The 144,179-nt window shown below is 35.3% G+C and overlaps 1 protein-coding gene across 2 annotated transcripts; it reads left to right on the forward strand.

Moving 5' to 3' along the window:
* The first annotated feature begins 3,304 nt into the window (after positions 1-3,304).
* TUSC3 (tumor suppressor candidate 3) lies at positions 3,305-111,963 on the forward strand. 2 transcript variants are annotated; one of them, XM_054295795.1, is made up of 10 exons: positions 3,305-3,450; positions 40,746-40,915; positions 48,593-48,710; positions 51,068-51,208; positions 51,760-51,900; positions 60,909-60,998; positions 89,032-89,095; positions 101,504-101,578; positions 104,320-104,410; positions 111,678-111,963. In XM_054295795.1, exons 1-10 carry the CDS (start codon positions 3,322-3,324, stop codon positions 111,691-111,693), a joined length of 1,035 nt encoding a protein of 344 aa, XP_054151770.1. In that variant the 5' UTR covers positions 3,305-3,321; the 3' UTR covers positions 111,694-111,963. The 2 variants fall into 2 exon arrangements, with proteins under 2 accessions (XP_054151770.1, XP_054151771.1); XM_054295796.1 differs by lacking the exon at positions 104,320-104,410.
* Positions 111,964-144,179: the final 32,216 nt, after the last annotated feature.

Genomic DNA, 144,179 nt, shown 5'->3' on the forward strand with positions numbered 1-144,179 from the left:
AATCTTTTTTTTTATATATATATATCCTTGCAGTCTTAATGAAAAGTATAAAAATATTTTAGCATCATTAGTTTTAGGAAACACAAAGCATTCCCAGAGCTAATATGGTTCATCATAGTTCAGTAAAATGATCAAACTGTATCATTTCATGTCAGTTAAATGTTAACTTGTCCTTCACAAATACAATTCCTCTTTCCATGAAGCTGAAGCATATAAGCTTCATGTGACATTTCTCTCATTTGGCCAGGCTGCTACTGAAAGTAAATATTTCATAGATGGGCTTCATAAAAATCAAAATGTCTGAATAAGTTTGTTGTTTTGGAGCTTGTAATGCTGTACTGCTGCAAACAATATTTGTAGGGTTGTAGGAATTTTTCCAATTAAATCTGGAAAATGATGATACGTGACAATCAAAGCAGGAATTTTTTTTTATATGTCTGAATATGGCTATGTCTGCATACCCTAATTCCTTTAAGTCTTCTGTCAGGACTTGATGGGCTAAAGAAAAGGTCAGATTTAAATTTAAGGAGACTGCTTGAAAAGAAAATAAATGCTGGCTTGAGTTCCACCTATAAACTTTTGGATCTTTATATTAAACTTTCTGGTTCTGTGAGAGCTGATTCTCTTCACTCGTGAATCAATAATAACCAAATATTCTCATTAAAAACAGAAAAGTATGTACGCAAGATAGGAATAACTAATTTTCAAAGCATTACTAAAGTGCTTTTAATTAGTTCATTTTTTTTTTTTTTTTTTTTCTCCTAGGGAAGTGTTAGGCTAATTTTTCCCCTTCATGCAGCTATCTGCAGTCTTTAAAATTTTTTAAATGTTTCTGGATTGAAAGGTCTGGTCTGAGTTAGTGATCTGTAGACTTGTCATGTTCATGTTAGTTGCTTCTCACTTCATTCTCACTAGCCAAGCTTCACAACACTCCTTGTCTCCAGAGCCACATATCGGGCACCTGCTTACTACTGCACCTTCTTTTCATTTGCTGTTGCTTTAGGTTCCCTCTCACCATTGCCTGCTCCTGAACTGATCCTGTCTCTGCTATCTGAGCCTCACACTGCTTTTGTGTTTGCTCTGATAACCCCTCTAGGCAATTCCCACAGCTCCTCTCTGGTTATCCTATTACATCTTAGGAGGGCTCCTGTGATACTAGGAAAGGCAGTCTTCCACCCCACAGGAGGCTTTTCAACACTTTTATTTAACACATCTCACAGGAAAATTTACGTTCACAAGACATGCATAGGTAACAATTTTTCTTTTTAAGCCTTTAGAAGACTTTTACCCAAACTGTGCTTCCCTTGCACAGTTCCCAAGAGGTCCCCATGACCTTCCCCCAAGGTCATTTGCATTTCAGCACCTACAAATGTTCTAAGGTAAGAATGCCCATTCCCCTCATTACGCTGTTAACAGAGCTAACTCTCAAGAACAATAATACAGCAAATGTAAACCTGTCAGATTTCATGTAATCCTTCACATTCATCTCACTTTACTAGCACTGCACTTCTTTTCAGGATTATACTCCTTCCTCTTTTTATGAACCTCTGAACAGAAAAGAAATAAACCAAAACTGTCTGTGTTGCTGTTTCCCACTTAAGGTATGGACTTCAGGAGATTGAGAATTGAGATTATTGGTTAAAAATAAGTGTAAGAAATTTGAAAGTTAGAGTTGTGTTAAATGAGTGTTGTAGTCTTTTCAAGGAATTAAGAGCTCCCAGTTGTTTTCATGTTCTCAGTAGTTTTAATGCCCTTTTCATACAGTGGCAATGTGAAGGGTCCACTGTTTATCAGGCTCAGGAGGATACCAAGAGTTTTTCAAACAAGATTCCAGTGAAATCACCTTCTGGATTTAGCAAGAGTGGCCTGAGATCTTCTAATGGAATGTTATTTTTTAGCACAGTAATTAACATATGCCTCTCTTGTTCCAGGGCAAAGTTTCCACTGAATTTTTATCTCCTACCTAAATAAAGACAAGGAAAAAAGGTGTTTTTAAAAACACACAAATCTGATATATATATATATGTATATATATATATAAAAAATATCAATATATATATAATATATAGGACATATATATCCTGTCTCTTTAGTGCAGAGGTCTTAGAAATCTCTGTAATCCAATGTCATGGTTGAAGAGCATTTTATGGTTGTTATTATTGCCCTACAGTGGTCAGAATCTGATGGATATGGGCAACAAATAGTCTGATCTCTATTGAAATTATTGTTTGGTCGATTATTTGAATACATTCTACTATTCCTAGGGATACATGTAACTTCTGAAAGACATGTTGCAAATATAACTGGAGAGAAAAATGGCCTATTTAATGTTTTAAGTGCTTGGTGCTCAGATGCCTGATGCATCATCAGACGAGCATCTGATATTATGATAATACTACCTAAAAATTCTCTGTCCAAAAAAAGGAGATACTTTAAAATATGTTCCTGGGGCCTCAGCTTTCTATTTCATTGTGGTGTTCTATTATAAAATGCACAAAACTTTCTAGTGATACAGCAAAATCATCAAAGAAATGAATAGTTTTTCTTTCTGAGTCTTCAGCACAGCTGTGTGTAAGTAACTAATGTAGCACAGACTGTTCTTGGAATTCTAGGGGAAAAAAGAGAAGTATGTGCTCATTAATTTAACATTACGTATCCCGTGCACTGCAGCGTGCACTTTCAAATACTGCAAAATCACTGATTTGAGGACTGTATCATGAATCAGAATATCAATTTAGACCTGCACAGTTAATGCTCTGGGAATTAAATTCGAATTAATTGTATCAGCACATTGCATTGATATTATTTTCTGCAAAGCTGTCTTTGTGCGTGCCTAATGAAATCTGAAAAGTGTATGCGCATAAACATATAAGAAAGAAGTCTTTATAGTTTGGGTCGGGTTTTGGTGGGGTTTTATGGTGTTTTGTCTTGTTTTGTTTTACAGTCTCCGTGCAGGATTGCACGGTGTGCTGCGGACAGCCGGGAGCAGCAGCGAAGCTGAGCCCGGTCAGGCAGAACTCCCCGGACGAGCAGAACGCCCCCAGGCCGGGCAGAACCCCTCGGGCCGGCAGAACCTCCCCTGGGCAGGCGGAACTCCCCGGGCCGGGCGGAACCCTCCCAGGACGGGCGGAACTCGCCGGGCCGGCGGAACCGCAGCGCTGCCCGCAGCACCCGCGCCGAGCCGAGCCGAGACGAGCCTGCCCCTCAGTGCCCGCGGAACTACATTTCCCAGGCGGCTCCGCGCCGCGGGGCGCTGCGATTGGCTGGGCGCGGGCCGGCTCAGCGTGGCGGTGCGGCAGGTGCCGCCGGCGGGGGCGGAACATGGCGCTGGGTGCCGGGGCAGCGCGGCCGCTGCCGCACCTGCCGGCCGGGGGTTGCCTCTCCCTGCGGCTGCTGCTGCTCCTGCTCCTCCTCTGCGGACAGCTCGGGGGAGGACAGAAAAAGAAGGAGGTAGAGACGTTCGCTTCTTTCGCCATCGCGCCCGGCCGGGGGTGCCCTGTCGCGCTGCCTCCCTCTCCGGAGTCCCCGTGTCCCCGTCCGTCCGCCCGGCGCCCCCCGTGCTCCGCCGGCCCCGCTCCCTCCCCAGCCCCGAGCGGAGGGAGGCGCCGGGCAGGCGGTGCCCCTGCCCTGCCCTGCCCTGCCCCGCTCGGGAGGTGATGGCCGGCGGCGGCGGCGGCGTTTCCAGGGTAGCGGCAGCGCAGAGAGCAGCGGCGGGATGGTGGTGCCCAGCGTGCTGTCCGTGCCCAGCGTGCTGTCCGTGCCCAGCGTGCTGTCCGTGCCCGGGCCCATGCCCTGCGCTGCCCTGGGCCTTGAAATGGCCGGTGCTGAGCAAAGCCCCCCTCCTGCGCCGGGCTCCGCTCGGCTGGGCCAGGAGGGCCTGGCAGAGGAGCCCGCGGGAGGTGGAAGTTAAACCCGTGTTTGTGGTGCCAAGGGAACGAAATGCCCTGAGTTAATAACGAGCATCAAAGCGATGGCAGCAGGTGTGTGTGAGTGCAGGTGAAGGTGATGGTGCTCTCTTCGAGCTGTCCTCTGGGTAAGGGAGACGTGGAGGAAGGAGCAGTTTTAATTCAGATTCATATCAACAGCTTATCTTCACCAACTTTGGTATTAAAATAGGGAAGTGTGCAAAAATGTGTAGTGTACATATTTGCCTTTTCCAGACTTCAATGCTGCTAAAGCTGTCTGTGCTTCTCTTCCTAGGTTACCCTAGATTTCAGGCCAGGCTTTTGCATACCAAGTGCTAGGCCACCTAGTAGTCTCTACAGTGTCACTATAATTTCATTTATGGGAGGAGTTAGCTTTTAACCAAACTGTAGAGTTTTTACAGCTGATTCTGTCTCTGAACTAGCAGCTCAAAGAGAAGGATGGTCCAAATTTTAGGATTTTGTTTGTTTTGTTTTTCTTTAAAGAACTACTAGGTTATTAAGGCTTACAAGCTAAAGATGTAAAAGAACAAGGATGACTTCCCACTGGCGTCCAGTGACAAGAATGGAAGGAATGACTTAAATCTACTTCAGGAGGAGTTCAAATGTGGTGTTAGGAAAGAGATCCTAACTGAGAGAGTGGTTGGGCACACAATAAGGTACCCAGGGAAGTGGTCATTGCCCCAAACCTGTAGATGTTCAGGAGACATATGGACAACATTTTTGTGCATATGGTTTGACTTTTAGATTGCCCTGCATGAAGCTGGGAGTTGGACTCAATGTCCCTTCCAACTCACAATATTCTATGATTTTGCAAGGCCAAAGTTAGTATGTAAAATTCTTATTTAAGTATTTAAATAGTGGTGGGACTCTGGTCTTAGCAAGATAAGTAATCTGATCGTTGAAATAAATCCCTTGGTCATCACTGTGAAAAATGAACACCTTCACTCTAGGCATTCATTGCCTTTTCCACTCTTTCTGGAATGAGTAAGCAGTAAATGTGTTGCCCTTCTGCTGCTATAATTAACTTCTTTTCAAAACTTTAACTTATTAGGTTTCTTTAATAAAATGTGTTTAATGTTTGACACTTGATTCTCTCTTGCTGTGATGTGCTGCCACTGCAACTTTTGTTGACACTTTCATGTGGAGCGCCAGCTGTGCTACCAAGATAGCTGAAGTAATCTATCTTTTAAGTGAGATCCTTTTCCTAACAAGTAAATAATGGCAAATTAAAATAGACATGTACAACTACTTTTTAGAAAGTTTCCCAGTCCTACTGTGGAGGTGGTACATAAAAGGATGGAAATGCTTGTTTGTTTGTCCACCTATTTGGTATTACAGTTCAAGCAGGTATTTCTCCTCTGTAAAGCTTGTTATTCAGTGTTTTCCTTTTAAACTGATTTAAGCTAACACATCACAGTCTTCTGGATCTTTTTGCTGGCATTTTTCATTTCTGTTTAGTATTTTGCTTTTAAGACAACAGATTGCTCATACAGACAAACCCTTGGCTTTATGTTGACATAGGCATAGTATCTATGACTGCATCTTTACAGAAACTATTACAATATTGTAAGTTCTTGCTTCACTTTAAATGCAAGCTTAAAATAAAGTATAACTTGGTTTTTGTCAGGGTTTTATACACTGTATGCTTCTGTGTTGTTTATGTTAGAACTAAAATCTGACTCTTCTTGCCCCATAACCTTCATGTTAAAAGCTGTAGTAGTTTACCCAGTATCTTTAATGAGGAAAACATCTGTATGTGAAAAATGGGACTTGTAATTACAGTAAGTAGTTTGGAAGCAACATTTTAAAAATGTTCTGAGGAAAATTATGTGAATTGAAAGAGTGGAGGATATTGTGCTGTGGGACACTTCTGTTCACACCACTGTCCAGAAGCACAGTGGTAACAGGTAAAGGTGATGGAAGTTAAATGTGTTAAGTGAACTGAAGATGTTCCATACAAAGACTGGTAAGATTGACACGATTTTTGTTTTTGGAAGTTGGAAAAATGGTTGAACACACCCTGAATTGCTTCAAAGTGAACACTGCAAGAGAAAAGCTAATGTAGTGGGATTGAAAGGTGTATCTCAAGATAAAATAATCTCATATCTCAGTTTCCTGCTTTCTCTGTGCTTTGTGTGTGTGTTGACATGGTTGTCCAGAAAAAGAGGTAAAGGACTAGAGAGAAGGAATAGCTTTCTCAATATTTTTTTTAAAAAACTTGATTATTTGAAAGGTACTTCAAAATTACAAGAACTTGAGATGTTGGAGTTAAATCTTAAGGAAGGAAAGTATTCTTGGTGAAGACAATGATTTTCTTTTTTTATTAATTTATCTTTTTAAGTGTTGACTACATGGAAAACTGTGCATAAAGTCTGAATGATTGGAGGTGTCTGGATTAGTGGTATGAGCATGGAAGAGGTGGAGATGCCTTTGCAGGAAGGAGAGGACCAGGTTAAGATATTAGGTATTTCTGAAGGACTTGATGTTAGCAGAGAAAATAACCAGGGAAACTGGGAAACATTGTTATAAATTTCTGTGTTGATTGTGAAATACTACATTAAAGCTGTATTTAGAAAATATGCAAGTCCTTAAATTGATGAAACACATAGTCCTCTACAGTATAATGTTCTTAATGATAAATAAAGAAACTGTCTTCTCTGGAAAATTACTGAGAAGTGCTAAGGTTGGTTTTAAATTTGATTAAATCTGCAAGAATTTAAGAGCTATTTGGAAACAGATTTGAATTAGATTATTAGTCATCTGGTTTCATGGAAGCTATTTCTAGAATGACTTCATGAACTTATAAACACACAAACATTCCTATTGTTTTGCTTTGATCTCCAGTACCTTTTCCATATTATGGACATTCATAACAGCCTTCATGAAGATGAGATAAATAGAAAACATTGGAATGTCTAATTTGAAAATGAGATGAAGAACAATACCACAACTTTCCCCCATAGCTCACACTTAGAAGCTAACTAGACTTGAAAAGCCTGCTTTTATGATTTTAATTTGGGTGCTGAAGAGTACCTTTATTTAAAGTGAAGTAAAGAAAAGTTCTTGATTGTGAAGTATCAACAAGACACTGGAGAAGGATTATTCTCTTGGAAACTGTATGCATAGTAAGAGAAATAATAGTTAACTCTTTCCACATATTTGAGATAATATAATTGTAATAATGTACATGCATTTTCTGTTCCCAGTCCTTGCAATGCTTTTTATATATCTTATACAAATTTGAGGTGGGCTAAACTATTAAAAAAATTAAAGGAATCAGAGTCATTAACTTTGAAGTATACTGCTTGGCTTTCTATTATAGATTTTCTTGTGACTGAAACACATAGAAAGAGAACATTGAGTTTGCAATATTAAAAGCATTTGTTATGAAGGATAATGTTTATTTTTGAGCTTTCATGTGGGTGGCTCAGAAGCTGAGTTAAACCACTGATAGGCAATTGGAGTAACTTTTTCTGCAGATAGTTTGTTAAATCTGACACAGGGAGGGGATCTGTTTAGATACAAGCTTTCTTCAGGTGGAAGTATTTTGTTGAGCTTGAGTCTACTAAAAAAGATACTGAAGACATATAAAAATATTGTATGATTTTACTCTTCTGTAAGGCAAGGTTCTGTGATATCTTAGTTTGCCCTGATTATTTTTAAATGATTTCAAGATTCATATATTTATAATGTTTTTTACCTTTTTTAAGGTAAAGACCTTAAACCATATTTACAAGTTCTTTACCTTTTTCTCCCTGTCTGGTTTCCCCAGCTGAGTGTAGAAGTTATGACAGTTGTGAGAAATTGTGGGAGATAGAGTTGGAAGGACAATCTAATTGATAGTTAATCCCAAAGCTCAGCCATGCTTTTATTATTCTTGACAAATATGTATGTGATGTGCCTGCAGAAGCCTTTAGCGGTGGTGACTCTACAATTTCTGGCTTTTTCTATTGCTCTGAAGATTTAACCTAAACTTCTGTGTGTTCAAGGGCCTAGATTTTTTACCCTGTTTCTTCCCCTCATCATGACCATAAAGAACAAGTTATTATTTGTTTAGTTGTTATTTTTTAAATTAAATAGAAGCAGCTGTATGTTTTTTAAGGCTTCAGGTATTAAATATGATCATTTTTCTGAGAGAGTCTTCAGTTTTGATCATATTTTCCTGTTTTATATGAAAGTAACTGGGATAGATTGACACTATCCCCTTGTTTCTGCACCATGAGTTTTTGTTTTCCTTTCATAGTGAGCCTGTTGTGTTTATTTGCAGTTATTGATTATTTCCATGTTGCAGCCAGAATGGCATCTTCCACTTTAAAATGTTTTTCCCATCTAATTTCTGATAGTGGTTCACCATAAAGGTGGCAATTCTCACCCATTCAGACCTAGGGCCAACAAAACCTGCTGTCCTTGGTCTTGCTCCAAAATTGAAAGAATACTACTTCGTTTCTTACTTTGTCTCTTGGTGCTGTTTTCAATGATCTGTAACATTCTTTTCTTCTGGTTAGTGTTCTGTGTGTGTATTTAATTGAAAGGTGTATTAGGAAACATGGTAGAGCGAGTGGAGAAAAGGAAAGGAGGAAAAAAAGTTTGTGATGAATGGGAAGTATTTAGCATATATTCAATTTCACATATAGTTTAAAAAATAAATTCTCCATTTTTCAGGATCTCTGATGTTATTTAAATAACAGTGATAATTAAAACCTAAGTTTCTCTTCTTGGTCTACTGAAATTCTGTTTAAAATTAAACTTGAATATAAAGCCTTCTTCATCTTGTAATTGTGAAAATTTTGAGTTTGGTCTCCAGACTGTGGAGCACTGCGTGTTTTTGCTTTTGACACAGGATGCATGAAAGTGTTTGGCAGTTACACCAATTACAGACTTCTCTTAAAAAACTTTATTAAAAATTGAGATGTTGCAAAGCTTGAATCTGTGGAGGGAAGCTCAGGCCTCACTGTAGATTTGCCTTCAAGTAATTTAAAAGATGTATTTTAAGTGGAGATTTTGTATGCATTTATGTAAGTGGACATTTTAACTATTGCTACAGTAGAGATAGGCTTTTTTAAAACAATGCTTAAAGCTTTAAATTAAGTGTTCTCAGTTTGAAGTGAAACAAGTTCTAACCCATGCCTGAAAATATAAAACTCATTAAATGCAATTCTAAATGTTTTTCTCTACTCTTGTCCTAAAAAGAATGGGGACAGCGTAGAGAAAAAAAATATTTGCAAGAATTCCTTTTCTCTGCTGTTTTTTACAACCCCATAAAACATCTATATCCCTCTCTCCTTTATTTCTAATTAACTAAAGTTTTGCAAAAATTTGGCAAAATTGACTAGCAGTTCTGGCTTTGACCAATCTGTGTAGAAAACTTCAGTGCCTGCATACAATAAGTGAAATAAAGGATGCCTCTAGTGGCCTGATGGCATTTTGTGATTGGGTTACTGAAAACTTTTGTCCCAGATGTCTCTGTTTGTCATCCTTGCTGTCATAAGACAGATCAGTGACATAATTGATCTTTTCCCCTGTTCTGTTCTATAACCATTTATACAGCACATCCTGTGCAACCACATGGAAAATACAGATTGTATCTGCTTAAATTCTACATGCTCTGGAAAAATGAGTTAGTGGAATTAGAATTTTTAATTCTAAACACTGGGTGGAAAGCACTGGGTTTTTTGGATATTGGTTTGGGTCTTCAGATTTATTCTCTTGGTTTTTAGAAGTGTTTTCAAGGTCACATTTTATTGGGTAAGATAATAGTCAGAACTAAAGAAGGATCTTTACCTGGTATTTGGTTTGGGCCTCATTCTCTTGCTCTAATAAATCTACTAAATAGAGTAGCAAAAGATTTGTACCCTTGCTATCACAGGCTTCTTCATGAAAACACTCTTCTTCCTGAGTGCTAAAGTAGTGGCAGGACCAGCGTTTCTCTGGACAGACTGCTCTCCCACTTAATAGGATTTGCTATTAGGATTTTACTTTCTTGTGTATCTGATAATACCATTCTGGAATACCCCAAGTTCATAATCTCTTTTTAAGGAATTGCAGTCCTTAGCCTAACTATGCCATTCCATTAATTTTTCTTATCCTTTGCTGCTGAATCTAAAGCAACTAATTTTTGAATTTCAGAGGAACTGGTCATTAAGCTTAGCAGAGTTTGGCCGTGTTGCATAGAACATTTTGTATATCAAGTTCATAACAGAAGTGGTAATTACAGTTATGCAGTCCCTCTGGAATGACATTGTGAGCTCACAGAGCTGCTCAAGGTTATAGGCTGTAGCATCTGCTGCTTGAAGGATAGAAACCATTTTCTACTCTGGTTTTACTTTGGCTTTTTCATAGTTTCAAATCACTATTACTGTCTTCTCTGCTATTAAAAAAATAGCATGTTCAACTGCTTTTGTTAACCAGTTGCCTTAAAAAGACCAATTATGACAGTCTACTGAATCAATCAGATATTGACATTTCTGTTTAGCTTTTTTGAGATTTCACTGTGTATATATTCATGTCTGAGCCATGTAAATATCTTCTAAATGTAGATTTTTGAGCTTTTCAAGCAAAAGTTTAGGTAATACTGTAAAATTCCCATTTATAGTTTAAGGTTAATTTCTGGGGCTTTTAAAATAATTTATACTAGGCATTTTTGTCAACTTGATTGTTTTGTGAAGTCTTTTGATACTTAGTCTGTTTTTCACAAAAAATAAGTGACAGTTATTCGGTTAATTAATTAGCTAATTCCCTTTATGTTTTCCTGTTTTCAGGTCATACATAGACATTCAGGCTTTTTTACACATTTTGTTTCTCAGATCTTGTCAGTGGCTGGTTGCATTCTGAATGTAAAGTTGGGCCTTTAACTCAAGACTTTGCTGTCCTGCAAGAGTGTTTAGTATAATGACTTGTTATGTTGCAGTGATTTTCTGCACTATGCTGAGGAATATGGTCATTTTAACAATAAAGTAGGAGAGGTATTTTTTGATTGGTACTGCTTAAACTTTCCTTGGTAATTGTAGCTGCTTTGTCTTTGTTTGCTTCAGTGGTTCAAATTGTTACTTAAAATATTTTGTTCTTTTTGCTTCTCTTACTTATGTACGTATCACCCTCTTGTATTTTTGGTAGTAAACTACAGTATAAAACAAATTCCATTTGATCCATAATTACTAGATTCACTGGGATACTGATACACTAAAAATATGAAACTTAAAGTTATTTTTCTTTTTAATCCTATTGAAGTATTTTAGTGTGAATCTTTGTCTTTCTATAAAAGACATAGCTGGAGATTCAGATTCTGCACAGCAAATTAAAGTAGGGAGTGAGAAAGCTGAGCAGACATTTTTTTGAGACACAGTTCCTTTTTCTACTTTGTTTTTTTCAAAGTTATCTAGAAAGATAAAGAAGGTATTTTAATACGAATAGAATACCTGTGGCTGTTTGACTGACCTAGGTAATGCTCTTCTAGATACCCTAGGAGTTACAGGGCTAGGGCTACATACAGTGAAGGAATAAATTAGCTGTATCTACATATGTTTAGGTGTCTTTCCAAGGAGAGGAATTCAGGCTGCAATTAGGTGAGGGAATTGTAGAGCAATTTAATTAAGAGTACAGCACCTCATCCTAGGTCACAGTACCAGCACTCTTTGTAGTCAGTGATCTTGAGCTAGGGAATACAAGATGCAAAAGGATGTTTCTGAAATCTTATAATTCTCCAGAATTTGGATGCTAAAGTCAAAACTGTAAAAGCTGTGTTGTTCGGAATATGTGCTGATAAAGTATTGTGCACTCTTCAGCTGCAGAAGGAGAAGGTAGTGATGACCACGTATACTGATTCTTCAGTGTGGATTATGTACATGGTCCTTAACAATAATAACAACTAAAAATCAAAATAATATTATAATAACTTGATTGGAGTAGTGTTTTCTTTTTCTTTCATCACATGGTGATGTACTGAAGGTGATGTGGTTAAGGTGGTATATATTCTGGTTTCTGTTCAGGTCATGTGAGATGGTATAAGTGTGCTTATTGATTATGGTTTATAGGATAGGTTTCAGGGATTATGAGATGTGGGACCTGAATACTTCCACATGGGTGAAGATGGTATTGAATGCACTTCTCCCTACTTGAGTCAAAAACTGAAATTTAGAAGAGTGCGCAAACTCATGCAGCAATAAGTGGTTTTTGTTTTCAGGTGAATCCTTTGTGATACCTTTTACCAGGATGTCTTCAGTTATGGGGTATTTTCAGATGATGCCTGGGGAAACTAATGCACTTGCCACCTTCTTTATCTGACTCTTAAGTGGGGCTATAAATTATCTCATGGCCAAGTCTGGCATGTTAAAGTGTAGGGCATGCTCAGAGGCCTAGAGATCATTGAGAATTTTGAGAATTTTCTCCTCCATTACTGCAATGTCTGTGCAACTTAAAAGTTGGATGTGAAGTAGAATTACTGTGTTGCAGATGCCTGTGTTTGATGAACTTGGTTAGCTTCTATCCTCAGATCTAGTCAGTGAAAAACAAGTTAGCTTCAAGATGTGCAAATCTTCTGTCTGGTGTAACATTACGCACTCTTGTGACTTAAATGGAAATACCATCACATGTTTCCTGAACATTGTTTCCTGTTTTTCCTGTGTTTTGGAAAATAAAGGGAACTTGCTGAAGTCAATTTCTTTGACAAAGTAGGATTTCTTTTTTATTATTGGGCAGAAGGATAGAAAAAATGTGTATGGGAAAATAAAAACTATTAAGCCAATGATCAATGATCAAATATAATCAGAATTAAAGAATTCTTAAATCCTTCTGAAATCTGTTAGAGCATAGAAACTAGTAAAGTTATCTGAATTCTATATTATTTTTTGCATCACACTTCTAAATATTTTAGCCGTGATTTGTACTCTTGATAGCTGATGGCTCAGCTCTAAAACATTTCAGTGGAAACTTTTTCCATTTTTCTGTTCTATGCCTGATTTTTACTAAAACTTCAACTGAAATGGAAAATAAATGACAGGAATTTCATAGGAATTTCAAGAATGGCAGTTCCAGGAAGCTCAGTCCAAAATTGAAGATGTACAACTTTTATGCCTCTTGCTTGTCCCCAGCTGCTGGATTCAGTTAGTGACAATGTGACAGCACGTTGAGTGGATGAGATAGGAATTGTTATGAAAAGGACACGACTGGTGCATTAATACTGAAGTTATTGCAAAAATATTTTTCTTCTGTTGTGACATACTTTTTCTTCTAAGCTAGATATGAATAGAAGCTCTTGTCTAAATTTTTCTTCAAATCTCTGTTAGTTGATAGCAGTGCACTAACTTCTTTAGTGGGCACTTTTTTTAGAAGAAAAGATAAAGTTATTGATACCTGCTGGACAGACTCTAGATATTATAATTGTTCTTTATTTCCTTTATTCTTTTTTTGGTTTGGGGCGATAGTGAAATCAGCCAGAGAATAATTGTTCTCTCACAATGTGAAGTATTAGAAATCAGGCATTCTTTATTATTATTAGTGCTGCACACATTCTCAGTATTTTTCCTCTTATTGAATGTGTATCATGAAATTTTACAACGGGGTGTTTATTCCATCATGACTGTACATGGTCACTACAACATACTTCCAAGCTAATACATAAATGCCACTTCTCCTAGAATGAGAGAATGTCTTTGCATGTCTTTGCTCCTTACTGGAAGTTTTTTTATGGTCTTAGAGGATCATCTAAAGGTGGTCGTATTCACTGAGAGCCCCCAAAATTTTAAGGGACTTTGTCTGGAACTTTTATTAGGGCATGCACTCTTTTTTTTTTGTTACATGAATGCCACAAAACCACTTAGGTTCCTCACTATCTGTTTATCCACTGGTTCCAGCTACATTTACAATCTACAGTCTACTTCAACATTCTTTCACCTAATTTTCTAGTTACCCCTTAAGCTCTACTTTGCAACTTCAAGAGATCCGTACATTTCTCCCTGTGGTCTCTCAGGGGCATTGCTAATCATTTTCCCCTTCAAATGCATTGTAAACTTTTTCATTTTTTTGTTTCCTGTAAGCTGAATAAATCAGTCAGTGGAGATGTGGGGCTGTGTGCCTGAACATGCACATACATATTTACACTAGATGAATAGCATCATGATGATGGTCTAGATGAAATAGCATTTGCTTTGGTGTTGATGTCTGTGCGTTTTTGTCCTGTAACTCTTGGTGCTATAAATGATCAAAGTGCTTTAACTAGAGTTCATGGAGAATGTAGCTTTCAGAGTAAAACTTTAACTAAAATGCCCTCATGTAACTGCATATTGGTTTGTGAGTCTGCTAACATAGTGCAATTTCTATAAAAGTAGTAGTTACCTGAAGTTCTACTTTAGTGCATAAAGAGGGACAGTCCTCATCTGATTTGACATCTTGTATTTTAGCCCATTCTGTGCACAGAAACTGAGCTTCCTTAAGTCATTGTGTGCTATGAACTTGTAACATTCACAATAGGAGTTAAATTTTCAATTAAATGTGACATCTCAGCCTCTTCCACTGTAGCATTATGGGTAAAGCATGTCTGGGAAACTGATACAGTGGGACCAGTTGATATTAATTTGATTTCTGGGAAATTTTATGCTGCTTCACATAAAGTACCCTGAACACATGTCTGTCTGTTCCTTTGGGTGCTTGGATCCTCTTAAGGCTATCTTCATTATTGTATTAATTCAAAAAGTTCCTGCTCTGAAGTATAGCAGTTGTTTTGCCCCTCTAGAGCATTGTTTGCACTCTGAACTGTCCTTTTACACCAACACAGAGGTTTGTACAATGTTGCAGAATTCACTGGGCACAGAGGAGTGACAAGAGGAAGATAATTTTCTAGCTGAATGATGATCATTTGAAAGAGGAAAGTCCTGGGTTCCCACAGCTATTTATACGTTTAATCCAATAACTGTTCAGTGTAAAACATTGTAATACAATCTGTTCAAGTAGGTTTACTTGCCCACCATCTGGACATGAGTACTGCCTGCCAAACCAGTTGGGAGGGCAGTGGAAGAAATCAAGGTTACTTTAAAGTAGTGAAGGCTTCTCAGGGTAACCTCTGTACTCTTGCTTTCTGTGTTTAAGCAGTTATCACCTTCTCAGTTGTAATTTTGTGTGACAGTGGAGGTGGCTGAAGGAACTAAGTATAGAGTGCACTATGCACAGTGCTCAAAGAGCCAGCCCTGGAATATTTAAAGGTAATAGTGGTCTTGGTGGGAACATAAAGGCTCTCAAATCTGCATTTTCATTTCAGTATTCCAGGCCATTTGGATATTACAGGAAAGTAATATCCAAGCAAGGGGAGATAACACAAAATTTAAGTATGTTTTGTAAGTATCTTGTGGCAGACAGGAGAAGCTTGTTCACCTTTAGAATTGCCCACTCTGGTTTCCATTTCTGTTTGCTGTAGATCCAAATTCCTCGATTAACTGCTCTGTGTGGATTAATCTAAGTACCTCATTACTTCTATAGATAGCAAGCAAAAGAGTGTATAGCACAAGAATTTAATGATTTATAGATTATATAGATTTATAGGTGGTCAAATGCCACATTATTTGACTTTGTTTTAATGAAATGATAAGTGAGAGGAGAGGCACTAAAGCTGGTAAATTTTAGTGCAAAATTTTTTATACTGTAGAAAACATATTAGCAAGTGAGCTACACCAGGGAGCAATAAGGCCTTAAGTCACCCCAGTCTAGAATTCTGTTATGTTAGTATTGGAGCTTTAGCCACCTGTAGGGCACAGTACTGATGAAGATGGTCCCACCTGTGTAAGAACTGAATATTTCCTTCCTTATCCCCTTCATAAAGTTATGACAGGTATGGTGTTCATTTTACAAGAGTCTCAACTGCACAATATTAGATAGGTTGTAAATGCAAGTATATATTGCACATTCAGATGACATGTAGAATCATAGGAAATAGAACTTTATTTTTTAATTTCATTTTTTGTCCCACCATATTAAAGTGATCTAGTTATGGTTCTGTTAGTGTATTGGTCTATTGACATGTGTCTTAAGTGATTAAAAAATCTAGCTGAAGCTGTTCAGTTATAGCAATATCAGTTTTTCTGAGCAGTGAATGCATTGTGCTGTCATGCAGAACTCATGCTTGGTTGGCTGTGAGGGAGAAAATTACAAGTTCATTAGCTGATACAGCAGCTTTGTTTTCAAAAGTAATTTGATGTCTGTACTTCTCCCAAGTGAAAATGGAACTTTTCCTCAATCTAATCAACTGTTTTGATAGTAAAAATGTTCTGGAGGAAACACATCTTTACTCAAGTCTTTACACTGAATGTTGACTCTACAAAAAATTTAAAAAGTGTGCTTTAAAAGGGGCTTAGAGAGACACTTTTAGCTGGCTTCCATCATTAGAACTATAGCAACTTTTTCTACAAATGAAAAAGATGTAGAATTAGAAATTTGATTTCATGTGGATTTTAGAAGCTAATTTCAAAAGGTAAAAATATAGATTGCATGATAGTATGAGAATATTTTTATGAGAATGAAATGCAATTTTAGTAAGCACATCATGTTTTTATTTTTCTAATGTAGACATTAATTTCGCCTCCAGTTTCGTCAATATGATTTATTGAGTTAATCACTATAAGGTAACTGAATTTTTAATATTCAACATAGAAAATAATGCTGAGTATTGGTGTTTAAACAGCAATTAACGTATTAACATATTAGCACCATTAAGTTTTGCAGTAAAGCTTTCTGACTGCTTGTACAGTCATGATTTAATATTCCACAATGAACTTCTGCTTTAGTCCTACTAATTGCATTTTTTTTATTTAGATAAAAATTATGTGCTGGTATCTATGAATAGTTTTTCCTTAAACTACTCAGAAATAGATCTAAAAGTGAAAAGTAATTATTTTATATTAAAAGGATTAAGTGCTTTATCTGCCACTAGAGATTGTCTACCTCCTGTTGTACCACTGAATCCATTAATTAACTTAGCACCATGTTATGTCCTTTCTGTTTAATGAACTATTTACTGGGAAGGTAGTATTCTGATTAAAGGAATTCCTGCTCAGAAACTGTAAAACTTCTGTTTCTTCATGTATGGGTAAATGGCAAGGGGGCCAGAACCTCATGTGGATGGCTGAGAGAGGTTAAAGGTACTAGGCACGAGGAAGAATGCTGAACTTGGTGGTTCTGTCATATTTATGTGTGTGGTCTTGCCTCCTGAGAAACAGAATTTGCTAGGAGACTGTGACAATAAAGTAACCAATGAATGGATGGCATAATTAAATAAACCTATTGAGAGTCAATATCAGATGTGGCAAAGAATTTATGAATAATGATTAGCAATCAATTGACAGTGAAATAATGTGAGGGTAGATGCAGATTTCTCTCCCAATGACCATGAGTCGTGATGAAAAGTTTGAAGAAAGTGTTAGAGGACATAGTACTCTGAAACATACATTAAAATAGGTGCAGTGGCTGTAATGTACACATTTTCTAATTTTTAAAAGTGAAGCTTACGCTCAATTAATTATGATACCTTCAAAACTTTCTCTACTGCCTACTTTTCTAGATTTTTAAAATTGCTTGTAGAACCTCTATTGAAATGTTGTATCATAAGAAAAAACAAGGAAAAGGATGCTTTTGCATATCTTGAAAAGAAAGAAGGAAAAATCAACAGTTCGAACTTGAATCCAAATTTTAGTGATTAAATAGTTGTATCATATGAACATTCCTGTGTTACAATTTGTCATTTCTGGCAAGAAGAGAAAATGTGAATTTTCTTTAATATGAAGTAGGATTTTTATTCTCATGCTTTGCTTTGAACCCTTCCCTTTCTGGTCTGATAGTAGGTTGTCCTTTAAATTGGCTGGATCATGTTGCTATTGTGAACCATGTCAAGTGCTGTATATATTTTTGATTGTGTTTGATAATTACTGTTAGTGTCCTAAAGCAGACTGATATTTGGAGAAAAAAACTTGGAAGAGTTGACTTTAAAACCAAAGTGGGCTTTCATTAATTTCATGTGGAGCAATGAAACACAATACTACTTTCTGAAGTCCTTGTAGAAGAAAGAAATTTGCTGTCTTACCTTTTCAGCTTGAGAGAGACAGTGATAGGACTGCCCCTAATGCTGAAGTCATCTGCAGACTTTAGGTATTTGAATTCAATTTTTACATATGTAACTGGTTTTCTGTGTAACTTCTTCGGTTGCTTGTCCATTTTATAAACTGTAAAGGATGATGCTTCCCTTTTTTCTTGCTTTTTCCATTTCATAGCAAAGAAAGGAGTATACATTGCCTTTTCCTTTTTTTTTTCTTTTCTCTTTTTTTTTTTTTTTTTTTTTTTTTTTGTTGTTGTTATTTCTGAGGTTTGGCAACACAAATTGTTTTCAATCCTTCTCGGAAAAGTAGTGGTCTTTATGTGCTCTATGCCTTTCTTAGTAGCAAATAATGTGTAAAATTTAGTTAATTTAATTTTGGAAAAAAGTTCTGTAAGTGCTCATGATAGGTTTTATCAATCTGCAAAAGTCTGTTAGACTTAAAAGGATTTATTAAATTGAGTTGGGTGTGTTATGATAGTTTCTGAAAGCAGAACAAAATTAATGTATAATAGAAGTCCATCAAATATTTATGGTTGCACATGGTCAAAAAAACCCAGTTTCCCTGGTGTCTTTTAAAACTGTGACAATGCCAGCATGATATGGTCTTGAAAAAGTGTGGATGCAAGGGTGCATATTTTTCTAATTTTTTGCAGCTCTAGCCATAATGCTCATAAAGAAAAACATAATAGTAGATTTGTCTCTTATAATCTTGTATCCTTCCTCTGATAGGAATTCTGCAGATTTTTGACATTTGTAGGCATCTTCTAATACAGTTTTTCATTGCCTTTTTCACCTGTTTTTTTTCTTTTGTCTTTCAAGGTATAGCTTGTTTTCAAAACTCTCTGGGTTTTTATAAAATGCAGATTCACCAGCTACAAACTCCACTTGGTACTTGAAAAGTTACTTTTATTCTTCCTGCGACTACATTCATATCCTGTTTAACCTAAAAGTCTCCTTATTTCCTTGCTATGACCCAGATGGTGGGGTTTTTTTGTTTGTATGTGGATTGGTTCTTATAATTTAATTCCTATTGTTTTTAGTTTTTGCTATTATCGTAGCTTTTTCTGTTTTCTCTAGAAATAGAATATTCACATATATTGATGCAAACTTAAAGCCTGCTCAACTCAAAGAGCAGACTTCATCATGGAACATTTGTGGCTGTCCTGGGGAAAGTTATGTGTGTATCTTCTGCCAAAAATTGGTCTCTAGTCTGTTCAAAGACAAATTTCAGACTGCCTACATTCACTTCCTGTATTAGGCTGAATGTGTCTTGCCTTCAGTGTAATACTACATTCTTTTTCTTCCAATCTGTTTATTCATGTTGCAACTCCCTGTTATTCTACTTTTTCCTCATATGATGGTTTTCCTTTTTATATTTTTTGTCATCATACTTCTGAATTGCTGTCACACTTCTGTGATTATCTAGATGTTTTTCCTTATAGCCTTTAGTTTCATCTTTTCTACAGTATTTACAGCGTTCTTCTCAAGAATTTTGGTATTTCAAAATTTTCCCTTCTTTTCAATATTCTACTCTTCTTGGTATGTACAGATGGATTTTAAAAGTATTCCCACAATCTGTTTTATATCTGTTGTTCTAAGAGAGATTGTCAGATTTTGCTCTCCTCTAAGGAGAGAGATGAATGAAATGCAAAAGTAGGTTGAGTAAAATTTTGATATCTCTGAAGAGATCTGTATTGTTTAGAAATTTTTCTGTTGTTCTTTCCCGTAAACCCTCTGGATTCTTTGGAGTGGGAGCAGAAAGCATACCTGTAATCATAATATCTGGAGACAAGTGTGGAAAGGAATCAAGGGTTTGATTTCACTATTTGGTGCTTATCTTTTCTCTTTATCTTCTGATCTGTGTGATTTGTTCTAAAATCAGAGACCATGTGCACATTTAGTGCTGGTATTTATACAAGTATATCCTGTCAGGACCCAGATGGGCTCAGTTGACAGCACTCAAGAAAGACTAGGTCATACTATTTTCTTCTTTCTCCTGTTTCCATCGGCCTATTTCAGTCATGACTTGAGTTTCTCCCTGTTGCTGAGTTGACTGGATGCTGTACTCATTCTCAATTCAGGTATTTGCCTTGTGTCAGCTGTCATTCCAGGTCTATACCCTTTGCAGTGAAGATAGAAATTTAAGAATCTATTTTTTTATTATTTATTTTTCAGCTTTTAACTTTTTAAACTTGCTCTTGAATCAATCATTCATTTGTTTCCAGGTTGATAAGTCATTGTTTTAGAAAGTTATCTTGCAGTTCACACTGCAGAAGAAAATACTCAGTTGCTATTTCACGTGATTCAGGTTTTCTCTGTGGAAATTCCTACTGATACTGTTCTAATTGTTACATTTACAAGTGTCGTGTGCTCTCCTTGTGTTTCAAACACTGCAAAGTAACAACAAGGATAAATCCTTCAGATACCCCAATTACTATTTCTAGCCGTAAGATACTAAAGGACATTCAGTTTTACAGATATTCAACACAGATTGTTATTCTGTTGGACCCAACTTTTCTAATCATGGCATAAAGTGTGGTAGTTCTCAGAGACTCCAGAGACTCATCATGATTCTTTTTGTCTATGACCTTCTTTTGTCTTTGAGATTTAATAAGTTCCTTGCCTTTGGCTGGAAGGTCTTCATTGTGAGTTGTAGGTTTGCATTTCTTCCCTGAAAATTCACGCTAGGCTGCATGATGTAGCTCTATTAATTCTTTGTACTTTGCTACACTTGGAGAAGAAAAATGGGATGACATGGTGTGAAATGCTATCAAAACAATATGATCTCTTTTAAATGCTTTTATTTTTCCTGCTTCAGTCCTTATTGCAGTTCCCTGAAATACATAAAGCTAGTAATGGATTCTGATCTCATCATGCTCACTCTCTGCTCTAATATATAAAAGGGATGATTCTCATTCATTAAGCTCTAATCATTGCCTCTTTTATTATCCATCTATTGACAGGCGCCCTTATGGAAGTGATTTTTGTCTTGTTGCTGTGTTCTGTTGCATGAAAATCGTTCAGATGATATCTCTTCCCAGAACAGGAAACCGTGGGCCATATTGTGATAATCAGAAGATATATTTTCTTTTTAAATTCCTTTCTGAGCAGTGGTTTAAAACTACTTTGTGCTTTGAATATTTTATAACATCAAATCATCTAGGATCTCAACATAAGATGGGTAAGAATGGCTTAACTCATTCAGTTGGAGTTCACCTAATCCAGTATTTTTTTTTCTAAGGACATCTGCAAATGGGTACCCAGAGAGGGGAAGCGTAATCTCCTCACCAACCTGTGATCTTCCACCCTTCGACTGTTTTCTGTTCTGGTCTTCTTGAGCTAGTGTTCTCCACTAATGGATCTCTCCATGAGGAATGCTCAGTCATGAGTAGTTCATCAATCCTAGGTCTTGCATGTCTCTCTCCATGCTTTACAGAATGATGCTGAATCTACATCTGTAGTTACAACTGCATTGAGAGAGGATTGACAAGTCTTACAGCTCATGCCTTTTCATTTTATTAATCTTCATCTTTGCCAGGTATTTTGCTGTCAAAGAAAGCGAGTGCTTTTCATCTCTCCTACTATCTAGAGCAGTGCTGTCCGTTTGACATACTTCTGAATTTACTGAATAGTTACTGTTCAAAAGGCTTTATAGCTACCTTGCTTCATAGTTAATTTGTTCTTTTACAAGAATCGCTTCTGGCCTGAAGTAGAATTTTTTTTTCTATCTCTTAACCATGAATATTGAATGAAGTGAAGCTGTCAAATCATTTATATTCAAACTTATTATGTAATCAGACCTATATTTTGCCATGCACAAATTGGATTGCAATAATGTTTTTACCATCTCTGTGGAGGGGATTTTTTTACATCTTAATCAGTGTAGTATGGAAACATGTTCTTCACAGTGGGTCATCATTCTTAAGAGTAACATTCTCCTTTTCGCACTGTATACTGCACTAAGACTCTACCAAATATTGGCCTCTGTACTGCAGCTGCATAGGAGCCCATTCTCTTACTGAAGCACATACTTCTTTAATGATAATTGAGTTGATATCGGGATCTTTTATTGATGATAGTCTTAGTGAATGTAGTTTCAGCTTTCTGGGACTGAGAGTAATTAAGTAACATTGACCTAGGAAAAAATCTCTGATTGTTTGGCCTTTGAATTGGACATTACCTGTGTGACTTAAAAGAGATTTAAATTTTCAGAACTGGACTTGTATGTTACTATTATGATAAATACGTTTGGTTCTTCCTATGCACACACATAGCTGATATGGCATGTCAAACTTAATCAGTTTTTCACATTCTGTAGATTTTATATTGTACATGCTTTTAACAGGGATTCTTCCCTTCTGTGGATAACTATCAATCTGAAAATAATGCAGTTTCTGAACTGTTGAAAGATCAGAGCTCTTAATTTTTTTCTTTAGTTTTTTTCCAAGAAACACAAGGAATGGATGTGTTATTCATAATCTAGTAATTTGCATAGTGAAATGACAGAGACAGCCAGGAGGTGCAGGAAGAAGGAAATTTTCAGTGGAAATTAAAGGGAAAAAATAATTAATAATGAAGAGGATGTCTGTAGAAGTTGCAGAATCTCCATCCTTGTAGACTTTATAAACTGGATAATGCCCTCAGCAGCCCATGGAAACTCCTGAATTTAACTATGATTTGAGGATGCCCTCTACAACATTTAGAATTGTAAAACAATTTTAAGTATCAAGAATGTATGATTTTTAAGACTATTTTAATTGAAACTGTATTGCATCTTGATAAAAGCAATGGTGCTGCAGTGAAAACTCATTAGATGTTTAAGTAACTGACAAGAGATGCTCATTTCATATAATTTTTTTTAAATGAAATGATTCTAGAAGTCTTTTTTCAGTCTAATATATTGGTCATCTTCCATCAGTCATTTGGAGAGAGACAAGTAGATTTATGCATGACATGGGTTATTTCCTGTGATTAAAAACTAATGGTGCAGTATTTCTCGATGCTGTACTCACCCACCTGATTGCTCGGTGTGCCTGGGAACGAAGTGTGAAGGTCACTCCTACAAGATCATCCTGAAATACTGGGATGAGGGGGGATGAGGGGAGAATGGCAGCCATTGGAAAATGAATACCAATTCTAAGCTGATGAGGAGAGAGCAATTTTGGAAGGAAGAAATGAGGAAGTAATTAGCCAATTATATTATTGCATATGTTTATCATACTGGCAGGGGATAGGCCATCAATAGGTAATGATAACCATTTCTTATATCACTGCTGATGAACAAAACATGCCCTGCTGAGTGATAGGCTAGATCCACTATCGTGTTAATCACTGGACTTTGGGTAGTTGAAAGGTGGTTTGATACAGTTTTTTAAAATATTAGCCAAATGTTTTATCGGAATGCTCAGCACTGAAATTTAGTGCTGACATTATAAATGCCATGTGTAGATCTCAGACTTAGATCAGATGAATAATGCGAGTCATGCTTTCATAGCTGTTAAATTTTCCACAACCAGAGGAAATCAACAGTGTGCAGATGTCTAATCAATCAATTAATTTATAGGGTTTTCATCACAAGCTTCAAAGTTGGAATTAAGATTAATTTATTTTTTTTTTAGAGCTCATGTAATTTCTCCAAAACTAGTGCATTTTTTCAATTCTTTGGAACATTTGAACATTGTTTTGTCCTCCTTTGCCCCCTAGAAGGCTTAAATATGCTAATATTATTTGAGAGTAGTGTTTGTTCTTAGGAGAAGATTATTTGCATGCATGCATGCATTTCAGTGATCTGTCATATTTATCTTAGGATCTTTGCTTGTCAAAGAGGTCTAATGAGTTGCCTGAAGTAACTGTACTGGAATAAGTATTTTTAGGAATTGCACTTATACTATCACCAGTTTCAACGCCATAATTCATATTTATATCATGGTAACACCACTAGAATGTCATTGGTAACTTCCTTGATGATCTTAAGCTCCATTTTATGCTACAGTTTGTGCAAGCATATGAAAATAAGGCTGTCCACTTGCTGAGGGTGGGTAGATTTCATGCTTAATTTCACACAATGATTAAAACAGGATTATTTTAATCAATTACCTGAGGAAGTGATCAGCTGTGGGCTTCATATCAACTTCTGCAAACTATATTCAGATGCTCTTTAGTACCAAGGTCCTGCCATGAAAACTAACAGATGGAATTATTGCACGAAGAGAAATTGGTAGGTAAACTAAAATCAATTTTTTCCATACCATTAATTTGGGGAGAAATGCTTTAGGGTTTGCAGAAATTTAATAAATATGCATAAGGTGATATTATGTTTTCCACATCCTTTACATTTATACTGGCTTATTAAAGATTTAATTAAGTTTTCTGAAAAGGGAGAGGATGCAGTCTTGCAAAAGATGTAGATGACGGTGTGGGTTCACAATAATTAGGGCTTCAGGGATAAAATAAAGATTCTCTACAGTTAATGAATATTAAGGCAATGGCTGCTTTGACAACTTGCAGAAATGACAGTATTTTACTTACCACATCTGTCTTCTGTTGATTTTCTAGCCCTAGTCCATCAGTATATCTGATAGATTACACATCATTTCTTTCTGCAACTATGAATAATAAACAAAAGTTACCAAGGATATTTTACTTTATCCTTTCTGTGTGTAAGCAATCTTTTGTATCAACTTCTTGCTTTTCATTATCCTGCATCTTCTTTGTTGTCCATTCATTTAAATCTTAAAGACAAGTATGTCTGGATTAATTTTATTAATATTTTCCTACTGAAACAGCTCATCACAAACCACTGCAAAAACTATTTTTTTAAAATCAGTCTTTGAATCCATTTTGCTCTCAAGTTTCTAAAATGTTGTCTGTGGTTAGACAAAAAATGTGGCAAAGCAACTCTGAACCATGTTAATCCATGGTCTTCATTGGTTCTTATGTATTCTGTGTGTAGAAATATATAAATAAGTAAATGACATGTGCTTTGTCTTCTTTGACTTCAGCTTTCAAACTCTTAGGGACCACAGCTGTCTTCTCCAGTAACACACAATTAAATTTTGCTCCTTGATTAGGATTTCTTAGTGCTCTGATTACATAAATAATGACAATACCAAAGAACAATTCCTTTACACATCTGGTTCAATGTAAGAGGAACTATAATATTATACTTGAATGCTGAACAATGTATTTTGGCCTATAAATTCTGTGTCAGTAATATCAAGGAAATATATTGTTCTGGAGTTCAAAGGTTGCAGTGAACTCACTCAGTTGTCAGTTCAGTACAGTTGTCATGGATTCTGTTGTAGGCTTTCATGTAACACTTTGAATGTAACTTTCTGCTGCTTTCAGCTTTGTAGCACATACTAGACGATACTGTTGAGCCATATGCTGTACACGTGGCAGAAGCTTGCATCCTTTGTCCTTGTACCCCTTGACCATTTTCCAGGTCTGCTTTCCTCCCCGTATCATTGTTGATCCTGTGCTCCTCTTAGAATATCTCCTGGAAATCTTCCTACAAGAAGAAATTCAATTTCTTTTCCATTCTGTATTCTGCTCCTCTGCCACCACAGTTGTGGTGGCCCAGTCTGCCATCAGTAAGTCAATAGTACTTACCTCTCTTTGTTCACATTAATATCCATGGGAAAAGTGGATATTTTCCTGACAGAGGGTGTTGAAAAAGGTATTCAGTGAAAAAGGAGCTGTAGTATGGACTGTGAGGAAAGATCAGCAGATAGTGGAGCTTGCTCTAAGGGGTTTTTATAGTATTGAGGAACTGAATTCTCTCTAGGATAATTTTCCTTTAAAACCTGCAGCCTCGCTGAAAGCATTGCCTTTTTGCATTAATGTTTTTAAAATATACGCTTTCCTGAAACTTCTTGTATTCATTGAAATTTTGAGTTTCAGTTGTCTGAAAACTGCTTTATTTTTGCATATTGCTACTTCTTCCTGATGGTCTGGTTAAATGCCTTTTAGAAGTACCAGGAGAGTTAATCTTTTTCTCATTGTTTAAGTCTGTTCTAAATGGGAACTGTTAATGTGCCTCAGACAGAGTATTTGATTTTGTATAAATATGAACTTTTACTTTAGTGTTACAAATTCTGGTAACTTATCCTGAAGACAGAACTGTGTATCTGCAAATTTACTTAGTCATGCTACAGATTATTTCTCCCAGCCTCTTTTACAAGCAGTTGGTAAAAAGCCATCTGGCTCACAAGCCATGTCTGTTCTATGTTATGAAATCTTTAAATACTTGCCCTTCTGCACTCTTATTTGTCTTTTGAACCACTCATTTACATAGTTTTTGACAAAGAAGTACTTTTTCAGAAAAATATGGTCACTTCTGTGTGCTTCAGAAATAAATTATTGGGTATTTGGCCAAAGCCAGTGAGCCAAACTAATAGTAAGTTACTTAGGCAGTCAGATTATTTCAGTCAAGTTGGAGTGTGTGTATAAAGCAATTTGTGTTCTTGGTTAATATCATCCAGTTTCAGTCCTGCATATGCAAGTCCGTGTGTGTACATAATGCAGAATATTTAACTGCGTTTTTTTTAATTTTTTTTTTTGTATTTGTATTTACTGTGTCCTATATACATTGTTTTGCAGAGTAAATTCAATTCAGTTTAGCTACATTCTTGGAGTGGGAGATAAGGATTTGTGTACCAGCAAAGTGAATTGGAAAGTAATGCCTCATACTTATTTTTAAATGTGATTCAGACCTAAAACTTTATAGCAAATCATGTTGTGTTCTTGTAAAAGGATAGGTTTCTGTCAAATGGAGATAAAGTGTATTCTCAGTCTTTGTGTCTGTAGGGATTAGGGCAGTAATTGCATCTAATTTCTGGTGATGCTTTCTCCTCCCTGTGGTCACTGATGTATTATTTCACTGAATATTCAGGGAGGAGTTGAAATGTCTGCAGTGGATTTCTTGAACCTGAATGTAATTCCTATGACTTTACTCATCTTTAGGCTTGTCAGAATAAGAGTTTTTCATACCTGTTTTCTTCTAAATATAGAGGGGGCAAACTAATTCTGTACATTGAGAATTTTAGTTAGGCACATGCACATATATAATGCACAGAAAAGGAAATTTTGACAGAATGAATAGTACAGTTCTGTAGAAAATGTATTTTTTTAATGTCCAGTTCTTGAACTGTGAAACCCTGACTCCCTTGAACAACATGGAGTGTAAATTGTGCCAGATGAAAACTGGAATAAATTGATAAGTACTATTTGCTTTTTCTCTGTCATGTTTTTAAGTTCTGCAAGAAGTTTCTGTGATAAAAGTCTCCCAGACTGATTATATTTAAAGTAGTGCAACCAATGTCAATATTCCTGATTGGCATTTTTCCTTGTAATGAGGTGATTTACTGTTTGTTCTTGCATGTTCTATGAATATTCACCAATTCTGTTGCTAAGCGTATTGATGTGCTTTGCACTTACTTATCACTTACAATTGGTTTCAGGGCTATCTAATCTTCCTCTCTATAGCAATTATTCTCTATCTGTCAGAAGATCCTCCCTCTTAGTCTGCTTCAGGGAGCAGGAGGGGTGTAAGCTTATCAAAGATTTTTCTCACTTGATCTTTCACTAGTTAACATGCCTCTTAGGTTATCTCTGTAAATGATTTTGTCTTGTTGAATTGAGAAGTGAACAGATCAGAACCATTCTGTGCTTTTGGGTCAGTTACTGTTTCAGTTTTCCTGAGTTTTCCTTCCAATAGCACCTGCTTTAACTTAGATCATTGTGCTACTGTAAAAAATAGTAGTGGCAACGTGTCCTGTCTTCTAACTGGCAAACTTTGTTAATTCTTTATTATGACTACTGTTGCAGCATTTGTAAAGGAACTAGAGAAGTGGCTGTCTTAGAGAGTGGCATGTCTCTTTCTATGGGAGTAAGTGGAGTATGGACACACTCAATAGGGAAAACTTTTTGTAGGGAAAACATTTCTGTTCATTCCTTGGGCTATATGTAAGCATTTCTGAGATGCATTTATTATTTGCCAAATTGACTTCAAAATCTAGGTTGAATGGGAGTTGAGAGGGGTAAGCTGGAAGGTGGTGTGCTTAACTAGTGCCTAATATTGACCTTAAAGACTGCAGATATAAAAACCAGAATATTTAAATATCGGTTAATATGTTAAATTAGCTGTGTTAAATCTTTTTCAGCTAGCTTCAAACCAAGACAGGACAAGAATGTGTGCAAATTTATTCACATATGAATTGCTTAGCTTTTAAAGATTATGTAGCCTTTGATTTAAGTAATTTTTCAGTGTTAATTCTTTGTGGAGTTATTTTAAATACAAAGATGGTGTTTTCTACCTCAGCATGTCCTTGAGATGCAATTTTTGAATGTTGGGAAGACATATACTAGTATATCTAATATGTTTGGTTAGCAGCTGCAATAGTACCTGAGTTCTGTGGGAATCCACTGTTGCACATGAGCTAGGCTGACTTGTGGCCTGAGCTGGTACTACCTTCGTTATATTCCTATGATGATGGTGTTGGGATGTAAACAGGACTTCAGAATATATCTGTGTGCATTAAGGTAATCAGGAAAAGTGATTCTTGGTAAAATTAGGAAAAGTGTCTCTTTTTCAGCTGGGAAAAAAATATGGAAGGTGCTTCTCAGATTTATTATTCTAATTGTTTTCAAAGCAAAGCTCTAAGATGAGTCTTTGGAATATTAAATTTTATAATCATGCTTCCTTTCTCCTTTATATTTTCTATTATTCTATATCAACATACTCCTTAAAATCAACCACAAAAAACAAACCGCCAAATAATTTTTTTCTCTCTATTTTTTTCTCTGTCCTTAAGCACCCTACACTTTAAAAGTGCAAGTATTCTTTTTGTTTACTTAAACTTTAGATGCAGATCTCTACTTGGTCTTTTACAGAATTGAAGCTTATTATTTCTTGAATCGTTTAGGTCTTGAAATTACGTTCCTCTTTAGCAAAAGAATAATCAAAAATTTTGCTTTTTTTGTCTGGGTGGTAAGTTTTTGTTGTTATTGTTTATTTTGCTTGGTTTTAAATCTGTAATTGTTTTTAACCCTGATAGGTCTCATATTAGCCAAGTCTGTAGTTAATTTTTTTTTTTTTTGGTGAGAATAGTAATAATATTTTGCATAATATTTATTTCTTTTCTACCATAGGAGGTTTTATCCTATGGGTACTTGGTTAATGGGTAAAACATAAAGAACGTGGAGCTTTAAGGAGGAAGTAAAACTTGTATCTGTGGTAGGTAGTCACAAGATCTTCCAGTGCCTTTGGCAGTAACAACTTTTTCCACTCTAAAGATTAATTATTTTGTCTGCAATTTTTGATTACAATTTTTAAAATTCTTTAATTTTACACAGACTAGTTTGTGCATGGTTAGATATCTTATTTCAGAAAGTACTTAATTGCCTTGGCACAAGACAGAAAGTGTTAATTACTTATCATCACCACATCTTTCCTCTGACATTACTCTCTTAATTCAATTGTTGTGAAGAGGCAAGTGAGACATTTAATTCTGTTTTTTTAGCTTCCCAGTGTATTAATCAGCAAGATAACCTTTGCTATTAAGGTGCCAATAAGAAACAGGTGCTTGACAATTCTCTCAGTAATACCAAAAAGACAAATTCACGATGTCTGCCTATGTGTTGATTTTGGGGTTTCGGCATGTTTTATTGTTGCTGGGTTTTGTGTTTGTTTTGGTTTGGTTTTTTGTTTGGTGTTTTTGGTTTTGTTTGATTGTGGGTTTTGTTTTTTGTTTTTTTTTTTTTTGTATGTTTTGGAAGATGAAGAAGCTGGAGTACTCATTCCCAGAATATTTTTCAACTAGATGCTTTATGTATTCTCTGGATGAAGTTAACCAGTTATTCTTTGATTGTATGGAGAGCTCTGCTGATTTGTTGATTTTGTTAAAGGTCACTTAGCTTTCTCTAAATTCTTTTATGTTATATACCCTCTTTTTATGTTATGTATGTATGTTATATAATATGTTTATGTTATGTATGTATGTTATATAATAACAACGAAAGTTGAGTACTCTTGTATTCCTTGTTGGAGCAATTTTTTAAAAAAATGCAAGCATTATTCTTAAGGAAATTCTGTCAAAATTATTTCAGTATGCTTGTTTGAGGTCTCATTGTTTTCCTGTTCAAGCAGTTATATCTCTGATTACCAAACAGTGCTTATGTGCTTTGAAACAATTTAATTTCTGCCCCTTCATTCTGGTATGTTTTTACTCACAGAACCAAATCTTCTCTGTTTTATTCTGTATTTACTCTGCATTTTACATTTCAAATGTTGAATTGATTTGTCCTAAACTTCTTTCTTTTAACAGTAGCTGCTGCTGCCCCTTCCCAGCCTTCTTTATAATCTAATGCACTTTAAGTTCTTGATGCTTTCCCTAGCTAGCCTTTCATAAGAATTCTTATAAGATTTTTTTAATAAAACTTCTGTTCGTTGTAGCTGTTCAGTCATCTATTCTGTACTTCCAGGGACTGGAAATACAACATCTGTATTTTAACCTGGTGTTTGGAATAACATAGAAAAGCGAAGAAGAGGAAGAAAGATTTTTTTGGTTTTTTTTTAGCATTAGCCATGGTTTGGTTGTCTGGGTAATTCTTCAGTGTAGCACAGTGCTTAAGGGCTTTAAGGGATTAGTCTCTATGTGCTTCCACATTCCACAGAGAGGAGAGCTGAGTTATCAATGACTTTGTAAAATGTCTCTCTAGCATGCCTATTTACAGAGAGCAAAAATGATACAAGTTCTATTTAATTTTTTAATTTTTTGGGGAGAAAATCTAGTAATACCCTGAACTTTTGTTGCTCTTCTGGGTTTTTGACCACTTTCAAATTGTGATTTATTGGTAGTATTCCACCAAAATCAAAGCAACCTCAAATTTCTGGGGTGAGCTACCTCTTTGTGAAGTTACTATCATCACTACTTTATCAGCTTTCAACATAAAATCTTGTCATTCCATAAATATGCAGGGAAATAGGCAGTAAGGGATAGAAATGTGATTGGCAGTATTTCAACAGCAATTCAGTTTGTGAGTTACTTTATTGTGAAACAGGGAATAAATACACTTTGAACAAAGGAGCAGTTTTGTTGATGTCTGTCCAAGTCACCTTTTCTCTAGATGCTACCTTCTTTGTAAAGAAGAACTTGCTTTACATTAATGAAAAAACCCAAAAATTAGGATGGAACCACTCTTCAGTAAAGTGATGTCATTTCATGCACATCCTTTAGATATCACGCTTTCCACCTAATGTTCTGGAGTTAAAAATGATCTGAGGAAGGGCTGAGAGAGTTGGGAATGTTTACCCTAGAAAAGCCAAGGCTCAGGAGGAATTATATCGATGCAAATAAATACCTGAAGGGTTAAGATGACAGGCACAATTGTTGGTGCCTTGTGACAGGCCTGGAGGCAGTGGGCACTAAATGAAACACTAAAGGTTCCACCCGAACATCAGTGAACACTTCTGTACTGTGAAGATGACTGAGCATTGTCGAGAGTTGTGCAGAGGTTAGGGGTGGTTGCTTGTTTTGTTTGGATTTTGTTGTTACTTGTTTTGGGGTTGTATTTGGACTTTTTTTCCCTGTTTTTTATTTGGTTTTGAGTTTGTTTGTTTGTTTTTCCTAAGGAATATACTACATAAGTTATTTGATTTTTTCCCAGGGCAGCATGCAATTTGGGATACATGGCGTACTAGAGCTACATGCTGTGGTGTATACAAAACTAGTATATGAGCAACCTGATCCTGCTTTATCAGGTTCTAATGGCTTACTCTGTAACATTTCTTTTTTAATAGTTTAAGAGATTCAGCTGGCAAAGATATTTTGTGGTAAAGTTGAGAGGGAACAGCTAGTTATATAGCACTCTATGTAGAACATTCAACTTCATATACAGTACTTGAGAGTAAAAAAAGATCTCATTTTCACATTTTCAGAGACACTGGACTCTAGTTTTAGTATGAAGAAAACAGAGGAGAAATATCTGTAGTGTCAGACCTTTGCTTTTAGTAGAGAAATACAATTTCTTCAAATGATCTAGGTTAAATAAGGCTGCCTGCTGATTTCAGCAAACCCTGAAGAAGTGAAGGAAAGAGTTACTTATTTTGAAACATAAATACAATGTTAATAATGTGTTGAGAAGTCAATATTCTTTGTAGGAAGGGAGAGGTACACAAAGTATATTTTAGTTTCCTGAATGGCTTTCAGTAGTTAACTCATAATTCTACTCTGCTAATTGAATGCTCTGAGATGACTCTTGCAGAAAGCTGAACTTAACAAAAAAAACTCCTTGGGGTCCAGAAACTCAGAATGGCAATCTAAATAGCAACTGGTTTAAAATGCTGACTTAGTTAAGTTTAATTTTACCTAAAAATCAGAAATATTTGAAAATGGCAGGCCAAATAAATTGGTATTAAACATCTTGATAATCCGCAGCTTTGAGATGTCTTCCTGGATTTAGAAAGAGTTTTGATTTGTGAAATAATAATTGTGTATAGAGTTAAGTTGAAGTATCTGCATAAAAATAATAAATTTAGCACTCTTAAAGGTATGGCTGAATCCAATTCCCAGGAATCTGAAGGTTCTGAATATTGAAAAAAAAGTAGCAATTTAGAATTAGTAGTTTGATCTTAATGAATTGAAATATATGTGCAGAATTAGTTTTAACTTTTTGTGCATAATTTTAATATTTAGCTAAAAATTTCTTCCCATCTTAAAGAACTTCTGCAATATTTTTGCTAGGTCACCCTGAATTGTTTTCCACTGAGAGTAAATGGAGCTTTTTTAGCTTTTGTGTATAACAAGCACTCTTGGAATCATCCTGGATGTCCTATATTATGCTCTCCTGAGACTAATATCCTTTCAGTATAAAGGTGACCTAAGCAAAATGTACTTTGAGGTTTAGCTGGTGCTTTTGTTGTAGAATCTTTCCTCTAATTCATAATTCAACCTTTTGATATTTCTCATTATGTAACGAACTACTTCCATGCTTATAAAGAAAAAAAAGTAAAATAAAATTATAAGTGAAAAGCCTATAGTCGTAAAAATCATCTTAGCTAGGCTTATTTCTATAAAACTTAAGTATTTTAACTTTTGTTTATTTAATGCAGTACAGTAGGTATTATCTTTCCTGAAATAAGCTGTGTTCTTGTTTACAGTACTTGAGTCTTACTCTGTAATTCATATTGTTGATCTTATAGGCTTTATTTAAATCAGATTACCTTCATCTTTAAATGGATGTAAGTTACTTTAACGTTTGTGACAAATTGTGAAAATTTTGAAAAGTATTAAATAGAAAACAGGGTAAATTTCTTGTATTTTGAAATCAATTGTCAATTTTTGATTGTACTCGGTGGAAATTGATGGTCTTTGTAAAATCAGCTGGACAAAATACATCCATGTAAACCATTATGCAGGTTATTTTCAGTGTTGCATCTTACACAGTGTAAAAATATTAATGTAATACTTTTATAATGTTCAGAAAATGAGAGCTTCATATAATAGGAAATTAACCAGATTTTTCTGAATCTGCCAATAGAACAACATATGGGCTAAAATAATAATAAAAAAAAAAAGAAACAAAAAACCACAGTAGTTTTGATTCTCTGTTCATTTATCTATTCATCCTGAAAAGGACATTTTTTTAGGTATTATGCCACAATGTAGGCATTTTACATAAAGATGAAAATCAGCATCTCATTCCAAAAAGCAAATTCTCAGTCACAGCTAAATGACTTTGAGTCAATGGAGCATAATATTAAGTCAGTCATACTGTGCCAGCTTACATGGCTTCTCAATTATGTTCAGGCAATGGTTTTTTTAAATAAATAAATAATCTGAGAAGGAAAAAAAGTATCCAAACAGATTTCTGTATATCTTAGTGGTTAGTAATATTTGCATTAATTCATGCTTCTCTTTTCTTGCAGAAGAGAAATTAGAGAAGAAAATATTTGCTGTACTGATAGTTATTCTCAATAGAAGAATTAGTTTATGAGTGTATGGCTGCAGAATAATGTGTTGCTCACTGGAATATTCAGATACTTAATCCAGGAGTTCTCCATTAGGCCTACGGTTGTGAATCAAGAAATCACAGTTAGTAACTTTGACATGACCCATGGTTTCTGTTCCTGTTTAAAGACAAGTTCAGAATTGAGACTAAGTATTTTTGATAAAGCTACTGGTGGTGCTTCTGTTAATACAAAGAGAATAAATTTTGAAAAAAGTGAAATATATTTAAATCTTTTTCCCTGGATTTTAAATTAGCTTAGAAAATATTAGAGAGAAGAGTGAAGATGCAGACAGATCAAAGAAATTAGATTTCAAGTCCATGAGCTATTTGAGATTTTGTTTAGAAGACCTATACAGGAAAGCAGCCTTCTATCTTCTCCCTTTTTAGTGTGTAGGAAATATTATATGAAATTATCTAAATATAATTGTGTGTTGAGTTTTAGAAATGATATAAATATTTTTATATATTCAAGGATACTGATATGTTGGTAGCATAAATTACATTTTTATGCAGACATCAGCTGACCAAGGGACAGCAGAGGAATGAATGCCCATAAGAACACTTTGAATGTTGAATCCATCATCTTTCTGCCACCCATTTAATGGGGTCAGTAATTGCATATCTGTGAATGTTTATCAGACACATTTTTAGAGAAGTTAACTGTTCTTACAACAAACTGGTGAAATGTGTTTATTAGTGCAATTAGTTTCTCTGTACTATTATTCTTAGTGTAATTAAAGACTAAAATGGAGACTGTTAAGTAAATTGGAATTTAAGCTACATGCATTAGATAGATTTATGAGATAGTTTACATGCAGTATCAGTACAACCTTGTTTTGTGGTTTGCTTTTTGTTTGGTTGGTTGTTTCTTTTTTCCACAATGAGTGTTGTCCTGAAATAATTGTGTACAGAGCTAGAATTTCTTGGGGATTTGATGCACCTGAGTGAACAAAGCAGAATTTTCATCAAGGGTGGTTTTTGAATCTGCCTTAGCTAGTTTTGGTAAAATACACATAATGGAAACGTGGAAGTCAAGCCATCTTATTTTTTTTTTTAATTTGCAACATCATTTCAGAAATAGTTAACAAAATCTGTAGTTAGCTCACCTCCAGTAGCAAATGTAATATCAAATCATTAATTAGAAATGCCTGCCTTTGTTTCTTTCACTAAAAAAAACTGATATTTGAGGTACTGGAGTGAATTGGACTTTATCAGGAAAGGGGAAGGGCTCAGTAATAAGCAATGCTTCAGCCTTATTGGTAGATTGAGTCTCTAGCTAATTTATACTTTTCCTAGTATAGGAATCTCATGTTACTGCTTTTGACCCAGTCTTTCTAAAGCTGAGTCCTTAGTCTCCCAGGTTCACGTTTTGAGCAGTATTCAGGACCCTCTTGCATCAGAAAAACTTTAAATTTCTTCTGGAACCTGAAAGATGCAAAGTGTTAGAGCTGGTGTTTTTCAAAGGGAAGGAGTCTAATTTGAACACTGAATCATTGAGTAATATAATTGGACTTAATTCTTTGCTTTTTTCCAATAACCCTTATGCCTTAGGTTACCTGTGTCACGTTATTCTAACAGAAGGCAAAGTAAATGAAAGGAAGTCTAAAGAAGAAATCTTGAAAATATTAGGGTCATCCACTGGACAGACAGAGCAAGCAACACTTAGGAAAATATGTGTGGTATTTTGTTTTTTGTTGTTTGGTATCCCCTGCCCACAACAGTCTTATTTGGACCAAAAGAAGTTTAGAAAATCTGGCCAAGAGAGATTAAAAGTCAAGTGAGGCAGCACGTGTGTATGCAAGGTGATTCTTCTTGTTTATGCTTTGTCTTCTAGGCACTGTGTCTTGGGACAATGAGTAAGTAAAGCTGTGTTTTCAGTAGCTAATCTGCTAGTCACAGAGAATGAAAGGGAAGGCTTGTAGATGTCAAGCTCTATTGGGTTAAGAAGCAGAGAGGAGATATGAAGGATCACTGGGAAGCAGTCCCTAATAGGGAATTGCTTCAGGTGCAGATGCCAGAAGCTTGGCCTGCTAGCATCTTTAGTTTCAGAACTTGTCACACTTAGTTTTCTGACAGGTAGCTTGGTTGTTTTATCGCATCACTGGAAACCAAGATCTATAATAGATGAAATTTACCTTTTGCTTCCTTCATGACTCAATAATAGGGAAAACTGCAAATGGAAAAATCATTTACTAGCCTTAGGGATTAAAGAGGAATTTTTTAGAATTGTTTTCCCAAGCAGCTTTTTTTTGCAGTGGGGAGTGATCATCTGCTTAACAGGATTGAGGAAAAGATACCAATGACTGTCACTATTTCAAGAGCAAGGACAATTTTTGTAGGTGATTGCTTTACCAAATAATCCTGTTTTCTAAAAAAATAACAGCTTTACTTGTTGTGTAAGAAAATTCCTGGATTTTGGATTTTCTCAGATTTTTAACAGTTATTTAGTTTTGTAAAAACGTTGATGTGCCATATATTTTCTCTTGCAACAAAATAGTGTAGGAGCAGCAAGTAATGTTGTAGTTCTGTGTGTTTACAGAAATTAGCATTTATTTTGTTTGCACACATAGGTCATACATGTTCTTACATTCTGCTTGTGGCATCAACTAATGAAAATAAGTAAATGATACATGGCTACTTCTTCATTCATTGATTTAATGTTCTCATGCTTTTACAGACTGTTATCTGTTGATCCTTTTGTAGCTATTTGCAGCATCACACCCAGAGTTGTCTTTTAACAGGAAGAATTTCCTTTGTCATAATTAGGGTTTGGGTTTCTTGGTTTTTTGTTTGTTTGTTTTTTGGTGTTTTCCCCTTTAGTGTTTCAATTGAAACCCTTTCAGTTATCCACATAAATCTGGTAAGTGCTTAGAGAAATTCTGTAAATTTATAGATTTAAATATATATAGGGTCTTTACTTGCAGAGACTATGTAAAGGAGCAGAAAAAATAGAAATCTGGAGTGAAAATGAGGTAGTGTCCCTTGTTTTCTGGATTTGAGTAACAGTTGTTGTGTCTGTCATCACAACATGTGTTTTGTTAGATTTAGCCTCTCTCTCCTACTTCCAGATTTTCTCTGGCAGAAGACTTTTCCCAGGGGATGGAAAGAGGCAAGTTAATAAAATTTTTAAGTGTCTAGAATCCTAATAAGAATTCACTTTGTCGACAATTGTATGAATGGGTTGTATAGTTGGAGAATAAAGGGTGAAAGAAAATATGTTTGGTTTCAGTATCTTCAAAGCAAAACCAATTTGGCATAGACCACTGTCTTTTCTAACAGTGCTTTCTAGGATATTAGTGGATTATTTTTCTAAGTGTAATATAAAAATTTTGCCTTTTCATTCTACATGTTTTTTTGTCAATTTTTCTTCACTTTTCAACGCTTTTCTTTTGCACTGGAGAAAATTTTTGACTGACGTAGAGCTCATGCTTTTACTCAACAGTATGTTTTTTCTGTTTTCTATACTTCTATCTTGAAAAAAATAATTTTCTTGCAAAAATATCCAAATTAGATTCTGAATTATGAAATCTTTAAGACTGGTCTGCTGGCTTTAGTATACATAGAACACACTTTGCCCTGTCCCCTGCCTGTTAACACACTGACCAATTTTTCTGAGTGTAGTGTCTGTTAGGTGGGTGTCTTTTTGATCCAAAGCTGAATTAGACTGGTGGAGTTTTAAAATGTGCCATATTTCCTTAAGACTCAGCTTTAAAGTCAAATACATGGCTAAAATGCAACCTTTTATTACTCAGATTTATTTCTTTGATTACATTATTAAATGAAATGAGGAAAAGGTTGCTCACTTGCTCAGGAGCATATATTGTGAACATATTTTGTAATTGACAAAACCAATATCAGACCTTCATATTTTTCTAAAGACTTACAGGTCAGAAAGACTGCCCTGTGAATTCTAGAGATCTCAGTCCCAAGGTCTCTTCTATTAATTACTCTGCAAAAGACATCTTCTGAAATAGTGTCCAAAATATTGGTAGGATATTGAAGTGCAGTCAGTTAACTAAGAGAAGTGTAGCCTATAGCAGAATGTTTTATGAGGCAAGACACTATCTGCAGTCTATTTCATAACTCTCTATTTGAAAAAAATAGATTTCTTCAGAATGCAGTGAAGCAAGTATATACATTGTACCTAATGTCTACACTCCTGAAATATTACCTTGATTTTACCTAGTGTAGTACACATACAAAATTAGTGCAGTTACTAGCTTTTTACTAGTGCATGAAGGAGAAGTGATAAAAGTGGTGAGAACATTAATAGTGAATAGTGCACAAGAGCTATGTAAAGGTGACGTTACACGTGACTGAATCTAAAGGAATCAGGACTAATTTTTATTGGCAACTAGCTTCCAAGTAAAACTACAATTGGGACTTCTCTGAGGAAGATTCTTCTATATAACTGTATTTTATAGAAGCAAATTATGTAGCAATAATAGAGCTGGATTTATTCCCTCTCCTGTTTGTTTTTTTCTTTCTGTCAAGATCATGGTTTTGCTTTCATACCCCTAATGCTATTTCATGGGTTTCTTTTCTTTGAATAAGGCTTAATCTGAAAAGTATTTGTTTTTCTGTACCAAGTAGGGTATTATGCATAGTTCCTCTGTTAATATAAAAGTTATGTCTTTTTATTAGTTCTCTTTGGTTTATCTTTTTGCTTGAGTAATTAAAGCTTTTGGATATACTAGTTCCCATTCTTTTTAGCTCCTCATAATTTATTGTGCGTTACTGTCTGGAGTGCCTGATGCAAAACAAGTGAATCTTTTGAAATGAACAAAGATTTAATCCTGACACTGATAATTGAAGGAAATCTTACAAATGTGTAAGCTTCATTTTTGTGTAATTTACTTTATGATTGTTTCTAAAGAAAAGAACTTACATAATATCTTCTTGAGGCAAACCACCAAAAACATATGTCTTTTAGAAGAAGAAAAATTATAGTTTTAATTGAATTATCGATATTCTCATGATAAACAGAGTTGTAATCTCTCCTTCGCATTCAAGATTACAAATACTAGCTATATTCTGGTACAAAACAGGAACAGGAACAAAAACCTAAAGGATTTTTTTTTTTAGGGTAAAGTAAATGCAGGTATTTCAGAATTCTTCATGATTCATACTCATCAAAGCTTCTTTTGGACTCAACCCTTGAGATGACCTGTGCCTAGGGGGGCACAGCCCCTTAGGGGCTCTGATAATTTTGAAGGTGGAATTTCTGACAGGCAAAATAAAATTTATCTTTGCAGTTCATTCCTTCCTTCCCCTCATATATCTATCTCTACTCTCATTCATAGCATTACTGATTTGACAAAATGTTACTAGATGACCTAATTTTTCTACTCTATTCAATTTTTTAAAAAACTCGGAATAGCCACCTTGTCTCCTTGCTCAGTTGTTCTTGCACAAGTTGTTCTTGCACAAACTTTCTGTTTGGCTTCTACATGTCATCAGGCTCTCTTTTCTGAGTGTGTCCCTACTTCTCTAGGTTTTTTAGGCTAGTTTGTTCTACCCCTCCTCGGTGGAGTCTGACCAGTTTGTAAACCCTTTCACTAATTTATGTGTATTTTAACCGAGTTCTAGCATCTTCAAGTTTTCTGAAGTTAGTTTCCTCTTTGTTTGGTCTGCCTTCCTCACCTTCTGTTCCTGTCTCTCTGCCCCCTTCTCTGTCCTTCTCACTTCCTCTCAGCACTTAGCTTCTGAGTCGTAATATTCCTGTGTCCTCCACTCTTACTTTTAGTTTTTATTTGATAAAGCAGCTTCCACAGGGCCAGTGAGCTTGGAGCTGAAAGCTTTACCAAGATAGATGCATTAATCCTGCTACGCTGTATGCAGCAATCCGCTATAGCATGGTCAGTACAACCTTGCTGAACCTAGGTAACTTAGGAAACCAAACACTTTCTGCTGAGCATGTGTGGCATCACATTTACTTGATAAAAAAAACCAAAACCCTAAATAGATTTTCAGAGGAATTGTTAGATAAAGAGGGCTGTCTTTTAGTATGTCTCATAGCTTGCTTTTAAATCACTCATGGGGTGGAATGCTTTCAAGCAAAAGACAATACACAAGCAGATTTTTCTTATACAATGGTAGTTCAATCAAAATATTTTGTGCTTCTCAGTCTTGAGATCAGCTTAAAATATTGAACTCATAATGGAATATACCTAGATGAGTTTTTATGACAGTGCAGTCTTGTCTCTAACAAAATACAAAACTTGCATGAATTTAAATTCAGTATGATACATTTGTAGGAAATTCTAAACATAGTAACTATTTCTCTCTCTCTTTGTAGGTACATTTATCTTTCATCTTTATACTCAAGTGACAGACAATATCCTGCTGGGATTTTTACTAAATAGAATAAATACAACATAAGGCTGTGTTTTCTAAAACTTCAGTTTTTTAAATGAAAGTTAAATTATTGCTGTACTGGTAACTTCTAGTTAGGCATGATCCTTACTCTACTCCTTTGTCTTTGGTAGCAATCTGTTTGATTTTATTTTACGTATTCTTTCTGTTTAAGACCACATTGAGTTATTTTTTTAAATACTTGAAGTCTCATTGACTACATGAAAGACTAAATTATGCTATTAGCTAAACTCTGCTACATACACCTATATATAACTTCCATCTTGAGTCCAGAGGAATTTGGAGAGTGCAAAGACAGAATATAAGTACAAAGCACTTAAACTTTAAGCTTAAACATTCCTCATGCTTGTCCTCAATTACAGAATCTTTTGGCTGAGAAAGTGGAGCAGCTGATGGAGTGGAGCTCAAGGCGTTCAGTCATCCGCATGAACGGAGATAAATTCCGAAGGTTTGTGAAGGCCCCACCTCGGAACTACTCTGTGGTGGTGATGTTCACGGCTCTCCAGCCACAGCGGCAGTGCTCTGTGTGCAGGTAATTTATACCTTGGTGACCTTGCTCACCTTCCTTACCTGTTTTCAAGTGAGTGTTGGAATCAATATGCAGTATGCCAAGTGGGGTTGTTCTTTGCATGGGGTAGATGCTCACTAATCAACAGGCTTATGTGGTTGTTACAGCATTTTTTCAACTGCATTTCATCCATGTGTCACATTTTAGAATTAGTTCAGGTTTTGATTTTTAAATTGCAGTTGAATAAAATGTACACAGCCGAGGAAGACTTTTTATTTAAGAAATCAGCTTTATTTTATTATCCGTTAACCATGATCTTTCCAAAGACATTTTGTGACAAAAGTGATTCATTACCATTTAATAATATGGCACTTCAGTGATTTCTTCAGTTAAGAGATGCCCAAGGTGCTCATGCAGATGTCTTACCCTCTGATTTCACAGCTTTGGACAGTTCTTATGTACTAGCACATTTTTCCATGAGGCCATAGGTATTGTGCAGTACTGTCTGTCACAGCAATTTGATGTGTTCTGGTAACTCCACTCTGAATATGTATTAGAGTGCCTCTAGTAGTCTTCTAAGTTCAAGATCTCTCTCTGCAAATCCCTAGTGCAATAAGTTAATCCAAAAATGACTAATGATAGGGAAATAGGGCCAAGGCACTGAAAGGTAGTCATGCACTTAATTACCTCACTAAATCAGAAACTGTGCTAATAAAACCTTCTTCAGCCAAAATATGCATTAGAAATTACTGTGTTTAGCAATAAATGGGATTATTGAGCAGGGAACTCTAAACACTATTTAAATGGATGGCAGAATATTTTGTAAGACTGAAAAATGTAGGCTATATATGAGGTAATACTATTTCTTGTTTTTAAATACATTTATTTAAATTATATGCGAGGTTGGTAGATGTAGTAGTGTGTTAGATTTCTGATGTGTTGGAATGTGACAGAGGTTGGTAAATGTAGTAGTGTGTTAGATTTCTGATATGTTGGAATGTGACATTTACAACTAATACTTTAACTGGGGTATCTGTAATTGTCTATGTTTTTTATTAGGTTTTTGGTTTTTTAGATATTAATTTTGTGTCATTGAAGTCAGTTGGTCAGTTTTGAGGGAGAGTATATAAATTGTCTTTCCACTTCACTCTCCATATATGGACTGTGAAGCTGAACCATTAGGTACAGAAATTGTCCAACATTCTCAGATAGAGTTAATTTTTAGTTCAGTAGTTTCTTTTCTGTTATTTCTTCTTTATGTTGGCAGAGTTCAGCTTCAGGAGATGATACAGGAGTTGAAAGTTTATTATATTGTTTTATATCATTCCTTATTTACCAGTGGGTAAAGCTACACGAGATGCACCAAGTTCAGCTTTATAAGGGTCATTGTATTTGTCATTATAATGGCCATGGCAAATTGTTTCTGTGTTCTACATATTGGTCTTTTGTAGGGCATGTTAAACAACATAAATATTGCTGATATTAAGGAAGTTTATTTTGCTTGCAACTGTATATTGTTTACTGTACTGAAAAAGAGCTTATAAACTTCATCTTAGGAAAGACCAGACTAGATATCTTGTACAGTAGCAACTGAAAATATTTAAGCAAAAATGAAGGAAAAATCATCATACTACTTTCAGTTGAGATTGTTTAAATAAATGTGAAATTGAAATCCATTTGTTCATGTGAAATAAAAGGAATTTAATGAGGTTGATCATACTGCGCATAAAACCATTATCAGGAAAATCGACATTTTCAAATCAATGGTTAATTAATGGACAGGAGCACTGTAAGGATATATAGAACTGAAATGCATGCATTACTTGATTGTTAGATATTCACTAGCCACTTTGCCTAAAGGCTAAATTGATTTTTTAACTTAATCTGTAATGTTCTGTGAAGATGCTCTTGTTCAAGATTTAAGTTAACTGCTACTAGTCAAAACATTTTTGGAATAATTGCATAGAGAGAAAAAATCAATGTCATATTTCAAATATGAAGAAGTATCTAGTCTGAAATCTTTGACTTTGAATAACTTTGCCACAAGAATGAAAACTTTTTTCCTCTCTAAAAATTGAGCATGGTTGGTTTATGCACCAAAAAACTATCAAAAAAAAAAAAGTTTTCCTTTTGGTGTGTAGATTTGACACTTCTGTATTTTATCTTTCTATGATACATGTGGAAAGCTGACCAGATTTGTCTCAGACAATCTGAGGATTTTCTCTGTGCAGCAAGGAGGATGTTACAACATCAGTCACACAAATCATGTGATTTGTGAAAGGGTATGGAAATCATATAAATTTAAAATGATGTGTTAAAATGCTGCATACAAAAAAGTCTTTGGGACACTAGATATTTAGATAAAGCTTTTGTATGTAAAAAATATCCTTTCAGTCAATTCTGTCTGAATCAATCTAGTCCTAACACACGAAGACTTCTGAAAGCCAGCAGCTATGTACATGTATGAGTACAGCCCATAGTCACACTTCTAGAGTTTTTTTCAAGGAAATTTTATCTTTATTCTAAAGCAGAACTCTTTCATCTACCTTTGTGAACAAACAAACAAGTTCCAGTTTTCTGATCTAAAAAAGTATTGAAAGACATCTGATGCCTTTACAACTGTGTTAGTGGTAGCAGAAATGTCAGTTTTTCTGTTGTCCCAGTTATTTAAGTCCAATATGACACAGCTGGTGTTTGGAAATGAAGTAGGAATAACTGATTAGTTATTCAATGTGCTCTCAAACAGAGCTGGAATGTATTTCTAATGGCTTAGGATGGGGTTTTTTCCATGCATGTTTGGAAATGTGTTTGATTAAACTGTTCTGATTCCAGGAAATTAAACTTGGTTAGTTTTAATTTATTTACCTGTTACTGCTGTTTTTGGTGTTTATATTCTTCAACAGTACACTGGAAGTAGATACTGGAAGTAGATACTGAAAGGCCCTTTGATGCACTGTGATGATGAATCAGTTTGGATGAGCAGGCAGAAATAATCTCACTCTAAATAGTGACTCCTCAGGATGTAAGACTAGCTTCTTTTTTCCCTGTGTCCTTAGGTCTCAGCTTAATAGTTTATCTCTGTTACCCACATCAGTCACACTACTGAAAAAATTACTTATGTATGTAAGAAGGAGAAAAAACCACATTCCCTCTGACAGGAATATCTTCATAGAGATGGAGGGACTGTTCCTCAGCCTGTACTTTGTATTGCATACAGGCAAATGGTAACTACTGGACTAACTTGAATGATTTTTGGGGGAAAATTTGCTGCCAGCTTCTGTGCCTTTCATCTTCTTGCATCTTGCAATCAGCTCCCTCATTTTATTATCACTACATTTTTCCAAAGGGATCAGCACCTTTTACCAGCCAGAATTCAGTGACCCCTCTGCCTCACTTGATTATTAGTATTTTCATTTTTACCTACAAAAGGGCTTTAGCTCAAGCCTGCTCATGCTGACTGTCCTCTGCATCTTCCGTTGTTATAATTAGCTCCTTTTTTGTTTGTTGCTGTACCATCTGACCACTCCATAAACACATTATATGAAGGCTTTTAGTTTAGTTTCTGAGCTCTGCTTCTCTTTTCTGACTGGCAGAAGCAACCATCTCTGCTTTGAATACAGGTACATGCAAGAGGTGTTTTGTTTGTTATCAAGCAGTTCATAGTTTTGTCTGGTTCATTTTTCAAATTCATTGCTGGGATATTTTCATTTAGAAAGGGATATCTGGGTCAGAGCAATAAGACTGGTCACTTGAGCTTTTCCCCAACAGCTGAGGCCCATCAACAAAAAGATGCATATTTTGTGTTAGTTTTTTTTCTTAGTGTTCCTTGAAAAGATAAGAAGAAAATGGAAAAATACATGAGAAGAAATTCCAAATAGTTTTATTAGCATCTATCGTATCAGTGAGAACTCCAAGAGGTTTTTTAATTCTGAAAAAAATAAACTAATTTTGTTGGTTTCTCACTTAAAAAAAATCTCAGAAGACATCAAATAGCTGATGCAAGAGTAGATCAACAGCAAGAAGAATTGTGGCAGTCAAGGAGCATCATCAGAAAGATGAAACAGGATCCAATGTTTTAGTTTTTTGTTAGCTGATAAAGAGTAGATAGTGAGAAAATCGTTGACAGGTCTCTTAAATGTAGTGAGACCTTTTGTTCCATGAAGGAATAGGAAATTTAGAACAAGCTTTTTAAAGTTCTGCAATTGCTTTTCCTGTGCACTTCAGGACCTTGATAGAAGTATTGATGAGTCCTGCTTAACAAGGCAGTGATTTTATACTTGGATCATAACAGACTCCTTATTCTTCCTGAGATCACAATTTTTTATTCTTTTACTTTGCAACTTCTACAGAAGAGGACCTCATAGCTTCTTTTCATCTACAGAATATTGAAAATTTCATGGGATGCTGTAAATAGAATAGCATAGATTTTAGCTTGCTTTCTCCTTTTATAGATACCTAGGTTGCAAAACCTGCATGGTTTTCAATGTGTTTATACTCTCTGTTGCATTTAGTTAATTTTCTGGACACATTTGTAGATTTTTCAGTGACGTGAGTCATCTTAAACAAAATCAAATCAGCATTCTGAATTTATTGTCTTCTTGACACAGAGAAGATGTCAAAATATGCATTTAGCCCTTTATTCCTTCAGTTTTGGGGAGCACCATTGCAAATAGAAACCAGAAGTTGTATTGGAAGTAAATTGCAGCACTGATCACAGTTCACTTTAAAAAGATGGATAAGAATTTATAAGTAACCTGGTAGTACATTCTGTGCCAACTGTACATTTTTAAGCATTGTACATACTGTGCCAGAAAAAAATGCTTTAATACTTTCTTTCTCAAATAATTCCATACTCTTTTATTCTTTTCCTAATATTCAGTTTGTGTTTTCCTTACTATAATGTCAGACCAATAGAATAAAATTATTCTCATTAAATATAGCTCAAGTTATACAAATCTGATTAACTGCTATAGACACACACATAATTAATCTTTTTAAATAAAACTTTTAATATTTCATGAGCACCTCTTGCATAATGGAAGAATTTCTGTAGAGCATTTGCTTAGCAGCTTACTTTCCAGTATATTGAATTTTCTGTGTAAATCTAATAGTAGCATTTCCTTTTGATCTAGCCACTATTTTCTGCTAGCTGGTCAATATTACAGTTGTTGCTAGCTCCTGTGTTACTATTATGATGAAATTCTAAAGAGGTGACTATAGCAGCAATAACATTCAAATTTTCTCCATCTATTAAAAAATCATGTTAAGAAAATGAGCAGTGCTAACATTATATTCTGTTGAGTTCAGACCAAGTGTAGTTCTTTGCTTTATTCCTTTATAGATTTTCACATAATTATTCTAGTAATTTTGTATAATTAACATTGCTTCCTAGAAACAAGCTGATAGAATGGATATGAACTAATTATAGAGATAGGTAGATAAAAACTTGACAGTTGATATTGTCAAGTTGATATCTGATAATTTAAGACTGAGTTTTTTCAGTCAAGTACTTATGCTTTTTACTGTTATTTTGTCTGAGAAGGATTGAACCAGTGCTACAAAAAGTTACTAATGTTATTCTATCAGAAATTTTTCAATTGGAAATGATATAGTGGTGTGTAGGATGATCTTCAGTTATGGGTGTGTGGTAATCCTTTAACTTTGTATTCCTGCTGCTCCTTGTTTCACTCTTTTCCACACCCTTCAGAGCTTCTATGAGGATGCATCATAGAATGGTTTGCTATTTTCAGTGAGAGGATGAAGTTGTGCTTTGAGTCTCTTACAAAAAAATGCAGTCTTTTGAAGAATAATACTTTAAATGTTACCCAATAATTCAGAATAGTTTAAAGATGCAAAATATATGGAGATCAATGGGGACAAGAGACCTTTCAAATAGTGGGGCCATAAGTGGAGTATCTAGATTTCCCAGAAATACTGTTTCATCACAAGTGAAAGGTAGATAAAGAAGAATGGTGGCGTCAAGATGAACTGATTTTCATCTTATTCTTATAATAAAAATGGTTCAGCTTAAATACAGCAGCTTTAACAGAAGAGTGCACTACAGATATTGCTTAAGATTTTACAGCATTCCTTTGATGTTGTCTGACTGCCCTCTTCAGGATGACAATGAATGTTTGTCTGCTTCATGATAATATCTGTTTCTAGAAGTAACCAATCTAATGCCTAAATTACTTCTTGTCTTTTTTTAATTGCAAACTGCCCATTGAGTAAGGGTGTTAAGTAGCAAATTTTAGAGTCAGGTAATAAGGGTGAAAGTTGAGTTTTATTGTGCTTCATGTTATTTAATTCTTTGTGGGAGTAAGAAATCATCAATTTTCATTTTAAGTCTTGGCATTTTATGATTTTTTTTTTTCATGTACAGTAGACTTCCTAATAACACACAACTGTGCTGGAGTTTGTATGTAATATATTTCATGTTTAAGGTTGATCTCAGTTATGGAGAAATGGGGAAGGTCTTATGATATCTGTGATCCTGTAATTTTGTCTTCCCTTCTTTGCTCTCTCTTATATATGTTTAGTGCAAAGTTTCTCTTGCAGCAAACAGATTTTTGAATTTACAGCTTTTAAATAGCATTCTGCATCATGAAACACATAGAACTGTTTTTCTAGAAACACTGTTTTGAAAAAAGCTGCAGAACACATTTATACTACTTCAAAATCTTATCATATGCAAAGCTGAGTTGTCAAGTTGTAAACCACTGGTTTGGACTCTACTGTGGATGTGATTAAACAGTAATATGGAAATTAGCAAAGGAGTCTCTCTAAATCAGAAAGTGTTGCAAGCATCCCTTCATTTTGGGGTTTTTTTCCCCTGGATTTTTGTTGGTATAGATTTGTCCTGTGGCATAACCTGTGGTTTTATGGCACTGTGTGGTTAGGGGATGTCATTGCTAGTATTATTGTCCTGGAATTCCCTTTGTCTTTCTCTTCTTCTTAGTAAAGTCAGAGCAAAATTGTTTGGTTTGGTTTGTGTTCTCTTTGGGTTTTTTTCGTGGATTTGTTGGTTGGTTTTTGTTTGTTGTTTGATTATTTTCTTTAGAAGAATATTTAGTAGCAAATCACCTTCTAGTGCTGATAGAAAAGATTAGATATTGTACAAAATCACCACATCTAGAACGCCTTTCAGAGAAATAGTCTGGAGTTTGTCATGCTGCTTATAAGCCTACTTTTTATTCCCTTAGGATCATTTCCCCAGTGCTTAGCAGTTTCTTTGGCTGTCCTATGGCTCTGCTATTTTAGGAACATACTGCTTTCACCGTTGTGTGTTATTTGTCCCCTAGTTTCAGAATTCCTTATGTATAGCTGTTTCTAGCAAGGATATCCTGATAGCACCCTCAAGGGCCACATAAGCATATCCTCACATGGATCTGCTAGCAGATCTATTTGAAATTTGCAACTCAGACCAGTCCTATTTACTGAGACTTTAAATATGGAAAACATTACTTTTTCTTAATATTATCTTGGGATTTCTCTTGTATAGTTTAATGTAACACATTTCTAATTTTGGAGGTGACAAATTTGAAACAGAAAGTTGCATAAGGAGCTGAAACTTTTTAGTTCATAGTATGGATGTGGAGAATGATACTGCAAATGTAATTCATCTAACCATTGCAGCTGATTGTAGGATTTTTTTGCAAGTGAATGGCATATGGATATACTTTTGTTTCTTTTTCTTAACAGGCAAGCTAATGAGGAATATCAAGTGCTGGCTAATTCATGGCGCTATTCATCTGCTTTTTCAAACAAACTGTTTTTCACAATAGTGGATTATGATGAAGGGGCAGATGTTTTTCAGCAGGTAAATGTTTAATACTGTAAAGCATTGTTGATTTTTACATGTCAATTTGTCAAATAATACAAGATAAATTAGTTGTTGTTTGCAGGTGTGTACCCCGGTTTTGTATACAGTTTCCTCCTGGTTAAAAACATAGCAGTTTCTTAAACATCAGTGAAGACAGACTCTACTAATAACCACTTCCAATATTTTCCAAGTGTAGTTTATAATCTTTGTTTATAGATTCCATTATATGTATATATATATATCAACTTTTTTTCTAGGCAGTTGTTTAGGCCATTTTTTAGAATTAAACACATTTTAAGTAACATTTTCATTTAAAGATTTCCTTTATTTTCTCCTTAGGGGAAAAAAAAGCTCTTTAGTATAAGAGCCTTTTAATTGCTTTTATGTAATGCAGTATTCTTCAGTTTCAGTAATATTTAGTCTGGAATTTCTTCAGGATAAAGAGAAAAGACTGTTTTACAATTTAATTGTTGGCTGTGAAGAATAAAAGTTAGAGAATAGTTTAAGGTCTGCTCTGAAATTGAGAAGTCAAGGAAAAAGTCATCTCTTGAAAATGAATACTGAATACTGGCATGTTATCTTTGATATTTGTCCATTGATTGAAGCTAAAAGTGCAGATCAGGAGGAGTGAAAAACTTTGAAGTTATCTGTATATTTTAAATACCTTTTGGTGAAGTTTATGACTTTAAATGTTCAGGGGAAAGATTAATATGTCTTTTTAAAACACTTACTTTAAATAGTTTAAATAGTGTGTTTAATAACTATTTTTACTTCTAGTTGAAATATTAGAATACATTGTGTAAAAATAGTTATTAGTGGCATAAGATTTTACTTTAAAAATTAAAGATTTTTTTGCTATAAACATTAAAGCTTTATAACCTATAGACTATATAGACTGGAGAACTTTATATATGTTGTAACCTGCATGGTTATAATAACACAAAATATTTTGTTTGACCTTTCCTTAAGCCAGTCAGCAGATGTTAGAAGAGTCCGGTTCAACTTATTCCTTGTATAACAGGGCACAAATTCAGTTTATTTCAAATGGTATGCATTTAAAATCATGTTTACATTTAGTCAAAATTGAGCATAAATGTGTAAGAGTTTTTTTTAGGAGATAGAGTGTTAAGAATAAGTTTTACCAATGACTATTTCAACGTGGATTTGAGGGAAATGCAGTTCTGACTTTACATTTATGTGTGCAAAGTCATGTAATACTGATGCCATAGCAAAAAAAACCCATAAAGTAATGTGATTTTGATTTTTGCAGCTTTTGCCATGTTTATAGAGAAATGATAAACCAGTTCCAGATCAGCTGCCTCCAAACACTGTACAATGTCTGGATGTTTCTGTATCTCATAAAATGTTTTATTTAACTATTTCACAGCATGTGTTTTAGCTTCCCTTGGAATATTTTTTATTTCCAAATCATTTCAGTAAAAAGGGCTATTTTTTTTTGCTTAGATGGAAAATATTTTATTAGTTGATAATTTCTATTGATAAATTCAGCTTTGTACTTGATTCAATATAAATTTTTGCTAATGTGGTGTGAACTTCATTTTTCAGGATATAAAAAAACCCCTTACTTCTTTATTTAAAAAGCTCCATATTGCATCAGCTTTAAGCATTACCCCTGATTTTGTTTGTTAATTTTCATTTCTTCTAGTGCTTTATTGCATGATTTCTGAGGTGGCCTGAATGCAGAGGAATTTTATATAGTGAAATGACATTTTCCTATACTACCTTGCAAATCTGAATTCAAAATTTCAAATAGCAAATGTATATGTAGGTCTATTTGTTTATCACCTTTGAGGATTTTTTAATATCCTGTGAATAGTTCCAGTGGCATCATCATATAATTAATAGTAACTTCTAGGGCAAGTTATGTAGCTTAAGCTAGTTATCCAGTCATTTTTGGATAACTTTTTTGGATAAAAAAGCCTAGTCACTGGTGGTTAGTCTCTTGTAGCCAAACACCATCAAGCTACTTTACTCCCATAGACTTATAAGTTAATATACTTTAATAGATTGGTTGGGTGCAGGATCTTTGTTTTACCAATTACAGGAAAGGTCTTACAATGTATGAGAAGTTTAAAGCATTAAGATACTCTTATATAGAAAAGCTTGTGGGTGAAACATTCTAAATAATTAAACATCTTGAAGAATCTACAGGAAGGAATATTGTGAGCACTCTTTTTGGAGGACTGTATATGAGAATATTTCAAAAAATGTAATATATGGAGGCAAGTGATATTTTTGTGCTAATTAGATTTGTGTTATTGAGGCTATTGCGGTGTTATATTTTGAGGATAAGGTTACTAATTTTTTTCCTGCTGTTTTTCCTGGTTTTGTAGCTGAATATGAACTCTGCTCCGACTTTCATGCATTTTCCTCCGAAGGGTAAACCCAAGAGAGCTGACACATTTGACCTGCAGAGAATCGGATTTGCAGCTGAACAGCTAGCTAAATGGATAGCTGACAGAACAGATGTTCATGTAAGTCTTTCAGCAATTCCAAAAGTGGAAGGTAAATGTATCTTTGTGGTTTGAGACAGGTTGACGATAAATTCCATCTTTCCTTAATAACTTTCTTTGTCAAGCAAGGGTTCCACAACACATTAAGAAAAATAACATTTTTGGTACTTGTGAGAACTTCTGCAGATTATATTCCATTCTTGCTTTGTTATAGTCTAATTCTGGATAAAAACAAGCAGTAATAATTAGTTGTTAATATATAAAATATGCTTTACAAAACTATATACAAAACACTTAGATTCAAAGGTAGCTGCTTTTAATTCAGACACAACCTACAAATCTTTTGAAGAAATAATCTTTCAGAGTTGCACAGTTCCAAACTAAACATGAATATTTTTCATGGTATGTGCTCATTAAAGAAAGTACTTTTTTCTTATTAAAGTATATTTAGGGACTAGTCTTGCTGACTCTGAAACCAGATTTCAGGTGCTCCATTGTGTTTGGTGCTCCACATGGAAGATGATCTGTATGTAAGCATTTATTACAATCTGCATTTGCATTTTTCCTTCCAGATTAGAGTGTTCAGGCCTCCTAACTATTCTGGTACAATTGCACTGGCTCTTCTGGTATCTCTTGTTGGTGGCTTGTTATATCTGCGAAGAAATAATCTAGAGTTCATCTATAACAAAACTGGCTGGGCCATGGCAGCTCTGGTATGCAGATTTTTCTTTACTAATATGCTTTTTATTGATTTCCTATCTTAGGGTATGTTTTTATTATTTAGAGGATAAAATAAAAGCAATTAAATTAGTACATTGTTCAGAATTATACTGTCAGAAAAAGATTCATAATCCAGATTTTGGGTCTAATTCACATAAGAAGTGAGTATCAGTTACTATGAGTGACTCACTGAAAATGAGAAAATTCTCTAATAGGTTCAGTTTTTTATTTGAATTTTAGTATGAAAATATTTTCAATAATGGTTACTGATGTTTATGGCTATGGTACAACTTGCCCTTTTTTGATAAAATCCAAAATGTCAATCAAATGTTTTAGCACAGATATTGATGTCAGACTGTATCAATTTAGAGTAATGAGAGGTTGAGAAAAAAAACACACACTTTTATGTCCTAAGACAGTGATAAAAGATCTGAGAAACAAAGAAAAAGAGGGCATTGTTTCCAAAACTGGTTTCAGTAATACTGACCTTAACATTCTACTGCTGACCTAAATGCGTGTAGGATGATCTAGAAGACTAGATCTACCCAAGTGTGTTTGAAATATTAGTCAACTCATTCCTCAAAACCATAAATAATGAATGAAGCTTGAATTTGCTCAATTGTGTATTGCACTGTGTTTATTTACATGGTGGTTTTCAAATAACTGAGTAGACTGATGAAAAATGGGGGATGTGCAACTTAGCTGTCTCAATTTTAAACTGGAAATAGCATTCAGGGATGGTGGATTTGTTACAGTGCATCCACAAGCACCCATTACTCTGACATCATTGTGACTGACAGAAGAGGAAAAATCTGAGGAACAGCATCCAATGCTTAATTTTTGGGGACATGGCATCAGAAGCATGAGTTTCAACCCTAGAATAGTATCTGTAATTAGTGAGTCCAGTCCAGGATTTTACTGTTCTAGTAGTTACATCAATGGAGAGCACTACTTTTTAGAAATTCATCGACCTTTTTTTTTGCAATATAAACAAAACTTTTATTCTTTTGACATTTAGATGATTATTTATTCCCGTGATCATTTTAAAGACTTCTCCACAACTTGTATCAATATGAATTAACCTTTCTTGAAAGGACATGGCTAGGATTTTGTATGGAATATATGGAACATCAGCATTCATGTTGTATTTCTCATCTAGGCTCTCTTTCCCAAGAAAGCTTGCACTGGGTGATCTTTTGAGGTCTCTTTCAACCTGGGCTATTTCATAGTTCTATGTGTTTTAGTTCTGCTAGACTTAGGTTATCATAAAACTGTTTCTTCCTTTTCAATATCATATTACTGGTTTGCTATTCTGCTCTGATTCAAAATTGTGACAAGATATCTTCTTTTTGTGGTACTGTCACCTGATGGGCCTTTGGCAGGCTTTATCTCATAAAGTCAAAGATAAAATTACCTAGTATCTGGTGAGTTCTAATTTTTATGTCTACATTATTAATAAGATATTAAGGAAAGCTCTTTGTTCTAAATTCTTTAATATTTGGCATTAATCTTGAATGATGGCTACTGATAATGCTGTTTTCTCTCATGTGCTGAATTACTAGTGTAGGAAAACATCTTTATTTAAGCAGTTTGTTAATCTACACCATACATTGAGGAAGGAATACAGAACAAGTTTTCAAATAAACCACCACTAAGACTACATTTCAAGTAGAATGAACATTGCTTTTGATCTAGGGAGCCGGTTCAGAATGTCTTCTCTGTACCAGGATGTAATTTGGAATATCCCAAGATCTAGCACAGAGTTTTGACATGTCTCTCCCGAAGTCTTTCATATTTAATTCCATGTATTTTTCTAGGTTATTTTTCAATGATAATGCTTTCTAAAGATGCTCTACCACCAGTTAGTCTCACATTTGATATGTATCAGCCTTTTTTTTTTGATTTCTAATTTTTAGCAACAACCTGACTAAAGCAATAATTATTGCAAGAAAATAGATACTTGTGTCAAAAAATCAAATAAAGATATGTAATCAGTGCTATTTCCTTTGTTTAACCATGCACTCTATCTCTGGGGACAACAATTTCATCTCAATGTCATACCTCAGACTTTTCAGATAAAAAGTTTGTTTCAGTGTTTTGTGGAATTGGTTTTTTTCTCTTGCAGAGGTTAAAAATGAGTCCTTCAAATCATAGAATCATTCTACTACAAGCTACAGTAAATAGTAGAAGATGTAATAAAATTGAGAAAATGAATGCATCAATTTTTTCTTAGAATGTTTGCTGTTCTCTTTAGCAGAGGCTGAAGAGTTTGCATCTGAACATGACTGCTAATTGCTGTGTAGAAAACCTATAATGACATTCAGTTGAACTCTTGACGACAGATCCAAACGTAATCAAATATTGTAAGAAATGTATTAATGTAATTCAGTAATTGTCATCTTGCTGATTGTACAGACAAGCAAGTAAATAAAATGGCATTAATGCCCTATATTGTGCTAATACTTTTCCCTGTAAAATTCTGTTTACATTAAAAATTAGTAGCACTTAAAGGATGTTTTAGGAAGTGGTCTTATATCTGAAAGTATGTTGTAATTAATCATGGCATTGAGCCAATGCTTTACTATTTCAATTGGTACTGTTCTGACTTCACAATGTAGTAAAAGCCCCATACCCTGTAAAGTGATGGTTTAGCAAAGATCATACATTTACCAGAAGTCCTTTCCTTTTGGTTTTATTCAGACCTGCACAGACATACACGTTAATTTTAGAACTTCTTTTTGGTGGAATCAGCAGGGACTCCTGATTGCAGGCTTTTGGACAGATGACCTCAGTTAATGACTAAAATTTGTTGTGATTCATAGAAGAAAATGGGCGGTCACTAATATTTTATATATATATATATATATATATATATATATATATATATATATATATATGTATGTTTATGTGTGTGTGTGTGTGTGTATTATATAAAGTAATAATATATTCAATATCATGTAGTTATGATTCTCTGACATAGTGCTTTTTTTCTACCAGTAAACTTAGAGCTTCTTTTTTTGATAAAAGCTCATTAAAAGGAAAAATTGATAAGATGGTGTCTAGTTAAGGAGAGAAAGTAATGCCTAGGAAAATGCTTGTTATGAAGGGTATAAATAAGTAATAAATGTTTAATTATAAATCATTATGTTCTTCATGACTATTTTTTTTACTTTTTGAACTTTCAAAACCAAGTTAAACAGAAATCCTGGCAAGATATTTAAAGGCTACACAAAGCCCACATTTTCAGCAGGAGTGTTGATAATTATTTTGCTCCTTATTGGCTGTTGTTTTTTCAGATGGTATAGAGCTGAGAAAGCACAAAAGCACTTTTCTAAAAGCTTTAGGTTTGAGTTTTAAATTCTTTTTGGGTGTACTGCTAGGTGGCTAGTATTCATTAAACATAGTCAAAATAACATTTTAAAATTCCAACTGAAACCTTTTCATAGAGATTATGGCGTTCAGTGACTGAAAACTGTATCATTGCAAACAGAGGACTCTTTGTTTTCTTTTTCTTGCTTTGTTAGAGCTTCTCAGTTTCCTATGAGCAGTTTTCATGTTCTCAAATCTTAAAAAGGAAACGGTGGTTACTTTTCATTTAAATGAAAAATGGATTGTGTCACTCTCCCTGATTGAATGATCTGTTGCTAAAAATTAGAAGAAAAAAATTCTCAGCATAAAGAGTCTGTGCTGTTTTGACAGAGGATCCCAGAAATGCTAATTTGATAATTTCCTTGGTATAAAAATGTTGTCTCACAGACAGTATTTCCAGTAGTGTTTTAGAAGAATATTTAGGAATGCAGTTTTTAATGATGCATCTAGTTTTGATAGACTTGTAGAAACAAGGCCACAGGTTTAATCTCACACATTGATTCCAGTGCCAGCTCACACAAGACCATCAAATTGGTTTTGCCCTCAGCATGAGATTGCACCACAGCTATATTTGTGGTTTCATCCCCTCATTGAAGCACTGCAGGCTCTGGTAGTATCTTGTATGCCTTAGGCATTTTCACTTGCAACATTACCCAGAAGAGTTTTAGGATGGCAAACCAGGATGACTCGAGTCCCAGTACATAATTTCTCAAAATACGTCTTTAGAAATCACATGTAAAATTTATCCCCTAGCTTATTTTGTGCTTTAATTCAAAATCTGCTATTCATCTATGGATATTTTTCCCTCTGACATGCCAATACAAAGATGACAAAGGACTTCAGTCCTTAGATATTTGCAGACTCCTGTCCTTTTATGCTGGTAGCAAGAAACAATCCAGACTCTTCAGGATTCTTCATTTCTTAAGCAGAGAGAAAAAAAGGTCAGATGGTATAAACTAGGCAAGGTTCTAACAGTTTAGATAAGGAATTGCTTCATTTTAGACAACAGTATGTGTGCTGAGAGTTTCTGTTCTGTTAACTAGACTGTCTTTTGACAGCTTTTTCTTTACCAGGCTGTTGTTTTCTGCATGTAATTTTCAGTTTTACTTTATGTGTATATTTGAGATTTGCCTATATACCTGTGGAATCAGTGAAGACAAAATCTGTGCTCAGATTAGAAGGCAGCTTCCTAGGATTTAGTTCTCTTGGGCAAAATATGACAGGTCACTTGAATGAGGAGACACGGTGTGTGTTTCCTGTTCTCATAACAGTTAATGGGTATGAGAAATATGTACTCTGTGGATACCCTCCCCAGTACTTGCAGCACATAGTACATTCATCAGCAGTTATTGGTCCAAAGGAGCTTGGAGGGTCTTATGGCTACTAGTGACTTTTTCACCCCTTTCTGGAAATGAGGATGAAAAATTAATGTGCTTTATTCAAAGATAAACACTAGAACAGGGTTTTCTCTGTGTGGCTAGGTAGGCATCCTAAAGAACATCAATAAATTCTGATTGTTAATTTCCTTTTTTTCCTATAGTTAGAGGTTTTAGAGATGTAAAATTTAAATATACAATTCTCTTTGCTCCTGTTTTGCACTCTCTTCTTTAATTCTATATCTCTTATTGGAGAATCTGATAAGTGATGGATTTAGAAATGGATTATATAGTTCATAGCATGAGAGCCTTCACTGAGTGCAAAAGCAAGGCTAAACTGGATAAGAAAGGATTACATTTCTTTAAAACAGTAATTCTGAAATGGTTAGAATTTACATATACAGAACAATGTAGAAATAAAGTGTAGAACTAGCTGTCATTCATTTTTATTGAACCTATGCTTCAATTTAACTATATTCATAAATGAATCTAAAATTTCATTATCTTTCTTACATTACAGAGTTTCCCATGTTCTTGAGTCTAAACTTGCAAAGAAATCTCATTATTTTTGTTTTGTATACTATCTGCTAATAGGAAGCTTCTCTTCAAAAGGCATACTAAATGACTTTTTAAGTCTCCAGTTTTGTTTGATGAACTAGCAGACAGTGTTAAACAAAACTTGGGCCTTTGAGAAGGGGATATATTAAACACAAATAAATAATTTGCAAGGTTTGCAAGACCAAGAAGTTGAGATACTCTGCTTATGTGCCTGTGAAGTTGTGTCTTGCTTGTAATTCAGTGTTCTGCTGGGACTCTTGGTGCTTAATTTATCTTTTATCTGTTCTTAGAAACCTTGTGATTTACACACAAATGCACCACGGGTGAGCTTAAAGGAGTCTCCCCCTTAGTGAAACTTAAGGATAGAAGCCATGAAGGAAGCATCACTTGTAATTTGTTAACAAGGTCCTGCAGTGGATCCATCTACACATGGAGTGTACTCACCTAGAACACCACTGTTTGGCTACAGAGCCGAATACTCTGCTTGCTTTTATCATTTAGATGCAAAATAAGCTATCTAAATCTGGAAGCTCTTAAAATAGCATAAACCCTGAAAAATATCCTGAACTCCATTGATAAGTCAGGTGGCATGCAGCAGCCAGTGGTGTTCTTGGGGTCTGAAAAGGAAAAAGAAGGAGCACATAGTGGAAAGGTGTTTCTGTAGTCTTCCTCTCTGTAGAACTGCTGAAATACAGACTCTACTATGGAAAAGTAGCATTGTGATCAGAGATAAGTGCTCAACTTGACTCTTCTCCTTAACTCCAGTTTTCATCCTTTGAACTTTGACAAGATCCAAGAAAACTGCAGAAAGGCACAATTTCTCTGCATATGAAAGTAAATATGAACAAGTTGATAATTTGTAGGAATTAATTTGGCAAAGTTTCTAACTGGGAAAAATCAACTTGCAGTAAGGGTTAGTTTGGAAATATTTGGATCCCAAAGTATAGGATCCTATGGAAAGTATGCCATTTGGAATGGCAAACATTGTTTATCAGTGTGAATTACAGATGCACTTATACTTGACATTTTCCTCTCCCCACTATTGTGTCTCCTAGTTACTTTTCTTGCTAGATATTATACTGTCTCACAATGTGGTATTTAAAGCATGAAAGATCTTCAGTAGTTTGGGAGATTTATAATTTATAAAATATTTGACTATATATAAAATGGGGTACAGTCTTTTTTATCTTTCCATATGGAAGCAGATTTGGCCCTAGAGAATATAAATTGCAAACAGTATAAATTTCAAAATGAGAAAAATTTCTTCTCATGGAAAACACACTTTCAGAGAGGCACAGTTTGTGTACTCCATGCATCTGTTATCTTTCAGTGTTTGACTTTTCAGCTAATTTTTTGCCTTTCTAAATATCTTTCACATAACTTTTGATACTTTAAATTTCTACACTTTTGTGCTTTCACATAAGCTATTATGTGAATCATCACCAAAATTGCAGTATAAATTTCTCTGCTGAAACAATCTGCAAGGTATAGAAATAACTATGTTACTCTTCTCCCAGTAATGTCACTGTATACTCTTTTCATTTTGTTGCATGTTGTTAATAAAAACACAATCCATTTGCTAGCAATCACTACGAGTATGTCTTCATCTGCCATGTTAGTTTTTATGCTGTTACATTCTTAATCCTGTTCAAAGCAAAATGAAACACATTTTATATTAAAAATAACAACTTTTTCTTGTAATTAAAATTGTAGCACTACAGCAAAGTTGTAATTAAGCTGTATTTGACAATGTATCTTTTCTTTCTATTACAGGAGAAGTCTCATTAATAACACCACAATTAAATCATTCTGGATGCATTTCTTGATATCTTAGCATTTCTCTTATGTCATGGCTAATCTTCCACTGTTCTCTCTGGATCTGCAGATCATTCTTTTGCCTTGGGGTGATGTGGTATTATGATGAGTTGTCAGCATTCCATGGTCTTAGCTAGGAGGAGTATGATGCTGCTGCTTTCTTTCTCCTTGGTTTAGGGTGCACTTGGGGCTATTTCATGCTTTGTGCTTCTTCACTGATCTGCAACAAAAGTTTACAGGGTAATTCGAGGTGATCAGAATTTACAGGGTAAATCGAGGTGATATTAGATATGTTGGATGCTTTTCCGTTGTTTTCTTTGTTAGCACTAAAACTGTTTTCTGTGTGCTCCTATGTCTGTGTTTCTTTATTCACTATTGTAATATTTATAAGATCTCCAATGTAATCCTGTGCATCATTTCTTGTCATTCCATACTGACACTGTGTTTACACTTCGGCTGTCTCTGCTGTCACCTCATCACTACTGTAATGCATCAATATATTAGTCCTATCTATTTCTTCCTAAACAGCAAAGGGGGAAAAAAGTAATATGCCAATGTAATGTTAACTGGTTATGGTCACCCAGTCTTTGGAAAAATTGCTGTTTTAGCTAAATAGGTGCCTCCCCCCACCCCCACCCCCAACAACTGCCTAATAGCAACAGCAAAAAAAACCAAAAAACAACCCAACAAAAAAGCCACCCAAACCCCAAATGACAACAAAACCCAAAGCCAGGAAAACCAAGACAAATTTGAATACAGTTTGACAAGATTCCGTAGTAAGGCCTTGTTGTCATTTCTAGAGGTAGCAATGCTGCATTTAAAGAGATACAGAGCTACACTAGCTTATGTTTACTTCAGAAGCATGTTACAAAATGTTTTTTAAAGAAAACACTCTGAAGGGTTTTAGTAAACTCTGGTTTAGTCAGTCACTATGGTACAAAGTTTTACATTCATGATCCATCTGCCTTTATGGCGTGATCCATCTGCCATATTTTTATGTCTTTATGATGCTATTTGGAATATTGATGTACAGTAAAAATGAGCATGTACTGAACTTAAAATGTAGCTTTTGTAAAGATTATCTACACTGATAAAACAAAAGACATATCTAGATGATACATGTTTCCTATTTCTCTCACTTGGTAATCCAAAATACTGTACTTTCTTTTTAAAATAGTCTTAATGACTCTTGGTATGACTGGTGTTTGTCATGGATATTCTACAGTATGATCTTCTACAAGAATTAAGGTCTGTTTTTACAGTTGTCACACATCCCTAACCTAAACTCACACTTTTTTCTGTTGGGAATTTTCAACCTTTCCAGCAAATCAACCATTGCTATTTGTCATAGCTAAAATGAATCACAGTCATATAGGACACATAATGAGAATTTCATAAAATATGACAGATTTTTTTTTAATAACTGGCTTTTTTCTATTACTTTATGTATAATTTCAGACACGTGAAAACAAGAGGGCAAGATAAATATTTGTGTAAGATTTAGAGGCAGAAATATTTTCATGGAAAGTTGTATAAATGTTGAGTACTGGTTTCCAGAACATTTGCAATGAATGCCTTCTCCTGCTGCAAGTACTTGTTGTCATGTAAATGTGTAAATATGGTGTATAACTTTTGGGTTATTTTAAGTGAGATTTGGAAAATCTGGCTTGAGGTAAGTAATTTTCAGAATGGTAGAAGTCATTAAGAATTTTATGAAAGTAATGCATCTGAAGATACTATCCTAAAATTCAAATAAAGGTAGATGCTGTGTCTGGGTAGTGAAAAAATTACATATCTAAAGCAAGAATAACCAGCAGAATGGTTTTCTATTCAGTCCTTCACAGTAAATTAATTAGTATATTGTTTTTCTTTTTTTTTTCTAGTGTGTTGTATTTGCTATGACATCTGGTCAGATGTGGAATCACATCCGTGGACCACCATATGCACACAAAAATCCTCAGAATGGACAAGTGGTGAGTTGGTTATTTTAGTTTTATTTTGAGGGGAAAGGATGTGTAAACAGTCACTTGCTACAGTGAGCCTACAATTGCAAAATAATTGCAGGCCCCTAGGTCTGTATGAAAGTCTGTCAGAATCTTAAATGTTTCAAGCAGAGTCTCTTTTGGAATTTCAGATCTTTAGAAGGTGCCACCATCTCTGATTTGAGCAATGAAATGAGTGGTTGTGTTGTTCAAACTTCTCTCTCTGCAGCTCCTAGCAGTAGTGAATGTGTTAGAAATTGTTTCATACCACACAATTCCTGCTGCCCAAAGGTAAATATTGATGTTGTGTCTTTTTGTAGGGATGTGCTTCCTCACACAGTGGAAAACAAATGGTTTGTTTCCTACATTTAGACTACACAAACCTTTTTTTACATAAACCTTTGAGGTTTGTAACCTCTTACCTTCCTTTCCCAATCATTTCAGTTAGAAAAGGAGATGCTCATGTGCTTTATACCATTTTCCATCATGTCTATAACTCTTCCACTACCTTTTACAGAAGGCTTTTTCCTGTATCTCTGTGCTCCTGTAATTTAATCTCTTTATCAGCTTTACTAGGTAGTTACCATTGACTCTTGACAAAATTACTTTTATATCCTGCTACTGCTGCCTACAAAGGATTACTTTATTTGCTTCTCCCTGCTCACAAGTTAACAAATGTTCATCAGATCTCAGAAGAATAAACTCTCTTTGCCTATTGGGATAGTACAAGTGACCTTGGCTAGTTCCTAATCACTCCTTGTTATTTACCACTTTTAAAGCAATTTCTTGAGATGGAATCTACAAAACTTGTAATAACCAGGAAGATTTTTTTTTTTAATAATTCACAATCCATTGAACTATTTTCTGTTTTGTCCATCACTAGTTAAAGGAAACTGTATTTACATCTTAATGAAAAGACTTATTTTAAACCCTCTTTTTGTCATATCTTAATTGGAGTAGGAAAAAATGATGGTTTGAAATTAATTACTGATCTGTGTTTTATCAGGAATGAAGCAGAATATTGATGTCATAATAGAACAGGATTTCATCTGTGAACTTTGTTATTCAGATATAGATTTGATGATGCATAAATAATCTCAACAAAATGCTGTTTATGAAAATTTGGAATTTTTCATTACTGCCTTGCAGGAATAAATTTATTACACTTTTCAGTGGAGTGACAGAAAGAAGAAATATTGACTACAAAGAGCACTGTTTGTGACAAATTATTTTTTACCATATCCAATTTTACACACATTGCCTGTCCTAAACCCTTTTTTGAAGTATACTCTGCATTTAAGAATTTTAAAATATTCCTGAATTTCTGCTGGCTTGTCTGGATTTTCAGAGTTTGAACTCATATCCCACAGGTTTCAAGTGCTGCTACTTTGGGAATGTTAGAACACGCAGCTAAGTAATGGAAATAATGGCAAAAATGATTTTAAGTTCTAGATACTAATATATTGTACTGGTCGAAATGCATTCTTTTCTGGCTCTGATGCTTTTTATGACTTCAGGTAAGTTATTTGTGCCTCTGATTCACCTGTCTCTCCTTGTTCATATGTGTCAGTGCTCTGACTGTTTTGTATGTGACAGTAAGTAAAACCAGTTAGATTCTAAGAATTAGAAGAATAAATGCAGGATTACCAAGATCCTGCTTTAATTAAGCCATCACTGACCAGTATAGTTGTCATTTAAAGCTCTAACTTGAGAAGTGTTAGAAGCTTAATAAGTAGGCTATAAATCCTTACCTATTTGACATTGTGGTTTGTTTTTTTTTTTTTTTTCCTTCAAATAACACTTGAACATTTTCCTGTTTCATTTTTCTAACACTTATCTATGTTTCTGTGAATTTGAAGCAATAAATCTACTTATCTAGCCTTCTGTGAGATTTATTCAACCATGATAATTCACTGTAACACTTTGGGAATTGTCACTAGCTGCTGTCTTTACCTCTGGATGAAATTTAACTCACCACTTTCTTTCCAATGTCTAGCATTTAGTAACAATTCCAAATTCTCATGCCAAGTTTTTTCAAGGATTAATTGCATGTAATACTCTGAAACTTTGTTGACAGTATTACCACGGAGATTCCTGGTTTTATAAGGATGCATGGAATAGCTCATCAGGCTTAATAGTTTTATTATTAGGTTCAAAATTATGGATTCTAAGTTTTTCTTATTTCATATAAGTTAGTGGTTCAGTTCTATACTAGCCTGATATGCCAGCAGACTTTGAAAATGGTAATACTCTGTCTTTATAAACTGTTCTTTGCCTCAAATATCTCCTATTATATGCTTTGTTCTTGCTGTAATTTTAAATGACACTTAATTTGTTCTTAAATTCCTGGGGGTTTTTCAAAAGATGAAAGGACATCTGTTTCCTTTGCTCAGACAACACTACTTACTCTTGCCAGTATCTTGTGCACGTAACTTCACCAGTTCTTAAAACTTGGCTTTTGCGTTGTGTTTATGATTTCCTGAGCCACTTTAACTGCATGACTGTAGTCTTTGAAGCTTTGAAATATTTTTATATATTTCTGTGTGGTCTGTTCTATAAAGCTGATGGTCTCTCTTATTGCAGTTGTTGTAGGTAGTTCCTTCATTCCCTACTGCTATCAGCTAATTTCAGGGTTTGGGTCCACATAGAAGAGCATCCATTTTTATGTAGAAGGCTGAATCAGACAGTAACATTGTTTTCTATTTCAGTTCTGGTTTAGGTTTATGAAACTGTGCTAGTCTTCAATCTTGACACGTACTTGATTTCTGTTTCATTTCTAGAGTTCTCCATCTTTTGCCAAATAATCTGTTTAGGATTGGGCCCTTACTGACTCTGTTATTCTAAAATCTGAACCTGTTTTACTGGGACTGAGAGTGACAATTAAACATTCTGTTGGTGTCTGTGTGTAAAGCCTTGTGAGACTTCTGATTTTTATTCAGAGCTTGACCTGTATAGAGCTGGTGGTGAGAGAAGTAGAAATGGAGAAAGCAATTACATGGGTTTGAGCCTTCTCTAGAGGTAGCTCTGCTGCTATTTAATCGACCTAACAGCAAAGAATTCTCACTAGATTTTCATCAACTTTTAAACAAATAGCAGCAATGGCTAAGAGAGCATTTATGTATATCTGTCCATGAGTTAGCTGCCCTTTTTATGATGATGATGATGATGATGCATACAAATTCTACAATTTTTACTGTGCATTATGCTCAAGATTGCATCTTTAAAATGGTTGGAAGTTTGCTCTAAATGAGAACAGGGAAAAGGACAAACTTGATCCAAAATGCTGAATTAACATGGTTTCCAAAGCTCATAATTTTCTTACCTTCTCTTAAAAAAAAATTATTAAAAGTTATACAAGTTTCTGTGTGAAGTGGAAAATATGGTATTTTATTATCAGATATTAGGTGGTTTTCTTGTGTAAGTTGATGCTTTATGAAATGGACAATAGTATTATTTGCCACTATATTAATTGGATTTTTTTGATTGTCTTATATTTAAAATCTTGTTGAAATTCCTTAAGTATAACACAAGTTGTGTCCTTAGGAAGTAGTTTGTATATTAAAAGATCTTTTACATAAAACACTTTTTAATATCACATTAAATACAAATATTTGTTTAACTGTAGATTTTATAATTCCTTTTTTTTCCCCCAGCTTACCTTTTTTAGTTCTATAACCACTGATCTTTACTCACTTCTTTTGCTGATACAGTTATGTAGTAAGCTCTATGTTTCTGAAATTAAATGAAAAATATATTTGACTGCTGGTATATTTTTTTCACTTGTTAGTAAAAAACAAAGGTATTCTGAAAAATTTATGCTAATAATATTAGGATTCTTAATTTGCTCTATCCTCCACTGCTAAGCAGGACAAAATGTCACTTACCAAGGTTAATTCTTCTACAGTTTCTGATAGGAATCTAATTAAAATCTATGGAATGTTTTCTTGAAACATTTTTAAATAACAACTCACCCTTTCAAGCTCAGTCAGTCGCATTAAATTCATTGTCCTTTGGCCTTCAGTGTATCTGGAAGCATGTTTGAAGTAAAGTTTGCCAAGATTGTCTTTGTAATGCCTGACTTTTAGAAAAGTAGCCACATTGATGGTAGTAGTGCAATACAGACAAAAGTCACTTTATTGTGTGATAAATTATTTTGTTTGTCTTGCTTCCAGATAAAAAAAGAATTCATACAGGTTATTATCAGTACCTAACATAAGGAATCCAGACTGGCCTGGCTTTTACTGCAGCAATATTTTGATGCATCTGTTTCCACTAATCACAGCACTTTGTCTTGTTAAAAATATATCTTAATATTTTATTGGAATAGCCACTTATTTATAATGGCATGCTGGATTGAAATGAGGAGTGCATTGCTTATGAGTTTTTTTAATGAAATAGCTTTCCTGTTGTTATCAAAGCAGTGAGCCTATTCAGAAGCTACAAGAAGTAAAGGGTTTCTACAGCTTTTAAATGAAATTTCTGTCATGATTTAGTCAAAAAAGTTATCAATTGGCAGTGCAAGGTTTTTAAGATTCAAGGGTGATTGTATCTGGCATTCTGTATAGCCTGTGTTTCTACCTTGACATTAGAAAAGGGAAACCTTACACAGTATTTGGTACTCTTTTTTTATTGTGGGAAGAATTTACTAGAATTTACTAAAAGCCATTTACTTTCATTTGGAAGAACTGTTTTCTGCAGAACAGCTCTTATGTCAGAAATCAGGGAGGCCTCAAATACATGAATTTTTGAGGTATCTGAAGATAGAGCAATAATGCAATGCAGTAAAATATACTTTAAGGCACAAAACCATTATGGCACATGGGAATAACTGGTTCATGTTCCTCTGTTGCTAACAGAACAAGAACCATTTTTGTAAAGCCAGCTTAAATGCCACGCAGGAATGTAGTTTTTCTGTCTTCCTGGACTTTACTGGTTGTGGAGATGTATATGGTAAGAGCCTTATCTATTAAAACAATTAATAGGTAACTTTGAAGATTGTGTAGTCTGGCTGTTTGCTCAAAGGTTGCTCTTTCTCTTAGACAAAGGGCTTTGTCTAAGAGAATTTTCAATGTCTCCATGGTTAGAGATTTCCCAACCTATTCCAGTGTTTAACCATCCACAGAACTTTTTTTAGTTTTACCTCTTAATATATTTTATCTTTTGTTTTTAATTTCCCTCAGAAACAGTCATGCTGAAATTTATCTTCCTCTTCAGTAAAGCTGATTTAGCTGAGTTCTTAATTAGAATTTAATGTTGTCTTTAATAAAATTTGGACTTGGATGAGTGGTACAGCTTTTGAGAGCTTCTAACAGCATACTTTTAAGTGACACTATGATATCACTACAAAATCCACACTGAAAACAAGAAAAATATTATGCCTGGAGTAGTCAGAGATGTTTCTCTGTATAGATTCTGATCTCTTAATAGAGCCATGCAGATATTCTTCTTGTACCTATTAAACAATTGTTTTCTTCTAAAATTGAAGAAAACAATTGTTTAATAGGTACAAGAAGAGACTGGGGGAGGCAGAGGAGAAGAAAGAACCATATTTTCCATGTTGTGCAACACCATTTTTCGCTCTTTTTGATCGATTATTTTGTTTGATTATTTTATCTATTCCCTGTAAAAATATATTCAATATAATGGGTGCAAGATTCTTTTCCTGAAGTAAAATTTCAGCAGTTGGGAATTGTCTTGTGAACTTCTGAGAAAGTCTCAAAATATTTTCTATCCTGCAGAGCCTTCTAGAGTTGGTGAGCTCTTGCCTTTCCATACAGTTTTGCTAGTTGGCTCTAATGCTGTCATTTCAGTGTAACAGATTCACTTCTCTTATGCCTGTGGACTATGCCAAGAGAAGGAACGTGCATTTGAGTGTGTTAATGTAAATGAAGCAGCATACTTCAGGTACTCCTCCATGGACTAATTCACCCAGAATCTCTGGTTCAGAAAGATACCCTTTTATTGTTGTTACCCATTTTTATCATGGTTTTTTATTGAACGTAAGGAACTTTTGGTTGGGTTTATATTTTTGGTTTTGTTTTCTTCTTTTTTCCTGCAAGACAAAAATTATTTTCTACATGATATTTTATTAAATATAAAATGCTTTTTGCATGTTTTCATGCAAATTATTCACCTCTGCTGCCAGCATTAATTCCTTTCTTTGGCTAACTTTTCAGGTTAACTGACTTTTACTGAAGGAAGGTACAGTAGAAGAAGACATAAGGACTAAATTAAAATTAAAGGACTAAGGACTAAATTAAAAGATAAACTATAAGATTTTGTACCTGCAGTCTCTTCTTCTGCCTTCAAAGGCAAGTAGGGTGGTACTATATGCCTCACCTATTAGATATCAAATATTTCTGAGTTTCTGAAGATTAAGTAGCAGTTTATATGGGGTTTTTTTCCATTTTTCTTTTCTTTGAATCATTCATAAGACTTTTAATTTTTTTTATTTCTAGATGTTGCCACAAAGTATGTAGATATATGTCGCAGTAAGGGGTAGACACATAAACCTGCTTTCCTTACATATTTCCTTGTTTTCCTTACATATTCTTTTGAAGCATCATAAATATTTTCAAGGTTAATGATGCTGCAACTACTGTTATTTGTTCCATTAGGTTTGAGATTTAAAATAGTCCTGCTCTTGGTAGTTTCCTTTTTTTGTTCCCCACTTCTAGCAACAAAACTGAATTAAGATTAAACACTCTGAACCCTGGTAGCTGAGGAATCAATTTTGACTTCATCTGGTGTGCTCAGATAGGCATAACCTATTCCTACACTAAAATTAAAATAGAATAAGCTGGTACTTGGCAGCGTTATACATATGAACAGAATGTGAAAGTAGGTGCTCTGGTAAAGGCAGGGGTTGACTCGTGGGTTCAACTGTTTTTGTAGTTGGTTGGAGCAGAGGAGGAGTTGGTGGTGTTTGTGACTTCTGTAACAATAGACCTATTCAAAGCAACTGTGAAAATCAACTTGAAGGAGGAACATGTTTGTATTCCTTTTTCTTTTGGCACAATAATACTTCAATAGCAGAAAAAAGTTTTTTCTATCTTTAGAAGAAACAATGAGAATCTATCAATAAATTAAGGACCTTGTTTCCTGAGTCTTTTGTATTTTTCAGATTAGTAATTTATCTATTTTCATTGGTTGTTGTTGTGCTTCTGTTTATTCTAATTATTGTAATTATAAAAGAATTTGGATGTATACATATATACTTTTGTCTTCTCAGTAGTAACTGTAAAATATCCTGGAAATCTGAAAATTGTTTTGCAAATTCTATAAAGTTTTTGTTACCAGAAATACCATACAACATGTGTTATTAATATTAAAGCATTTTGCTCTTCCATTATGTCCAAAGGACATGTTCAAGCTAAACTATTTGGTGAAAAGTTTGATTTATATTAGTTCCAATTAGATCTTGCTCAAGAATTGCTTACATGGCTGTTGCATTATAAATGCTTATATTTAGAAGCAGACATTGCTAAGTCAATTGTCTTGCTATGTAAGCAGCAAGCAGCATTTCTCAAATAAGTCACCAAAATGTTTGTAAGGGAATTACTGTTTTTAATCTGCTTTGTCCTTATTCTTGGAGTATGGGGAGGACATAATTTAACTTCTACCCTGATTTCTGGTCAGCATTCAAACTTCTTTTATGTCCACATTGTTGAGAAGCAAGTTCACAAAAGGAGTAGGCTTTACCCAAGCTTTACAACAAGGAATTATTTTTGTTTCACACTGGCCTTTAGGCACACACATATCTGTCTGTCACTTAAACAGACATTGCAGGATTATAGCCCATCTTTGGAGAGTTTGCTTGTAACAGCTATAATTGATCTGCTCTTTAAAGATTTCAAAGGCATCTTTGTAAGCTAACATTATGTACATAAGTGGGTTGAGGAGCAGATTTTGTGTGCATCACCTGCTCTTAGTATTCAGTACTCAGAGAATCAAACTTTCATGTTTATTTGAAATAGACTGTAGTTCTTCTGTATATGTTTGTACTTAAAAAAGAGGCCTTTTTCACTGTTCCCCATAGAAGTCAATCATTAATATTTAAACCAAAGCTGTTAAAGGCTGCAGCTCTTCAACTTAACGTACAGTGCAAATTAAAAAGAATTCTATACTGACAGACTTGCAAGTCTAGCTTTTGAGCAGAAAACAAAAGCATGAAATAATCTCCTTCATGTTTACAGGTCCTGGGGTCACTTAGCGTAGCAAAATGCTCTACATGAAATAAAAATAGCACTACCATTAAAAGAAGGAAGTTGTCTTCATTTACAGTCTCTCACACTCCTAATATGGGTTAATGGAATGAAAGAAGAACTTGGTTTATGTTTTTTTTTTTATAGTTAATGTTCTAAAACATATTTCAAAGAAGAAAATGTATTCCATAGTCCATATTAACCATAGTAATCCCTATCAGATATATAAAAGTAGGAATTTTTTCATAGTTTTTGGTGTGGCTAAATACCAGTCATTGAAAAACAAAAATTTCAGAGTAGGTCTTATTATTGATGTTTTATTTGTTTATAGAAAGAGAACACTTCAATCAGTGTCATAATGACTTAATAAATACTATCTGGTCTTGTCCAGTACTGTCATTTAAGATATTCTTAATGCTGGAAATAAATTTCCAGGAAATTTCCAAAAGGAGGGCAGGGAGGTAAGTGGCTTATTTGAAGTGTAATTTGCCTGCTGGTGTTAAAACCAGTACAACATGATGGTACCCACAGCCCTTTTGTATGGCCCTGTAAAGAACTGGATGAGCATTTAGCTAGAAGTGTGCTACAGTAAATGGAGATAATGCAGGCATTGGATCAGCTGTGCAGTTTCATAACAGATTTTAAGAATTGATTTGAGATCAAAATTGAATTAAAAATATGCTATTATTCATTTAAAATCCCAATAAATATTCACTTACATTATTATTAATTAGCTCTGGAAAATAGAGAACTACAAGGCTGTGATGTGAGTGAATATTCCACTTCAGCTATTGCTCAGGCTGACCTGTGGTCTGCTGTATTGCTCTTACCTTTATAACCCACTGGATCAAATTCTGGTCTACAAATATTTTGAAAAACTGCAAAAAAAAAACCCCAACAGTATGAAGACTTTAAGTTGTATTTCTTCTGGATTCTTCTCCTGTTTGTTTAATTTGCGAATTTCCTAACTCTGCTAAAATATTGGAAAGCTTCATTTAGGTGAAAAACAAACAATTGAAGTCCCTCCACACTAGCTTCTTTAAAGCTGAGGAAGAAATTTAGAAGTAACAGGTTAAAAACACATTCAAACCAGTCTTACTCAGAGGATTCTTTTCTGTGTAAATTTAAGAACATCTGTTCTGAACGTGCTATCTTCCAAAAAAGACAGCATATATAGCACAGGGCAAAATGCATCCTGAAAATAGACAGCACAGCTGGAATAGCAAACACAGAACAACAATTTGAAAAAGAGAAGGATAACTGGGGAAAAACCCCAACAAAGCAAACAAAAAGCAGAAATATCTTCCAACCGAATTCTGGATTTTATTGCTATAGGTGACAAGTACACTGATTTATTTAATGAACCTCTGTTCAGTTGGGTCATTAACATAAATACCAAGCTAACAAGTTCAGTCCTTATGCATAATATACGTTTGAATTTGCCCTCTTTTGCCCTTTTTCTTTTCAGTCAGTCATCTACACCATATTATATAGTTGTGATCTCAAAAATAATAATAATAAAAAAAATCCTAATTTGTAGCACATGGGTATGCAGTTGCAGGAGGCCCCGTATGCATTGTCCAGTCATAGGCAAATATATCTTATAAGTCTCTCACTTAAGATTTTGCTCCCAGACTTATTTTGTGGTGCTATTTTACCACCTTTTGTATTCAAATGAAGTCTTTAATTATTGAGTGGATCATGCATGCAACACTTTGCATCTTGTTTTTGACTTATGTGATCACGTATATTAATCACATTCAACCCATACTTATAAAATGGATACTTTTTCCTGTCTGAGTTATTTTCATACAATGAGAACAGAATTTCTGGAAATCCTTCTGACTTTCAGTTCTTCCTGTGTAAAGTTGTGGTGGTTTTTATCTCAGTTCCTTTCTGGCCTCAGCTGAATTCATTAATACCAATTTTCGCACCCAAGTCATCAACTTCAAATTTCATAAATTAGTTCCAAGATGTAGACTTCCTTTATGCATTTTTAAACAGCCTATTCTCTCCCCTGTAGAGCCAGCTATTCAAACTGCTTACCCAGTTTGTTCTACTCCTGTTTTTCAATACCTTTAAATGTAAAGGAATGAAATACCAAAGTCCAGATAAATAGTAGCTTTTTTTTTTTTTTTTTTTTGTCAAGAGCATTAATTAATTTTACAAAAATATTATATCTAATGGATCTGGAATCTATATCTTAGTATCAAATGTGCTGTATTTCATCTTATTTTTCATGTTCCTTTGCATGTTTAATTGTTGTTAATTTCAAAATTTATTTCAGCAACATTTCATGTTACTGAAATTCTATTTCCTTCTTTTCAGGATGTGTTTGGTTTCTGTGTATGCTCTTCTGCAGATTTACTCTAACATGGGCAGATAGATTTGTCTCAAATCAATGCATAAAATTGTTACTGGGCTTTAAGACTCATATACTAATTTTGGAATTCTGCTTTTTGAGTTTTCCAGCAACTTTTTATGTGGTATAATTGCATCCTGTCAGCTATGGATACTTGTATTCCTTTTATTCATCAGAGTTAGGAAACTGGATTGTTACCACTATTTACTGCATATTAACTTTTTTTGCCTTTTCTCTGCTTTAATGACTGAAATGTGAGCTACCTGTTTGCTATGGGGCCATCTCAGTTTGCCTCCTGGCAACTTCTGTTTTGTCCATAAGTATCTTGACCTTTTAAGAGGGAAATGTATTTGCTAGTTATTTTCTTTCCATTCTTTCTGAGCTCTGGTTGTTCATTGTATTCCATTGGGGATTGTCCATCAGTTAGCTCTGGAATTCTTCTCCAAAAGGCCAATAATTTATTAATTGCTTATTTAAGATGTGTTGGATATAAATTCAAGATAACTTAAGGAACTTTAATGGTTAGTCTCTGACTCATTCAATTCACCAGTTTTTTCTAGTGTGTGTGATTTCCCTTGTTAATTTTTCATTTCATTTGAGCTCTTTTCAAGTGCAAAAATCCTAAATTGAAAGTTTAAAATGTGTTACTATTATTATTTCAGTTTATTTTACTGAATTAGCTCAAGTCATTTTACCTGAAGCTATTTTGTGCTTCCTGTGTCCTTACAGTGCCCCTTTTTATATCAAAAGCACACTTAAAATATTATTGATTCTTGTGGAATCAGTAGGTAAATGAGAATGGAATCTGCCAGGTGTCATATACTAATCATTGGAGTCTTCTCTTAGTAGTATTTGTTTCCACTCTACCTAGAAAATTTGTCTTTACTCCACAAGGAGTTCTTTTTTTGAATGTTTTTCAATTCTTCTACTCTGCAATATCCCTCTCCAAGAGTGGGGTCTCAGTTATCTCTCGACTTCATTGTCCTCCTCCAAAGCGAGAAATGTTCACTCGCAGCATTCCTAGTTCAGGCAAGGGTTGCTCTTTTGGTGTCCATGCCACCTTTATGTCCACTTTCTGTGCTTTGGTTTACAGCAAACAGGGCACATGGCCTATGATCCTTTTGAATGAAATAATGCTACAAGGTGAACTTCAGGAATTTGCCTGTACACTCCAGATGGTAGTGGTTTGTTCAGTCTGTTGGACCAAAGAGGAACTAGTGTGAAATAGAACTATTTGAGACATGTGCAGAGTGTATATTGGGTTTGAAGAATTAAAATGCACTACTTGCTAGTCTACACATAGTCTTTGGGTCCACAGCAGCTCAACATAAGCATCTTTGTATCAGTCATTGTGGTGTTCTTCCAGTCAAATTTTGAAATTCATTCTGATACAAAGAGTGATTTTGTGCAAGAAGCTCTAGTTCCATGAAGATCATTCCAACCACAGATTTGTATCCAATATGCCTGTTCCTAAGAGAAGGTGTGTCTTATGTTTTAGCAGACGTATTCTGGTAAAACATCATTAAAAGAATATGATCTTGGATATAATAAATATATGTCCATTTCTTGCATATATATATATATATATATGTATGAAAAAAAGCTAAGATACAGCTTTGAGTCCTGTCTACTTTTATGTTAGTAGAACTATATTGCTCTTTTCTCTTATTTCTTGAAAAGACCAGATGTCTGTAGGCCCCTCAGAATCTTTACTTAAATGCTTTGCTTTCCTAAGTTAAGGGCTTTGGAAGACTGTACATTGGATACGAAAATATATTGTCTACTTAGGTTGAAGATCCTTTCTCTTCAATCTTGTAATTTTTTATTGAGAGTAAAGATGCCTCTTTAAATGAATTGTTAGAAAATTAGTATACCAAAGGGTAAACTTCCTTATTCCAAATTTGTAGAGTAATTTTAGTGCTGAGAAGAGATGTGGTGGGGAATCGGGAGGGTGTCTGTATGTAATTAATAGCTAAATCAGATTCTCAATAAATTTAAATAATATTTCAGTTTAACATCTTGACTTACTTTACTTAGCTTTTGTAGTGACAAGTTTGATGTGATTTTGTTTAATTACCAAAATTAATTTTTCAACTGAGAAACTAAAACAATTTAAAAGCTATTTATGCATGATAATTATTTAAAAATGTGTCGCATCCTTTTTATGTAAAAAACTTTTCAGTGTAGATTATCTGTAACTTTTGGAAGTATTACAGTGGTTGAATCCTGGCCCCTTTGTCATTTATTCATTTTAGAGTACTATGAGGATAATTTCTTTTTTTAACATATTATCAATACAATTTTTCTGTATTTGACAGGTCACACCATAGAAATATTTTTTTGTCCTGTTTCCCCTGACTTTCCAACACAATTTTCAGTCCTTTAATGTTTTTATAATTCTCTAGAACTCTTTGGAAATTTGAATGAAAATACATGTTCAAGTTGCTACCTAGATCCTAGACATAATCAGTTTTAAAAGCTTAATCTTTTAATATAACTAGAAAACTTTTTGTATGTATAGGTATATTTCCTAATCGTAGTGCTGCTTCTTTTAATTTTAAAGGTCAGTACTATTATTCCTGAAGGTTTTTTTTTTTTAATATGTCAAGTTAAAAAAACATGACTTGAATACTTTCTGTCACACAGTAGTTGCATTTTAATATCTACCCAAATGGAGTGCATTTCCAAAGAAAGAGTTTCCCAGAAAAGCCTTGCTAGATGGTATTAAAAACACCAGTTTCAAGGGAGACAAAAGAATGACCTTCAAACTTTTTCTGACTTTGTCTCTTATCAGTCATGCAAGTGTCAGAGTCATAATGTGAATACTTTGAATTGTCAGTAGAGGGAAGCTTCCTCTTTGAGGTTATATTTGCTGGAACAGAAAAGATAACACTATTATCAGTGCTTTTGTAGTGTAGCCAATTTCTCATTGCATGTACTGAAATTCACTTTTTAATACAGTTTTGATATTAATGTAATGATAAATATGTCAGACTGTTAAAATAAATTCTGAATGTTTCTGTCAGTCCTGATACAGTATGAAATAACACTCTGGTGTCTTTCAGAGATTTTTATGAGCATTTTGAGGGGAAAAAAAAGAAAAGTAATTTTCAAATGCATTTCTAACCTCCTCTTTAGTAAATTACCATTAAATATGGTTTTCTTCTGGGGTGTGTTGAATTACCAAATAGTTGGAACTTCTAAGTTTAGCTCTGGAATGTGAAATAGAGAATATAAACTAGCACACTGTGTAATACACAAATACTGTTACTTACTATTTGATCACCATCAAAGGAATTTTAGGGGTTTTTTTTATTATGCATTCAAGCCCTGTCCTTGAGAATTTGTTTGAGCAGCTCCTCTTGAGCAGCTTGTTAGTTTTATTTATTAAATATTTTCATTTATTTCTATAGGCTACCTAATGCACAAAATAACTGTACATTCAAAAGTATTGTGCAAATTTTGCATGGTAATAAAATTACACTAAACTTTCACATGGCCCATTTCAATATTGTTAGTATTTACACTGAAATTAATCAAGAGCTTAACCACTACTGGTGGACTGGAGAGAGCTTTGAAGACTATCTTTTAATTTCCATTGATTTACTGATCATTGTTAACAATAGTTCTCTTACTATTTGAGATAATTTCTAAAAGAATTATGTGTTATTCCAACTAAAAGATATAGGTAGTCTTATGAATAATTACTGCATTTAGATATTCTGAAGTAATATTTGTATTTTATTAAACTCTGATCTTCTAATATATAGGTTAGCAAATAAAGATTCACAGAATTTAAGGTTTCATCAAATATTTCAAGTGTACGAAAATAACTCTTACATTCAATAAGTCATTGTTAGACAACAAAAAAATAATCAAATATGTTAAGTGCTTGCAGAATTCTGTGTAGGCAGAATTGTGGCTCTGCTGAAAGCTAGACCTTGTTAGTATAACACAAAATTGACCATATTTTGTAATGGTTGGAACTTTTATTACTGAAGATCGTTGCTTTGGTGTGTTAACAGTATCCCAAATCTTATAAAGTTGCCTGTTTTCCCTGTTAGCATCACTCAAGAGGCTGATAACAAACATGTTGGTTTTGACAGGAAGATTCCAGATTAATTTGTACAATGGCCTTTAGATCAATTTTGGATGTTGTGCTAAGGACTCTAAGTTGTAAACTTCTGTCAGAGTATTTACCAAGGTAAATGGTTGATAATACATATTTTATAATGAATGAAAGGTTGGACTACAGTGTTCATCTTACAGAATGATGCTAAATTTGGGGTTATTTTTGCTTTGCTGTTTGTATTACCTTATGTCTTCCCCTGCCAATCTAGCTGCCTTCAGGAAAGCAAAAATGGTTGAAGCAGTGGTCACGTGCATTCTTTTTCAGTTTTCCTGTTTCTGATGGAGAAATTAAGTGCACTAAAAAAGATAAAAATATTTAATGTTGAAATCCTATACCTAAACTGAAATTATTTTCAAATATATAAATTCATATTTCTCTTCATACCTTAACAGGTTAAATCTTAGTAGATTTTGTTGTTCTAGAAGGTTCCAAAATGTAAAAAGAAAGACAATTGAAAGAAATGAAAATACAGACGAGATGAAAAATACTTCATTTATTATCCGAATTTTCTTTCAATTATTTAGTTCATATAATGATAAAGAACAGTATTCTTTGAGGAAGCTTCTGAAGACTGTAATCTACCAGAGTAATTCAGATAGTAGTGGTTCAATTACACTTTTCTGCTGCAGAAGGTAGTTGTTTTGGGGTTTTTTTGATGTGTAGGCAAAGGACTGTCTTCAAATTTCCAGGTACATAAGGAGCTAAAAAATTTTTTTCACAATGGTCTGACAGCAGCACAGGCTTACTGGCAATGTTTTACTTATGATATCACAGACTAACTTTTAAAAATAAAGGTATTGCATCTTTAAGATAGCTGAGCAATTATCCATATTTGAAGCTGCTCTCAGCTTTTTGCTAGCCAGCTTACCTGTTTCAAAGGTCATCCTAAATCATTTACACAGTGTATATACTAATTCCGGTTCTTTGGAGTTAGCAAGGTGTAAAGGGAAAGGAAGAAGAGATGTGAGCTGGTAGGGAGCAATACACAGTCATGCTAGTACATGCAGGTGCAAAGCATGGCAGCTGTTCAGATGAACTTCTGAGGAACTGTAGGTCACTACAGATACTTATAAAAGATGTTCACTAATAGAGGGCTCTTAAACTGCTTAAGGAAAGACATAAAATGTACTTTCTAGTGCTGAAAATACCTTATATTTTGGAGTACTTTATCAAGGCAGATGCCACATTCCATATCACTTGAAGGAGTTTTAGGACATGTAAAAGATAGTTAAATGGAATTGGCAGAAACTTGCTTCCTACTAGCAGGAGTTGAGAGATAGTGGTAGTACTAGCAGTTGAGAGTAGTAGTAGTAGTACTTAGTATTTAGAGGACTGTGACTGTTTTCCTTCTCCTGTGTGTTCAGATCTTCCTTTCACAATCTTTGAGAAGGGTGAGCACATACATTACATACAGAAGCTTCTAACCATCACTGTTCCTTCTTGAGGTAGACACTGCTGTAAAAGTTGGAGCTCCATCTGTTAGTTGCATTTTGGAGTAAGCAAGCTATATTCACTAATGTTAAAAAAAAAAAAGTATTCTCATAACAAGCAGAGAAAAAACTCACCTGAGAAACTTCAACTGCTAAATGTGTGACACCAGATTGAATGTGGAACATTAGGAGGATGTCATTAAACTTTTCTTACATGTTTTTCTTGTTCAATCACTCAATGTAAGTCTTATTTTGGTTCACTAAATAATTAATCTCCAGGTCAGTTTAGAAGGAACTTGGGAGAGAGGCATTTCTAACCACCAAAAATGTGTCTGACAGTTTACCTGCTGAATCTCTTGCCCAAGGTTATTTGCAGAGCCTATTCTTCTATATTGAAAGTTTGCTTTTTCTTGTGACAGCCAGTTCAGCCTTCTGCAGCTAAATGTTATGTAGAAATAAATGTTATATTGAAATTCTTTAATATGGAGTAAATGGTTTTACTTTATCGTTTGTTCTGTGCAATTAAGTGGCTTACTCAATATTATATATCTTTCTAAATATTAATGTTCTGAAATTCTATCAGCAATAAACCATCAGAATGAAATATTGGCTCGTTGTAATCAATAGCAAAGTGCTTATTGACTTCTTTTGAATCTTTATTTCATCCAAGTTATTTCAGGTACAAAGAAACTTCTTTGCTCTTCTACAAATATGTGGGACTGGGAATCTGCTTAAGTCAAAGTCACCTTGAGCTGTTTTAACTAGAGCTTCATACCTTGTATAAAGCAAGGTGGTGTGTGTTGATACCTTTTGTTTATTTTTGACATCAGTTTTTTGCCTTTTTCTAGTTAATTAATATACTGTTCTTATAACTGAACCATCTTAAATGTTTTGTTTTTCAACAACTTTGCCCAAATTAATAGTACTTACTTTCAAGCCACGATCTACTGAAGCCAAGAAATTTATTCTTTTAGTACAGAGAAGGAGAATAGTTTATCATGAGGTATTGTTTTTGCTCTCAAAATTCTGCTTTGCATTTTAGTCTTTGTTAATGAAATTAATTATATAATCTTTGCCTTTGGCCTAAAAACTTATTTGTCCAGAGTCACCTGTTTATTTATTTCAAAACAATTATTTTGTTGAAAAGCACAGCTTTTTTATTTTATTATTTGAGGCACAATAATTGAACATTAAATAACTGATTCTGATATTTGAAGAATATGACTAAGCTTATTTTCTCCTTTCTGAACTGGAAGGAAACTGTAATTTCACAATTATGTACTCTTAACTTCCTTGAAAACTCTAGTCCAAGTATCAAAGTCGCACATGAATAAGCCCTTAAAATATTGTGAGATTTTTTTTATTTCGCATCAAATAATTCCTAGTTTTCCTTGTTCCAAATACATGGACATTCACTGTTCAATTATTTTTTTTTCTCCTCTTCTAGGTATTAATATATTAATGTTGCTTCTTTAGTAAAGCTAGCATTTAAAAAACTTCAATATAAGCTTGAATGTAACGATAAATCGGAATGTGTATAAAACTTGTGTTGCTTTTTGCAGTCCTGAAATTTTTCAGTGCTTGACTCTTTGGGTGTTTTTCTTGGCGACAGCAGATGGAAGAAACTTGAAATACAGCTTGTCTTGCTGACAGCAGTATTTGATTTGTATTCATTTTAGGCTGGAGTACTTGCTAAGGGTAATACAGCAAATTGGTCTGAGGTTTTGTGTCATAACATAAAATTTTTAGTTACTGGTGTTTATGTTATATTCAGTGATTGCCTGACATCATAAACAAAACTTTATAAAAGACATCATCACAAATGTGATACTTGCTGAAGTACAAGATTCTTAATGGCATGCATTTCCTTTGAAAAAAATGTTCTCACTCTTTATTCTAATAATTAGGAATCATCTCCTAGTGCATTAAGCAATGCCTTTAAATAAGTGACTCTTATATCTGCCTTCATAAAGCATAGATTCAAAGAGTTTGTTACTGTGAAATAAATTCCTATTTGTCAGGTGTGCCTGCTCTCAAACTTTATATTCTAAACATGGAGAGATTCTTGTATTCTCAATTTGTTCTACTAAAGGCTTCATTTTACTCAGTTGCTATGTCATGTCAGCAGTACTTCTTCCAATTTGCTAACTAGACCTAATATACCATATAAAAATTGCTCTGGGCAACACTGAACACTTTTTTAATAATAACTCAGCTGCACAATTCTGATTAGTATAGGCTTATTCTAGGATACTAATAGAAATTTTAAAATCAGCTGCAGCAAATTTCTTAGGAATTTGGTTTTGACCCTTTTTTTTAGGTATTCAGTTCTATTTTGATTTTTTTTACAATCATGCTAAGCCTGTATTTTTCCTTAGTTCTTTTCTCCAAGTGACTGCTTCTTTGTGATCTTAAGTGTTAATTAGCAAAAACAAAGAGCAAATGAGAGAGATTGTACTGGGATGAAGATAACAACTGTTAACATCCAATTATTGAGAGATGCCTCTACAAGAATTAGGGTGCAAAAGATATCATATGCCAAAGTCAATAGTAGGGATTTTATTTACCAGTAAAATGGGAGGTAGAGAGATTAGAAAGAAGTTGAAAAGAGAGCAGAGCAAGAGAGAGGCCAGGAATTGGAGTTAACTCCTTTAAGGCAGTCCAAAAGGGGAAGATTGACAAGGAGTCCTACCTAGTTAGGAATTCTGTAACTCGATACATTACTGGTAATAGTGTACCTTCAACAAGGCTGCTTGTGCTTATGAACTTTTTATACAAAATACAAAATGTTCCCGTATAAAATGTTTTCATGGAAGCACATCTTTACATTTACTCTATTCTTCAGGACATAGAGTACAACTCCGTGTAATTTAATCCTGACACAAAACAGAAATTGTGGCTTTATTATTGGTGGGGTCATAAAGGAAATTATTATCCTTTTTAAGTTTAGTTGTATTATCCCAGCTTGCTATTTCTTTCTTTTGAATTTCCTCCTTCTGGTCTAGGAAGGCGTACTCAACCATTTTATATGTAACATTTTCTTTTGTTTTATCAAGATTATTTAGTTCACTTGTTAATATCTCTGGAAAATTTAGTCAAACCATGATAAATCTAAAACTTTCTGAGAAAGACCTGGGAAGCCTAATACATTTTCCTTGATTCCAAATATGAATTCTTGTACCAATTCCAAGGCTAAATTTGGTTGAGACAAAATTATACATCCATAAGATAAATGTAAAAGCTTTTCCTCACACCATTTTTTTTCAGTAAAAAGACAACATTAGCAAAAATCAAACTAATAATAGATAAAATGTGCAGTCCTGCTGATATTTTTTGTGCAGATAAAATGTGCAGTCCTGCTAATTTTTTTTCCAAACATGGTGCTTCTGATGAAAGCACAGATCACAATCACATTAATAAACTGAAAATACAGGCAGTTATAGTGGCAACTGAAAGTTTCATCCATTCATCATAGCTCAATTTAATCTCTTAGCAGGTTCCTATGTAAAGAAAAATGACAATTGGTCTACTATGGACCTTTTATTAAAAAAAGGAACAATCCATAGATTATTATAAGGTTCCTGTTACCACAAAAGTAATCAAAAAGTTAAAAGGGCCTAAATGAAAATGGCTTTTGCATCATCTTGGCTGTTTTCTGTGAGCTTTCTCATGTAAATTGGGAGAATTGGCAGTTCCCCCACTTTAAACTGGTTCCTTTGATCTTCAGTGAGGGTGTTCAGGCTTTATTCCTGGAATAGGAAAAAACCACAAGTCTCGGTGGGATTTGTCCCGATGGATTTTCCTTCAGTGTTTCAAGTTGTTTAACTGCCTGAACTTGATATCTCTTAAGGTGGAGTTACAATTTTATTTCATTAAATGCTTGCTGCACTGCTGGTGATGCATCTCCCATCTTTTCTTGTCATGTTCCGCATCATTGGCACTAGAATTAGGAGAATGTGGAAGCACCCCAGGTGCCTGTATTGTGCCTGTTAGGTTTCCTCTCTTTGGTATTGAAGCTGTTAGTGGCACCAAAGCAGCTATAACTTCATACATTCATTTTGTGCTGCAGCAAAAATACAGCACTGTGATACACCAGCAGTTCTTGAATTAGGGAGTGCAGGTGCCACACGGAACAAGTGCACTTCAATCACTGCATTGCTTTTAGGGTTAAGATGAGAAGACTTGTGCTGCTTGCCCAGGAGCCACAAACTAACCTCAGCAATTCACAGATAACACTTCTTGCTCCATTTACTCCCGTGGTTTTAACACTTTGCCGTTCATATCGTACAGCCAGCTTCTCAGCACCCCACTGCATCCATGCTGTGCTCCCATATCTATTAGAAATGTTATTAATTGCTGACAAGACCCAGCTGGAATCCGAATGTATGGCTTGCATTGATAGGATTCCACTTGCTGGATTTCAGTCCCACCTGATTTATAGCCACACTTTGATATCTCTGTAGCTGTATACAGCACTATTTTAGTAACATTTTGATGACCCTGACAATCATCTGTGGTTTCAACTGTAGTTAAGGGTTGTTATGTTACTTCCTTATCACCAGACGTCAATGTAAATGTTTTGGTCTTTATCAGAACAAGACTCGGTCACAGTCTCCCAACTTCTCCGCTGTTGTTAATTGGATTGTAGCTTTGAAATAATTTGGCATTGACACATGCTCTTGCTTTTGCTACAAAGTAAACTTCTTGTTTCTGTTTTTCACAGTCCTTTGATTTCAGCATATTTTGCAACTAGTGTCATAGTAGTCTGTCCATCTTCATTTCTGCTTGCAGCGCTTCAGTATTTAAGTGAAAATACCTTCTATGCCTCACAGCTTGAAATCCAATTGAAATAACACTTCAAAATTTCAAAAGAGAAAATATTGCAGTTTCTGACTAGGAAATTAAAAACATCTTTTGAGTCATAAACACTATGAAATGGTATATAGAGTTATGCTGAAGGCTTTATCCAAAACGGCTGTAATTTCTTTGTCAAAAGAAAATATTACTACAGACCCAGGAGAACAGAAACTTAAAGATACAATTTTTTTTCACTAGTCTTAGATTCTAAACCATAATTTAGATAACACCAACGACATGAGCTTAGCTGAATAGCTCTTTCAGCTCTTCCATCTGTACAGTTTGTAAGGAAACCTTCTGTTCTACTGTACTGTAGCTCTCTTTCCTGTTTTGCCATGACCTTTCTTTGTCAGAACACCAATTTTGTGAAGATCATCAAGCTTCCATAGATAGATAGATATATGGCAGAATCTAGATGCATACTTTGTCTTTAATTTTTTTTTTCTTTTGAGACTAATGAGATTTATCCCAGATTGTGCTCAGCATTAGAGGGCAAAAAGAGATATTTGTGAAGTCAGTAAATAGTTGTTATTACAAATACATTTGTATTTTTAGAGAAAGGACCAAGGAGGTCATTCTTCTCTTGTACTTGGCACTGGTGAGGCCACACCTTGAGTGCCATGTCCAGTTCTGGCCCCTCAGTTTGGGAAGGACGTTGAGATACTGGAGCACGTCCTGAGGAGGCAACGAGGCTGGTGAGGGGCTTGGAACACAAACCCTGTGAGGCATGACTGAGGGAGCTGGGGTTGTGCCTCCTGAAGAAAAGGAACTCAGAGGTGACCTTATGACTCTCCTGAAAAGTAGAGATAAGTCTCCTTATCACTTCCTGAGAGGTGGCTGTAGTCAGGTGGGGGTTCACTCTTTCTCCAGGCAGCACTGACAGAACCAGAGGACACAGATTTCAGCTGCAGAGAAATATAATTTGGATATTAGGAAAAGGTTTTTTACAGAAACAGTGATAAAGTACTGGAATTGTCTGCCTGGGGAGGTGGTGGAGTCACCATCCCTGAGTGTGTTTAAAAAAGACTGGATGTGGCACTGGATGCCATGGTTTAGTTGAGGTGTTGGGGCATGGGTTGGACTTGATGATCTTGAAGGTGTCTTCCAACCTTGTGATTCTGTTAAATGCTGTTCATGAAAAACATCTCAATTTCTTTTGTTTCCTAATTAGAAGTATTATGGTTTGGCTTCCGTATGTTATGCAAGCAATCCATACTCCAAAACAACTATTAACAGTTGAGCTTTTATCACAGCTTTTCTTTCAGTAGAATCACTGTTTTGGTTGTCCAGCTGTAATGAAATGCACAGTAGCATCACTTTCCTCTGAGATTTTTTTTACCATTTTTTAAAGTTGATTAAAAAGTAGTCAAGTTGTTAAGCAAGGCATCACAATTGCAAAACATTTTTTTTCCTTAGGCAAGTAGGCTAAACTGTGTCACTCAAACTTCCCCAGCCTACCAACATGCTGTTTCAGAGATTCTGAAAATCTTCATCTCTGTTGAAGTCTCTGACCTATATAGTCTGTGTCATATTTCACATTTAGAGGGAAGATATTTGTTCCATCCATTTTGTAACATGGGAATTAAGGCTTTAAGGGTAGCAATGTTTTATTCCTAATGAGAGGTTTAAGTTCTGAGGGTTTTTTTAAATCCACAAAGTATGATTCTTTGAAGGCTTTCTGCATCCTTTGTTCTTTTATTATTTTGTGATTAATAAATATGGAAGAAGTCCCTCAGAAATAATTCTTGTTCAGCAGGTTATGTCAAAGCCTCTATAGCTGAGCAGTGTTTGCAGTTTCTAGATTTGTGAGATCATCTCTACTAGTGGAGTCCTTCAATAGTATTCCTAGCAACCCTAAATAATGCAGTATAGGTATAAAAGCTGTCTAAAATCTGTCTAGGAACAACCAAAGCAGCAGCATAAACCAGGGTTTGAATACCAACTTAAATTATATCAGCTACCCTTTCCAGCCTGGTAGTCTTCAAAAGTAAGGCAGCATTTCTCCACTTTTGTTCTAGGGCTGGAAACCCAGATCATATTCTGTGCTTGGTGCCAGATGGATTTCATGGAAGGCAGCCAGCACAGGCTGTTTCAGCCAGCCAGTCCTATGAAAACTGGTTGCTGTCTCTTGTCTCAGGTTTTGGTTTGAGCAATGATGAACACAGAAATGAGCTCAGGTCTGGAAAGTGTAACTCATATTCATTGCATTTAAAAATGAGGGAATCAAAGAGTCTGTATGAGATTGTTGTGTGTATCTGTATTGCAAAGATGCTTAAAAAACCACCAACTCTAAATATTTCTTTAAAAGGGTTGATTTCATCCACAGCTATGAAATCCACCCTTCAAAAGTAGCTGATATGATTTATGGTCTTGTTTAGTGAGTCTGAATACTTGCACTAACTGTTGCACCAAGGACGCTGAAAAAATAATGAACACATGGAGTTTTATTTGAGGTCCCGTTGATTTTCTAGATATCCTACTAATTTTTAGAGTAAGGTGCTTGAGTAAATGGAATAAAATTACAGAAAGTAAATACAACATCTAATAATTCTGTCTGTTCTTCACTATTTTATATGTGCTGGTGTATGGACTTCAGCTGTTTTGTTAGTCCTGGTTTTGCTTGTCTCTAACTAAATTAGATGGCATTTCATGTAGAGACATTGCTTAGAGAGATTGCTTGCTAGGATTATAATACATGAAATTTTCAACAGGCTGGTGAACTGTTGGCTTATATTTGAGTTTAAAATGTTTATAAAGCTAGTAACTATTCAAAAGAAATTGCTTATTTCAGGTGGGTTAGTGTCAAATTGAAATCTATTGTTTCTGTTTATTGTTAAATGAAATGAAGATTCCTAGAAAAGGTATTGTCTCAAATAGCTGACTGCACATTTCTTACTGTCAAAAATGGTCTTCATTTTGCTAGAAATGCAAATTCATTTATTTAGGATTTCTGTTAGCAGTAGGTGAGTTTAGATTTATTTTGTGTTTAATACTACATTCATTTTTGAAGCCATTAAGTATCATTTGCAGATGTCCCTTTTATTTGGTTATCTACAATAATACCAATTGCCCTGCTAAATACTTGGACATTTTCCTAACTATTGAATAATAATATGTGATTAGATTAGTCAGAGGTTTCTTTTAGTAAATTAACTAGCTTCAAGATTTCTTGTCTTTCTTTAGTTTTTGAGATGGGATTAATATATTTATTTACTGAGATTCAGTGTAGTTTAAGTTCTTTAAAATAAACTCATACCCATGTTATGTTCCCAGTTGGTAGCCATTCTCACACACGTGAATAACTTAGTCCCAAACCAGTATGATCTCATGGTTTTTCACATCATTCGTCCCAAGAAGAGCTTTTTAGGGTTTGCTGCTACAGGAGAAATAGGTCACTGGACATGTGCTATCCCCCAGCAGATAATAGTATCTTCTGTGATGGAAAGAAAGCAGGGAATTAGATTAGGCTTCTATTCTGAGATTTTCACAGACCTGACTAGGCCGATAACTTCAGAGCAAGTCCCCTATTGGGTTTGTAAGTAAGTTAAAACTGATTTGCCTGTATGAACTGAACAAATACTACTACATTGGAATTAAAGAAGCATATTGGGAGTGCATGCTTCAAGTGAAGCTATGTGAAACTGTGCTGGTTTTAGAAAGCATAATATTTAAATAAGTAGCTGCTGTAACAGAGTCAGAAAGCTTCAGCTTTACAGCTGTATAAGATTTTTTTTCTTAATCTTACTGGGTAGTTTAAACTGCTTTTGAAGTGTTACATAGTTTGCTTAGAAGAACACCTGTCTGGAGAAATGCAGGTATGATAATGAAATCATATTGTAAAACATTTATTTATGTACCTTGATGTTGGGTTTCAAAGTGTTTGCTTTACTGGATGAATCATTTGTCTTCATAAAATGTTTAAGCTTTTTCTGTACTCAAAATGAAAAGGTCTTGAAACGATATTGTGGGACAATGTTTTAGAACTTCTGCTTTTTAAACATTTAAATATTGCTGAAAGTCCTGCTGTTCCTGGACTTGGAAATTATGTAAAATCTGAATTGATAGAGAAAGTTGCATAGTTTTTTTTCTCTCTAAATTAAGAGAAAATAACATCTGCTTATATCTAATGCATGTTCTTGGCAAAATTGGTGGTCTTTAATTAAAATATGCCATTCCGAAGGCTCAATCATAATTAAGTAATCCATGGCTTTCTGTAATGTTCCTTTCTCTGATGAATTTCACCCTGAATGTTAATGTAGTGAAAGAAGACAGATTAATAGTGCTTATCCTAATGGTGTGGAATTCATAACTCTCTCTTTGGGGCAGTTAACTACTCTGTTGCTTCATTGCTTTCTACATATGTTAGCTTGAACTTGGCCTGTTGTCTCCTTCAGGGCACAGTCTCCATCTAGGGATTTCTTCAACATACAATCCAAATTCAGTTCATCATTTTCGAGAGTAGTTATTAGCAAAATTGTCTGCTTTTGATCAGTTTTCAGTACAGTTTTTAATTAGGTATGTGTCATATCTCGTAAACTCAGAATGAGTTATTTCTCAGTTATCCCAAATTATACTTTGCGAAGCAGCCTTGTATTTTAGGCTATGACTAAAGCCAGCTCAGTTTAATCAGCTCCCTTCACCCTTGTATCCTTCCTGTGCATACTAATGGAAAATAAGCATTGTGATGTTTGTTTTAAGAAAGCACCTGAAATCATGTTTAATTTTGGTAGTCCAAAATTCTTCTTGCTTTAAGAATTAGCACATGACTTGCAGAGGCCCAGTTTCTCCTTACTTTGTTTCTGGCTTATTTACACTGCTATAACAGAAAGGAAAAAAAAGAGCACAGATTATACTTAAGTATATTACTGAACCATGACAACTATGACTCTTGAAGGGAAATCACAAACATAAGCTGCATTTAGGGAAATTTAAAAAGGATATTACATTGCTGTTATCCTTGAGTATTCTGGTGTGGGATTTTATATATATTTATGTATATATGTGTGTGTGTGTGTGTGTGTGTGTGTACCATCTGCAGTTCAATAACACTAAATATTTAATGAGTTTATGAATAGTAGATAAACATTTAACACAATTTTGTAAAAATATGCATGCATTGAGCAATTGTTTGTCACTGCCGAAGAAAATGGCGTGATTTAGGGATATGATTATTCCAGTTCCAAATTCAAATATTTATTTTTTTAAATAAGACCTGATATGGGAGAATGTTGGAGTTGGAGAAGGACTGGTTGTTTAAAGTGTGTTATTCAGGCTCTGGTTCCCCTGTAAGTCCTACCACCATGACATTTGCTGTTGTCTGTTTTGGCAGTGCTAGTTGTGTGGCTGTCCAGTTTTCTGCTCAAGCTATGGTTGACTCTCTTCCAACAGATTTTATCTTTGCATCTTACCTGGTCCTCCCTCTTGCTGCCTTTAAAATAAGAGAGAAAATATGAGTTTATTAATGAATTTATTTAAAGCACTTGCCTAAAGCATTTGCAGCCAGATAGACTTCACAGAGTTTCCAAATGTTAAATGGATTCAGTGTCAAAAAGCAGAAAACATAGCAAAACCAGAAATTGTACTTCTCAGTGTTTTAATGGTTTGCAGCTTCAAATAAAACTTCATGAGAATGTCATTCAGCAATCTTCTTATAGAAGGAAAGAAGTAGTATGGAGATAAAGAAACCTCACATGTGATCAGTTCCATTCTTTAGTTTGAGAATTGATGAATAGGTAATCCTTCAATGGACCTTTAAAAATGTTTCTTTAAGTACATTTCTATTTTAGGTAAGTATGAGTCACAGAGAGACATGAATTTCAAAACTTGATGAGTCAGTGGCCATTGCAGTGTACAGAACTGGTGTGTGGGGGGAAACATTTGCATAAGTATGTGTCAATACACATATAATCCATTCTTCAAGTGGCCTCAAAGTATTGTCATATGCTGTAGGGAAAGACACAAAGAAATATACTATACAGTTCTCACCATTCGCTCTTCAATAAAAGCTGTTTGCCATAATTTTTTTACATTAAATACTGTTCTTCTGTCTTCTGAAAACTTCTACTCTGTTTTTTTGTCTCAAAGTAGGTTTTAACGTTCACTAAGGAAAAAACACACTCTGCAATTCTTTTGTGAAGTGATTAATATCAATTCCTCATAAGAAATAGGATGAGGTACTGTCATAAATTCAGATGACTCACAATAAGTTGTCAAATGCAAATTATTTTGGTTAATCTTCATCCCTGGAATAGTCTGTCACTTTCTGTACTTACCAAGCATTGCTCCTGTTGACCCATAGCTATAGAGGAGATGCGCCATGCTACTATTTTGAGTATTTGGAGAAAAATGTCTTGGGGAAGCAATTTGAGGACCCTGTTGATCACACACAGATCTGTTGCTAGGTAGCTTTTAGAATAATCTACCTAAAAACATTTGTAATGTTCAATGGGAGCCCATTAACAATAGTTATTTGGAATAGAGGGCAGTAGACTGTGTTAGACTTAGTATTAACATTTATTTTACAATATTTTCATTTAAATAAAATGGTTTAAGCATTAGGAACTTTGATGGACACTGTACCTTATTGGAGAATGACAAAATAGACTTTGTATGATGAAACTTCACTCAATCTGAGAAAGACTAAAGTAGAATAATTTGTTTAAGGCAGGCTTCAGTTTTCACTTTTGTAAAAACCATGCTGTGGCATACCCTTGATTTCATCATTCCCTTCTGAAAAATTGTATCACTTGAGCAAATAAATGCATGTTCTTTATTTCACATAGCAGCACTGTGAAAAAGAGCCCAGCATAATGCTTTCCTGTGTGAAACATTACATTTACTCTATATATGTGTTTTGCCCAAATTTTTAATATCCCTTTTTACTAAAGCTGTATAAATAAACTGTACTATTAATTTCTAGCTGTTGCTAGAAAAATGCTACCTGCATTTTTCTGCAAAACAGGTTTTATTCTCACGTATCTGGTTGTGCCATTTTCAATGTATTTCTTAAAGAGGAATGTTTTTCATTTTTATTTTACAGAGTTACATACACGGAAGCAGCCAGGCTCAGTTTGTGGCAGAGTCGCATATTATTCTTCTGCTGAGTATCCTTCAAACTGGTGATAAATATTAAAAAAACCAATATGAGGCACAGTGTGCTGTTAAATAAAATTGCTCTGGCAGTGAATATCATTGAGCATTTAAGCAGGTATTGTATTTTGGCTTACTTATCATAGGTTTAAATAAATATTCATTGTTGTTTCTATTGACTGCCAGGTAACACTGGCATTGCTTTTCACCTATGTGCACCTTGTTATCGCCTTTGTTAGTCTTGTGCTTGGTTACTATTCTTAATATTTTTTTTCTTTTCAGTGTTACCTTTCCAGTGGCAAAAACTAATTTTCCTTGTTTTTTAATCTTTCTTATAATAATTAAAAATTCAATGAAAAAATAATTTTATTTCTTTTTACTTACAAGAAAGGCATACAGAAATTTACCGAGTGTACATGAAGATGATTTGTCCTCCAATAGTCTTTGGATTTTTTTCCCCCACCTAATATAAACAGTTTAATACTGCTTCTTGTAACTAATAACTCAATCACTTTTGCTCTGACATCACCTCCTCACAGAAAGACTTTGAGACCTACATTTGCGCTTTCAGTCTTAATGGGTCAGAGAAAGTTAAGTTGGGGTTTTCAGGGTAGGGCTGGGGTTGGGTATTTTTTTTTTTTTTTTTTAATTTTAATAAACTGTAAGAAAAACTTTTATTCTATCTGGGGTTTTAAAACCCTGATTCTTACCATCTTTCTTCACTGAATGAGAACTTTAATCGCCATTAACCATTTTTAAAGTTCAGTAGTTCCATCACAAATCCCTTACTCTAAGGGGAACAAGCAAAAGAAAATAGTATTTCCCAATCTGCAGTAATAGATGGATCCCAGGTTTATGATTGTGGCTACTCTTTTGTTCTCTCTCTGAAGTTATGTTACCTTGGAACCGGCCCTTCCTTTAACTTCCCTGCCTACCTTCATCTTTGGCATTTCCTATCCAAAGAGAACATCCTCGTTACACCTTCATTGCATTCATTTGTCTGGGATCCATTTTGCTACCATTGAAACCTTATATGCTTCATAAATAGCCATTATTAATTTGGTTTCAAAGTTATGATCATATTTTGCAGAGCAAATATATTATTTGCAATTGGACTGGAATGCTGTTTCCAGTTCTGGATGTCCCAGTACAGGAATGTTGCAGACTTAAATTGAGCTAGTCCAGCAAAGAGCCACAGAGATGATTAGGGGCTTATCCTGTGAGAAAAGGCGGAGGGAGCTGGAACTCGTAGGGAGATCTCATCAATGTGCATAGATTCCTGATTGGAGGGCGTGAAGGGGAAGGAGACAGACTTTCTCAGTAGTGCCCTTTGAGAGAACAGGAGGCAGTGGACTAAAACTGAAATCAGGGAAATCAGTCTGAAGACAAGAAGATGCTTCTTACTCTAAGATGTGCAAGCGTGGAAGCAGGTTACCCAGAGGGGCTACAGAGCTTCCGTCTCTGTAGAGTTTCCACCTGAATACTACCAAGTCAAAACTCAGTGATTATTACTTTTGATGCTACATTTTTGAAAAGTACACAGAGACAGATATTGCATTTCATATGATAAGTTTCTTGTTTATTAGATAGAGTATGCATCTTACTGGTACCATCTTTATGCTTTCCTTTGTAGAGCTGCAATTTATTATTTCACAGTTTTCTACTTTTCGTGAACTGCCACAATTTAAACAAATCTGTTATCTAAAACAAACCCATCGACTGCTTGAGAAAAGTAGGCCCCCAAACCAGAGAATATTAAAAATAAAAATTGTATTGATGACATACTTTCTCTGACTCAGGCATGAAAGTGATATTTTTTGTTGGCAGATACTGTCTTTAAACCAGGAAGTTGGCTGGCTACATTAATGCTGCTGTCTGAAAGAATCCTTTCAGTGATGTTGTTCGTTGTCACTTGCAGAAAGAATTCTCTAAGATTTCATTTCATGGCTCAGTATTGTTGAAATGAGTTTTTGGTCACACACAAATTTCTCAATGAAATCTTTCACACAAAATCTTGACAGAGTTTAACAGTTGCTCATGAAAATTAATATTCCTTTATTTTTTCAGTGTTGTTAGTAATTTTGAGCTGCTCAATTGCTCCTTTGTTATTTTTTTAAAATGTTGATATAAAATGTGGGAAATAGGAAAAAAATATGCAAGATTAATCGTATCCTCTGAAAGATGCATTGAATTTTAAACCAGGACATTACTATTCTGGCAATGTACATGTTTCATTTGGTTGCGTCTTTTTACTTTTAGTAGTAAGCTTGTCACTTCTTGCTAGATGTTGAAATGCAATGTTTTATTTCTCTATAAAGTGAATTTTTAATACCTCAGATGAAAAAATATGAGTTTCCTTTGCATTTCTGTATTTTGTTTTAGATAGTGATCCTACCCCATCTGCTAGTTGATTTCTGTATAAAGATCTGGTTTTCCATGCTTTAGCTACATAACTGGGACTTGGGTAAGAACGACTTGTGAAGATTTCAGATACAGTTTAAGTCTTTTTATAAGGCAAAATTAAATTCAGTAAAATCTATAAAATTTACTGATTACATACCAGGTTATATGTACACGTACAGTGTACTCACCAAGGACTGGTAATAGGGGTGAATTTCATTGGCACTAGGTGTGGGCTGACCCTGGCTGGACAGGGGCCTGCCAAAGCCACTCAGTCACTCCTCAGCTGGTCAGGGGAGAGAAAATGTAGCAAAAGGTTCATGGGTCAAGATAAGAACAGGGAGAGACTCAAGGAAATTAATTGAAGTTACTACCAGTCAAATCAGAGAAGGGTAATGAGAAATAAAAAACAGATCTTAAAATGACCTTCCCTCCACACCTCCCTTCCTCCTAAGCTTAACTTTACTCCTGATTTATCGACTTGGTCTCCCACAGTGGTGGAAAGGGATGGAGAATGGAAGTTGTGTTCAGTTCATCACAATTGTCTCTGCCTCTCTTCCTCAGGATGAGGACTCATCACACTCTTCCCTTGCTTCCTCCTATGGGAGAAAGTTCTTCATAGACTTAATGAACTACATGTCTTCATGAACATGTAGCAGAGAACAGTGAAAAGACATGGTTGGATATCTGAGGATCATTAAGGTTGGAAAAGACCTCTAAGATATCCTGGTGCTTATATTGTACACTTCAGTGACTTCCAGGCTATTACTTTGAGCAATCTCTGTTATGCTGACAGGATGACTCTTACTCAGTTTTGTTCTTTGGCTCCCTTTTCTCTTGTATTGGAGAGTTAACTTCAGGACATAATTATGGAAATCATAAAAGTGTCGGTTGAAACAGATCTTGGAAGACTACATACTGCAGTCTTCCTGTTAATGAAAGATTTTCACTAACACTGGAGCTTGGCTTTCTTGGTGTTGTCGGGTGCAATTTTTTCAAAACTTCAGGGATGGAGATCACGTAATCTCTCTGGGCAGTTTCAGATGTGAAGCTGTTTTTCATCCAGTCTGAACCTTCCCACTTACAGTTCACGGTGCATTCTGGTATGAATTACAATCTTGTCTGACATAACATTTGGCTTCCCTTTGGATTTCTTTTGCCAGCCTTATAGAATTGGTGGAAGAGCTTTAGTGAAGCTTTCATTAAAAAATGAAGAGAACACTCTATGGAATAGAAGTATGTGATCCTTTATGTTTTAGCTTTTTCTTGCCTAGGAATAAAACAAAAGCCAAGGTTTGCTTTTATTCATTCCACATTATATATCCTTGTTCACCATAAATCGACAGGTTAAAATTTTTTTTTAAAAAGAAAATATTTTTATCATTATTTCCAGAAAAAAAGTAATATGGAATAAGAGGTATAAATTTAATTTGAGGTTATATCCATAAAAATATGCTGGTCTTTTCAGTCTGCTTTCAGTTTTCTTTGAAATTGGCCAATTTTTACATCCTCCCCAGAAACAAGAAATCCTTGTGATTATATGCAATTGAGAAGGAAGTTTTATGTAATATATATCCCCACATCATCTTGATAATTCGTGCTTCAAGCAACTAGGCTCAGTTTACACACGTAATACTGTGGAAGGGGTTGTGGAATTATTTCAGTATAGAGACTTTCTGATGAAGTAGAAAATTTATCAAAAAGTCATTACATAAATAGAAGTATAACTGCTGTAGAATAAATATGGCAGATGACACAAAGAAAACTTAAATAAGAGCATGGAATAGATTTTTTAAAAGTGAATTTTGTTTTGATAAATTATATAAAAGCAGTGATGTATGTGGAGCTGTGAACATGCTAGGCATTGTGCAGTCTGTAATTCAGGGTTTTGCTCTTGAAGAGTTTGTGTATCTGTAAGGACCCTAGGACTACACAGTTTACACAGAGCAGTAACTTAGTTCACAGTCACAATCCTGGTAAGGCAGTGTAATTGTGTGCTCAATATCCAGTTCTACCCTGCAAAAAGAGCACATATCTAAACACATTTAGCAATAAAGTTTATCATCTTCTCAAGTTATCATTAGTTTGCATCCACATGTATTAGTGCAGCAATTACTTTTAAGAACATAGAGAAAAATTGTGCAAAACAAAATAAACAAACGGAATAAATGATTCAGGGATTTTTTGAGTCAGATTGACTATAAAGAATGTTATAGATTCTAGTAATCAATTAATAAATTCTTAGTTCTTTTTAAACCTTTTTTGAATTAATTATGGGATAATATTCTATAGAAATGAATTTTCAGTGTAAACTTCATGTAGTATGCAGAATTTATTCCTTTAGGATTTTTTTTGCCTAATATTTGCACAATAAATGTATTGTGTAACTTTAGTATATAAGTCATGGGAAGCAGTCCATTCTCTCTCTTTTTTCCCCTTCTATTTGGAGCTTTATAGAGTTCACCAAAGATACTTCTCTTTTCTTATTTCCAAGTTGAAAAATTCTCTTTCCCCATGCAGAAGATGTTCCAGGCTTGTGGTGTCTATTCTTGCAGCCCTCTTCTGAAAGAAATTGGGTCATAGATAAGAGGAGTCAGCAGAAATGATCGGGTACTAATAAAATTTTTTTAAATGCTGAGTAGGTTGACATTCTTGGAGAGACAAGAAAGAGAAACTAAAGACAAGGATATTGAAGTACTGTTGCTAGAGTTATTAAGAAGACATAAATGCAAAAGAGAGATAACTTTGGAATGAAGAGCTGTCATTGCCTAAGAGAAATGACGTGCACTAGACTGCCCAATCAGTATTACTGTTGTAATTAACTACAGTTGAATACAGATAGTGGATATGGCTGTTACATCCAAAAAGGCATTGAAGTGTGCAGCTGTAAATATTGCTCTGGGTGTCAAGATACAGCAAGAAAGATAAGGAGTAATAATTTTTGATAAGTTGTGTTGAAGTTAAAAGATTTCTTAAATTCTTTTATTCCTCCTTTTTGTAGACACCATTCAACGTTTCTAATGAATTTTCATCAAGTTTTTATGTCATTCCCCAGAGAAATAAAACTGTTTTGAATGTAATATGTCATAGTTTTTTCCCTTTTGTAGTACAGTGGATCCCTACTTTAATGAGTAAATTTAAAAGTAAATATTTTAATTATCAAAAGTTTTAGTTATTAAACAATTTGCTTATATACTTATATAATATATTTATATAATATAGCTCCTATAAGAGATATATTAACCAAAACCCATTATTACAGGAATTAGCAGTTATGATTAACCTGGTATGTTTTCTGGTTATTACTATTAAACTTAGCATTGATGCTGATTAAACACATCCACCTAAGTAAAAATGGAAATGTCTTTTCAGTTTCCTAATTTGAATTCCCAAGGCAAAGTTTAATGGGACACCTGTGTAGGTGGATATGAGATACTGATTGAAAGGGAAAAGGACAAAGCTTTTTGGTAGCATTAAAATGACACTTATGAAAGAGATAATAGTTCTTGTCCTACAGAGGGAATTTAAATTAAGTGTATTAAGTGCCTCTGTGGTGTGAGGAAACTTTTCCATAAGATGAATGTAAAGAGATGACTTTCTGTATGTCAGAGTCACTGAACGTAAGAATCTGAAATTTTGAGTTACAAGTTAGTAGAACAATATTCACTTAGCTCTCAGCAGTAAGATTCTGTCACTTGTGCATCGATATGCACAACCAGTTGTGTGTTCCCCAGGTATTATATGGTAAAGTGAGTGAGGATGGTAAATAAAGCAGTGAGAAAAGATTATTGTATTCTTGATCTTAAGGATAAAAAAGAAAGAAGACCACGGTGGATAAAGTTAGGACTAAAACCAAAACATAGCATATTTAAGCATGCTTCCTAATTAACTTTGGAAATCAACATCCAAAGCAGCAGAACATCCTGTACATTTTCTTTTATTTACTTGCATTAGCTGCCAGTACTGCCTGTTAACCTTGTAACTTATTCTGATTCTTCTGGAAGCTGTCTGATTCCTCCTAAATGTAGTGAAGCGTTAGGAGATGGTAGCTAGAAAAATCAGTTTTATGTTAACAAAGTCTCCTACTGCTCACACCACAACACTTGGCCTTAAAGCAATTCATAATATGACCCTTTAGAAAAGACATTAAGGTTCCTTAAATGTGAGAGAGATATGCAGAGATCTTAAATTTACAGTTGGGCATTTTTAACACAACATGAAGCATAATTCATAATCTTTCATCAGCTAATGGCAGTACTCTGGAATTGCTGAACTACCTTCACATATGGTGTGTGCCCTCTGTATGAATTTACCAACTCTGAATTTCAGTGATTTTCAACAATTTTCAGTTTCTGGTTAAAATTTTCCAATGCAAGTGCAGACCCCTGCAAAGCTAATCTAGCTGTCAGCTGCTCTGGCAATTGGCCCATTTTTATTTGCCTTTCACAAATAGCTGACTACTAGTCCACACAACAAGAGGCATTTACTGACCATGGGCTGAAGACATTTTTAAGGGTTTGTTTAGGCTTCAGTTAATTATTTTAGTGGTTAAGAAACATATTAGCTTGCTAAAAGATGCAGAAATCTAGTCCAAAGTTTAATGTTTTACTTTTTGGATCCACAGATACCTTTTACTAAATGGAGTAGTCCTCAAGTGCATTCAGCTAAGAAATAAATTATATTGCCTAGATCCTAGCAATGCTGGAGAGTAGAACAACAGCCTAGACTCACACTGATGATGACTTGTAGTGAGGGAAAAAAATGTGTGATATTCTCAAAAATATTTATAGGTTTTTAGAGAAAGCAAGAGAGATTGTGCCTGCGTGCAAGTATCAAGTGTGTGCTAACAAACAGATGAGACATGGTAGGTCTAGTGTTTGAAATAAAGTGCTTGAAAATAAGGTAGATAAGGTAGTTTGTAATAGTGTTGGAATACTGAGAGAAAATTATATAGCCTCATCAATACTTAAAAATAGCTCAAATGAAGTTTGTTTTAGGAAATGTATCTGCGTTTAAAAGTTAAATTAAACTGTTAAGAAATTCCCTCATTTATTTGTTTCTCTGGTATGCTTAACATTAATGAAAGTAAAGTACTGTTATACATCTACCTGTTTTAGAGGTGTTTATACTTTTGTGATTTGCATATTTATTCGAAATACGTATTTGAAAATTTAAATAAATGGTTTACAAAATATAAGTAAAGCTAGAAAAATATATTATGGGGCAAACCACACTATTGAAATTTGCAAGATGGACAGGACTAAACCTGAAATTTCATTCGATGTAATCTATTAAGCCAAATAGGTCATAAATAATAAATGTGAAAATCATTTCCCCAATGTTAGTTTTAGCTGATCCTAAATGTGAATAATTAGGATGTAAATCAGGCTGAAAAACTCTGAATGTTTGATTAGTGATTTAACACAAACTTAATCATGTATCTCTATGCTCCATTTTGCAGCTGAATTAAAACAGATTCCAGAGTCTTTTTCTTCTTCTGATGCTTTTATGTGGCCTTTCCATTCTCAGATGTCTAAAAGCACTACAAGAGCAATGGTTCTTTCAGACTGTCTGTGGATTAGAGTGACAGGTTCATAAATTGAAGCTGAAACTAATCAAATTAATAATAAACTTTTTCACTATAGGACATTCTATGTTAGTGTGAAACCTATTCTCTGCTCTGTTGAAATGATGAAAAAGCATGAAAAAGGAAAGTGGTATAGTATAGTTGGAATTTCAACGGTAGAAATGCAAACTTCGAGCTACTTCACTGTTGTGACAGGCATATTTCAAGGAGCTGAGTAGAATTCTGTGAGTGCCAAGACTTCTGGGATACTTCCTAAAATTATTGAAAAACCATTCAGTTAAGCTGAAGCCAGAAGGTTTTAAACAGAAAGTATGTTTAGTGTTGTTGTTAGTATCATTACAACTGGATTTCAGGCCATTAAAAAATACTTAAATAGAGCTTGATTGTGTATTCATCCATAAATCCATATTCAGAAAATTTTCACTGTTCTCCACTTTTTCAGCTTCTGATTTAGAAATCATCCTTCTTCAGTGAGATGAAACATAGGGAAGCTGACATCTTAAACACAGAAGTTTAAGTATCAGTAAGAAAATGTAAATATCTCTATCAGCATAATATGCCCTCTTGTAAGGGGCGAGCGAAGAATTTCTCATGTTCTAATCATCACCCCCAGCAAAAAGCAAAGCAAACAAAAAATAAAATCAAAAGAAAAAAAAATTGAAAAAAAGGAAAAAAAAGAGAGAAGACAAAACCTCTGTAGATCTTTCTGTTGATCATATTTCTCCTTGGAAAAAAGCGTGTGCTTTTATTTGTTCCATGTCTGCTAAATTGAACCATCAATTTTTAAAGATTGAATGATAATCTATCCCCATTTTAGGTAACAGTAAACTGAGCACAGGCTCAAGTGGATGAATATTTTGTTCTCTAGTTTTTCTTGCTCATGTGTTATTAAGCAACTGCATGATCTGCATTTTAAAAGGTAGTTGTTTCTTTCTGTGTTTGTAATGCTAATGCCAGATTTTGCACCCTTGGCAAAAAAACAACTGAATATGAATGAGACCACCAAACTTTTCTGACATAACTAATGAAATGCTAGTCAGGCTATTTTCTCTCTTTCTTTCATTCCTCACTTACTGCTAATTACAAATAAATTTGTGATACAAAGATATAAATTATGTATTACAATCATAAACTTTGGAATGATCAGGTTTTCTTCCTTTTGGGCATTCTGTGATTAAATTTTCTATTAAAGTATGCTAATAATAATAAGTATCCAAAATTTACTAGCAATTAGTTTTATTTTGTAGGATATCTATAATTTTGATTTCATTGATCCAATATTTTTTGTTCTGTTTTGTTTTGGATTTAGTGGTCTGTTTTTTTCCCTATTTCTGATAACTCATATTGACTTTTTGAGGGCTCAATATTTTATTCTGTTACTACTGGCCATTTTCTGTGTAAGCTTATAAATTGTGATTATTACTGCCTTTTTCATCCTGCTTTAAAACTGTTGTTCTTCCTCTATCAAAATTCAAAACCTTTTCAAAAGCCCTATGTAAATAATATGTTTTCAATTTTTATGAAAACCTATCAGCTGGGAAAAGGAAAAGCAGAAGTTTCATATGTAAAAGTGTAATAATTTGGGAAGGTATATAACAGGATTTACACAAAAAATTCAATAGAGGAATGAATTCATAAGAAAACATTTGCTTTCTATGGCTTATCTGAGTGCCACATTCCCCTCATCTTTTCAAAATAGTTTCATAATGCATAGTGAGGCAGATAAAGAGGAATTGGAAAATAAGTACATCTTTTGATGCATCATTTTTTGCAGATGAAAAACTGTTCAAGTAACCGCTTGCTAAAATTTTACATTCTGCACTATTAGAGAGTTGTGATACTGTAAAAGATTCCTTTCAGAGCTGGGACTGCTGCTTTGTGTTGTATAATATCAAGACATTGTGAAGGCATAAGGTAGAATGTTAGAGATGAGTGAAAAATAGTAACAAGCTATATATTCTCTGGTAAAAAAGCTAATGATTGTATCAAAATGACAACTCAGGTTGAATTTTTATTTTAGCAACAGAGAGCTGAGGCAGGTAGCATGCACAGTGTTATAGTGTGAAGCTGATGTCATTGAAGGTAAAAGGCAGCCAATGAGGCTGAAAGCTCAGCAATGTTGATTAAGGTTAGAAAGCAACAACTGAAGCAAAAATAGTGACAGCGTTAGGGAAGCTTTAGGGGTAATGATGTGAAGCTCCAAAAGAGAGGGGAAGAATTCCCCAGCGCAATTCATGTGGTTACAGATCTATAGTTCTCAGTTGCGGAGCAAACAACTTACTTTGGTGAGATTGTTGTTCCTGATGGTAAGAAAAGTGAATTAAACTCATGGTCTGCTAAGAAAATAAGAACTTTGTTACAGAAGGGATGTCTCCCAAATGGCTTTTTAGTGTGTGGTTGGTTGGTTTGTTTCTCAGAAGCAGCCAGGTAAGAGAAATAGCAAAGAACCACACTATGTACTGGTACTGCATGAGATAATCAAGGAAAAAAATAAAAACCACAAAATCATTTACAAGGCATTTCAAAACCTTTGCAAAAAGTAGCACTTTCCCAAGAGGACCTGGTGAGTTACCTTATATCTTGGGACTATGAGGTTTTTTTTTCCCTTGACTGTTAAACTCAGGAGAAAAACACTACTAAAATCTAAGTGAGGAATTGATAAAATGAAGTTATTAAGTAATGCTGCCTTAGGGGCTTTTCTTCAATAGGGTAGAAATACATATGGAATATTTTTTTCTCAGCCCTTTTTGTGACAACTGCCTCAATTAATTAATCTTTATGGTTTTGTAACATTGAAAAATGAAGAACTGAATTATTCTCATTACATTCTCCCCAATTCTTTTTCCCTACTGAGAGCATAGCAGTAGAACAGGAGATTCCCAGTCTCATGAGCTCGTGTATCTGAATCTTAACAGGTAAAACTTTTAGAAAGCAATTTTTGTATCATGGATTCCAAGTTTTTTTTTTCACAGTATTTTGCATTTTTTTTTTTTTAGTATTTTTTCAAGTGCATTCATAAGCTTTTGGAATACTTGAGTGTAACCAGTTATTCACAGACTAGCTCTGTGTCTTGCAGCTTGTACATGTGTGAGGAATTTAATTTGAGTTACTAGCATGATTTTAATTGGAGCTTAATTTAGGACTGTAGGAAGATGTCTGCATCAAAGAGGTGATGTAAAAATTATATTTCCTCTGTGTTGCCTATTTGCTTCTGCCATCTTTCACCATTGATGTTTACTTCTAAAAATCTTGTTATTCTTAATTTGACTTCTCTCAGTTGGTGTGTATAAAATTTAGAAGTCAAACCTGAATCAGACTGCTCATCTCTTAGGAAGTGTGATTGTGTTAGCATTGACTGTTCTAAATCCTTTTGCTCAAGCTCAGCTTAATTAAAATTTTACAATGAAAATTTCAGATGTCTTTGAACATTTTGGTCTAATTTTGAACATTCCTAAAATGAAATATATTAATATATTATGATTAGTGCAAGTGTAATGTTATGAGAGGCAGATATTACTTATGGATCTAGCACATTTGAAGTATCTTTTTGAATGGTGCGCATAAATAATATCTTATTCTTGAAGTCTGTAGTCATCATGCCCTCGGTTAAGTAATGTTGAAAACTGGAACCTTATTTGACCATCTGTAAAAGTGTGTTGAAGTTTGTGTTTGCTGCTCTTGTGACCTATGGTTTTCATGATTCACACCTGCTTCAGAGTAGCATTCAGGCTTGCCTCTGCTTCAGAACAGATGTTATGCACAGTAGTAACTGTTCCTTTTTGTTGATATGGTTTCAAATAAACGATTAGGAGAATGGCTTAAGAGCTTGCTAGATTAGTGAAATTGTTTTATTGTTATGTACTTGTTCACGTTTGTAACAGTTATAATGAGACAACAAAACACTGAAAGTGACTGAGGACTTTGCCTCTGAGATGTTTCTCTGCTAAACTGTTAAGCAATATGACACTAAAGAGGGAGTTAATGTCTTATCTAAATGCAGAGGAAGATAAACCAGTCCAACAGCTTCAGTTTGTGTCAAATAACCAGTGAATTGTGTGCAATTGCAGTGAATGATTTCTGGATCTTACAGTTTTGCTTTTAAAAATCTTTTGCTACCAATATACAGAATATTTTAAAATATTGGGGAATGGCTATTTCCATAACTGTCCAAAATTTGTGTCCTACTTTATGACTTGTCCTTTAAAGCTTCTTGAACTGTCTTTGATTTTTTTTAAATCCAGAATGCACAAAGAAATTCCAGCACATTTTTGCCACAGGTGAATGTATCAGTACAGTACAGATTGTGATATGCATTTGTTATATATGAATACCTTCTTTCATTTTATGAACTTGAGAGCTGTAGTTCACAGATGTACCTTTGTGGCTTTCTGAGGTATCCACACATCTGCTGCTTTCCTTGACAATGGCAATTCAGATGCTGCTATCACCATGGGAATGGTACTTCTGAATGAAGCTGCTACCTCCAAAGGGGATGTTGGAAAAAGGAGAAGTAAGTTGTACTTTGTACCTAAAGTAATGCTTGGACAATTAGAAGACACTATGAAATTACAAGTGAATATCTGATTAAGTTTTCAGACAGTCTCTACTTAAACCAATGTTTACCTTTAGTTGTTTGGAAAAGAGGAAAACATAAAAATTCTGTTGATAAAACTACATTCACATGAAATAGTAACAGTAAAAAAATGCTTTAAACATTTTCAGCCAAGGTACAGCTTCACACAGTATCTCTACTACATTGCATAAATGCTTTTTTGGCTCCTGTATTATATCAGAAGTCGGTGATATTAAAAAAACAAGAGTTTCAAAATGTTGTTTTAAGATGGCAATATCCAAAAGAGTGTGAAAATTATTTTATTTGGTACTCTTGCCAGTATCAAGTCTCCAGAGGAAGGTGGAAGCCCAACAGTAGGTGTAATACAGAACATACCTAATCTGAAATATCTAAAGATATTTAGCTTGAAGTGCAATTTTTAATGTTTTTCTGAATTTAGTTGGTACTCAGAATATTTGTGAGATTTTTTTCTCAATGAATCACATAAACACACAATATGAAAGTGTTTTATCCAGAATCAAAATTCCTCACTGTTATGTCAAACAAGGTTTTAATGAGTATGACATAGGTTGAAACAAAGATGCCCATCTGCCTTTGCACCTTATTTTTCCCAACCTATTTTTCTCATATAAGCCATTGAAGGTCTTTGGAAGATATCAGAATTCCTACACTGCCTCCTCTTTCTTTTGAGGCCAGTTCTTTAGGTTCCCTGTAATACACAGTATTGCAGATGGAGCTGGCCAACCATTTTCTTTAAAAGGATTCTAGAACTCTTCATGATAACTGGGTGAATGGCTAGAGATATCTCTATAGTGATTTGAAGGTCTCTTTCAGCAAGCTGTAGATCTGTCATTAATTCTGAATATCTTCTATAGTAGCTAGCTATAACAGTGGTGTCAAAGTGATGCCTTAGGTTTTAACTTTTATATTTTTCAGATTCTGTACTGCTTTAGTGTGTAGTTCTGAGCTTCATATGAAGGGATGGTAAGCTCTCTTCACAGAGCAGGCAGACAAAACAATTCCTTTTCTAGCTGGGGACCAAGGACAACTGATCCAAATTTCAGGTCCAAGAGCATAAACAGCAGTGGAAGGAAGCAAGAAAAACAAGGAGGATGGAACTTCATAACCTAAAGCTATAACTGGACAATTAACTCCAATATGCAAACAGACCAGGACTTATAAAAGTGTGAGACCTTGTGACCGGTCACCCATTTTGTGACCATTTTGGGTGTAGCCCTGGCTGGGCTCTTGTGCTGCCCAAGGTGGATCCATTGGAGCCTTTTAATAAATACCTACTTTATTCTTTAGGTCTGTCTAGTCTCTATTCTAGGACAGCCTTCACAAGGTATCAGAAAGATACAGTGCCATAAGTTTAACTGGAATGTGATCATAGATCTGGGTGTGTGAACACAGGCACAGTGAAATATCAGTGGACTGCAGTAAAAATTCAGGGTCTTTGCTCTTTGTGGCCATTATATGAATGCTTTCTGTGTATCTGCCTTGCACTGTTCATGCTTCCAGTTTATTCATCCATGCTTGTAAATCATGTTTGTGAGTGGTGATTTCTTTATAATGAAGTATGTTTATTAGGTTTGTACCTGGCTAGTTTTCTCAAAATAACTGTAGAAATTTTATATTCCAGTTGACATGTGTCACTTTCCACATGGTCAGTTTTAATGAAAAAATGCATCATTGTCAGCTTCCCTTGCTTCATGTATTCTCATCCTTCCCTCAAAGGCAGCACACTTTTGAAGCATGAATATTGCAATTAAATAGCAAAGAGTTGGCTGAAGTAGAAATAGTATAAGAAGAGGAATTTTTAAAATCAAAGTAGCTCACTAGAATCAAAACGTTATCTAATGTAGATGAGCTGCATCTCAGTTTGGAACATGTGCCCCTTTTTAAAAAAATTACTCACTTGCAGTAGAGTGGGCTATCACAATCAAGGTTTTATGCTATTAGTCCGCAGGATGCCAACAGATGTTCCAGATTTTGTTTGTTAATTTAAGCATTTACTTTGTTAGTTCATTCTTTATCTGAAAAGATGCAAAGCACTTTCACCTGGATGGTATCAGAAGATCTGCATCATTGTTATTTAACTTCAGAACCTGAAGATTCATATTGCTAGTGAGCTAAGAGTAAAAAGTAATTTAGCTGCCAGCCTTGGAACTTAGAACAGTGACATTTTTAGCAATTATTAACTAGATATAGTAGTTACTAAGCTGCCTTTACTACTGCTTCAGCCATAGACGGTTGGCTAGAGACAACATGATTCCATTAGTCAAGGGACATTTTTCTAAATGGAATTTTTTTTTCCAAAAACATCAAGAAAATACCTGAAATGACATTATTTGATATGTATAATTTAATGGGCTATTAAATCCATTATCAGCAGTAAGGTGTTTGCATCCACATACATTTGACTTTCAAATTTCTGCTTTTTTCTTGAAAATACATTTACCCTGACAGGTTATTTTTTCCTAATAACTAAAAATGTTATTTCCATATCTGTTTGAAATCCTGTCAGAAGATGGTGGGCTTCAGTAGTCAAGGCAGTAACATTTTGTATTTAACTGTGTCAGAATTCTCTATAAATGATTGACATAAATAATATTGTTTGTGGAGATTGCAGTTTTAAATCTTTTATGTGCTAATAAACAAAGTTATTTTCTTTCCAGTAATATGTCTGGTAGGCCTTGGTCTTGTGGTCTTTTTCTTCAGCTTCCTGCTGTCGATATTTCGCTCCAAATACCATGGCTACCCGTACAGGTAATCTGTCTTTAAATTCTCATCCTATAGACTGTAATAGCTCTGTAGAAGTTTGCTTTCAGCTAAACAATCTTTAATCCTTACCACTGAAGTCAATGGAAGGTGGTAGAAGCAGGAAGAATGGTCATTAATTTAAACAACCCAAAAAGGGCTGGAGTGCAACTGTTAAAGCAGACCAGTTAAAAAGGGTTTGAGCACAGATGTGTGACATACGCAGTGCCCCCCTGAAAAATGCAGGAAAAAGCTATGCTCTGGTTTGTAAGGCTTTATTAGATTTTTATTTTTGTATAACTAAGATGTACATAAGACAGGGAACAAAAAACAAAGCACTGTATGCTGCTAAGATTTGACTTCACTAAAAGTACCATTTTCTTTTGGCAGCCACACCACACAGGAGAGAATGGATTATAGTTTTTCTAAATTATACATACACCTGTCAGTTAAACAGTTTCAATTTTTCTGACAAAGGAAAAAAATCAGATTTCTCTGGTTAGGCCACATGGTTAGTACAACAGCCAGTTTTGTATTTTTTGTTAAATTCCCCTAAAAAGGATTCACCTTTGCAAAGCCAACTTAGATGTAACATTTCAGCTATAACCTTACAATTTTTCTGTTATTGTTTGCTCTAAGACTTAAGAACTATTTTCATTTTCACAGAGCTTGGTCTCTTTACACTATTTAATTGACATTTAGGTTGCTTCATATTAGTTTTATTATTTAATAACACCATAACTGAAGACAAGGAAACTCTTTTTGTTGCAATATGTGCACAAGGTTTGCTCCTGCTTTTTAGTAATTTCTGCTAAGGAAAGAGTTCTGTAAAGGACTCAGTAGCATCATACTGCAAAATTTCATCAGTATGAAATTAATAGCCATTTGGGATAGACTGTCCTGCTTCTCACCATCCTCTCTGGAGATTACTTCTAGCTTGACTGAGTTGGGGTGAAAGGCAGGATCCAGTTTTCCTAAGTGTGAGGTTTTCTTACCTTCCACTAACTGTTTACATCTTAAACTTTAAAGAAGCAGGATTTATGAGCTTAATCTGCAGCAGAAAGCTCACTTGAGAAGCATTGTCAAAGAATGGCAACCCATGGCCTGAGCTCCCTTTTCCACTTAATAAACTTCTCATAACAAGTTTATTAAATGGAGAAGGTGATGGTGGTGGCATGTTCCTTGCCATGCAGTTTATCAGTTACTAAAGAGAGCCTGACAATTGTACTAGTTTCATTTTTAGTTCATATTAGGAATGTTCATATCACCTATTAACATCACATAACATAACATCATGCTTATATATCTGTGCCAGACCTTGCATTGCTTTTGTGAATATTTGCAATAGGGGATTTTGGCTGCTGCCTGATACCTTGGATGTCTGGTGCTGAGCAGCATTGTGAGCATTAGTGTGCTTGTGAGTTTGCATGCCAACACCATACCATTGGTGTTAGTGCAAACTTAGTCACTGAATACATCTTGTACTATCAGGTATTATAAACTTTGGGAATCTTAATTTAAATAATGTAGGGCTTTTCCCTCTTGTCTTGCTAATCTGTTTGCTGTAAATGCTAGGTGGAGTAGAGTTTTAAATTTTATTCTCCCCACAATTAATCTAGAATTTATTGAAATACCAGATGTCTTTTAATGGGAGTGTCTAGCAGAAGTTGGAGGCCTATGTAGATTTCATACTTCTCTTTTATTATCCAAGCTAAGAATAAAGGAGAGCAAGATTTGGGGCTCGGGAGCAGAATTCTATTAAAAGCTTATTCATTTGATAGGTGATACATATGAAAAGTGTAGCTGCTAGAATGCTAAAGCTGGTTAAAAAATAAATAAATCCAGGACAATGAAAAAGGATAATTCATCACAATCCTGATAAAATAAAGTAGTGCCATATCATGTTGTTACTGTGAAGAAATTACTAGATCCATAAACCAAATTCTGTCTTAAGGAGCTAATTAGACTCAATACCACAACTCATAAATCAAGTAAATTCATAAAGAAATGAACAGTGTTTATGCATAAACTCATAGGAAACATTTAATAGCTGGGTAAGTGTGATGCAGTTTTCTTGGGGTTTTTTAAATACTGTTACTGCTTCTTCATGATTAAGCAAGATCTTTTGGGCTTAGTTGGTCTTTCCTGGATGGTTGCAAGTTTTTGTGGTAATAAATTAACCATTCAATCTTAAATCCTCACAATCTTCTAGTATTGGAAGCCATCACTAGAGCTGATCCTTTTGCTCTGCTATTACCAAATTTCATTTACTCATTTAAAATGTAAATGTGTAATTTATTTATCAGGTCCTTTCCAGTGCTAAATCGTTCATGTTTCTGTTGGTCTCTTGGGCAGCTCTGACCCAATTTGCTGTTATTTTAAATAAACACTGTTGATTATTTGACACTTCAGTGGTCACAATGTCATCTTCTTCACAATCCCGCAGCATTTTTTAGAGAATCCTCTTTGTTTCTTGTGGATAGTTCTTAAGGATTTTAATGAATATACAATACACTGGGGAGGACCAAGTATATAAACTCTTATTTTTTCTTTCCTTTTTTAATTTAGTATCTTGCATTTTAACTTCAGTCTTGTGTGCTAAAATAGATTAATCTTTTTGTCTGAATTCCTTAAGATCTTCCAAGAAGTTCCATTTCCACGCCTCATCAATTGATCCCAATGCAGATATATCTTAAGATGTGAAATATGTCTTTCCTTTTCCTATCACTGGTTGTAGATTTCACCTTGAAACTCTCAGTCTTTGTGATGAATTGTCCTCAGGCTAGTAAAGCTTTGCCTTTAACAATACTAACAACAATGCATACTAATTGTCTGTCGGGGAAAAAATGACATTATGTTGTCCTGCCTAAAGCAACAGTTAAAGACAAGTGAAATTGCTTTAATGCTATATGCATGACCTCAAGCATCAACTTCCCTATCCTAATTAAAAAAGAAAAAATTCAAATGTCCTAAATTGTTTCCATTCTCTGGCATTGAACAGCCAAGTCAGTTCTTTGTGAAATATCATGCATTGGTAAGAAGTGAAACAGTAACACAATCTGCTGTGCATCCTCTTTTCTGTAGTGACCTCCAGGTAGCAAAGATAACTCAAAACAGAGCTGGATAAACATATACATAAACAGTCAAAAACTGGAAAAAAAGCATTATTTATTTTTCTAATGGGGTCTATAAGGTGCTCTTTAGAGGGCATGTGTATAGGAAGGGACAGTAATTTTGACGGACTTTTCGATCCACTTCAGACATTTCCAATTCTGATTTGATTCTTTCTTTCACAGGATTTTCTTCTTGAAGGCTAGTGTTGGGCAAAAATTGTTTCATTAATATGCTGGTAAAATACTCTTACATAGTATAGCTTTGAAATGGGAAAGGTGATTCAAAGTGGGGCTCATCATGAAGGTTACTCACTAAGCAAATACAATCATCATAGATGAGCTCACATGCAGCAAATCTTTCTGCTAGGCCCATTTTAGCCATGGCAGGAATTTTTCATGGCTGTATTAATCTACCTTTTTATGGGGACGAGATGAAATTTTTCATTTTGCTAAAACTTTCACTTTAATTGGTATCATTAACTGTTGAAAGATTATGTAATAATTTTATTTTATACTCTTGAGCATTTTCTCTTTATAATTCTTTCTGGAAATAACAAGTGTGTTGATATATCTTGGACAATGTTTTTAGGAAGCCTTCTCACACTATTATTTAAAGTGAATAAATTATATGTTAAATATCAGATATACTCAGTGACTGAGCAATAAAATGTAATTATAACAATACAGAATTTCATCTGTCATCTCATACACGTGGGAGTGACACAGAGACTGTTCTTCACTATATGCCAAAACCATGAACTCTAAGTTGACTTTGCAAGTTAGGAAAGAGCTTGGCTCTCTGGAAAGCACACCTTAGGCAGTTTCAGCCCAAAAAGCATACAGAATATGAAAAAGAAAGAGTGTGCTAAGAACAGAAGATATCAGTTCATAAGCACAGTATTGTATTATTGGGAATTTTAGGCATGTAAATATTTGTTACACTGCTTCAAGAGGATGCAGAGAAAAGTTTCATCCATGCTTTACTGGTATTAAAAACATTTCTTGTTTTTTTCTTTTTTTATCTTTGGCTGCAACCTAACTGCCCTAGATTGTTTTTTCTACTTTGTTTTCTGAGTGAAACTTCTACCACAGTTTCATTACTCTTTACACTTTAAATTGTTCTTTCAAGCCTACATTTTATCATTAGTTGTTTTAATCTCAATTTAAATGAAATAAACACCTGAAAATTCTATGTTTTCATCATTTTTTATTAATTAGATTTTGAATTTTTTTAGAACCTGCCTTGCAGTGGAATGTTTCATTATCCAATTATCCTTCATAGCCATTATATTTCAGTATTATTTACAAGAGTAATGTGATTTTTTTTTAGTTAAACCATAAAAAATAATCGGCCTTCTGACCTAGGTATTGATGGAATGGAAAATACATATTCTTTATTGGCTAGCAGAGAAAATGAACTAAGCTGTGCAAAGCATGATAAATAAGAGATGCCTTATTTTCATTAAAACCCCATAAATGTTAAGTCAGACATAAAGTATTCATTTATTGCTTGGGGAAGGACAGTCAGTGCAACAGGACACACAAATTGTAAGATGCCCCAGAGCTTGAAACATCCTTATATTCACTGTACACACATCTGTGTTGTAATTAAATTAGTTTCAGTAAAGAAATCCTGTATAATACTAAAGTTGTAATTAAATGCAGGTGACTAAAATAGAATAGTTATTTCTTGGAAATATGGTGGAAAAAATATTAGTACATAGAACAAGTAGTATTTGCAGACATATGAAATTAAATTTATTAATACACATGAGCATACTGCTAACAGCTTTTTAGGTATTTCATGCACAATTACATTTATTTACCTTAAGTTTTTGAATTGGTAAACCTACTTCTGATAAAAAACAGGATTCACAATTTGATCTACAGAGCCCAGCACAATTGGCTATTTCTTTAAAACAGCAGAAATCAAGATTTTAAGAGACAGGAAAACAATAATACACAGTTGTAAAAAGAAAGCCTTTACATTTAGTATATTCTATATACTACTATTAATGTGGCTAAACACTATATTGTTCATGAAAGAACCTGCCCATGGAAGTGGAAGGCAACACAGTATAAAGTCCCTCTATTCATCTAAACCATCTAACAGCATGCTGAATTCATGAAAAGCCATAAAACCTCCATATTCTTCTCTGTAGGAAGTGTTGACATCAGTGCTGGTTTCTAATCCTTTAAAAACTGGGAGATCTGAATTCCAGATGTCTGGACCTGTAGCAGGTCTCTTAGGAAGGATGTGCTTCTTACTGTGGCAAACAGTGTGGATGCTCTTCTCCCAGTAGGACCTTCTTTGATTATCACCACTAAAAACAACTCTTTTTGCTTGTGTACCTTTTACTTTTACCTATTTCTATCCATTCCCATCTGGTTTTATGTCTGGAGGGGCACAGTTTATCCAGGCTTTCCTATTCTGCTTTACCCTGTTTTGCAACATGCTTTCTTCTGTCTGTCTGCAGATCTATGCCTATGGATGTTGTCCAGTTTGTTACTCTTGATTTTTAGAAACTGCCCACCCCCCATCTCCTCCTTTGTGGTACTCTGTGGTTTTTTTCATGGGGTTTTGGCTTTTTATAGTGTTCCATAGAGTTGAAGTGACTCCTGGAGATGAATCACTCTTTTAAAGTAGGTTCACTTATAACAGTTTGAACAAGATCACTTCCAGGCAGGTTTTTTGACAGAGAGAGCCTCCACAGCCTCTCTGGATAGCCTGTTCCACTGCTCTCTCACCCTTGAAATAAGAAAGCTTGTCCTCATACTCAGATGGAAATTGAGGTATTTCAGCTTTCTGCCCACACTTGTTTTAGAACTTTCAGTGTTTCTTTTGTCTATATTCTGTATCATGTCTCCTAGCTGCTAAAGGTGCAGTTCCCTTATAGACAGAAAGTAAGGATCAATAGCTGTGGTAGTAGCATGTTGATCCAACTGCTGTATTTGTATTTCTTTGCTGTTACTTATTGAGTCTTCTACACCTCTTAAGCCTATCAATTCTAGGCTTAAGAAATCTTCAGCCCTTCCCACTCTTCTCTCCAAACTTTTTCACTACTATTAGTCCTCTCTCTTCTCCTCTCACATCCTTTCCTATACATGGCCTTACACATCTGTTCTAGACCTGGGTTATGTTTTTAGTCACATGTGCTCAGCATTCCCTTACTTCCCCCTTCAGCCCTCTGCAATTCTTCTCTCCATGAAGTAGTTCTTGCTGGCTTTTCCCAATTGTTAATCCCTTCACCCTCCAGCGCCAGACAGTTGCTGTTTTGCTTTGCTTTGTATGTCTTGCCCAACGAGCTTGTCAGCCTTTTGCAGCAGTGAACATCTTTATATTGATACAGTCTTTTAAGCTTGTGGCACTGGTATTTATGTTTTGTTATGATTAATTAATTAATGCCATGAATGGAAAAACTGGTGAAATTAGTACAGCATATATGCTAGTGCACACTGCATATCTAGGAGTTGAAAGACCTACCAGGCAAAGCTAGAGGCAGTACTTCCATTTAGCAGTTCCTAACTTGTGTGTTTGTACAGTTAGTCCATAGTCTTGCACAAGTCTCTGTCTCTCTGGGTTCCCACTTCCCAGTCTATGGGATTTGATTAAGTACTGAGAAAGCTGTGACACAATATATATCTACATTTTAGAAATAAAAAGTTTCATTCCAGGTGTAAAGAAACAGCAATGTCATTGGAAACTTCTTAATTTATTAAAATACTAAGAACTTAAGAGTCTGCAACCCTACAGAGCCTTGCCAATTGCTCTATACTCTCCCAACTCTGGGGCCACTTCAGCAGTAAAAGAAGATGGTTTTAAATAAACCTGAAACATCCCCTGGGAAAGATTCCTCACTTCAAGTAATAAGAGCAGATGCAGAACTTGATTAAAGAGAACAGATGTTTGAAGAGCGTTTTTCTTTTTAATTTTTTTAAATAGGCAAATTTAAGTTTCAATCACTTATGTTTTATTTGATAACTTTCATGCTTGCTTAGTAATTACTAAATGGAATATAAAAACTTAAGAGATTATTACACAAATGTCAAATGACTTTTCAAATTAATGTTTTGAAGTCCTTTTTATTATTCTTTTCGAATAATTTTGGTGCTATGTTTTATATTCATTTTTCAGCATTTAATCATGTTTTCTTTCTTTTCAGCTTCTTAATTAAATGAATTCAAGTGGGATTCACTTAGAGCTGCTTACCATGAAGATAAGCTATAACTGCTATTTTCAGCTCACCAATGTTACATGTATTCAAGAATCTTTTGTTGGTTCATCTGTTTTTGTGATAATTTATATAGTATCGTGATAGAAAAATGAATGCAGTTTTATGCAATGAATGCATAATTTATAGAAACATATAGTAAATATCTCATTGGGAAGTGCTAAAATGCTATGAATATAGTGTGCTCAAGAATTTAAATAAATTTCAGTATAATGGGCTTCTGTTTAAGTCTTCCTTATTAACTGTACTACATGGATCCAAAGCGTATTTCTGAGATTTTTCACCTAAAGTTTGAGACGTGCTTTTGAACTGAACAAAATAAAATCAGTTCTTCAGCTACAATTAAGAGACACACCCTGGTGGAAACTATTATTTAATGACTACACCTTACCCTTACTTTGCTTTGTAACAGAGTATTTGTATAGAGTCTCTGATCAGCTCTGACATGCTGAGCCATTAACATAAAATTCTCTTCTACACATTTTCATCCTGGAGTTCTCTTCCTGACTCAGCAGTGTGTAGAATACATACATTACAAGTTCATCTTTCTCTTATGCCAAAGGATGCAATTCATCATGGAATTCATTGTGTTACAGCAGTCAGAACTCAGATCCTTTTAAGGATTGAGTCTGTGGTGACAAAATGGGAGGATGGGGAGCAACAATATTTTATAACCTAAAACATGCTTATTTTTTGACGTAGCAACAGGAGGAAGGTATTACTCAATGATGCTTGTAACACATTACAGGTGAGTCTATTGGAACTGGGGTACAGCAGTTGCCAGTTTTATGTGTCCACTGAGCTCTGTGAAAAGCCTGTATAGGAATTAGTAATGCCATTTAAAAATGCCATTTTTTAGCAGTTCACATCTCATATTATGTGAATGACTCATAAATCCTTGTATACACCTACATAGTATATTCTCAGAGGATCAGGAAACAACAATCATCACAAGATACTCTACCTCAGTCCTACTTCTTTTCCTCCCTACTGGTAGTTTTCCAACTGGAACTTTTTCAAGTACCAATTCACTGTCAGTAGCATTAGGAATTTCTTCATTCATAATATAAAAATGCCTCTAAATATGAGGAGAAGATTGACTAGACTTTACAAAACTCAGTTTATCTTATGTATTTACTATTTCTTCTCCAGAAATACTGGTATGTTAAGAACTGGGAAACATTTTTGGACAAGGAAAAAAAAAAGAAAGAGGAAAGACAGCTTATATCTTACACAAAACCAGAGCAAGACCTACTTGTTACCCTTGTGAAAACACTAGAAGGTTGTAGAGCAATATTTAAATTATAAGCTGAGTAAAAACAAACTCAAAACACCTGGTTCACTGACTGGTATGGACTGTGAAGGGAGTTGCAGCCTTTTCAGAGATGCTTCAGCTGTTATTCAGGAAGGCAGATCAGCTTGCCCATGATTCCAGTTGAGTGGCACGTACCACTGGAAGCCAGGACAGAATTTACAAGACCTTTATGTCAGTGGTACAGGCTTGAGAAAGGGATGGAAAAATTAAGTTGTATGGTATTCAACAACAGCCCTGGTATAACAAGCATTCAAAGTCCTGGTAGGATAATAAATAAATCACTAGGACAGTTATCAGGCTAATGACTTAAGGATGGCACAGCTAGATCTGCAGGTGACAGAGTGGGGCTGTATGAGAAAGATGACAGAGTGTGACAGCACAAACATCTTCCAGGAAAAACAAGAAGCAGAGCAGTAAGTCTCCATGGCTGGAAGTTGTATTCTAAAAAAAGAATTAGAATTGTGCTGCTTGATCAAGATGACAAGTGACTAGAAAGTGAAAGAAGAAAAACTGCAAGTTTCAGACAGGAAGTAATAGTGAGAGATCTTAAGACCTTATGCTAATGAGATAAATATTTCAGCTTATGATGAGGTAAAGCATTCCAGTGACACATGACTGTCTGCTGGAACAGCTAATAGATCTCACATAGTATTCAACTCAAAAGCAGCAGCTTGAGTATTGCAGGGGTACTAACATACTATGTAAGAGGTATTCATGGGATAGCTACTCTGTAACAAGAACCACAGTACAGTACGTGTTGTTGTAAGACAGGACAAAGTGAAATCTGAAATCATTTGGAGTATATTAGAAATAAAGGCAGTTAATAATGCAAACTACCCCCCTCAAACAACAACAAACAATAAGCAAAAAGTGAGACACCTACAAACAGCCTGGCGGCTGTTTAATACTTAATTAGAAGCACAGATAAAATATGTGCCACAATTTAAAAAGCAATAAAAAACACAGCAGCACACAAGTCAAGTGTAAAAACAACAGGTTCAAAAAAAATCATCTGAAAATGATGCTCATCATGGTAGCATGGGCTTCTTAAAATACACCTAAAGCAGGGACCTAGTCAGAGAGTTGATGACAGAGGTGTAAGAAGGGGTACCCATTGATAAAGACTGCAACAGAGAAGCCAAATTCTCTGCAGCAGCTAGGCCAGAAGATTTAGATCAACATGGTCTGGCACACTATGTATGATTGTTTTAAATAGATAAGCTAGGTGCTGGTAAGATCTTGGGACCAAATGGCATTTATCAAAGAACTCTGAAAGAAATCAAATGTGAGATTGCAGAACTGCTGAGCAAGGTGCCTTTACCTATCATTACAGATTGCCTCTGTGTCAGAGGCCTGAGAGATGGCCAACACAGCTGTCACCTATAAAAAGGAGAGTCTAGAAGGAAAGCTAAGCTACAGACCAGTGAACAATTTCCAGTCCTGTTGGGATGGTCTATCTGGCCATAAAGAGTAAGGTTACTGAGAGCAAGGATAAACATAGTCATCTGAAAAAGGTGTAGGACTTGTATAAAGGAGAATTTAGGTTCACCAAGCTTGTAGATGGCTAAAATAGTGTCTGAAAAGCACAAGGATAAAAATCTCTTGGTAAGGATTTATTGACCTAATATGGAATCGGAAGAGATGTCCTTCTTGAAAACCCAATTAAGATACCAAGAGAAGGACAGGGCTTAATGCTCACTTTTTATGGCACTAAAGTCAGAAATACATCCTTCCTGAAAACTAGTGCTGGGACCACTGGAATACATCTTCATCAGTGATGTGTAGAAAATGCACAGACAGTGCAACCTGTGTTACAGATAAGCTCACAGTACTGTGCTGAGGGAGAAAAGTCCACCAAAACTTTCATGGGTAAGACTGGGGTGTTTTGATGGGTAAAAACTTGGGAATATATCTAGAGAAAAATAAATACCTTGTTCAGCTAACACTCAGGAAAAAGACGTAACTGAAGGAATTTCAGCAGAGTTGTCAGTGTGTGCTGACAACCAAAGAGGAGATGTTTCGTGTCATCAGTAGAGGGGTTTGGGTAACAAGAGGGGACAACATTACAACTACACAAAACCTTTGTGGATTCCTGTTGAGTTCTGTATGTAGTTGTGATCCATACATCCCAAAGACTGAGCAGTTCAAGGTACAAGTGGAGATACGCAAGCACTGTCTCTTAAAAGAGATCAGATTCTAAATAAGCAGGAGTATGGTGTTAAAAAACCTAAAGACACTTTTCACTAGTTCATGCTTGCAGCAGTGGACACCTAAAAACTTTTAATAAAAGAAATCCCTATTTGAGGATCAAAGTATAAGAGATTCATAGAAGCAAAACCTTGCAAAAGAAAACATAAAAACAAAAAAAAAAAAAAAAAAAAAGCACCATACTTTTTTCAATTAAATTTAACTCCAGATACTCTTCAGAAAAACCAAATAAATCTCTCTCCACAGTGATGTTAAGTGACATTATCAAGGTTCTGTGTCCTGTTAAGGACCTAGAAATGACCTCCACATGATTGCAGGTGTCCCATCAGGCAGAATCACACACGAATTCAGGACCTCATTGTTAAATGATTTAAGATATCCTTTGAGCAAGTTAGCAACTCTGGGAGTTATTCTTCCAATTCTTTGTAACACATGAACAATTGAATATAATCTTGCTGTCTATGTTTGGTAGTACTGAATAACTATATTCAAGAGAAAAATGTAATGTAGACATATTCTCTAGTGTTAGCTGAAGATTTTATACTCTTATTGAAGTTTTTTACTCACCAATAATTCTGTCCTTGAGGATTTTGACTCCCATAACTTTCATTTCCAGATGCACACACACACTTTTCCAAAAAATGCCTCATTAGATGTCACCCTGGTTTTTTAAGATTTTGTAAGCCTTCTGATGTTGACATTCTTGTAGTGAACTTTCTCACACACTTTCTGTAAATAACTCAATGTTTTGCATTCCTTTATGGAGGAGGAGAGAGTTGATGGACTGTTGGTTTGACCAGTGTCAATGGAGAGGTGGCACTGTCACCCTCCAATCCACTGCCACTTTTGGAAAACTATAAATGTTGGAGTCAGAAAATAAACTTCCCTTTTTCTTCACCTTGAGAACAGTGGTGTGCGCTTGTGGGTTTTTGTGTCCTGTAGTGACAATTAGGAGTTCTTAATGAAAAGACTTCCTGTAGAACATCTCAAATCCAAGAGCAGACATTCCCCTATGCTCAGTCCATGTATGAACAGTAACACTGTGTTTTTCTCTGAACTATGGATACATACTACACACACTAAGAGCTATGCAGTTTCAGAGCTTGTTGTCTGTCATGTGGCAAACCGAATCCCCATCGTCCATAAGGATAGGTCAAGCAACTCAAGTCTAAGTTTCTTTAACATTGTCATATGGAGACAGAGGAACAGAGCTTTATGGAGTTGTTTTTAATTTTATGTTATCTATGCTAAAAATGTAAATTCAATGTCCTCCATTTACCCCAGTTAGCTATACCACTATGCACCAGATAGATGACATGAATAAGCAACTCCAAATTTATTTCTTTTTGCACCACAATAAATGTATGATGCCCAAAGAAGCATCAATCTGAATTTTCCAGGGATGTTTTTACTCTGCATTAACACAGGTCTGTATATTTTCAGATTAGTAGCTTTCATAATATTTCATAATATTAGTCAGTGCTGGTCCCTCTAGAAGTACTTGAATGAAATAGGGAATATTTTTCTGATTTGTATTTAGCCTTTCTGCCTTGCATTTTAAAAATGCATCACAAGTATACAGAATAATGAAGAAGCCTTAGAAGTTCCAAAGTTGGAAAGCTTTGTTTTATCTTCTAATAGTTACATTTTTGCTCCAGGAGTCTTACTCTGGAGAGAAAAAAAGCCTGAAGGTAAGTCATTACCAAGCAGTGCTTCAGGCAAAAACAGTGCAAAATAAGAGTTTATCTAGGGATAAAGAGCACACACTACCGTAAGTATTTGTTTCCCCTCCAGTAGCACTTGGTGCAGGAGTTTCATTCTTTGGTTTTAAGAATAAAGAATGGGAAGCTTTACATTGTGTTTAAGAAGCTGATTGAGTCCTGTTCAGTTTTAGTTTGTTTTGTAATAGTATGTATTTTCATTAGAAATTGAGTCATTTAGCAGAATGAAGGTAAACATTCTGTGCTAATGAAAATATTTAGTTTTAAATTATTTATCTATTTATTTAGCTAAATAAATAATTTTATTTATCTGAAAATATTTTCATTGCTCAAAGCTAGTGGAAGTTATTGTTAGTATTAGAAGAAGGTTGCAGCCAGTTTTTGCCCTCAAGAGGATTATCTACCATCAGCACATGTAATAAATCTCCTCAATTCTGACTTTGGATGTGGCCATCTATCTGTCCCAATAAAAAGTCTTTCACTAGTCAAGGCATTTGAAACTAGGAATAATCATACCTGGTGCTGTACAACCTTTATCCCTTCCTTTTCTATAATTTCTCACTCTCCTCAGCTGTGTTTAAATAATTCTTTCCTCCACCTCCATCTTGGATAGAGCCATGGCAGGTGGGTGGCCCAACAATTATGGCACTCAAAATCCTCATCAGATAATTGCTGTTCAGATGCCCTGTTTTCTTCAGGCTTTTGAATCTCTATCTCACCACTTCTAAGCTCGACTGGGTTGTTCCGTGACTTCTCAGAGAATTCCAATAACTCAGAGGGGGCCAGCCCCAGGCCAACGCTCCCTCTCCTCCTACACACATATCCCATGGCTGCCTGACCCAAGCAACCTCTGTTCCTTACCACCTTCCCTGCTGGTCTCCTTCTAAGGGGATGCTCTCAGAAGAGGTCTGGGCTGGCCCAATCCCCCTGCACTTTGAAGCAGAACAATCTTTCCTTACCGCAGCTTGCATATTGTAAAATTCCAAGAGGAAACAAAGCTAAAAATCAGCCTCTGCTGTACAGATATGTCAGTCCAGAGACCTTCCTGCAGATAGTAGTCCATTTGTTTCTAGAGGAAAGGCTTAAAGCACAAGAAAATAACAGATACAGCTTGGCAAAAATAAAAGTTTTCAAGCAGTATTTTTCATGCAAACATGCAATTACTTGCACCTAAAATGTTCAATTAACATACAATGCAACAAAAACTCAAATACAGAGAATATGTAGGAAGAGCAGAGTAAGCATTTCTCCAGCACTTCTCATTCAGGAACAGCAGGACATAGTCACAGTTCATTGCTTTATAATGCTGCCTCTGTCCTGAAGCCACTAGAGGTTCATTTCAAGCTTACCCTCACAGCTCAGTTATTTAGAAATTTTTGTAAGTTGTGGGAATTAATGAGCATTTTAAATGCCTCAAGTTAAGACATTACTGATAGCAATGGTACAACTTCATCCTATATCCCTTCTGTAATCACATCTGTCAAAACATTAACCCAGCTCTCCTACAAGAGCTTTCTTACTGGAATTTCCTTAAAGGAAGATTTCCTGCTGGGCCTGTAGCTTCTTCCCCAGACTGGTTTCACAAAAAAAAAAAAAAAAAAAAAAAAGGAAAAAAAAAAAAGAAAAAAGTTAAAAGCGTTTCTAAACCACAGGCACACACATTACAGATAATCTGAAGACTGCATTTTAGTTCACAGAATCAAAATAGTGAAAGCATTCATGCCAGTGCATAATGACAGTGAACATAGCCACTATAATATATAATTAAGGCAGACAGGTAACACTGTAGCTAAATATCAAAATATCATGAGGTCCTAAGAGCTCTGTCCCCACAGAGACTCCTGCTAGGAGAAATGTGAATATAATATTCTTACAAGTAACCTACACCTTCTTTCCTATGTATTCAGGGACATTTGAATGCCTCTAGGTACTCTGTTTATTTTAAAATTTAGTTTCACAAAAAACTGAAAACACCCATTTTGATCACTATGAGCTCTTCAAAGAAGTTCATAGTATTACAAGGCATAGCACAATAAGCCAAGGAGTCCACTATCCCATAATAAACCTCTCTGTCCTTAAAATCCCCTAATCTAATGATCTTGCTTTCAGCCTTCCTTTCTTCCTAAATCTTAGGTACATTAAAAAGCCCTCCAAATTTACTGTTCCTTCAGGAGACTCTCCACTGCTAGCAGTGCATAAGTATCATCACTTTTCTTTCTGAAGTGGCTTGGTACTTTCAAGGGTCATTCACATTGAGAGATACCTTAAGAAGTGCATTAAGAGACTTTGTTTTCACTTGGTTGTGCTTTCTGGGTCACACTTCCTTTAAACACCTCTTCTGTCTGATTCATTTCAGGAAAACATTAACATTTAATGTCATTACAGGCTTAAGCAGATATTTATCATCCTCCTGAGGAAAGGAATTTCCTTTTTGCAGGCTGCAATTTTTGTGACACTAATATAAATCAACACTGAAAGGTGCTCTAGTGTGTCATGTATTAATAAAGACAAAAAACTAGGCAAGATAATAGAGATAAATGAAGGTGTATAACAAAATGGCTTGAAACAGACTAGCTTTCAACACAGTTTTCAGGTGGGGCAAGGCAAGCAGCAGTACTCCCAGGAATGTCAGAAGTCTAAAAGCAAGAGTACTGCTCAATATTTAGATTTATAATATTGTTATGTCAGTGCATTTAGCAGTAAATTACAGATACAAATGTACTCTTAATACACACCAGCTCTCAATTATCACACGCTAGCTGCAATTAAATAACAAGTTTCCTGGAGTCTACTTGCCATACTTCCCAAACCAATCTTTGCATTGTGAAGAAATAATGGAATTATGTTTCATTCTCCTCATAAATATTACTTGCATTCAGATATTCTGAATTCAGTTTAAATAAATCCTTTATTTAAACTTTACAGATGAGTTGCAGTCAACAGTATCAAGTATTCAGGTAGGTAACTGATAAGTCTACTCCTAAATAACATAAATAACCAAGAAAACTATTCTGTATGTATGTGTGATGTAAGGAGCTCCTGGCATTCAGCTCTCAGTACTGAAATATGCACAAAGAACCCAACCGCACTATTTTTACAAGGCAGAACATAAAATTAAGTTTCTACATAGTACTGATGATAGGAAATGTCTGGGAGGAGCTCATTCAGCAGAAATTCTCTACAGAGAGGATGCTGTGTGTGATTTGAGTTTATCAGAACAACCGTAGGAGTAATTTGGCTTGTGGATCTGACATGCAGCCTTCTATGTAATTAGGATTACAGCTTTATGAGATACAAAATAATGAATAATCCTGGCTTATAAAAGCAACAATTACATTTTACATTAATCTTTTCTTATGTAAAGCAGTTGTCTTCCTACTTAGGAATAATTGATTGGTTTCCAATTTGCTTAGTTTAGGAGACTGAGTTCTTCATGCATGCTACCAGCAGGCACACATTTGTGCTAATTATCAGTATCATCTTCAAAGTCCTGATAAAAAGTGTCATGGCAAGAACAAGAGCATTTAGTGCTTCTGATAAAGAAATTAGGCTTACAAGTCTCATAATAGAAAGCAATTTTGTATTTACAAGTTATATCTCCTATACTTTCCATTGCAGTTATTAGTTTCAACACTAGACTATAATAGGAACAGAGATTAGGGAACATGAAATATAAAGACATGGAAAATTTCCAATTATAAACATAAGTTATGAATTTCCAGTATTTGCAAGCAGATGTGAACTCCAGAAGATGGTAAAGGTAACTGGAATGTAAACAAATGCAGCAAATTTAAAACAAAACAAAAATAGAAAAACCCCAATGCATGTCTATACTGATTTTCCCCTCCAGCTGCATGTAGTTGCATGTCCCAGGTGTTGTGATGGAAGGCAGGGGCTGCTTTGCTCCCAGCCAGACACAAGGCCAGGAGTGAAGGACGTGGCTCACTCTCCAAGGGTGCTGGCACCTCCTCTGCTGGCACAGTGTCAGACAGCAGCTGAGGAGAGGCAAAGGGAGCCAGGCATCTGCAGCACTGACTGACATTCACGGCACTCTTAAGAAGCAGATGGGAGAAGATGGATACCTAAACCCTAGATATGTTAGAGCTCATCCTGTACAAGGAGAACACAGATAATTTTGTGGGGTTTAAGAAAATCATCCATTGAGCAAAGATACAGTGGGAAAGATAACTCTAGGTTAAATGGCTCATGTGTTGGTCCATTTTCAACACAGCTCCACATACAGTACCTTCATAAAACTCTGCCTTTAAAAACTGCATGGCCTTTGTCATCCTAACTTCAAGGAGAGAATAGAAAAATCTCAATTTCAGCTATCTCTGCAGAAGAAAATCAAGAATCTCAGATAGATGCAGCACTTGAAATGGCTTCACATGTCCTATACAGCAATTCTGACAAGGAGACTTGTCCTTTGTCGTTTTAGTTCCCAGCGCAACACAAAAAAGTCTGAGTCAACAGGATATGCAAAGGAGTGCTTTTATAAAGTTAAAACAAACATTTACATGAATGTTCATATACCAACAATTTTCAGAAAGCAACATACCAGTACCATCCCACCACTGGGCTGAAGTCCCTCAGCTGTGCCTGGGACAGCCTCTGCTCTCCAGAAGAACCTGTCCAACAGTGAGGACAGCTTCTGTCACACAACACTTTTGCTCACAGAATCCATACCACCCACCTCTCTTAGGCTTCCTTGCTCTCTGTAAAGCTTTGGGTGCCTCCTCCTGCTCTTTATTCCCATCAGCTGAGCCCATTTCCTTCACCTGTACCTCATTCATGAGGTTAACCCTGGCCTTGCCCCCAGCATGTTTGTAAACCCTGGTGGTGCAAGTACGGGTGTTCATTGGAACCCTAACCGAAGCTGAACTTGTTACATGTGTGACTGTGGCTACCTTTTAGAGTAGCTAAATTAAAATTAGCAGTGACTATTTTAATTTGAAAGTACTTTCCCTAAAATATGTATATTCATTAATATACTATTGTATAGTTAGATCTATTATCTTCCTAATTATACTAATTAAAATACTAATTATATTATATTAATTAATATGCTTCTTTTTTTATGGTTATATTTTGTTCAAAGTAGAGAACAGTTCCAAAATTCAAAACACAGAAGCTTTGAAACTATCAATATGAACATAATAATGGAAGATACTGCTTGCACTTCTTTTTTCCTTTTTTGATTGACATCATTGCACTTACCAATATATCTGAGCTATTGCCAGAATCTCCTGCAAAGGATGCATTCATTAAATTTTAAAGCTGGGGTGTGCAGTGAGTGACTACCTGTGAAATGAAAACTCTGTTCTAGTGAGATTCAAAGCTGAATACAAGCTCAAAGGAAAATTGCTTCTCTTGTCAAATCCTTCTTAAAACTTTGAGCAGATTTCCACTTAATCATCTTCGAATTCACTTGCTTCCTAAACTAGTAATGCTTATTTGTAGTGTGGCCGAGATTATTTTGTATTTATTGTTGAAGCTGGGCACTACTTCCAGGTTGATTGTGAATAAGTGGATACCTTTATCTGAGACAGTCCTGGAAGAATTGTTTGTATGACTTGAAAAACAACCAAACAGATAATCTACAGGACTCTAGCTACAAAGACAAGGCTCCTATTTCTCAGGCTCTGGCTACAAGTCTATGGTCAGATAACACTTTTCACATGCTTTTTCAGAAAGTATCATGCCAAGTACTTTAGCATAAATGTATTGGGCTTTTTCCTTCTTTGATCTAGCTGCCTTTGATCTAACAGCTAGTGTTTAATTAAGACTAATCTGCTAATGAAAAGGAAAAAAATTGCAAAGGAGAAAATAAATGGCCATGCCGTCACACATAGGTTACCCTCTGACAAGGTCTGCAGCGTTTTCAGTGTGAATCCTTTTGATGGACTTACTGCCTGCCATTACTACTCTTGTCCAATGTCACAGGGGTACAGTCCATCAAAGTAACTGTTCATGAAGTATGTTGTACTGGTGCAAGCTGCCAGGATGAGAGATGCAGTTACACTATGAGCAGTACGGTGCCTGAATCCATTTCCTTCTTTTCCCTTTACGCTAAGAGGGAAAATGATTAAGAGAAAATGCTGCCAACTTTAAAGAACATTACTTGCAGCTCCAAATGTTAAACCCCTGCATCCTTTTTCTAATTTCAATGAAATTAAAAACTTGTGAGAATAAAAATAAAATTATAAATAAAGAAAAATAATGCAAGATGATTTTTCTGAGAGGTGTGAAGCTGTTGGTGACATCCTGTAGTTGTATTGCTCTTGGCAGAACCACGCAGGTGGATATCCTCTAACTCCTGTCAAAGCCCTTGATGAGTCCCTGCAGAGATTTAGCACAAATCTGGATAGCCACTCCACTAGGCATCCACTCCCTTTCCCTATCAGTGCTTCCTGGCCTGCACCAGGCACAGACACCATTATCTGGATCCATCTCAGGGATCAAAGAGCAGCCACCCCCCCAGGCCCAGCTGAAACATGGGGATATGAGGGAAAGAGGGGGCACATCACCGCTGAGGGTACCTGGAGCACACCCTTTTTTGCACACCACTGTCACAGCTCCAATGTCTGGAGGGCTTCTGGAGGAGAGACCATGTCTCCCCACCTCTCCCCTTCTGACCTGCAGTGTTCCTGCCTCTGGAGACACCTCCAGGTGTGTCTACTCAGAGTGGGGGAGCTTGCTCTCAGAAAACATCGTGAATTCTCTATGGAGCAGTTCACTAACCTCCAAACATTTCATCTTAATGAAATAAACAATTAAATAATACTAAAAACCTTGCTGCATTTCCTGTATTGAATCCTACAAAATTTGTTGATTCTTGAGGAAAGGTAGACTCTGAAGTTGTTTAAAGGAATGAAAGATTTTAGCTCTTTTTGTGAACATCAAGAAAATGAGTGAAAATTAGCAGCATGTATCCCAGAGAAACGTGCAAGCCACAGTTGTGGTTTGCCCATTTAACTGGTAAGATGTAATATGGCCAAGGAAAATGGAAGATTTTAGATGCAAAAACCTGAGCCTACTTGGAACTATTGATCAGTTAAATCAAAAAAATAAAGCAGAAAATATAATGGAATAAAACAGATAGAATAGAATAGAATACAATAGAATAGGATAATAGAATAGAATAATAGAATTGAAAAGACAACAAAGTGAAATGAAGTGAAATAAAATAAAAAAGATAAAATAAACCAATAAAATGGAACCCCTCCATATTAATTGTCATAAACTGCCGGAGTCTAATCAATATCTTAGAATTGTATCAAATCTACAGAATTCAGTGGAAGTGTCACTGAACTGTGTCTAATAAGCTGTAAGGATTGATAAAATTATCTACCATTTGCAATTACACATAAATATTTTATGGAAAACATCACAGTTGCACAATTTGACTGCTAGACAGAATTACAATTTGTGTACATATTTCAAGGAAATTAAGTGTAAATTGTAAATAGATTTTGATTATTTATGTGTTTTTAATGTTTCCTTAAATGGCTGTTGATAACTTTTACTGCTTAGTTAAGCTACACATTTATAAAATGCATATTACTGTTGGGAATAATCTTCCTTGTTCCGTTCTCTGTGTTAACTTTGGGGGAAATTGCTGATCATTTCATAAAGAATTTTGAAGAGTTTAAAGGTTCATAAAATCTGATTATAAAAATCTCTTCACATGCTGATAGCATATGAAATAGTGTATGTGTTTGTTTTCTTATCAATATGTTTGTAAAGTAATAATCTGTAAAATTGTTTGGTAGACATTGATGTGGTAGAACTCTGTTGCCTTTAGACCTTTCTCCCCTCTGATCAGTTTGCACAGCACCAACTTCTCTACTTTGCCTTGATGAGTGTTGTTTCCCAAATAATATGATGAAACATCACTGACTACAGATTTCCCCCACACAAAATGGTTTGTTTCACGTTTATTTTTACCTGTTACTATTGCGGTCGCACTCAGTCAGGATTGGTGATATTCAGTGTCTAAGTGCATGCAGCTGCTGGGGAAACAGCTGCAGTGTTCTGCCTTTTTCCTCAGAGTGCCACAAAAATCAGTGCATGAGGTGTGTGAGCATATTTTAATGTATTTGAAAATATTTATAACTAGGTATTTGCAATAAACTTCCAGGGATCTGGAATTTGCCCTCCTGATTGCTCTGAAATGATAAAAATACATTGAGCCTCAACTACATTCTGCCAGTCATTTCACCCTTTGAACCTTTCAAAGTAAATAAAAACTTTGCAGATGTTTATTTTCTAGGCATGTAAATATTCTGACTGAACAAACTGCATCTGCTTTGCTTTGTCTACATCCCATGAAATCATTACATTGTCTTATTAAACTCTGCCAGGTTCTGAATGTCTCTGTGCTTGCTTACAGACAATGTCTACATGCATCACTTGTAAGGGACCTTGGGAACTTGCAACAAAAGAGCACTTGGCCCTTTCTTCACCATAATTCCATGATTTTTGGATTTTTGTGTTTTGTCAGTCATTGATGTTATCAGAATTGCATCTCATTTCTGTCAATGCCTCAAGAGGAGAAATCAGTTCTAAAGTTTCCACTGATCCATGGAGGGACAGTAAAGCAATGGGGGGAAAGCTATGAATGTACTTCAAGAATGAAGATAAATTTCTCTTCTGATAATGTTGTGAGATGCTTTGCTCCTGACTGCATCTGCCTCTTAATTTGCATTCTTTTTATTCTGTAAAGAGAATGGAGCTGCAATTCATAACTACCTTTATTTGCTTCTCATCAAATTCCTTGGGATTTGCCCATCAAAGAAAAATGTTTAATTACATTGTCAGGATTAATTTAATTGCCTTTTGACTTGAAATTCATTTCCTAGCATGAAAAACTTTTTAAAAATCATAGATCCCTTAGGAAAATTATTTGAATTCCTTTAACAATGACACTGATATTTTACACACTAAAAAGAGGCAACAAATCCAACTTTGTAAGCACTTGGCACAAAATCGATGCAAACAATAATATGAGCAAATATTTATGGAATTTGAAAAGGAAGTAAATGTTGCATAAACAAGAGAAGAAAAAAGGGCCTTGAGTAGAGAAGGAACTGTCAAAATAAAATGAGCTACTGCTGTCAATAGCTTGGCAAAGAGAAAAACTGCTCCCCTGACTCACCCTGCTGTCACCAGCATTGGCTGAGTTCTGCAGGAGGGATGGAGCAAGCAAGGTGGCAAAATCCAAGAGCAGCCAGGAAATGTCAGCAGCAAGGCGTGGCAGGTGAGCGCTCCCTCATCTGCTTTCCTGACCATGTTTTAAAGAGAGATGCATTTATGGAGTTAACAGCAGTGAGTACCCAGAAAGCCTCACCTATCTCAAACATTTTCTGTTTAATCTCTGTCAAGATGTTTTTCTTAATTCTTGTGCTAGACTGGTGGTAGGAAGATGGAAATGGATGGTCTCAGGTGGCCTCAGAGAGGGTATCTGGTGTGAGAATCCAGCTTATGGAGCTGGTGGTATCTACATTGAGAAACCCTAGGTACAGGAAATAATTTCCTATAGTCTCCGTTTAATCAGATTTCTGCACACATTATGCTCTCCAAAGTCTAATTAACCATTAGGTTAGAGATAATCTCTTACATCTAGGATCATTATAATGATCCCTTACGTATTTCATTTTTAGATACACAGTGTACTTTACTTTCACTTTCAATCTTTTTTTTTCCTTTTTTTTTTTTTTTATTAAATCAAGCAATAGGAGAAACCTGGCCAGCTTTAGACACTTTGGTTATAGTTTTTGAACTAAGTCTTTGACTGTTCTTTCTGCTGATTTACAGGAGCTGACAGATGATTAAAGCTATGTGTGTCCAATCACCAAGAAACTATTTCCCTTTCTACATTCCCTGATTGACATGGAAGGTGAGAAATGAAAAGTTCAAACAGGCAGTAGCAAATGAGATAATTTTAAATTTACCACTGTGAACAGAAAGCAGCACTTTGCATTACCAAACAGACAGAAAATAGGGCCCCAAATGTCAAAATTCTGACAGTGTGATAATTTTTATCCAATTATGGTTTTGACTTTCTTTTTTGTTAGCACAAAATAAGATATTATTATGTTGTATCCTAAGGTCAACAAAATGCATTGCATTATATTTATGTGAAATTGAGAAATTCAGGGGAAGGGAAGGGAAGGGAAGGGAAGGGAAGGGAAGGGAAGGGAAGGGAACTCTTGAGATAGCTGTAGGAATAATTCCAGTTGTGAAGGATGACTAAAAGATGGATGATATAAAAACAGTAGAATAAAATCAGAAGTGGGTGTACTTGCTCTTGGAACTTGTAGAGGGCTGCTGAAGCAGGAACCCAGTTTACATCCTGGGAATGCATTAGACAGACAGACAGACGGACTCCTTGCAGAAATGGGACAGCTGCAGCCAGTCCCTTGTTGCTGCAGGTATTCAGAAGTTCCACATGCACAGACTTCTGTTCTTTAATCCCTAGTGGTCCTGGGTTGCAAAATACTGTATTGGGATTATGTGAATCAGTTTATTCCAGAGTGACAACCTGTCACCCAAATGCCTGAATCGCGTATAGATATGGGCAAATATGCACACAACTATGATGCAAATTTAGGTGCTTTTGGAAAGAGTACAGAAACTCATACTTCTTGATTATGCTTCTCATGAGACTCTAACTGAACAATATCCCTTCTCAGTTTTTATGCTAAAATTCTATTTTAGTGTAAGATAAGCTCATTAAGTTTCCTCTTTTTGTACCTAAATTTAGCCAGCAGACAACAGCTTAAGTCAAATTTGGACCCCTGTTCTTTTCCAGAAAATCCTTAAACTCAGTATTTGAAATCATCATTGCCTAATCAAGTGCTTCCAGTAATTTAGAGTGCAGCACAGTTGGTCCTCTCATCATGAAAAAAAGGTAGTCAATATTTTTAAGACTTATAATTTTTTTGGTGTTCCTGAAAGGATGTTTGCTGTATGGCAAATTTATTAAGCTGTGACATAACTAATACTAAAACTTTGTGCCTTGGCTGCAATGTTATATGCATCTATTGGAATATAAATTCTAGTGGTTATCTGTGTCTGCAGAAATAATTCTTGCTATTGTCACATTTATACACCAACAATAGAAAACAAGGAACAAATCCAGATGAGTGAGATGCAAGCAAATCCCTCTTGTCTTTGTGTCTTAGAGTCTCAACAGGTATGCACAGCATCCACTCTTTTTTGCAAGTCTCTAGAGCAATCAGGATTCCATGAGATTACATTTCCTGCTTCAGTGAATATTTGGGAATTTATTGACCACATAATCTCATTTGGGATTATTTTAAGACTTGGAAGAATGAGTAAAAGAGAAAAGTAATTAGCAGGATACACCCCAACCACACAATGTTGTGTTTGTCAGGCAGGAAACTGGTGGCAAGTGACTAGTAAGCCCTGTAGAGAGAGTTCTGCTCTTTTATTACACATTCTCTGAAAACATGGGGCCCACTTCCCACTACAGAGGGGTCACAGTGATGCAGAGAAGGAATTCAATGCCACCTCACTTACAATGTGTCTCATGGTCTCAGAAATACACAGTATGCCCAGGGAGCCTGTAATGGTTAATGTTGTGTTCTAGGTGCAATCTCACTCCATGTTTTCAACCCTGAGAATAATTCTTGTCAGTGAATTCCCTCATGATTTTGGGTTCAGCTGAAAATGCTAACGTATTGGAATGCATTTGCTAGCGGAATAAGAAAGAGCTTTTATACTTTATAGTTAGAGATTTTTATTTCAGTCCCAATGTGTTTTTATATTTCAAAGTATTTGACTCTTCATCTTTGAGATAAATATAATAAGATAAACAAAATTTTTATCCCAGCTATTTTAATTTCTATGTACGCTCCATGCAGTGTAGGATTTGGTCATGTTCCAGGCTCATAATTGCCTTGCAGCAGAACCTTCTTTGAGAGTGCTGTGGGATCTAACCTTGAAATACTTCCCTAGTAAGACAGTAATTTTTATACTTTTCCCAAAGGTTAGCTACTTGGTAAGGATTTCTCCTTTTTTTAATGGTAGTTTTACGTCTGCAGAGTTCATGGTACTACTGAGTCCACCTCATTTTTCCCATAACCCAGTTGGTGTGGTGGAATTTGAGCACATGGCATATTCCTTTATGTAACAAATTTGAAAACAGCCTTATGTCTCAATATTTAAGTGATTAAATAGTATTTCTTGCCTATTAAAAAAAAGCTTCAAATTATGAGGCTACTGAGATTAGTAAGAGATTTCCTTTAATGTGTCAAGTAATTCTTACTTCTAGCATTATCCATGAAAGACAAGAAATGTGAAACATAAGCTCTGTCCTCTGTGGGCAGATTGCCTCTGGCAGCTAAAACTGAAGGAATGGACTTCGTTACCCTACATCTCCAAAACAGCAATAGTTGCAAAAGTCACAATATTGCCTTAAGGTTGTTTCTTATCTTACCAAATGCCTTGAGGGGACAGTCAATCTTTGTTCTTTCACACACATTGAAATACAGCTCACATTCATTTTTAAGGGAAAGAGAGGTAAGAATTTTTTATATTTTTAAAATTCTTTAGATTTTTTTTTTTTAGATTAAATAGGAAGAGCTGGTGTCTGGGTATGGGCACACACAGAAGATGTCAAATATAATGGAAATATTTTATGCTTTTCTATAAACTGTGCAGTATGCTAAATTCCAAAGTTAAAGCAATGATGAAATATATCTGTATTAATATTTTATTTTTATTTATATTATTTATGTGAAAATTAAATGCTCTGGCCTAAGACAGAAGAGGGCCAGGAGATGATGTGCTATCATTTAACAGCAGAACATTTGGAAAGCAAACCAAACCAGTGCCAATGTTTTGCAATTTATAGTCTATAGGTTAAAGTTTCCAAACATCTTTTCTAAAATCTTCCCAGTCCAAGACCACTGTCATGACCGAATGTCATGCTTGTATGGCAAACGCAAAACATGTCAGTGATCTGATGAATTGCATTACACATTTAGTAATTTTGATTTAATATTGGGGTCAAGGTGGAGAGAGACAGCTAGAGGCAAGTAAAAAGGTAGAAAAGTGCAGGAAGAAGGACTTTCCACCTTCAAGGATAGTCTATTCAAGAAGCTTCCTTAAAAGTTGAGCTTTTCATCATAGGAAGAAGGAGTGGGGGAAATGCCTTTAAAGTCAATACTGTATCAGTTTCTGTATAGGTAAATGTCATTAGGAAGGAGCAATGCAATTGGGAGTCAACAGGATGTTGTGGGCACACTGGAAATGTTCCTGGATAATCTCTAGCTAGCTCTGAGAGAAGTGAGAAATCAAAACATGAGCCAGACTAAAAAAAATTAGAGGGTAATTTACCTTCTGAAAATGTGGAGAGAACAAGAAGTACAGAGAAAACTGTTTTATTAGAAATTTCGTCACTTCTCAAGATGATGTGTGCTGATTGTTGTGGCAGCATGTGACCCAAGGAGGGGAAAGCATCTAAAGTATCCTGTTGCCTGCTTGGGATATCTCTCTTTCATCTGTTCAGACATCCAAAAAAATTCTTCCAAGTACTTTTATCCTGTTTCCTTTTGTGATCTGCTTGAATGAAGAAATATCTTCTGAGATGTAATTCAAGCTTTCAAAATGTTTTAAGTCCCAGTTCAGAAGGACCCAGGCATAAAACATCTTCTTTTATAGCAGAAAGAACCTGCCACCTTGACAGCTAAGGCATCCTTGTTCTTTCTGAGCTGGAGGGTTGGCAGGAGACAAGGAGAAACCACCTTTCATAAGGGCTGTATCCTGCCTTTGCAAAAGTTTGTGACTTCCACTGTGTTGTGTGACTTCCACTCTGTCATACAGTAATCCTAAGGAATACTTCTCCCCACAGAAGAAACATCCTACACCTAGAGATAAGTGCTCCTGTCTGCTTCCCTTGGATTCACATCTTTGTGAGTACAGGGATGCAGATTTGGGGCGAGCCAAAGATGGATGAGACACCACAGATCATCAGGACTTTGCAAGAGGAGTGGTGCTGCTCTGGAGCCAGACTGCTCCACCTGCAGCTGGGCTGGTACTGCTCCTAGTAGCACACCACAAAGAGTCCCTGTCTCCAGGATGAACCTAGGGACAGGAAAAGGAAGAGCACATCATCAGAAATATGATTCTCCCATATACATCACCTGTTTTTCCACTTAATTTTCTAGTAAATCTCATATTTCTAACCCCAACTTTATTTACATTCTATTTTGCAAAGGTAATCTTGGTCATGAGTTGAGTATGCAGGCACAGATGAGAGTACATTTTGTGACAAAGGCTGGAGCAAATCTGGAGCCATGCATAGCGCTGGGGGATTTATTTAATGTTTATCCAGATCACAGCAGTATTTACAGTGACAACCATTGTGCAATTCCCACTAGAATTTAAACTAAAAGAGCTATTGTGCCCTAATATTTTTCAAGTAATGTCTGACTTCCTTCATTATCCTGCTATAAGGAATTCCATCAGCATTTCTTTTGCATGGCTGTTTCAACCTAGGGTAACAGCCTATATGAGTAAATACAGGTCCTAATCTTATAAAAACAATCAGCACCTGTCTGAAGAACATCATAAGATGATCAGTAAGTTTCACAAGAGATGACTGTTTCTGCTAATTGGCAATTCCTGGGAAAAAAAATGATAGTACCTATGAATTATATAAGTACTATACTGGTGGCTCAGGATTTTTATGCCCCTTTTAATCTTCTGTTCTAAAAATATCCCTTCAACTAAGAAAACAAAAATCAGAAAGCTTCCCAAAAGACAGAAATGCTACTTACTAAGAGCATGGCTTTTCTGACAAGTGCCAACTGACATTGCCAATGATTATAGCTGCATACATAAAATATAAAAGCATCCTGCAAAGGGTGTGATGTTCAAATTCTGTTATGAATTTTAATCATAGAAAAATATGGTAGATGAATGTGCAAAAATAGCTACTTCTATTTGCCTGTGTACATCAGCCTTGTGAATTTTGAGAGATGGTGATTATGTCAATATCTAAGTGTAAATGCAACCAACTATATTCTTCAGTTAATTCTGATTTATTTTGGTGATAAATATTGAAAATGACTAATCCAATGCATCTGTTGTGACAAAAACCCCAGATTGACTACATATGTACCTAGCACTGAGGAAGGCAATTCTGCTGTGGATCCAGTGTTATTTTGAGTTTGGGGAAGAGGTTTGTTGCATACAAACTTGACCTGATATTTAATGACATAGGAATCCCCTTGGATCAATTAGTTATTTTTTGTTTACATTTCCACTAGGTAAAATTGTTTCCCAGTTTGGCACTGCTTACCACAGTTACAGAGCCTATGCAGGATTTATGCTGCGCATGTTTTCAGCAATGACAAATCTAGCATATCCAGAGAGATTTTTCTCCACAAACCAAAATTATATTATTATTTTTTAGGCTGCTACTTCTTACTGAGTATTAGGTCCAAACTTACACTCTTTCTGCCACCAGAATTTATGATGTTTGATGTTTTGGATGGAATATGTATTAAATGTTAAGTTTGGTTTGTGTTGACTTGAGTTTAGAAGGGGTGTATGGGCTGTGAAAGGATATATTGCATTTAATTATCTCTTGGAAAAGTGATGGTAGAAGTAGCTGGGTAGAATACCACAGAAGGACATAATCTTCTGAAAAAAATTACCTCCAGTGGCATTGCACCGATTAGAATGTTTACCTGCAATTTTTGCTCCTCTCTGAATCATTTAAAGAAAAGAAAACGCTACAACTTTCATTTTCTTGCTGTGATGCAAAAATAACAAAGTTTTTCAAACTGCAGTGAGGTTTTTTTAATCTTTTATCCATTTGAGGGTGAAAATTTAATTCAAGAGGTGCAGCTGACACAGATTAGAAGGCAAAAACCACAGATTTTTTATTTAATAAAATTAAAACAACATCTGATTATTCACTCCTGACAAGGATTTTCAGAGTCTTCAGAAAAAGGAAATGCTGGAAAAAAAGGAGATAAGGATGGGGATAAGTCAGGCACTACTGCTTGGACAACTGAAACTGGCAATAAATGCTGACCATGAATGAAATCTGCAAGCACAGGAAAAAAATTTAGCATATTTCAAGTATAGGCAAACAGCATCCACTTTAAAGAGTCTTATTATATATGATAGATGAAACTTCGGTGAAAGGAAAATGCATGTAAAATGAAATAGCGGTAGGGGTTTGATTTGTTTATTTGTTTTCTCCTGAATGGTTTTCAGTCCGAGAAGTGCTGATGTGAACTACCACTTTGGGAGTGGTGTAGTTTACATTCTCATTTATACAAATACTCTAGTGAATGGCTATGTGACAATCTCATATATTGTTGTTTCAATATTGATCAATATTGCAGAGGTTTAGGTGTGCTGGAAGATAAAAAAATCATTCCAGCTTTGAATAGAATTGCCAAAATGAAGTATTATCTTGACAAAGAAGTTTCAGATCTTTGAACTTGAATCTGGACTTATGAAGACCACACCAGCCATGTTCCATAAATCCCACCCTTTCAGTTTAATTAACTTTCATACTTTATTCAGCTTCAAAGGCATTTAATCAGTGATGGCTTGAATATGGTACCTAGATTTTCCAAAATAGAATAAATATCTAGTTCTATTTTTACCGTGATCCAGGGTCTACTTGCACTTACTGAAAAGGCAGCAGGATCATACCCCTTAACAAATAACTCCCTGACAGGCAGGGACAAAGACTAAAATTGAGTTTCACTCCATGATGCTTTACTCACTGGAATTGGTCTGGTGGGGATGGAGTGAACTTTCTTTATAGCAGTCTCTGTGCTCCTGTGCTTTTGATTTGTGGCTAAAATGCTGGTGTTCACACAGTGATGTTGGAGCTGTTGCTGGACAGGACTTGCACAGGGCCAAGGCTTTCTCTTTCACTCTGCCCCCTCAACGAGGAGCTGAGTGGCCACAGCCAGAGCAGCTGCCCTGAGCTGACAAAGCGTTGCCATAAAACAATGTGCATCATTAAATGCATGTTGTTCCATTCCATATAACATCATATGCTTAATTAAAAGTGGTGGGGCAGACTTTCCAAGTCTGGATGCTGCCCAGGGACTGACTGGGCACTGGTCTGCTTCTGAGAGGAGCTGAGTGATTGCCTTTGTATCACTACAGTTCATTCTGGCCTTCCCTTCATTTATTAAACTGTTTTAAACTCAACACACTTATCAAGGGAGTTTTTCTCAGTTTTGCTCTGCCAGTTCTTTCCCTCACCCACCATGATTCCTCAGATGGACTTTTGACCACATACCTTTGCTTCTTTGTCAGTGAGTGCCTCATTGTTTCTCTGTGTATGACATGCTACAGTGCTGTACAATGCCAGCCGTGCTGAGAAAATTATTACTCATAATTTGCAAATTCAAGGTGGCTTCTTATTTTTTGCTAGAAACATCAATGATAATGTCTGGGCAAAGGTTATAAGATTTTAGTTTTAGAATTTAATTTTCAAAGTGGTGCAAATACCTCTCCTAAATTCTGCCTCTGATGGTTTTCTGGTAAATAAACTTCGCCCAAGTACAAACACAGTCATTTGCTCAAATTCAAAAACACTTTAAAAAAAAATTCCATAATCCATACCATAATATTCTTCCTAGCTTTTGCTTGTACTCTACATTATTGTGCTTAAAATTTGATGGGTGTTGCAGAAATATCCAAATCTATACAGGGCTTAAAACTCAACCAGCCTTTAACACTTTATTTTCACATATATTGCATTGTTTCAGGCAAACAAAACAAACTTACCTTCAATAATGTATGCTTATATATCAGATACACTTATATTTCTAAATTCTTACAGTATATATCTCTATACAGTATATACATCTGCATACCAGTTTCAAAATTACTGCAAAATCAATACATTTTAAAAACTGTAATAGAAAAGCATAGCAGCTCAAGGCATTTCTGTCCAAGTTGCTTTCCATTAAAAATATTGTTTCATATCATTCATCTTCACCATGTTGTGTTTCCTTTGGGCTTCTATTGCTATACCTGTTATGTCAGTCCCATTGTAGCAATGACAATGATTTATCAAGCACATTAAATCTGCAGAATCTCTAGCTAGAAAAGCTAGTTTTTCAAATATTAAATCTCAGATGTGTCACATTTAACCTGCCCTGAACTCCTGAAACAACTTTGTGCTCCTTTGAAATGAAATAATATTTGATTTCATTAGCAAACTTTTTGCCTCAGTGTAACATAAAATGTCAGCTGCTGAAGTTAGATGTCTTGCAGAAGCTTAAGAATTATTTACACAAGGAAAGCCAACTTATCCCAAAGTCTGTCCCTCTTAAGCTTATCTTTCCCTTTACTCTCTGATATGTCACTGTCTCCTTCAATTTTCTCTCAACACAGCATTGCCTGGCTGTCTCCTGAGATGATTTCTGCCATTTGCCTCACTGGGCACAGCATGCCAGGCTGTGCAGGCTAGCTTGTGTTACTTTGTCAAACCAATTCCTGATTTAGAACTATCTATTAGATCATCTTGAAGTCTTCCCTTTTTCTGTGAGCACTAATGTTGACACATCTAAGAGAGCACAGGGAGGAACATAAAAGACTACAAGAAGATGCTAAGGGAAAGATGAAAGGAGCAGAGCACATTTAGCTTTGTCAGACACAAATGAATAGATGTAAGATGACAGATACAAGTGTAAGGAGTTAGAAGAGTTTTTCAGGTTGGTCAGAGGAAATAATCAACATTCATGGAATAACTGTGTATGATGGATGTTTTTTATAATGGTATATATAATGATGTCAAGTGTTTTCTGAGCACACTAGGAAAGAAAATTGTATGTTTTAAAGAGCTTTAAAGGTAAGATAGACATTTTCAGGAGTGGGAGCAAGGGAATAACCAGCACCTATGGACCTCCTTCTACTGCATGTTGTGGGGAGTATCTGTCCTGAAAGTCTTTTCTCTCTCCTAACCATTTTTCTCTGCAATAGCTTAAGAGCAATTGAGAGAAACACAACTAAATGAATATTGACTGAACCAGACATACATAGAAGTGCATTTTCAGAGGAATAATTCACATTTTCTTTCACATACTGACTGATAGTGGAAGAGATACTCACTAGCTGTGTTTTTTTAGAGTTGATAAGACTTCTTTTGGGGGAAGAGGTGATTTCTCCTTTGAGGGAAAGATATTAAGGTTATAATCACCTATCTACCTTTTAAAATTATCATAACATTTTCCAGCCGTGGAATCTCTAGACTAGAGAGAGTAGTATAAAATCTTTGGGCTGACTTGATACACATGGATGGGTTTCAGCATCTAATAATAAAAGGTGTATTTACTATATCTCTGATGTACCTTTGAAACCTAAAGTTACCTTATCCTACTCATAAGTAATCTCACTCAGTGCCAAATCTCCATTTTATTTCAGTCAATTGAAAAACTCCTTTTACCTGCAATATAATAATACAGACCCAATAGATATAGCCTTTAGATAAGTTATCATCCATTCCTGTTAGGCATGGCTATCACTTGCAATGTAAGATTGTATTCCAGTGGGCTGAACAACCAGCCAAGGAAGATGAATAATGTTCTCACCAGTGCCTGAGTTTCAGTCCCTGTCCTCAGGGCTTACTGTTATTGATTTATAAAACAAAATATTTCAAACAAAAAATCCAGCCAGAAAGACCCAGAAAATTTTCAGCTTCATCCCGACTGCTTCTGCCCTTCAGGCAGGGTTGATAAGGTGGAAATTCTGGCTATTACCACCTTGCCTTAATAACTCTGCAACAGTTTCTATGTTACCCTCTCTGCATGTAGGAGATCAGGATATTCTTTCATTTCTGTGGAACACTTTTCACAAGGGTGGAATTATTACTAATTTCGTGTGGAACATATAAAACAAGCATATGATGAGATATGGAAGATATAGTCATGCTTTTAATCTTGTTTTATTTGCTGCTCATCTAAAAACACTGAATTGCTGTTTATACTCATCTTGGTCAAATAGTGAGAATATTCAGCTGCTGGGTTTTTTCACTGTACCAGCTCAGCACCTTGGGAACAGTCTTGCATTTTTAGTTTGAAATTTATTCTCTGCAACTCTTCAATTACCATTGGAAGATGGTGATGAAAAGAAAAATACTATTGTTAACCCTTTCATGAACATATTTTCCCTGAATTCTGATAAAAGTAGGGCCTGGATTGGAAATGAAAGTGAAAAACCAGGCTGAAGAACCACTATTTTACAAGCTCCCCTGGAAACATACAGCGTGATGCACCATCCCTGATTCACTTGAATTTACCAATAATCCTATGCTTCTCACTATTATTTTACAAATAGCATTGCATAAACACACAATTTAAAGTATGCAGTTTCAGAGGTGTCCTGAAGAGCAGGTTTCCACCTTCATTAACCTGCCTCATCTTTGGGAATAATGCCTGGCATTTCAGGAGACTTAAAAGACATAGTAGTTTCCATGAAGATCTAATTCCATATTTTTTCATTCACTGAGTAAAGTTTGTTTAATTAGATGAGAGCTGTACTCCCACATTCAGGACATCAGGACATCTAAGAATCAAAATGGCCCTTTCACCACTTCACTTTCTTGTGCAGTTCCAACTACATTGGGATAAATTAATGTCTCAACATAAGATTTATGGCTGTTTTTCTAATTCTCCCATTATACTAACCTATTAATGCATAAACTATCCAGATTGATTGATTGTTTTTACATAAACAAAAAAAGAAAAAATACAATTGGGAGAAAATTATACCAGCATAATCCTGGTTATTATAGTTAATGAATTAAATCTTGCCACAAGGAGTGTCTTTTCTACCAGTATAATTTTCTCAGGTTTGCAGTCTCTGCCAGAAACTTCATTTCAATTTGGGAAAGGAGCAGATCTGACTGACAGGAGCAGAACTAAGTTTGGCTGAACCTTCTTCTGATAACAAACCCCAAACCTTCTTGAACTCTGGTTCTACACATGCCTTGATTGGGTCAGCCTGTCCCACTATCTCAAGCACAGCAATCAGACAGTTGTCAGCCAGGAAAGGTTATGTAGCAAAAGCAATGTAAATTTCATAGCACAGAGTAACTGCTAAAACTTTTCTACTTAAGTGGAAGCAGCAGGGAGTTTGGCAGTGAGGATGCAGCAGCCACATACACTTTGTGATCCCTGAAGAAAAGGCTCCTCGGGGTTATGTGAGGACTGACATGAGTAGCTTGGAATAGGAATACATTTCCTCATCTCCTGGGTATCAGTGAGAGGAGCTGCCTTGATAAGAATGAACATTACTCTTTCATATTTTAAACTTGGTATATGCATAAGTTTTAATCTAATGTTGTGGTTGTAGAAAATGACAAGAAGTTGTTAATAAGGTCAGATACAGAACTTGTGAATGAATCTTCACCTATAAAATAAGGTGGTTTCTCAGAAGTATGTAACAAGCTTTTAGTCTCCAGATACCAGTGCCAAGCGCATAGATGGACTATTTCCTTTGGACTAAGTATGGAGTGAATTGGTTTGCAATCAAGCCAGCAAAAAGTTGGCAAAATGGCCATTAATTATATGGAAGGGACTCAAACATCTTGTTGAATTGAGATAGGCACTATGACTTTGTGTCAAGAGACAGCCTGAGAATTTCTGGCATTCTTTGTTAGACAAGTGTTCACCAGCCTTGTATGCACTTCAGAGACAACTGTCTCTCTCTTTTTTTTTTTTTTTTTTTGATTGATCTTTTCTTCTTCATTCTGAATGCATTTAGTAATTTTGTAATACCACTTGATTTCATCCTCACATTTTCATTTTTTTACCAAGAACCTTAATAAAAAATTTCAAAACATTGAGTCCCAAATTTCTCTTATAGAAACTCCACTAAAATCTCTTAGACAATAAACTCTCATATTTTGTGAGTTTTTCATCCATCTTACAATTTCTTGGTTCTCCCTTTACCATAAGTTATTTAAGTAAAATTAATTTACTTATGGAAAAATCAAAGGCAGTTATTAAATTCGAGTGGAATGCTATGAATTTTTCAGAACTATTCTGCATTGTCTTCAGTTTTTAATTTGTATCCAGGTTGCATTATATCCTTCTTCAAGCCTTTTAAAATTTTCCATAAGTCTTTGTGAGGCGATATATGATGGGAAATCCCCAGGACATTTTTCCCTCCATTAATATAGCTTCTCTCTGCTTTTGCTTTTCTCTATGACTGTGACTGTGTTCAAATGAATAGACCGGAGAGGAAGAGAAGAGAAAAGAAGAGAAAAGAAGAGAGAAGAGAGAAGAGAGAAGAGAGAAGAGAGAAGAGAGAAGAGAAGAGAAGAGAAGAGAAGAGAAGAGAAGAGAAGAGAAGAGAAGAGAAGATCCCATAATCTTGTACTAACTTTTCCAGGCTTGGATTATCCAGCCTTCTCAACTGGCATATGGTTTGCAGCAGCAAACTCCAACCCCATGTTCATGTAAATGTCTGAGTGGCCAACATGGTCTGTAACAAGCACTGAAGCCAAATATTAACTCAGCTTCTTAGGAACCATGCACTAGGTCTTCTCTCAAATATCAACATTAATTAGTTGACTGTATGTTCTGTCCCAAAGACCAAGCTTGTTCTAACACTTCCCTGCGCTTCTTCACTTCTTGTCTGACATACTTTGCTGATCATCCCTCCATTTCCCCTCTCCTTTCAGATGCTATATATATATATATATCTCAAGGTGTTAATGCTGTAAGGGCAGCGTTTTTTCCTCCAAGGATTGCTCTTTCTTTTTCTGAGATTTAGACCCTGAGTATTTATAGTACCTTCAACTGAAATGAATTCTCATCTTCTGTCACACTTCTGTCCCTCGGCTGTTTGCTTTGTCTTCCCCAACTCGTTTCTGGTTTCAGTTTTTTCTTTTTCTTTGTTGTGCTTTTTTTTCCTCCAAAATCTGTCATTTCAAAATTAGGTACTTTATTATTTCTATATATTTACTTTTTAATTTACAATCTTGCAGCTCTGGTTATTTTTAACACCATGTGTAGTTTAAATACTTACTTTAATGTTGTTTAAAATATTTCCTCTTCTGCATAATTTTTTGGGGTTAATCTCTCAATTGCCATGTCCAAGATGAAATGATTCTGTGAATATTTGCTTCATTTATTTCTCAGTCTATATCTAGTAACTGGAGATTCTCATAGATACACTACTGTAACTGGAGGGGTTTTTTTACCTCTAGAGGCACCATGAAGCTCTCTCTGCTTATATATCTGACTCAAAACTTCCCAGTGTCATGCTTGTAATTCATCTTTTATCACGTGTCTCAACATGACTTTGACTCCAAAAGATTGTGCTTTATGCATCTCGTATCTTTCTTATTTCCTGAAGTCTTTCATATCCTTAAAATAAATCACCTTATGTCTTTATTGCTGTGAGTTCTGAGCAAAGCAAATCTTTTCATACCTGTGCTCCTGCCATGGCTGCTCTCCTAACATGCTTCTGCTGCCTGGAGAATGTCATTTCTCAGGTCCTGCACTAAGAGTTCTTGTTTTTCAGTTTTGCCACTGAGACTGCTGGCAATAATTTGTAGCATTTCAATTGCTTTCTACTGACCAGAAACTAATTTCCTCCGCTGGATTAATCTCTCACTATCAGTTTCAGCTAACTGGCTGCAGCTCTCATCTGTATGAGTACCTTCTGCTTACTATCCATTCTCCTGACCACTGATAATCTCTTATCCACTGCTGTGCCTTATCTCTCTGATTTCTTTTCCCCTGTATATTAAAACTACAAAAAGATGAGTAGAAAGGTTAATAAAACAGAATATTAACCCTCAGCAGGGGAAGCAAATATTTTTACTTAGTTTAAAATCATTACAAAATTTAATTTTTATGGATTTGAACAAATTCGAGGGAAAGGCAAAAATGCTATTAGTCATAAACTCAACTTCTTTTATCTCAAAAAATATGCTTTAGTGCAAATTGAGAAACTTTAGAAACTGCTTTGATCGTCATCACCCCATTTTTTTCTGTTTTCAGTTGTCATGAATTGACTCTGAGCACAAAGACAATTAAAGAAGGCTGTTTCCTTTCCTTCAGGCATTATTTCCTTTATGAAATTAATGTATAGCAGGCATCTGTAGAATATAGGAAGACCAGCTATTACTGAGATGCCTAAGAGGATATTTACAGGACTGTAAATGACTGAGATGCCACCCACTTCTTGAAATACCCCTTGTAAGCATTTAACTCAGATTTACTGCTGAGGTGCAGTACATGCATAAGATTTGTCCATTGCAAGTATAAGATAAAATGCACTAATTTATATAACCTGAAGACTGTTTAAAAATAAAGAAATAATTTGAAATTTCATTTAAACGTATGTCCTTCAAGTTTCTGTTTAGTACTATGAAGGGATGGATGGCTATACCTTGCTTAATAACCCAACAGGCTTAGAGCCAACTGGCTTACAAGACAATAAAATTTTGGGGTTTTAGTGATGTTGTGTAACCCTTAACTGTTTTGATGTAATTTGCAATGGTTTAGCTTTAGTATTTTTAATTCCCCTTTTGTTGTTTGCTATAAAATTGAGGTGACATGGAGTTACTATTTGTTAAATGAGATAAATGAGACAAGAGCTGCATTAATTAGCCATTCAGATACTCCAAAACACTTCCTTACATATGCCTATTTATTTTCATTACCTAAATCTTCTTTTAAAGATTTTATTTCATCTTGTAATACAAATATTTTGTTGTTTTAAAACAAAAAATAATTTTAAATCTAAAAGGATTCTTACATTATAGCAGTATTTGTCTGGGAGAATCTAAAGGTATTGAAGTTGCTCAGACTTCAACAAGATTAAGATTTTAAAAAATCTTAAAAATTAAGATTTTGCGCAAGGTTTTGCAGAGAAGAGCATTTCATTGTTCCTCTGAGCCTTCTGTGTTGAAAAGACACTGCAACCACCACAGAGAATCCTCTCTCTTTTTGTGAAGCAGATTCAATCCACCCAGTGCAAGTCTCTGATGGTCACAGTGTGCTGTTTGACCTCTCCCTGTGCTCCTCTTTGAGGGGAGAAAGCCTCTGGCCCTGTCTGTCACACTGCCAGCAGCTCCACAGCTGCCCCTGCCCTGCTCAGCGCACCTCGGCACACAGAGCTGCCAGGAGCCTGCTCCCTTCACTGCTCAGAGGAGCTCTGACCAACCTTTGTCAGCAATGGGGGCTTTCCTCTTCTCCTTGCAGCACCTTCACTCCAGATACCTCAGAATCACAGAATCACAGAATATGCAGAGCTGGAAGGGACCCACAAGGATCACCAAGTCCAGCTCTGGCCCTGCACAGGCCATCCCCCAGAGTCACACCATGGGCCTGAGACCATTGTCCAACACTTCTTGTACCCTGGCAAGTGCTGTGACCACTTCCCTGGGGAGCCTGTTCCAGTGCCCAACCAGCCTCTGAGTGAAGAACTTTCTTTTATAATATCCAACCTAACCCTCCCCTCATGCAACTTCAGGCCATTCCATCACACTGGTAGGTTCTGACCCAGCATTAGACCACATAGCTGCTATGCTTTCACATGCATGATACTCAATGACTTCAGGTTGCAACTACTTTATATATTTGAGAGGGGAAGTGGAAGAAAAATTACTATTAGAGTTTCAGTCCAAGGCTGAAAGGAAAGTAGGACAAAGTAAATAACAGGTATCTGAAAATCTATCTTGCTGGGATGATAATTGTAAATTGATTATGGTTCCTTGTTTCTACAATATTAACACATAGGAAATTACATTAAATAGTAATTGTTTTTCCAAAAGGATAAAGTTCATTTCATGCTACAGTACATTAATATAGTAGCACACTGCATTAATACTTTAATTCAATGTTCTAGCATTCTTTTATAACAGAGATCTATTAAGGTACATAGCTTGGCTTTGCTAAGCTTTGCAGCAGCCTCTTCATTAGTTTCAATTTAAGTGAATATATGCCTCTTGTGGTGCATTTAATTTGTGAATTCAAAGCCACAAATAGTACCTGTGTTCCCTTCAAAACCTAAATTACATACACAAAGTTAGGTCCAAAGGATTTATACATAGTCAAACTCCCAAATATCAGCCTCTGTTTAATGCTGGAGATGCTTGAAAATTCCAGACGCATCAGGTGCCGATTCTAATTTTCACTAAGTCTCCCAAAATCAGCTTTTTGATAAGCCCCAAAGCCCTGACAGATAGTGCTGAACAGCTGGCCATGTTGCTCACACCCAAACTCTGACAGATGCCCTCAGCAAAGGTATTTCTCTTCCCTCAGAGGTCGTGCCTTGGCAATCTCACTCAGGTCCTCATGGAGGGAGTGCTCTTAGTTCACAGTCCATGGCCGAGAGCACCATCCAGGCTGGGGAAGATGAAGGCAGCCCAAAAGGAGGCCAAATGTTCAAGGGAGCAGATTGTCAAAATAAAAATGTAAACACTGAGATCATGGCCTCAGCTTGCCTCCAATTTTCTAGTCAGCCTCTGTTCACTGCTATTTGCTGAATCACCATCAAAAGACTAAAGAAGATTTATCTGATAACAACATTCCACTGCTCTTCTGGACTATTGGCTTAGACCAAAAATTACTTGCCTGTTATGGAAATATTTGAGCATGTACATGGTGGGGGTTTGGAGAGGAGAAGAAGAGGATGGAAAAGATATCCTATCTGGGTTTTTTTTGTCGTAATTGTGAATAAAAAAACTAGGTGTGCCCCTCAGGAACACATAGTGCAGTCCTCTGATACCTCACTGCTGCACCAATTTGTGTGAAAGTCCTCCTCAACAGTTAATCCTGGAATTTAGTGCAGATTCCTTTCTCTCCTGGCTCTATAGGATGAGTTCAGTAATTTGTCTGAAACAGGATTTTTAAAGAGCTTCTCTCTTTGGTGGTGTGAGAGAGAGGCAGAGAGACACACATGCACTCTTGAGATCTCTAGTGCCTCAGGGCATTTCCTATTTCTTGTAGCAGTGAACTTATCTGTGCTCCTTCAGAGGGCAAAAAACAAGATGAAATAACTTCTACTTTATCGCCAGCCTCGGAATGTTTCTGTGTTACCCTTTCCTGTCAACCAGCGAGGGCTGCATTCTCCTTAGGAGTCCCAGGTGATTAAATACTGATTTCTCTTAGACTGGAGAAAGCTGCTCTTGAGTTAGGAGCATTAAAAGCTAATCAC

Source organism: Melozone crissalis, unplaced genomic scaffold (genome assembly GCF_028551555.1).
Source record: "Melozone crissalis strain CALT ecotype California unplaced genomic scaffold, PUWL_Pcris_2 ptg000006l_1, whole genome shotgun sequence".
NCBI classification, from domain to species: domain Eukaryota; kingdom Metazoa; phylum Chordata; class Aves; order Passeriformes; family Passerellidae; genus Melozone; species Melozone crissalis.

What these genes read in the sequence shown, in the direction of transcription:
- TUSC3 (XM_054295795.1), top strand. Translation starts at nt 3,322, where the DNA reads ATGGCGCTGGGTGCCGGGGCAGCGCGGCCGCTGCCGCACCTGCCGGCC. An exon ending in CGGCAGTGCTCTGTGTGCAG is followed by an intron (nt 40,916 to 48,592) that starts GTAATTTATACC and finishes TTTTCTTAACAG; the next exon opens with GCAAGCTAATGAGGAATATC. An exon ending in GGGCAGATGTTTTTCAGCAG is followed by an intron (nt 48,711 to 51,067) that starts GTAAATGTTTAA and finishes CTGGTTTTGTAG; the next exon opens with CTGAATATGAACTCTGCTCC.